The sequence below is a fragment of the Parambassis ranga genome, chromosome 24 (genome assembly GCF_900634625.1).
Source record: "Parambassis ranga chromosome 24, fParRan2.1, whole genome shotgun sequence".
Taxonomy (NCBI): domain Eukaryota; kingdom Metazoa; phylum Chordata; class Actinopteri; family Ambassidae; genus Parambassis; species Parambassis ranga.
Genome location: NC_041043.1, coordinates 15,929,372 through 16,037,639, shown reverse-complemented (window position 1 = coordinate 16,037,639; position 108,268 = coordinate 15,929,372). Strand labels below are relative to the sequence as shown.

Sequence of the window (108,268 nt, the reverse complement as noted above, 5' to 3'; positions counted from 1 at the left end):
TTCAGCTGATCTTGACCCTCGTGTGTCCTCACACACAGGGCTAGCAGTGTGGTGTTTTAAAATGACAATGGAACAACCGTTAGAGAAGACAAGCACAGCAGGTAACGCTGCCACTGACTGTGGCTCTTTAGTAAGGAAAGAATTTTTAAAAAATCAAACACACCAATCCTCTAATCCAGTTTATTTTTCCTCGGCAGAAAATGGAACACGATAAAATTAAAAGGAGAAAATAGGACAGAATTATGTTCTTGCTTTTTTTTTTATACATTTAACTAAATATGCCACTCTATGCTAGGGTGTAAGTAACTCAAACTGATATAAGGTTAAATAATTTTTCTTTAAAAGGTACAGAAACATATTCCACTTTTTCTCATTAGCACTCGAAAAGGAACTTTTTCAAAATATCAAAATAAGAACCAGCCACAACATTTCTTCAAACAAGAAAAAAAAAAAAAAGAAGACTCCCCGCATCCTGCGCCGTGTTCTCGTCGGAGAAGACGGGAGGAGAGGTGAGCCTGAGAGGAAAGGACAGTGTGTGCATGAGGATTAGCATAGTTAAGTTGGTGTGTGAGGGATTTTTAACCCAAATCAACTTTTATAAAGGAACTCTTCTTCACGTTTCTCCAGAGTCTTCATCAAACTGCACTTCTGATGACGTAAAGTACATTTTAATGGAGAATCTGCACCTGTTTCTAAACAACTCACTTAATTTAAATGCCCAAATAAACAAACAAACAAAAAAGAGGAGGAGCGGAAACGTTTTCTAACAAGAAAAAAGTTGATGTTGGCAGAGGAGCCCTGGCTGGAGGAAGGAGGGTGAGACATGTGGAACTGAACAATATGCACAGCACAAAGTCCAAACAGCCAGACTGTGTTGGCTGATTAAGAGTGAGGTTTGGAAATGATGACAAAAAAAAAGGAGGAAAAACCACTCAATTTAAGAATTCTCATTATTTTCTGCAGCCAAAACCGGCCGAGACACCGGAGAGAGTTTCAATCTGTGATTTGAAAAAAGAAAAACAACCGTACGAGGGTTCCATCATACACCAGTAACAGCCAATCACAGTTAAGTGTCCATTTCCATTGCTTATGGTGTATACCGTCTCCAACATGAACCAGCTTTTGTTTCCTTTCTCAGGCTAAACTGAAGTTGTGTCTCCCTTCAGGTGTTGCATCCTTCAAATGACGGAACATTTTTCCGTTTGTCACGTAGCCTCGCAGCCTCGCCGGCTGCCACTAGAGGGACTACTTCTCTTAAATCTCAAGATTGTGGCACAGTCCGTCCTCAAGGGTTCCAAGGACGCAGCTCCTGACCTGAGACACAACCCAACGCTCACACGTGCTCCGACATCACAGATTTAAACTGAGCTCATCTCTTTTTTAGTGAAAGCAGAAATCAAGAAGAAATTATAATGTTTAAGTGATTAATAGCCCCCAATTAGAAAAAAAAAATCCTACCCACAAAACACAAAGAAAATATAAATTAAAAAACTATTTCAAGGGTAATTTATGTTCTCCGTTTAGCACTCCTGTTTTTCTAAGCTGATACACGTGTTTTGGCTTCATCTGAATACAAAAATTCAGTTGTATTCCCCTTTATGTATCAAGAACAACAGTACCGCTCAGTAAAGTGAAAAAAGGACGGGGGAGGGACAGCAGGAGAAGAGGTTCTGCTACACAGAGGATTCATCCCAGTGTCCATTAGTGTGTTTTTCTTGTTTTAATATTTATATTTTTTGTCAACAGTCTGTGAGCAGAGGCAGGGATTGGCTGTATTGTCCTCCACGACGCCGTGGTTAAGCAGTAAAAACAGAGCTAATCACCATGACGGCCACATGAGGGGGGGGAGAGGGGGCGGGGGGGAAACCATGACAGCATCCTGCCTCACATGAACTCAGACCTGCACAAATACACTGTTTGCTATAACCATGCATGAGCCAGACATGGTTAGTGACGCTGTGCATGGAAGGACAAAAAAACAAAAAAAAAAGAAGAAGAAGAAGAAGAGGAAGGCGGGGTTACAGGTTTGATACTCCAACCCCCTGATGACGACCTGAGGAGTGGCCGTGGGACAGAGCTGGACCCCTCACCCGCGACCGAGTAATGAAAAAAAAAAAAAATGAATGGATCAGTTCAGCTGAACGCTACATCAGTTCCATAACTGTAAAACAGGAGAGTGAGCAAAGAGGAGGGAACCACAGCGGAGCTGATACACGACTGGATCCGTGTCCCTGCGGCATCCTCCCTCTGAAGACGGGGGGTGGGGGTGGTGGTGGTGAGTGACGGGGTGGGGTTAAGGCTGTGTGTGTGAACATGCGATACTGAATGTGGCTCCATGGAGCAGCCGCCCGTCGGCCCCGAGCGGCCGCGTCCAGAGTTCAAACAGACGCAGGAAATCAGGACTTCAACAGGGCGACGTCAAGCTCAGGTCCAGAATCATTGGGTCAGATGCAGAGGATGTTACAACCGTACCCCACCCACCCCCACCCACCCTCCCACCCCCTCCTCCTCTTCTTCCCATCCCTCCCCTCCCATCCCTCCCACCCTCCCATCAATCCCCCCATTTGTCATTCCTCCTAGCTCTCCTTCTTCCTCCTCTTTGTAAGCGCCTCATCTTGAGCTGGATGGCAGGTCACGCTGTGGCCAATCAGGAGCACTCCTCCCCGATGCGTTGGCACGAGCGGCCCACCTTGCGGTCCAGCTTCACCATCTTGAGCACGGCCTCCTCGCGGCCGCGGCCCAGATGGTCGAACAGACAGTCGTGCTGTTCGGGTAGACGGTGCAGCATGCAGAACACATAGCCTGTGAGGCAAACGGAAACAAAAGCGATGAGGGAGGAAGTGACCCCGATAAACAGCTTCCACTGATTCCAAACCTCACCGAGGTGCTGATACTGACCACAGCGACAGGAGCCCAGTTCCTGCTGCACCAGCTCTAGTTTGGTTTGGCAGCGATAGCAGCGCCGGCGGTTCTTCTGCTTGGGTGTCCCGCGGGCCTCCTCGCTGCTCCCCTCCTTCTCCTCTTGTGTCCGTGGTCGTTTCTCTGGTGTCGCCTCGCTCTCTGAGCCCGAGGCTGGGAACAAACAACGTGCAGGGTTAAGAGTTATCGCTCCAAACTGGGGCAGGTCACGCAGAGCTACTGGCAGGGGGAAGAAGAGGAAGAGGGCCGGCTGTACCTGATTCTCGGGGACGTTTTGTGGGTGTGCAGAGTGTGCCTTGAGCTGTTTCTGTGGACGACACGCCTGCAGATGGAAAAGGAGAGGACAGGTGAGACACGGGGAGAAATGACCCGCTTCATCCTGGACAAATCTACAGTGAAACTGCACGATGCGATCCAAGTCCTGACCTCTGTGTTACACCTGTTACTGATCCAATTCTTGTAGCTTTGCTGTGATTAAATCCTGCACAGTCTGTTCACTATAAAGATATCACAAAATGCTTTCTGTGAAGAACAGAATTCCCTGGCATGAGTTGCTAAAAGTTTCAGGGTCTCATATCTCAGCTGTGCTGTGTTATCTCTGTACTCCCAGTGGACACAAAGACACAAAGAACAGACCGGCCGTCAATGCTGTGATGAATACTTCTCTGTACTGACCTCCCCGCTTGTTTTTTTTTTTTTTTCTTACCTTCCCCCCGGCTGGAAAATGTGGACGAGGGCTCTTCGGTCGACGGCTGCTCCGAGCTAGAGGGTGGCGACAACGATAGGGATTGGCTACTGCTACTGCTCGTCTCACTACTGAAAACAGGCGATTGGCTACTCCCAGTGCTTTGGATGGGCTTGGAGGTGCAGTCCTCCACTGGCTGCTTCTTCTGGATGTCTGTGGTCAAGGACAGTCAGTCAGTCAGTCAGTGACGGAGCAGAGAGGAATGTTTAAATAGGACGGGGGAACGGATACAAAAGGAAGAGACGGCACAGAAACAAAGTCAAAACACTCAGATCTCATAACACACCTGTTTGTGGTGTGTAGTGCAGAAATACGGCTGCACGCCCCGAAACTGCCTGACGCCTATCTGCAACAGGTTTTATGTAACAAGAGTGTTTTTTTAGGCAGGCATTCAAATGTTGTACACAATATTCCTGCTCCCTGTGGATGTGTATTTTTAAATTGTTTTTCATCTGCAGGACGGGATCCATTACCTAAAACACTTGAAAGCCTGAAGAGGTCTCTCACATGTCATCATGTTTGGGTATCCTGGTTTTTAACGTCTGTGGTAATTATAACTGTGTACAGAGTCTCCTAATATCATTTTATCTCTTTAGAGTCAAAATAACAAAACTTTTACTGATGAGTCACCGACATCTTTTCTTGTTGTTGCACTTCATAAACCTCTATGGCCCCGTTCACACTGGAGAAAGTCATTCCAGCTAGAGCAGGATTGAGCCCAGACAGCCTTTAAGCTGGATGCGTTCAGACCTATTTTCAAATCTGGCTAGCACACAGTTGTGTCCGCACTCAATCCGGCTTCATCCAGCGTGTTTGCTGTTCTCCAAACCACTAGGTGGCGCCTCATAATATGGCTAATAATGTGGCTAGCCGGATTCGCTAGATCCACCTCTCGAGTCGGCTTGAAATCAAACTGGATTCAGCCGGATTGGAGGTGTTCACACTCGGAAAAAAAACACATCTGGATTGATCTGGATGCGGCCAAATCCTGCTTAAGCCACATTTTTTTCCCCAGTGTGAACGGGGCCTAATTAGTGTTAGCTGACAGCTAGCTGCTTTTTACACTTGGTAAATCATACCCCGTTCACACTGGGGAAAAAAATGTGGCTTAAGCAGGATTCGGCCGCATCCAGATCGATCCAGATGTGTTTTTTTCCGAGTGTGAACACCTCGAATCCGGCTGTATCCAGTTTGATTTCAATCCGGCTAGATCCACCCTCGAGAGGTGGATCTAGCCGGATTGGCTCAAATGTGGCTCAGGTGTGAACGCAAATGTGGCGAGCGAATCCGGCTAGCGACATGCTACTTCCGGTTCACGGGGCGCGACACGGGACAAAAAACCGCATGACGCATGTGCACAAGCGGTCCTCCAGCGGCATGAACGGACTCTGTATATTACGAGGCGCCACCTAGTGGTTTGGAGGACAGCAAACACGCTGGATGAAGCCGGATTGAGTGCGGACACGAGTGTGTGCTAGCCAGATTTGAAAATAGGTCTGAACGCATCCAGCTTAAAGGCTGTCTGGGCTCAATCCTGCTCTAGCTGGAATGACTTTCTCCAGTGTGAACGGGGCCTCAGTCAGGTCAATCAAGTCAGCATCATGCAATAAGAAACACTATGAATATTACTTGAACATGTTTTCAGGCAAACAAATGTCACAGGTGCTACCAACAGTTAAAAGTACAGGAGCTCTACATGATATAGACGTTTAAAGCTGCACGTCAGCCAACTCCTCTGAGTTTTTGTCAGGTGACCGCTGGTCACAGTCAATAAGGGCTTCCTAGTAGATCTGTAGAATGTTTTCTCTTTTACAGAATCTTATTATCTTAAATAAATCATTACAGTGTTGGGCTCTGATTTGGTTTGTGTGTCATGATGTTTGGACCTTAATAACAATACAGCTTCTGGCTTTGAGGAACGTGTAATTTGGGGGTGTGGGTCCAAAAACTAAATAAAAGAATGGTATTTTTTTTATCACTCAATACACAAATATTATCACTGACATTTCACTGGGTTCTGCACCCAAAAGTCAAATATTCTCTAAACTGCATCCCCACCTGACGCCAAGTTAACTCTGAAGCCTGAGCTGCACCTCAGACGCCTCTCTCTATATATACAATGATAATCTCAGACATTATAGAACCACGAGGATACATCTCCCTCTCCCATGATGGGGGGAGGGGGGTGAGGGAGGTCAGCCTAGATTTGAGTTTCTCCTCCACATGTGGGCTAACCCACTTCTGCTCAGCCTCCATACTCGTGTGGATTGAGTCTATTCTGAGCACCGCTGCTGTCTGTGATGCTAAACTCAAAGCCAGGCCCTTAGGTCCTCTCTGTCTGCCATGCTCCGCTGGTTGCCATGGCCACCGACAGAGCTGTAGCACACCCTCAGCCCACCAACTTGGACCAGTCTGGAGGGGCATCATTGGGAAAACTTTATGCAGGCTGTGACATTTTCAAACTTTATCTGGGCATTTTTTTTTATGTGGTGCACAGGCGAGGATTACTCAGCTGTCCTGAAACCACAGCTGCCCCTCCACAAAAGCATCACTTTAACCCTTTACCTCCTAATGCTTTACTTGATCTTTTCCTAGAACAACTTCTTAGCGTTATTAGCATTCCTCACTGAGATCTGCTGGCATACCTAGCCCCAAGCTGCTGCTAACGGGGTCTTGAACTGAACCCTCCGGCTCCCAGGAAGTGACTTAACAAGACAAAGAACTGCTCCACCTATTCATATAGAAACGATAAGCATCTACAGGTAACCCTCAAAAGACACCGATGGACACGCGGGACCTGAATGCATCCTTGCATGCACACATAAGGGGATTTGAACCTCTGTAGGAAAAGCAGTTAACGCTGTTGTCAGGCAGTAATTGTACACTGGAGGACCAGGAGGCACAAACCTGCAAAAATATCTATTCCAGTCAGAGTGACACCACCTGAGATGACGTAACGCCAATCTGACTTCATCAAAAACATGTTACAATTACCCTCCGAGGCAAAGAAACACAACGTGGTGACCTTCTTTTGTATCTTATGCTGTGAGATGATACGTCATGTAAGAGATACGGTGAACCAGGGAAAAAGTAACTTACCAGCAAAACATTTGGAGCACAGGTTCATAGTTTTACTGGAGCTGCAAAACAAGAGAGAGTAAATTATTTATTGTGTTACCGAGGCATCTTTTGTTGTGTAGACACTTTTGTATTTTGTAAAAACAAACATTATCTGTTAGCAGGTTTGATGATGACAATAAACATCATGACCGTAAATTGTGGCCGGGCTCAAACATGAGACCGTTCATTTGTTTAACAGTGTTCACTTTTAAATTTTTGGGTTCAGATGTTTGTTATAAAAGTCCAGTATTCATTAAGCCTTGTTAACATGCGGTAGTGTACTTTAAAACATCTTATTCTGAAACCTAGCCTGTACTACACAAAGAATCAGTCTGATCTCTGTGGATTCAAGTCACACAGAATAAACTACCTACAATAACCATACAACCAATCAGAAAAACAAAGCATGTATTTCACATTTTGTTTCCCTTTTTCCACTGGCAACCTCCTCGCTACACATTAAGGAAGCATGGGTTAAAGAAATGGGAACTGATATTCCAGATGACTTGTGGACAACTGGACTGAATCGAATCAAAGCATGCTCCGTGAATGCTAGACTCCAACTCATCCAGTTTAAAGTTATTCATCACCTGCATTATTCAAAGACCAAACTTAACAAGATCTTTCCTTCCATTTCTCCTACGTGTGATAGATGTAAATCGGATGAGGGTACTTTAACTCACTTATTTTTGACCTGCACTAAGCTTGATACATTTTGGACTGATATTTTTAATTTGTATAGTACTATTTATAATAGAAAGTTGACCCCCGACGGCCTATTGGTGATATTAGGATGCTCCAGTGAGTCATTATCTCTTCCCCCCCACTCTGCAGTATGCACTAATGTTTGGATTGGTTATTGCTAAACGAATTATACTAAGGGAATGGAAATCTGCCTCTTCACCTTGTTCTAAGAAATGGCTGAATGAACTGGTTTCCTGTTTGTACCTCGAAGAAGTGCGTTACAAACTTTCTGATGCTTACTCCAAATATCATGCCATTTGGGGTCCCTTTATGGATCACATCAACAAAGGAGAAAGACATTCTCTACAGACAACTTAAACAGACTGGAGCACCGGGCCTGGCATGCATCCATATTGCTTCTGCTCCTCTATAGTGGCTTAAACTTTGGGACTTGCTTTTAATTTATACCCTTTTTTTTGCACACTTAATTTATATGCACAGACATGTTGAATTTGATTTGGTTTTTTTGTGATGGCAGTACTGTTGCTGTGTTTTTGTTTTTTTTTCTTTTCTTATTGTATCTTATTTTAGGTGTCTTACTATTGTTGTCTATAAAAAAGAAAACTTTGCATAAATAAAATGTTTAAAAAAAAAAAGAAAAACAAAGCATGTGATGATGTCAGCAGAGCGACAACAAGACTAGTACAGCAAAAGACATTCAAAATGGTGAATGACTTGGAATAAAAACGTGAAAATCCAAGGTGTTACTAGCAATTTAACAAAGATTTAACAAGTCAAGTCATCACATACATCCAGCCCTGTTTTAGATAAACAGTTACGATTGGTGCGACGGGGTTCGTACTGAGCGGAACAGGCTGTGAAGAGGTGGGATTCCAAACCCCAGAGAACGGGTATGACTGGCCAGGCTGGGAACAAAGACAACAAGCCAAAGACATCAGCCTCAGCAGGTGAACGTCAAATTCATGTTTTACAGCACGAAACAAAAACAACTGCAGCTGCTTAACGTGCGAACAGTTGTCGGCCCTCCTCTCTAACAAACATTAGTTGGATCTTCCCCATTTTTAAAATCACCCAAATGACTGTTTTGTCACATCCTGAGCATCAAAAATAAATCGGAATAAATCCTAATCTCTCCCAGGGTTAACTCTCTGGAATCCACTTTTTGTTCCTCACTCTGGCAGTAAAACTCCAGGAGAAGCAGATGTCTGCAGTAAAGGTAAATTACTTTACTGCTATTGATGAATTGTCCGTCAATCGACTCATTGAAGTGCAGAATTCTGTTCGTTTCCGGCAGTCAGAAGCTTTATGATTATGTCAGTTACAGCAGGTTCAGGTAGTCTGCTGATGATCATTTGTTCTGTAAATCTACTTTTTTATCTGAAACTGCCAAAACACGCAGACTGAGGCTGACATCAATAATCTAAATATGCTATAGAGGATCGAGTGTCACACACTGTCATTCACAGTATTCATAAAAACCCTCCTACAACCAGATTAACACACTAACACTTGCTCTGACCTTCACTCACAGTAAAATGGAGTCTGATCTCCACTGTGTAAATCTCCTACAGGTGTGTCTTTCCCCCGCCTTCTGGAGGCCTCTAACGTCCACAGCACCACAATATGTCAGCCATTTCTGACAGCTGTGAGTCCTCTCCTCAATGGTGCACGAGCTGGAACGTCATGGGGTATTCCCATCATTGTTCCTGCAGGAGCTATGTGACTAATGCAGCAGGACGAACCTGCACAGACTGCTTTTACCTTCAGCAAGGAGCCGACTGTTTGTCACCCAATACAGTAAATCACCGTGTGTGTGTGTGTCTGAGGTCACAAAACATTCAAACAAACTCCACCCACGACATTTCTAATCAACATCTCATGCTTACAGTTACACTAAACACCAGATTAATTGCATTAATTTATCCAAATATGGACAAAAATGCTCTTCTTGGAGTAACTATGAGAAAACAAAAATGTCTAATCTACAACAAGCAGGCGACAAATCAACCAGGTGACACTCGATCAGCTGGGAAATCTTGATTATGTCTGAAAATATCTGGTTAAAGTGCTTAAACAACAAGGCCGTTTGACCCTCGTTTGACCTCAGGCATCGGTTCATGTCAATTTCAAAGTTCTCCTCTTACTTTGAAATTGAATTCGCTCCTATTTTATTTTATTTTTTAAGAAATGCCTACAAGCTGGTGGTGAACCTTACACCACCAGCTTTAAGCTTCGTCTAGATAAGATGGAACACTTGAGGCAGTGACACCAATAATCAGAAATAAATTGCAATTTTCAGTGTATTTTAAAAGAGCATTAATCAAGTATGCATTTCTGTCCTATGACCTCCATACATATTCACCTCTGGTCTATATGGGACCCTTTAATCATGCGAATCCGCTCATCAGTGCAACCGTTATTAAAAGAGGAGGAACTGATCACAGCTTTTTAAGCACTTCTTTATTTACATTTTTTAGTGCTTGTAAATCCCGATGACAACTCCAACATTACAAGTTTAATTTTTTTTAAATTGTGCTTTAATTTCAATGTAACTATGAGAACATATTGTTGGTAGACAACAGCCGATAACTCTGCCACCCATGTTAACAACACTAAACCCAAACACATCTGAGTTTCAGTAGCATGCGTGGGACAGGACACAGCACAGCAGCCCCAGGTGTTATTCTGAGCGGGGCCATAAAACACACACCGACACACACCGACACACACACACCACGCTGCCATTTGTGTCACCTGGCACTGACAGGTGGGTGAGTGGCTACCACAAAATGAAGGCATCTGAGAGGGCCTGTGGGGGTGCTAATCAAATGACAAGTCATATGACAGTGTTCTGTATTGATAACACCTCTAAAGACCAGTGGTGGGTGGGGGTTATCTTCCTGGTTCCACTACACCTTAAAAGCATCGATTAGTTTTTTTTTGTCCTGCTCTGTAATCTTATCACACTGTGTGTTGGTGTGACTGACATGTCTGTATCAGGAGACACCATCAGTCACGTTCGAGTGTCTCTGTTGGACAGATTAAAGGTTCCATGCAGTCGTGGTTGTAACACGGGAGCCATCAGTGAATCACATCCGGTATGCAACACACACACACACATCCACCACTTTGACAAGACCGGAAAAAAAAAGGAGAATTCAAAAATAAAACGATATCAGTCCGAACCGGGCCTATGGTCTCGGCTCTGTTCGGGGATTTTAACCGAAGGAGCGTGTGTGAAGCGTTAAATTCAAATTTTATTTCGAGAGGGTTTTTGGCGAAAAACAGGGGCAGCTTTAAAGGGAACCTGCTGGCAATAAATCATGTTCTATCTCGGGTACGTCATCTCCTGGGTTCACAAAATGCCCTAAAACACGATGTAGCACGGTTAAAAATAAGAACCGGGCCTTTAAACGGGCCGTAGAACTTCCAAAAAAACAGCAGCAATCAAGCTAGTTTTAAGCTAGCAGGTTTATTTATTAGCTAACTTCCCAACCCCCCACCCTCGGCCTGCACAACAGAACAACAACAATGGGTTTGGACTAGTTGAACCCGTTCAGCATATTTTATATCTTTTGACTTTTACCACGGCGGCTTTAATATACTTTTAGTTCGTGGTTTTTGAAAAACACTTACCCCCAAAACCCACAGGGACACCGGGGAGGTAGACTCGGAGGTTTGCTTCGTTCACTGGTGTCTCCCATGACTTCCAACACACACACACACACACACACAAAAACGCGAGCCTGAGGATGAGTCCGGGGCCTGGTCCTTCACTGAGGAGGGGAAAAAACGGTCCAACAGCCCGGTTCGACCAACCGATACACGTCCACTTTGTCCTAAAGTCCACAAGTGCAGGCGAACTCGGTCCGTTTCGCCCACAAAAAAGCTTCTGTTCGGCCGAACAACGGCTCAGTTTGAACTGGGAGAACCGAACGGCTCTCACAGCGATCAGCTGGACGTTCGGACGCTCCGACCGAGCAACGGAACGAAGGGGGGTGTCCCGGTGTTTCACTCGACACGGAAACAGCTAAAAAAGCCCAGCAGCTGTCCTCAGACGCGGATTAAACACAACCGAGGCGGCGTTAAATACGTGGGAGGGGGAGAGGACAGAAACTTAAACAGCCAGAGACAGGCCTCCCCCTGCTGACACTTCGGGACCACCCCTATCCACAACACGTCGATGGGCCGGAGCACGCTGGGCCGGAAACGCGTCCATCAAACCTAGAAATGTCAATATTGCCTCAACGAAATGAAGGGAAACGGTACCAGAACCCCGCAGAACCCCGCAGAACCACACGAACACACACTTTGAAGTGATTTATTTATTTTACAGCGAGTAAATGTAAAGGTTCTGTTCGCTGTGATCCGTTTACCTGATGACACTGAGACTTAACTCTAAGGTTTCTTTCTTTCTTTTTTTTTTAATTAAATCTAATAGATCTGATCTATTGTATTTCAAAAGTTTAAATTAAATAAATATAAATAAATAAATATATATATATAATAATCGAGCCAGAGAGAGTTAACAGAAAGGCTGCTGAATAAAACAGCGTATCATCAGCATACATTGACCCATTTAAGCCATTCAACTATCAAAAATGTTCATCTCACAGAGGACACCCTGGGTCAACTTCAAGTTTTTTTTTTCAAAAAAAATTTATAATTTTTCAAATATTAAGCAATTTCGATGTCATTTTTAACATGGGAGTCTATGAGAGAGCCCCTCAACGAGGGTCATCTGCCACATGTATCTCCTCCTCCTACAAATTTCAAGCTACAGACTCCATTTAAGTCTTAAAACGCTCATCAGATGCTGCTCTATCAAACTTGTGTTCAGAATTTTCTAATTCCGAATCGTTTCCGCACACCAGGCTCTCAAAGTTGGAGTGGTTTTTGAGGTCTCCTCAAATTTTCCTCAGTAATATGCCCTTTGCCCTTTTCTAGTTTGTTTTGTAAATCTATTTTTTTAATCTGAACCTGCCACACCATGCAGACTGAGGCTGACATCAATAATCTAAATATGCTATAGAGGATCGAGTGTCACACACTGTCAATCGTGGTGTTCACAGTATTCATAAAAAGCCTCCTACAACCAGATTAACATACTAACACTTCCTCTGACCTTCACTCATAGTAAAACCACTGCTCAGTTATTGAGCCATGGCAGAAAGGCTGCTGAATAAAGCAGCACGACAAACTGAGATGTAGAAAATATCATTATTAATATATAAAATATAAAGTAAACCTGCTGAGTTGATGTATTTATCTGCCTGCTTTGAACCCTGGCTTCACTGTAATCCCTTTTACCTGATTACTGTAGACTGAGAACCAAACAGTCTGTTTCTTATCTATTACTTTAAAAAACAAAAAAACAGGGAGCTAACATTAGCCTCAGATTATTTAAGTAAATGATCCACCTGTTACCCTCTGTGTGTTATCGTAGGTAGTGTGGTGTTTCTGTGTTGTCTGCTTCAACAGAAAATGGCACAAAATAACAGCAGAATGGATAAAAGCTAACCCCAAAAACAATAAACCCAAAGACCCTGAAGCAGACACAAAATAAGGACGTGCCATCGCTGCCATCAAGGCATAAGGAGAGGTTGTAGCAGCAGCAGAAACAAACTAAGGACAGTGGTCAGAAAGATGCTAAAACGCTCAGCAACACATTATAACAGTAAAATGTTGATTAAACACACATTTATTAAGAAATATGTGACATGTACGCAATGCTTAAAATAGTTTTTTTTTTTATCCCAGGATGTCACAATGAGTTTTTATCTGGGGGGAAAATAGATTTGCACTTACTCAAATACAATGATACAGCCTGTTATCTGTGATTATATTAGAGGTTCATCTACAAAGGTGCACAGATGGTGTGTTGGGAGTGAGCACCTTGCAGAACGTCCACTCTGTGGTGGATGCAGGACAGCGGTCAAAGCACCAAAAAACACAAGACAGGAATGCTTTTCAGTTTCAAAATCAAACATGTTTTAAAAGTTCCATGATGACATCAACGCCTCCAGTGGGGCGGCATAGCTAAGAGCGCCCAGAGTACGATGAACGACGCACGTCGACTGATCAATCACCACAGTTTGTTCCATCACAGAAGCTTAAAAACAGGAGGATGGACGTCACAACATGTATTGCTCGTATCAAAAACCTCCACTGTGCTCAACACCCCCCCCCCCCTCCTTCACCAAAACAAACAATGTCAGTTGTTTTTAATAATCACATTTTACAGGCAATGTTTTAACAAGAGGCAGTGAAATGCAATAATACGTCAATGGTCAAACGTAATATATTAAGTAAATCTATGCATATACATAAAGTTAGGTGGGGTAGGAGGAGTGTTTTCCACAACCTGAACAAAGCCCCTCTGTTCTTCGTGGAACTGTTAAGGAAGACTTCATCCAACTGCAGGGTAATAAAAAGAAAGCTTATAGAAACATCAGTGTGTCATTCAGGGTCGTTAGCTATTTCAGGTTATGTAACATCGAACAATAAAAAAAAAAAGACAAAAGTGCAACATCAGGACAAAAACAGGAACCACAGCACTGACAGCTTAACTTAAAAACAAACCACGAAAGAGAGTTTAAATTAACACAAACGGCAAGATACCGAGTCCAGCGCCGCAGCACTGGACTTCACACAAAGAGCCACGAGAGCCCAGCTGCAACCTTTTATTCTGAAAGTGCCAATGGTAGCTGCTCACATTTTTACACTTTGTATCCCAGCAGCCCAAGTGCATATATATATAGTACGTACATAATTTTGGTCCGAGCCTCTCAGCCCCAGGTTTCAATATGCTAATTGATTTTTTTTCCCGCCCCCTGGTGGTTTGTGCTAAACTATTCAAGTGCTTAAAATTAAGACACTCATAAATTATTATTTTTTAAATGAGGTATGAATTTGAACTATCAAAAAGTCACACCATGCGTTGGTTTTGGTTTCAGGTGTGAAAAGCCACTGAATGCTGCTCAGCTGTTACTTCATATCCAAATGCATAATAATTGGATTATGTGCTAATTTGCACACAAATGCCCCAGAATGCTGCAGCAGCTCCACAGCTTTGGCAAACGTTTGAAGGATTTACTACCAAAATACGTGACTGCTACTCTGTTAGCTTGATGGTAAGAAAAGTGAGTAGAGTCCTTTTTTTTTTAAGACAGTTTCTTAAAAAAATAGCTTCATATGGACAAAATCCTTTTTGAATTATTACTAATGCACAAAATTCAAACATCAATCGCCCGCCCTGGTCTTACTGCTCTTTGGCGATACAGTACGACCATACTTCAGGCGTGCGCCCCGTCTTTGGAGATTCAACCTTTTTACGATTCTGAAAAGATAAAAATCGAATCTTAGTGGCTAAAAAGTACCTTCATAAAAACGTGACACCCGGCGGATGTATTAGCTAAATTTTCAGTTTCACAACTGGGAAGACTGGAGCCCTAAATGCGGCTGCTACACATACACCAGTCTCTAATGTTGCACTTATGACAGAAGGACCGTGGATTGTGACAATGAGACGATCGCCTTAGCAGCGTTTCAGCAGTGCAGTCTGGATGATGAAGGCTGTGCAAAATGGCATTCTGAGGTTTTCCTCTTAATAGTGTGACTGCGAGGAAGATGAGGAGGAGGAGGAGGGCTGGGTGGGCAGCAGGCTGTGTGTGCGTGATGGTCGTTGAGGTCGTGGCTGCTGGGAGGCAGCGCCAGAGTCAGACGAATCCAGACCAGGGCTGCCTTCACTGACCTCCGTGTCCAGCTGTGCCGGACACTCGAAGTGAACGCAGTGAAACACCTGCAGAAAAAATGACACACACGGATAACGCACAACGTGGACCACACCTGGACCTCGACATTTTAAAACGCATGAATCATGAATTTAATGGTCTAAACTCCAGCCACAACTGTGCTGTTTCCATAAAGACAGGACTTCAACGGTCCTGCTTGGGATTCCGAGGGTTAAGTGCTTGTCTCTGAGCAGCCTACAGCATAAAAAATAAAAAAGGAGACAGTAAACAGTGGTCTCACCTCATTAGCAGTGTTGTGAGTCCCAACTATACGGATGAAGGAAGCAGCCTGCCTTTCAAACTTCAATGTCTGCCATGAGCTGTAACAGAGGACAGTGGAAAAAAAACATTCAAATATGACACATTCTAATTACGTCTGTTTTCCTAACAGGGCTCTGATTAGAGTACAGTGGCTTCAAATGCAAAGGAAAAGGGTTTTGACACAAAGCCTGGAATCTTCTGTTTGTTCAGGCCGAATATTTAGGCCCCGTTCACACTGGAGAAAGTCATTCCAGCTAGAGTAGGATTGAGCACAGACAGCCTTTAAGCTGGATGCGTTCAGACCTATTTTCAAATATGGCTAGCACACACTTGTGTCCGCACTCAATCCGGCTTCATCCAGCATGTTTGCGGTCCTCCAAACCACTAGGTGGCGCCTCGTAATATACAGTGTCCGTTCACGCCGCGGTAGGACCGCGTGTGCGCATGCGTCATGCTGGTTTTTTGTCCCGTGTCGCGACCCGTAAACCGGAAGTAGCATGTCGCTAGCCGGATTCGCTCGCCACATTTGCCACATTTGTGCCAATCCAGCTTGAAATCAAACTGGATACAGCCGGATTCGAGGTGTTCACACAGAAAAAAACACATCTGGATTGATCTGGATGCGGCCGAAGCCTGCTTAAGCCACATTTTTTCCCCAGTGTGAACGGGGTAAAAGTCTATAAGACCAACATCTCTTTAAACAGACATCTGCCAAAAATGAATCTTTGGTCAACAGCAGCTGGGCCGTCTCAAGATCCTTTTAAAGCCGTGTCATCCAGGAACTCATTTTCAGTGTTTCCTTAGAGAGAAAGCAGTGAGGGAGACAGGATATAGAAAAGTGGTGGTGTACAGTTCCTACTGCCTTTAATAACTCACAGTGTACCCAGTGAAACTGCTTCCGCTTTATAGTATGGAAGGAACTGAAATACATGAAGGCAGCAAGGGAGAAGAGGAAGTAACCCACCGACATGCCACCCTGGTGCGGTCCACCACCTTCATCCACTGCTGCTGATTAGTGGAGACTTCAACGTAGTAACTGTAGGAGCGCTCGTCACAGTCCCACAGCAGCAGCCTGAACACACACACACACACACGACAACAATGAGTCTTCAAGCAACGATTCAAGCATTTTTTTCCCTGAACCATCCTACCGTAAGGATCCGATGGAGTAGGGCTGAGCTAGCTGAATGACGATGGCCCCGGAGCCCAGCTGGTGGCAGGTGTACCCGGAGTCCCAGTCGTAGTTGCGGGTGTCACCGTTGAGGAGGGCGTTTCTGCTACGGCTCACGCCCTCGATGACGCTGGCGCAGGCGGAAATAGTCGCCACATTCTCACCGGGAACTGCAAACAGGAAGGAAAGGGTGTTACGATTAAGAAACCTTTATTAGTCCCACAATGGGGAAATTGCATAAAACAGATGCAACAGATGCAACAGACTTCAGAACACAACACGCTCCAGAAAACCACACACGTTCGTTTCAGCCAACATACCCACAAGTCCGTTTTCCAAGGTGAACAGGCGGTTTGTGAACATGCACTCAAATGCCACGAGGTGGAAGACCTTGTTGACGGTGTTGTGTGTTCCCACGATCCGAACATACCTGACACACACACAGAGGAAAATAACATGATAACATCATACAAAGATGTCAGTGTGTGCATTTCTTCCTCAAGGGGGAACGTGGCTTTATTTAAGTTTACCTGCAAACTCGTGGTGGGAAGTACAGATTCTGCCATGAGCGGCAGAGGTACTTAGAGTGGTCCACAACCCGCACCCAGTCCAGCTCATCCATGGACACCTCGATGTAGTAGGAGTAGGATCTGAAATATTTAAAGATAATATTTACTACAGTTCACTACAAGCTGGTTGATTGTCAGGCAGGACGAAGGCCGTCTTACCGGCTGTCTCTGTCCCACAGCAGCAGCCGGATGTGGTTGATGATAGACGGCTGGCCCAGTTTGACCTGGATCCCGGCCCGGCCGTCCTCCTCAATCGGATGTCTGGAGAAGCCGTGGTCCAGGTCATAGTTCTGGGTGTCTCCGTCTAGCAGCGCTGACTTCAGCTCTCCTTTCACCACCTGTGCTCCATATTTCATGGTGGCGATGTTCTCCTCCGGGACTAAACGCCGTCAGATAGGGAGAGATTATTACATGAAGAAAATAAAATGTCCAAATATGTGAGACAAAGGGGACTAACTGAGCATTCCGCGGTAGTTGAGGTCCATATTCCGGCTCTCAGAGCGGGTCTTAATAGCATCCAGCAGGTCATCTGGGCTCACGAGACCGGACGGTCGCACCACATTCAGCATCTCGGTCAGAGTCATGAGCGGCAGCCGCACAGCCATCATCACTTCCTGGGTGTCAGCGCTGTCCTCGTGCTGACGACACCAGCGGCACAGGGCCTGGAAGATCTCCTTTTCACTGGCAGCAAACGAATCCCGCGTGACCACGGTGAGCAGAGCCGTCTGCAAACACAACACCTTCAAATTCATGCCACTAAAACATTTCACATGTAGTTCCAGCTGCCTCCTGAGTTTTATTAATCTTTGAGCCATTACTACAACCTTCTGTTGTCCTCCACTAAACTAAGCTCAACATGTATGAGATGGTTGGAGCAGCATCGCATACCTGCCACTAGAGGTCACTGTTTCACACATTATGCCTTACAGAGTATGGGGCAGTAAATGCTGTACTAATGCAATAACAAACACGCTGCTCCTACACATTTCCATCATCCTGCCCCCACTCACCTTTGAGAGTGTGAGGAAACCGTCCGAGCTCAGCACTTCAGGTGCATGTCTGTCCATGTAGCCACAGCAGGCTGCACTGAGCGTGCTCAGAGAGTACAGGCTGGCCACATCGAAAACCAGGCACACGTTGTTGGTATGGAGGATGGTGCGGAGGAACTCAGAGGTGGAGTCCTCCAGAGGCTGGAGGCCATAGCGGTGAGCCAGACCCAGGAAGTCCAGCAGCACCTCCTCCCGGGCTGAACTGAGGCTGGCACGACCCGTGTACAGGTAGTTTAGCAGCATGGAAAAGGCCTCAGCGCGCGTCTCCTCCAGACGCACCTCCGCCTGCGGTTGGGACTCTTTCATCCCACCGTACAGCAGCGCCCTGAAGGACACACAGCAGGTTTTCTGCCTTTAGTCTCACATCGTACTGAAATACTTTCCTAACAACTGTGATGGATTAAACACTGTAAATCCCACAAATATAAAGAAAAATTTAGTGACGTAGTTTTTTTGTGTAAGAATTCTATTTAAGATCCCCAGAGGCGGCAGTGACAGTCAGACGTTTGTGAGCGCACCTAAAGCACTTTGATGTTTAAGCGACCTCTGGATGAATCCACAGTGTTACGGCTGCACTCTCAAATCCTGTGGTGAATTATTCCTGTTACACATCCAGACTGAGGGTGCACTGGTCGACATGTCTGTATGTGATTTCATTCCTTTTATGTGTGTTTTTATACGTTTACTTATTTATGTCCTGTCCTGTGTGGGTATGGACACGAGTGTCAAATAAAATCATTCAATCAATGACATGTCACTGTGGGCAAAAGCATTAAGGAAATTAGGGAGCTCACAGAATCACTAAAGTGGGCCATCTACAGGGGTTTCAGCTCAAATCTAAAAGTTATTCCATTTGCTGTCACATGAAAAAGAAAAAAATAACATCCAAAGAGCTCATTATGGACTCTGGACAACACCAGGGGCTCTGGTGACTAACAACAGGGGAGGGGAGGTGTAGAGGGTGTCCAGCTCTAAGTTCTGGGGCATCATGTCTAACACCACAGACCCAACCTTCTAAACTAAGAAACAGCTTCTATCCCAGAGCTATCACTCAACTGCCCCATCCCCACAGTCGATACAGCACTCTTAAATTGTACTAATGTGTAATAACTTAAACCATCCTAATCTGTTTAATCTATTTTATGGCATCACACAAATGATATGTTATTATACATTTTACTGCGCGCCATGAATGCCTGTGTATAAATATGAATGGTGTACAATGAGAGATATGAAATGCTGATGTATGTGACACAGGCACACAAAAACGAAACTGTAAACAAAGTGTGTCAACCACAGAGTAATAAAAAGAAGACGTCACAGTCAAAATCTACAACACATAAGCTTGAATCTCCTCTAGGTATTATGACTGAGAATCTTCATCAACAGCTTGAGCTGTAAGTCTGGTGTATGTGATTTGTGTGAATGTGTTTACATTAAATACAGAGTCAGGGGGGCGTTGGTGCTCTAGTCTTAATATTTTTTGGTTATAGTTCAGTGTTTGTAATGAGAATAATGACCTGAAATAGTGGCACCGAGCAGCCAGGATGACCCGGTGCGCCGGGAAGCGCTTCCCCTCCACGATGAAGGTGACGTCGCTGTATTCCTCACCGAGCACCAGAGAGCCCAGCTGCTCGGACAGCAGGTGGATGTGGTCGATCTCCGACACGGACGCCAGTGGACGCAGGGGGTGACTGTTACTCATGGTTGACAGCTGCCAGAGTCACACCTGGTAGAAGTAAACACGTTAAAGTGAAAGTAAACCAAACACCGGCGGAAATAAAGCAGAAGGGTTAGCTCTCACCACGACGGAAGGTTAAGCTAATGCTAAACGCTAAGTACTACTGCACCGGAACCAATCTACTCGATTGCTATTAAACGTCATAATAATAATTATTATAAATGTGCACTTTAACAATGAGAACTGACATTACACGACGGTAAAAAAAATAAGCTAGCTCAGCTGTCTAGCTTCCAGCCCGCTGATCTCGGGACATTTGACACCTGAGCAAACGTTAGCTAAAAGCTAATTAGCGTGTCTTTTCTGTGTTCTCTTCGGATTTAAAAACTTACCAAGCAGCAACCATTCACACCGTATTTCGATGAAGATGAATCCTATGACGCGGCTGTGTCTATTTCTCCGGTATGAAGAGAAGTTCAGCGCCGGATTCACAATCCTTCCAACATCGCACCGATCAGCGGAAACTGCTTCTGGGTCAAGGGACAGGCACTTCCGGTTCTTTCGGCAGACTTTCACAGTAAAAGCATGGAGGAAGTGACGTCATGTTGTATATCTGAGCTGAGCTGTTATATTTCAGAATCAGAATCAGAATCGTGTTTATTGCCATGTAAGTGAAGGGGGTTCACATTACTAGGAATTTGCCTTAGTGATTGGTGCATACAAAGAACATATAATAATTAACATGAAATAAGATAAAACTAAGATAAAATTAAGTAAATAAACTAAAGTAAGGCTAAATTGACATGACATAACAGACATACAATGAACAGAACACAAAATGAATGGCGGATGAAATGGTAAACATAGACCCTTATATGAACAAATGGAACAGTGTAATGATGTAATAATGTAACAGGTACCACATGGGTCGGTGAGGTGGTACTAGTGTGCAAGTAGTGCAAGATGGAGTAAACAGTGCAAATAGTCATCATTGTGCAGTGACTATACTAAAGTGAGCTTGTGAAGTGACAGTGCAGAGCAGTGCATTAATTACAGTTCAACAGTCCAACAGCAGAGGGGAAGAAGCGGTTCTTGTGGCGTGAGGTTCTGGTCTGAATGGACCGTAACCTCCTGCCTGAGGGGAGTGGCTCAAAGAGTCCGTGTCCAGGGTGAGAAGGGTCGGCTGTGATCCGACCTGCACGCCTCAGAGTCCTGGAGACGTACAGGTCTTGGATAGATGGCAGGCTGCAGCCGATCACCTTCTCAGCAGAGCGCACAACACGCTGCAGTCTGTGCTTGTCCCTGGCAGTGGCCCCAGCGTACCACACTGTGATGGAGGAGGTGAGGATGGACTCAATGATGGCCGTGTAGAACTGAACCATCATCCTGGCTGGCACCTTGAGTTTCCTCAGCTGCCTCAGGAAGTACATCCTCTGCTGGGCCTTTTTGATGAGGGAGCTGATGGTGAGCTCCCACTTGAGGTCCTGGGTGATGGTGGTACCCAGGAAGCGGAAAGAGTCCACTGTGGAGATGGGGGTGTCTGTCAGGGTGAGGGGGGGTGATGGAGCTGGCACTTTCCGAAAGTCTACTGTCATCTCCACTGTCTTCTGAGCATTCAGCTCCAGGTTGTTGTCAGCACACCAGGACACCAGACGGTCCACCTCCATCCTGTAGGCAGACTCATCCCTGTCTGAGATGAGTCCAATGAGGGTGGTGTCGTCAGCAAACTTAATCAGCTTGACAGACTGGTGGCTGGAGGTGCAGCAGGTGGTGTACAGGGAGAAGAGCAGAGGGGAAAGTACACAGCCTTGGGGGGTACCGGTGCTGATGGTCCTTGTGTCCGAGACATTCGTCCCCAGCCTCACATGCTGTCTCCTGTCTGTCAGGAAGTCAGTGATCCACCGGCAGATGGAGTCTGGAACATGCAGCAGGGACAGCTTGTCTTGGAGGAGAGCTGGGTGGATTGTGTTGAAAGCAGAGCTGAAGTCCACAAACAGGATCCTAGCATAGGTTCCCGGGGAGTCCAGATGCTGCAGGATGTAGTGAAGGGCCAAGTTGACAGCATCGTCCACAGATCTGTTAGCTCTGTAGGCGAACTGCAGGGGGTCCAGGAGGGGGGGCTGTGATGGTCTTGACGTGGGACAGTACCAGGCGTTTGAGACCCAGAGAACAGACTCAATAATTAACAGAATGTTTGTTAAACACATCTTAATGTTTAATTCAGTTCTGCACAAGTAGCATATTTAACAAAACATCACATACAATCAAACAGGCCTATGATGACATCATGAATATATTATATAGCAATATATTAACAGTGTGAGATGAAACCATGGATACATATGAATTTAACCACCTCTCTGCTTCTTCTTTCATGTTGACACGTTCAGCTCATTTCAGTGGCTTTCATCTACTTTTAATAAGTAACTTCCTCTTAATTTTTTTTCGCACCTTCTCGCTGTCTGTATGCCGTTGCAAAAATGCAATTTCCCCATTGTGGGACTAATAAAGGTTTCTTAATCTTAATCTTAATCTTTCAAGTTGCATTTACTGTCATTTACATGCAGCCTTTGCTCTTGAATACTATATATGTATATATATGTTCTATACCTACAGAAGAAAATGGGAGGATTCTATACAGACATACAGATGTGAAAACATACAGCTTATAACCTTAGCAGCATTTACACAAAGCAAAATGTGTCGAGCTGTAAACATCGTTCATTTATGAAAACCACAAAGGAGAATGTTGAGTTATTACTTCTCCCTTTCACACGCTGTCTTACAACATGTTGCAGCCATTCTGCAGGAGGCGCCACATTGATCACGCGGGTCTGTTACTTGAGGGTAGAATAGACCGGATCAGAGGGATCAGTGGAGGCAGCTCTCACCGTGGTGTATGTCACCGCATCACCGTCACCTGTACTCCGATCCTGTGAGCAAACAGCTGAGTTTAGATGTTTTTTTATGCACACGCTGATGTGCGGCAGTGGCCTCCACGCAGACAGCTTACCCTGGGTTCACTGCTGGTGTTTTTGGTGTAGCTGACGGAGGCGTAAGCAACTTCAGCATCAACCTGCACACAGTGAAGAGCATACATGCTGAGCAGCAGTTTGAATGTGTGCTGTAATCTGCCTTCATACTTCTGGTTTCACACCACTTCCTCTTTCATCCTCATTCTCACTCCCACAAGTGTGTCCCCATCCGGGTTTATGACATTGGGTGTGAGCCCAAACCGGATCTGGGTGAGTTTCTGCTGCAGCCTTTCTCACTTAATGAATGTACCAGATGTCTGTAACATAATATTCTTGTAGCTAAAGTGTCAGATAACACCACACAATGAAAACTCAAAGTCAACTCACAGTGTTGTTTTCTTCTGTTTGATTCTCTGAAGACACACAAAAAACCCAAAGTTAAAGAAATGTCAGGAATCATTTATTAGAGTCTGACCTCTCAGTCTCTCACCTTCTGTCTTCTTTGATCTGACTTTCACTCCAATGATCAGAAGAGCCACAAAAACCACGACAGCACCGATGAGGAACACCCACCAGTAATCTGCAGAGCAAATAACATCAATAAAGCCCAGAGAGTGATTCAGAAGTTACATACTGATGTTGTGTTTTTCACCGTTTAACAGTGCATATTGGCTTCCTGGAGACAGTGTAACATCTGTGCTTTTGTTGTTTTCGCTGGTTTGTGTTGATGTGTGTGTGGTTGTTGATGTCGTTGATGGTTTGTCCACACCTCAACGAAAAAGGAAGCGAACAATTTGTTAAGAAAATGATTTAACTTGAAACAGAACCAGATCGAAATTCGGTCTCACCTGGTTGTCTCTTACATGATGTCAGAGGTTTGGAGCTGCACAGCAGCACGTTGTTGTTGTTGTTGTCTGTAACTTTACATGTAAATGATTCATCCTTCCTATCACTGTCAAAGGATACAGAGCTTTGGCAGGTAGACGGACTTATCTTTGTGTTTCTGGTACTCTGTATCAGCCACTCCACTGTGTGTCTACAGTCTCCAAATGTAAGCACAGAGCAGGTTAAAGTCACCTTATCAGTGTGAGTCCGTTCAGTTACTGATGAAGATGGAGACAAAGAGAGAGAAAGACAAAAAGAGAATTAGAAATAATGACTGTAACATGACTATAAAACATTCTGAGCTGAAAACATGATGATATAAATACTCACTGTCAATCACAGACAGATGAACTACATGGTCTGAACCTTGTTGTCGTCCTGATGTGAACTGTCTGCAGGTGTACAGACCAGCATCCTCATCTGTGACCCGCTCTATAAGCAGAGAACAGTCTGCTGTCAGACTCAGTCTGTCTGATTTGGGCGATTCACAAATCTTTCCAAGAGTAACCAGCTCCTCTGTTTCACTCCGTTTTCGTGTACTGTAGAGCCAGGTGGTGCTGCCACAGCTGGGTTGAGGTTTGATCACATTCTCACAGGGCAAAGTGACGTCATCTCCAACTCTGACAGTGAAGTAGGATGAAGTCCGACTGCTCACTGCTGCTGAGAACATAACAACAACATTATCATTAATGTCACAGTGAGGATGAGTCAATGTGACGAAGCAGCATCACAGAGAGCAGCTGTGTTCTTACCTGCAAACTGAAGCAACAGAATCCAAAACACACACATTTGAATGTGTCCAGACTGAACCATCACTGCTCTGTCTCTGTCTCCTCTGTGTGTGTCTGAACCTGACTCTTAAAATATAAACGTTTCTGCTTCCTGTTCACACTCTGTCACTTCCTCATTATGACTTTCAGCACGTCGTCTTCTCTTTCATGTCAGTTTTTTCTAATGTGATCAGATTGTCTCGAAGGTCGACTCTCACATTTCTGAATTCATGTTAAAGATGTTTATGACCCGAGTTTACGTCAAAGAAAAAAGGTCGACCGCACAGAGAGTTTATGAGGCGGAAACATGCGTTAAAGTGTGAGAAGGTTGATCAAAAAGAATAAAACAGTCAGAACCATAAAGTGTGTTTAAAGATGTGTTAATGCATTTATCACAGCATACAGACAGAAACACACACAGCCAGCAACAACAGCACTGAAACCAGGAGCTGCGCTCACACAAGTGCAGGGAGACGGTGTAACAGTGCCCCCATCAGGACAGTCTGAGCAAATACTGAAAAGCTCAGATACACACAGCAGATTACATGAAGCTGGACTGTTTCACAATAATACAACAAAAAAAAGAAATAAAATGATATTCTGAAAAAAAGAACAGAAATAATCAGAAGTGTAAAGATGAAACACATGAAACACAATTGACCTTGTGTTTCATCTCCATTTTCTCTCTCTGTCCTCACTTCCTGTCCCTCCTCTGACCTCTGTGAAAATCTAAATAATCCCAAAAACACCCTAAAACAGCTTTAAACAAGTAAACAGAGACATAAACGATAACATTCCTCCTCCTGCTTCACAAAGCTCTTTAACTAACCTCTGCCGCCCCCTCTGGATAAAAGCTGTCATTACAACAACACAAAATAAAAGGTGATGTCACGTCATGAGCTGCAGCTGAAGGCTGTTCCATACTCCACGACGCAGCGCACGTCACACTAGGGTGACAACGCAGTTGTGTTGTAAATTGTGAGCACAGTCGTGGTTACCTGGCCTAACAAGCTGATAATGTTCAGGGAAGAGGGCGCACAGCTGACAATAGATAGAAGATCAGTGCAGCTGACTGTAGCAGACCTCTGGTCTGTGTTTAACTCTGTGAACGTGTGGATGACTGTCTGCGATAATACATCCCGTCTCCCGGTGTTTAATGTGCGCGAGCCGCTGTAACACCGTGATCAATACTGGGATTAGTTTTTATCGCCACCTTGTGGACAGACGCTCTCCTCTGTGCGCCGTGTTTCTCCTTCCAGGAGCTGTTTGCCAGCTGCTCATCTAAACTGTCCATCGTAGTTGTACTTCCTCCTTCTGTCTGTGTGTTCTGCACCTGAAGCTCTTGCGCTTCTCCACATTCATCACGCCCACAATAAATTCCGACCAATCACAGCACGGTTGCTGCACAGCCTTGAAAGACAAAGTTCGGCCCGGACCCTGTGCACAAGAGTGCGGAACAGCGGGCGGTCAGAGACAAAAAGTGACGTCATTTTGTGGGCGTAACGTCTGCACGGGGGAAAAAGTTCTTTGTCTCACGGAGTATGGATCCAGCTTGACTGTGATGTGTGTGTCCAGGCCCGATCTAATCTGGAGATTTAGGAGGATTCCCGATGGGCCGGCTCACACCAGTCTGAAGTTTGGGACGACAGATGGGATAAATAATCATTTTGACGCTGATCTGTCACTTGGTGCATTCATTCTGCATTAATCTGACAGCACAGGAAGGGCCAGACTGAAGAAAAGAGAGGCGCTGGAGGACGATGCCGACATGTTTTTCAGAGGACAGACTCCAGCTGCTGCAGGCTATCGTGCAACGTTTGCAATGTCAACTTAGCAAAATGTATTTTGTAGAGCCCAGTATCCAGGTTCAAGCTGAAAGTAATGAACAGAATTTACATCTTCTCTTTTCTAATTCCTCCTCCGTGGAAGAAGCGGGCCGGTTCAGGCTGAAACAGAGGCCCAGTCCGACCCTGTGTGTGTCTCACATGTTTGCTTTGTTGATGGTAGCATAGAGGTCTCTGTGTTCAGCAGAAGAAACCTTCACAGTGCTGTAGGTCACTGCAGCATCTTCATCATCTTCATCATCACTTTTTTCACCCCGGACCTGGAAATGAACATATGAGACATCGAAGCTACATGTTCTTCTTTCTTTCTTTCTCACCTGAGCTTCTCTGCTGCTGCTCTTGGTGAAGCTGATGGAGGCGTAGCAAACTCCACCTTCAGGATCCGCCTACAATGCAACATGTTGAAAATGATAACAGTAAGTGCAGAATAAAAACACACTCTGACAGAAAGAAACAACAAACTGAGCTTCAGGTAGCAGCATCATGACTGCATGCTGGATGAACGTCTGCTGCGTTAAAAACTCACCGTGTTTCCATTCGTCTGCACTTTGTCTCCTGCAAAATGAAAACTTCAGCGTTAAGAGTAAAACGGTTTAAACTTCTTCGTGTGAACTCTCTGACCTTCTGCTCTCTTCCATCTGATGGCTGCAGCAGTGATTAGCACGAGCACTGCTAAACCTCCACCCACAAGGATCCACCACCACCACCGTCCTGCAGGAGACATTCAAACATTTAAAGTGTTTCAGGTTCAGGTTCAGATCAGGGCTTGGGTTAGAAAAGACACATTTGACGAGGTAAATTGTCTCATCTGTCGGCCATTTTGAGGTTTACATTGTAACATGCACTACATATGTTTGACCACCGGGGGGCAGCAGACTCTACTATTACTCAAAATGTCTTTATTCCACATGAAGATGAAGGGATTGTAGACGTCATGTTCTCACCTGTGTTATCGCTGCCAGGATGCTTCCTGAAGCTGACCTCCTTCACTGCTGTCCCCTTCGTCACTCTGCACTTCAGTGTCTCGCTGGTCTTCGTGTTCACAGAGTGAGAGGTTGCAAAGGTCACACTGGCTGAGCAGTCAGACTCTGACGTCTTCAGGTCTTTATGATCTGGATCAATGTCTTCGCCCTGATAGAGCCACTTCACCGTGTGCCTGCACTCCACATACCTCTTCACAGAGCAGTTTACAGTCACCTGCTGCTGGTCCCTCTGTTCAGTCACTGAGACAAAGTCACCTCATTATCTGAAGGACTGGTGTAAAGTTTCAGCATGTTGTGTTTACACTTTATGATGGAAATACTCACCAACAGCAAGAGCCAGAAAAACAGCACTGCTGTCTGATCCATTGACCTGTCTGCAGGTGTAACGACCGACGTCCTGCTCTGTGACCTGCTGTATAACCAGAGAGCAGTCCGCTCCCACGCTCAGTCTGCCTGCTTTACTTTGGGCGTCTTCATGAATCCTCCTGTTTTCAGACAGCGTCACTTCCGTTGCGTTTCTATGAGCCGTGAACGTCCAGGTGATTCTGTCACAGCTGCTTTTATTTTGACAGGGCAGAGTGACGTCCTCTCCACCTGTGAGGAGGAAGGACTTCTTGGATGCTGCTGCAGAAAAGAAGAGACTGGTCAGAAAATGATTCCAGGACTCATCGGGAAACAGAGCGGCGGCCCCTGAACACGACACAGAACATCATCACATGACATTTATTTACATGAGCTTATCCTTCATTCTGTGTGTGTGTGGTCTGTCTGACTGTTGAAGTGGGGACCTGTTGAGCGGTCCTCACTACCTTCCTTCATGTTATGGTTAGGCAGTCAGTTATCAGGGTTAAGTAAGGAATGCACAGTTGTGTAGTTGTGTGTGTGTGTTTGATTCTTTGTATGTGTGTGTGCATACGTGTGTGTGCAGTATGCGATTTATTATACACACACATATGTAGGAAACGTGCAGAGTTTATTTGTGAAGGCTTCAACTTCCTCACACACACACAGCCTCACACACACACGACCGACTCATGAGCGCCCTCTAGGTGAACTGCAGCCAGACAGCAGCAATACACACTGTTATACAAGGATCCACCACCACCATCCTGCAGGAGACATTCAAACATTTAAAGTGTTTCAGGTTCAGGTTCAGATCAGGGCTTGGGTTAGAACAGACACATTTGACGAGGTAAATTGTCTCATCTGTCGGCCATTTTGAGGTTTACATTGTAACATGCACTACATATGTTTGACCACCGGGGGCAGCAGACTCTACTATTACTCAAAATGTCTTTATTCCACATGAAGATGAAGGGATTGTAGACATCATGTTCTCACCTGTGTTATCTCTGCCAGGATGCTTCCTGAGGCTGACCTCCTTCACTGCTGTCCCCTTCGTGTTCACAGAGCAGTTTACAGTCACCTGCTGCTGGTCCCTCTGTTCAGCCACTGATGAAAACATCCAGACAAAGTCACCTGTGTGTGTGTGGTCTGTCTGACTGTTAAAGTGGGGACCTGTTGAGCGGTCCTCACTACCTTCCTTCATGTTAAGGTTAGGCAGTCAGTTATCAGGGTTAAGTAAGGAATACAAGGTTGTGTAGTTGTGTGTATGTGTGTGATTGTTTCTTTGTAATTGTGTGTGCATACGTGTGTGCACGTGTTTGTGTGTGCAGTATGCTATTATACACACACATAGGAAACATACAGAGTTTATTTGTGAAGGTTTCAACTTCCTCAACTTGTGTGTGGGTGTGTGTGAATGTGTGAATGCATGTGTCTGTGTGTGTGTGTGTGTGAGGCTGTGTGTTAGGTAGTTGGCTATAACTATACACACACGTGTTTTTTCCATTTCCTACATATGTATGTACACACAAATGCAAACGCACACACATACACAGCCTCTCTCTCACACACACACACACACACACACACATACACAGACACACGCATTCACACAATCAGTTGAAGCCACACACACACGTCTGTATCTACATACAGACGTGTGTGTGTGTGTGTGGAACTAACAGCTCCGTCCTCCGTCTTCTTTCTGCTTTCTCCTCAGTTAAATGTAACTTACAGTCAGTCAATGATTGATGATCAATAATCGATCATTGTCATCCGAACATAAATGTGCTCTGACCTGTGAGATGAAGCATCAGCATCACAGACAAAAACACTTGACTCCTCCTGAACTCGTCCATCGTGCCTCTCCGTCTCCCTCTTTGTGTTTCACACCCTCGACAGAACTTCTTGCAGAGATCAGCGTTGACTTCCTGTGATCAGTGTGATGTCACTTCCTCATGACGACTCTCTTTAGTTCAAGTGGAGCTGTAAACGCTTTGACTCACTTCCTGATGAACAACATGAATCTGATATGAGACAGAGGTCAAAGGTCACAGCAGACACACAAAGATCACTTCAGTATTTACAACATGAGTTCAGACATGAAAACCGTCAGCGAGCGTCCTACGCTCCCATGATGCATCTGTGACAGTGACGTGTTTGATGTCTAAAAAAAACTAATGTGTGAAGACTGAGGCTGTGAGGTCATTTGTCCCGGAGAACTACAGAGGAAGTGGTTTATAATGTTAATTATTGATCATAGATCTTTAAAAACAGGTAGGTCCTCTGTGTTTTCAGTCACTGTGGACCTTCTTTAAGACTTTTAACCCTCATGAAGAAGTCGTTTATACTCCCACATCGACCTCTCTGAGGAACGTCAGTCTGGTTTAGATCCTCATGTGGAGCACAAGCTGTCCTCCTCAGGGTAACACACCTTCTTTCATGGTCAGACAGAGGAGAGAGCTTTATTTTCATTATTTCAGATCTTACAGAGGATCAATACATTTTAATTGATCACATAGACCCCGCTCAGACTCTGAATCACACACCTTCTAGAGCTGATATTGGGCTGTGGTGTACCACAGGGTTCGGTCTGAGGCCCCTTCGTATTCTCTGTTTGTGTTTGGTCACATCATCCGAACACACTGCATGACTTCATTCATCAGTTCAAGCGTTTCTATACATGCAATAATCAATAATAGATACATGTGTTAAGGTTTAAAGGGGCAAAAAGACGTTAAAGGACCCAAATACAGATGAAGAAAAATCGAGCTTTAATAAACATGAAAATCCTAAAAGGAGAAAACTAACAAACGTACAAACTGAGGAAAGAAAAGTAAAGTGCAACAGTCCATAAAGACAGAACGCAGGGACACGTCTGGACCAAAGACAGGACAACAGGCTGAGGACCACAGGGAAGGACCCCAGACCATCTGACCCAGACCAGGACGAAGCACAAGACTGAAGAGTAAACACAAGCGTTGACCTCCATCAGTTCTGCATGCAGCGAGCAGCTTGTAATAAAACACTGAGGGCCCGGCAGGGACCGGAGGACTGAATAAGGACGGGGGCGGGGCCATCAGAAGGAGGGACCACAGGTCAGGTGGGCGTGGCTGGTCGGATATGAAGGGTCCAAAGGACTCATGCATATGTACGGTAGGACATGTTGATCAGCGGAGGGGTCAGAGAGCATCCTCTTCATCACTACACACCTGTGATAAAACGACACAGTCACTTCCTGTTTAATCTGAACACAAACTCTGGATTTAAATCCAAACTCACCTTGTTTTCATCCGTCTCAGATTTCCTCACTGAGAAGACAGAAGAGCAGAATCTTCACCTTCCACACTCATCATCATCATCATCATCATCATCATCATCATCATCCAGCCAAAGTCTCATTTATGTGTGCGTCACCTCACCTTTAGCTCGAGTCCAGATGTTGACGACCACGACAGCTGAGATGAGAGCAGCTACACCCACAGACCCCACCATCAGCCTCCACCAGCCTGGCAGAGAAGAAGAACATGTTATCACACAGGACCGACTCATGAGCGCCCTCTAGGTGAACTGCAGCCAGACAGCAGCAATACACACTGATGATAAACACCAACAATGTTACACAAAAAGCAAGCCGATTACAACACAGAGAGAAAGAAGACACAACAAAAGAGGAAATAACACAACCCCACAGCCAACCACTGTGAGGCTGTTCTAACACTTTGTCTATTTCCGCCTTCATAGGTTTTTGTGCCTTCAGTACAAAACATGCACAACTATTCTAAAAACAAACAAACAAACAAACAAACACATGGAAGATTGTCGTCGTTACAGTGTGATTGTGTTGAGGGGTCGCTGGTTGCAGTCTTGTTGAAGTTTTCATCCATTTGTTTGTTGTTTTTAGTCATTTGTGTTGATGGAGTTGTAGCCAATGTTGTTGTTGTTTTTGTGTCCACACCTGAACAAGAGAACAACAAAATGAGCCTCTAAGAGAAAAAATGTAAAATCTTTATTTAAAAACATCAAACAAACAGAACCAGATCGAAATGATTTTAAAGGTTTGATTCTCACTTGGTTGTCTCTCACATGGTGTCTGAGGTTCTGAGCTGCACAGCAGCACGTTGTTGTTGTTGTCTGTAACTTCACATGTAATGGATTCATCCTTCCTATCACTGTCAATGGATACAGAGCTTCGGCAGTTAGACTGACTTATCTTTATGTTTCTGGTACTCTTTATCAGCCACTCCACTGTGTGTCTACAGTCTCCAAATGTAAGCACAGAGCAGTTTAAAGTCACCTTATCAGTGTCAGTCTGTTCAGTTACTGATGAAGATGGAGACAAAGGGAGAGAAAGACAAAGAGAATTAGAAATAATGACTGTAACATGACTATAAAACATTCTGAGCTGAAAACATGATGATATAAATACTCACTGTCAATCACAGACAGATGAACTGCATGGTCTGAACCTTGTTGTCCTGATCTGAACTGTCTGCAGGTGTACAGACCAGCATCCTGCTCTGTGACCCGCTCTATACGCAGAGAACAGTCTGCTGTCAGACTCAGTCTGTCTGATTTGGACGATTCACAAATCTTTCCAAGATTAACCAGCTCCACTGTTTCACTCTGTTTTGGTGTACTGTAGAGCCAGTTGTTGCTGCCACAGTTGGGTTCATGTTTGATCACATTTTCACAGGGCAAAGTGACGTCATCTCCAACTCTGACAGTGAAGTAGGATGAAGTCCGACTGCTCACTGCTGCTGAGAACATAACAACAACATTATCATTAATGTCACAGTGAGGATGAGTCAATGTGACGAAGCAGCATCAGTGAGAGCAGCTGTGTTCTTACCTGCAAACTGAGGCAGCAGAATCCAAAACACACACATTTGAATGTGTCCAGACTGAACCATCACTGCTCTGTCTCTGTCTCCTCTGTGTGTGTCTGAACTTGACTCTTAAAATATAAACGTTTCTGCTTCCTGTTCACACTCTGTCACTTCCTCATTATGACTTTCAGCACGTCGTCTTCTCTTTCATGTCAGTTTTTTCTAATGTGATCAGATTGTCTCGAAGGTCGACTCTCACATTTCTGAATTAATGTTAAAGATGTTTATGACCCGAGTTTACGTCAAAGAAAAAAGGTCGACCGCACAGAGAGTTTATGAGGCGGAAACATGCGTTAAAGTGTGAGAAGGTTGATCAAAAAGAATAAAACAGTCAGAACCATGAAGTGTGTTTAAAGATGTGTTAATGTATTTAACACAGCATACAGACAGAAACACACACAGCCAGCAACAACAGCACTGAAACCAGGAGCTGCGCTCACACAAGTGCAGGGAGACGGTGTAACAGTGCCCCCATCAGGACAGTGTGAGCAAATACTGAAAAGCTCAGATACACACAGCAGATTACATGAAGCTGGACTGTTTCACAATAATACAACAACAAAAAAAATAAAAATGATATTCTGAAAAAAAGAACAGAAATAATCAGAAGTGTAAAGATGAAACACATGAAACACAATTGACCTTGTGTTTCATCTCCATTTTCTCTCTCTGTCCTCACTTCCTGTCCCTCCTCTGACCTCTGTGAAAATCTAAATAATCCCAAAAACACCCTAAAACAGCTTTAAACAAGTAAACAGAGACATAAACGATAACATTCCTCCTCCTGCTTCACAAAGCTCTTTAACTAACCTCTGCCGCCCCCTCTGGACAAAAGCTGTCATTACAACAACACAAAATAAAAGGTGACGTCACGTCATGAGCTGCAGCTGACTGTGATGTGTGTGTCCAGGCCCGATCTAATCTGGAGATTTAGGAGGATTCGTGATGTGTCGGCTCACACCAGTCTGAAGTTTGGCAACTTAGCAAAATGTATTTTGTAGAGCCCAGTATCCAGGTTCAAGCTGAAAGTAACAAACAGAATTTACATCTTCTCTTTTCTAATTCCTCCTCCGTGGAAGAAGCGGGCCGGTTCAGGCTGAAACAGAGGCCCAGTCCGGCCCTGTGTGTGTCTCACATGTTTGCTTTGTTGATGGTAGCATAGAGGTCTCTGTGTTCAGCAGAAGAAACCTTCACAGTGCTGTAGGTCACTGCAGCATCTTCATCATCTTCATCATCACTTTTTTCACCCCGGACCTGGAAATGAACATATGAGACATCGAAGCTACATGTTCTTCTTTCTTTCTTTCTCACCTGAGCTTCTCTGCTGCTGCTCTTGGTGAAGCTGATGGAGGCGTAGCAAACTCCACCTTCAGGATCCGCCTACAATGCAACATGTTGACAATGATAACAGGAAGTGCAGAATAAAAACACACTCTGACAGAAAGAAACAACAAACTGAGCTTCAGGTAGCAGCATCATGACTGCATGCTGGATGAACGTCTGCTGCGTTAAAAACTCACCGTGTTTCCATTCGTCTGCACTTTGTCTCCTGCAAAATGAAAACTTCACAGTTAAGAGTAAAACGGTTTAAACTTCTTCGTGTGAACTCTCTGACCTTCAGCTCTCTTCCATCTGATGGCTGCAGCAGTGATTAGCACAAGCACTGCTAAACCTCCACCCACAAGGATCCACCACCACCACCGTCCTGCAGGAGACATTCAAACATTCAAAGTGTTTCAGGTTCAGGTTCAGATCAGGGCTTGGGTTAGAAAAGACACATTTGACGAGGTAAATTGTCTCATCTGTCGGCCATTTTGAGGTTTACATTGTAACATGCACTACATATGTTTGACCACCGGGTGGCAGCAGATTCTACTCTTACTCAAAATGTCTTTATTCCACATGAAGATGAAGGGATTGTAGACGTCATGTTCTCACCTGTGTTATCGCTGCCAGGATGCTTCCTGAAGCTGACCTCCTTCACTGCTGTCCCCTTCGTCACTCTGCACTTCAGTGTCTCGCTGGTCTTCGTGTTCACAGAGTGAGAGGTTGCAAAGGTCACACTGGCTGAGCAGTCAGACTCTGACGTCTTCAGGTCTTTATGATCTGGATCAATGTCTTTGCCCTGATAGAACCACTTCACCGTGTGCCTGCACTCCACGTACCTCTTCACAGAGCAGTTTACAGTCACCTGCTGCTGGTCCCTCTGTTCAGTCACTGAGACAAAGTCACCTCATTATCTGAAGGATTGGTGTAAAGATTCAGCATGTTGTGTTTACACTTTATGATGGAAATACTCACCAACAGCAAGAGCCAGAAAAAGAGCACTGCTGTTTGATCCATTGACCTGTCTGCAGGTGTAACGACCGACGTCCTGCTCTGTGACCTGCTGTATAACCAGAGAGCAGTCCGCTCCCACGCTCAGTCTGCCTGCTTTACTTTGGGCGTCTTCATGAATCCTCCTGTTTTCAGACAGCGTCACTTCCGTTGCGTTTCTACGAGCCGTGAACGTCCAGGTGATTCTGTCACAGCTGCTTTTATTTTGACAGGGCAGAGTGACGTCCTCTCCACCTGTGAGGAGGAAGGACTTCTTGGATGCTGCTGCAGAAAAGAAGAGACTGGTCAGAAAATGATTCCAGGACTCATCGGGAAACAGAGCGGCGGCCCCTGAACACGACACAGAACATCATCACATGACATTTATTTACATGAGCTTATCCTTCATTCTGTGTGTGTGTGGTCTGTCTGACTGTTGAAGTGGGGACCTGTTGAGCGGTCCTCACTACCTTCCTTCATGTTATGGTTAGGCAGTCAGTTATCAGGGTTAAGTAAGGAATACACAGTTGTGTAGTTGTGTGTGTGTGTTTGATTCTTTGTATGTGTGTGTGCATACGTGTGTGTGCAGTATGCGATTTATTATACACACACATATGTAGGAAACGTGCAGAGTTTATTTGTGAAGGCTTCAACTTCCTCACACACACACAGCCTCACACACACACGACCGACTCATGAGCGCCCTCTAGGTGAACTGCAGCCAGACAGCAGCAATACACACTGTTATACAAGGATCCACCACCACCATCCTGCAGGAGACATTCAAACATTTAAAGTGTTTCAGGTTCAGGTTCAGATCAGGGCTTGGGTTAGAACAGACACATTTGACGAGGTAAATTGTCTCATCTGTCGGCCATTTTGAGGTTTACATTGTAACATGCACTACATATGTTTGACCACCGGGGGCAGCAGACTCTACTATTACTCAAAATGTCTTTATTCCACATGAAGATGAAGGGATTGTAGACGTCATGTTCTCACCTGTGTTATCTCTGCCAGGATGCTTCCTGAGGCTGACCTCCTTCACTGCTGTCCCCTTCGTGTTCACAGAGCAGTTTACAGTCACCTGCTGCTGGTCCCTCTGTTCAGCCACTGATGAAAACATCCAGACAAAGTCACCTGTGTGTGTGTGGTCTGTCTGACTGTTAAAGTGGGGACCTGTTGAGCGGTCCTCACTACCTTCCTTCATGTTAAGGTTAGGCAGTCAGTTATCAGGGTTAAGTAAGGAATACAAGGTTGTGTAGTTGTGTGTGTGTGATTGTTTCTTTGTAATTGTGTGTGTGCATACGTGTGTGCACGTGTTTGTGTGTGCAGTATGCTATTATACACACACATAGGAAACATACAGAGTTTATTTGTGAAGGTTTCAACTTCCTCAACTTGTGTGTGGGTGTGTGTGAATGTGTGAATGCATGTGTCTGTGTGTGTGTGTGTGTGAGGCTGTGTGTGTGTGTGAGGCTGTGTTAGGTAGTTGGCTATAACTATACACACACGTGTTTTTTCCATTTCCTACATATGTATGTACACACAAATGCAAACGCACACACATACACAGCCTCTCTCTCACACACACACACACACACACACACATGCATTCACACAATCAGTTGAAGCCACACACACACGTCTGTATCTACATACAGACGTGTGTGTGTGTGTGTGTGTGTGTGTGGAACTAACAGCTCCGTCCTCCGTCTTCTTTCTGCTTTCTCCTCAGTTAAATGTAACTTACAGTCAGTCAATGATTGATGATCAATAATCGATCATTGTCATCCGAACATAAATGTGCTCTGACCTGTGAGATGAAGCATCAGCATCACAGACAAAAACACTTGACTCCTCCTGAACTCGTCCATCGTGCCTCTCCGTCTCCCTCTTTGTGTTTCACACCTTCGACAGAACTTCTTGCAGAGATCAGCGTCGACTTCCTGTGATCAGTGTGATGTCACTTCCTCATGACGACTCTCTTTAGTTCAAGCGGAGCCGTAAACGCTTTGACTCACTTCCTGATGAACAACATGAATCTGATATGAGACAGAGGTCAAAGGTCACAGCAGACACAAAGATCACTTCAGTATTTACAACACGAGTTCAGACAAAAAAAAACCATCAGTGAGCGTCCCACGCTCCCATGATGCATCTGTGACAGTGACGTGTTTGATGTCTAAAAAAAACCAATGTGTGAAGACTGAGGCTGTGAGGTCATTTGTTCCTGAGCACTACAGAGGAAGTGGTTTATAATGTTAATTATTGATCATAGATCTTTAAAAACAGGTAGGTCCTCTGTGTTTTCAGTCACTGTGGACCTTCTTTAAGACTTTTCACGCTCATGAAGAAGTCGTTTTTACTCCCACATCGACCTCTCTGAGGAACGTCAGTCTGGTTTAGATCCTCATGTGGCGCACAAGCTGTCCTCCTCAGGGAAACACACCTTCTTTCATGGTCAGACAGAGGAGAGAGCTTTATTTTTATTATTTCAGATCTTACAGAGGATCAATACATTTTAATTGATCACATAGACCCCGCTCAGACTCTGAATCACACACCTTCTAGAGCTGATATTGGGCTTTGGTTTACCACAGGGTTCGGTCTGAGGCCCCTTCGTATTCTCTGTTTGTGTTTGGTCACATCATCCAAACACACTGCATGACTTCATTCATCAGTTCAAGCATTTCTATACATGCAATAATCAATAATAGATACACGTGTTAAGGTTTAAAGGGGCAAAAAGACGTTAAAGGACCCAAATACAGATGAAGAAAAATCGAGCTTTAATAAACATGAAAATCCTAAAAGGAGAAAACTAACAAACGTACAAACTGAGGAAAGAAAAGCAAAGTGCAACAGTCCATAAAGACAGAACGCAGGGACACGTCTGGACCAAAGACAGGACAACAGGCTGAGGACCACAGGGAAGGACCCCAGACCATCTGACCCAGACCAGGACGAAGCACAAGACTGAAGAGTAAACACAAGCGTTGACCTCCATCAGTTCTGCATGCAGCGAGCAGCTTGTAATAAAACACTGAGGGCCCGGCAGGGACCGGAGGACTGAATAAGGACGGGGGCGGGGCCATCAGAAGGAGGGACCACAGGTCAGGTGGGCGTGGCTGGTCGGATATGAAGGGTCCAAAGGACTCATGCATATGTACAGTAGGACATGTTGATCAGCGGAGGGGTCAGAGAGCATCCTCTTCATCACTACACACCTGTGATAAAACGACACAGTCACTTCCTGTTTAATCTGAACACAAACTCTGGATTTAAATCCAAACTCACCTTGTTTTCATCCGTCTCAGATTTCCTCACTGAGAAGACAGAAGAGCAGAATCTTCACCTTCCACACTCATCATCATCATCATCATCATCATCATCATCATCATCATCCAGCCAAAGTCTCATTTATGTGTGCGTCACCTCACCTTTAGCTCGAGTCCAGATGTTGACGACCACGACAGCTGAGATGAGAGCAGCTACACCCACAGACCCCACCATCAGCCTCCACCAGCCTGGCAGAGAAGAGGAACATGTTATTACAACAGGACCGACTCATGAGCGCCCTCTAGGTGAACTGCAGCCAGACAGCAGCAATACACACTGATGATAAACACCAACAATGTTACACAAAAAGCAAGCCGATTACAACACAGAGAGAAAGAAGACACAACAAAAGAGGAAATAACACAACCCCACAGCCAACCACTGTGAGGCTGTTCTAACACTTTGTCTATTTCCGCCTTCATAGGTTTTTTGTGCCTTCAGTACAAAACATGCACAACTATTCTGAAACAAACAAACAAACAAACAAACATATGGAAGATTGTCGTCATTACAGTGTGATTGTGTTGAGGGGTCGCTGGTTGCAGTCTTGTTGAAGTTTTCGTCCATTTGTTTGTTGTTTTTAGTCATTTGTGTTGATGGAGTTGTAGCCAATGTTGTTGTTGTTTTGTCCACACCTGAACAAGAGAACAACAAAATGAGCCTCTAAGAGAAAAAATGTAAAATCTTTATTTAAAAACATCAAACAAACAGAACCAGATCGAAATGATTTTAAAGGTTTGTCTCTCACATGGTGTCTGAGGTTCTGAGCTGCACAGCAGCACGCTGTTGTTGTTGTTGTCTGTAACTTTACATGTAAATGATTCATCCTTCCTATCACTGTCAATGGATACAGAGCTTCGGCAGTTAGACTGACTTATCTTTATGTTTCTGGTACTCTTTATCAGCCACTCCACTGTGTGTCTACAGCCTTCATATGTAAGCACAGAGCAGGTTAAAGTCACCTTATCAGTGTCAGTCTGTTTAGTTACTGATGAAGATGGAGACAAAGGGAGAGAAAGACAAAAAGAGAATTAGAAATAATGACTGTAACATGACTATAAAACATTCTGAGCTGAAAACATGATGATATAAATACTCACTGTGAATCACAGACAGATAAGCTGCATGGTCTGAACCTTGTTGTCGTCCTGATATGAACTGTCTGCAGGTGTACAGACCAGCATCCTCATCTGTGACCTGCTCTATAAGCAGAGAACAGTCTGCTGTCAGACTCAGTCTGTCTGATTTGGACGATTCACAAATCTTTCCAAGATTAACCAGCTCCTCTGTTTCACTCTGTTTTGGTGTACTGTAGAGCCAGTTGTTGCTGCCACAGTTGGGTTTGATCACATTCTCACAGGGCAAAGTGACGTCATCTCCAACTCTGACAGTGAAGTAGGATGAAGTCTGACTGCTCACTGCTGCTGAGAACATAACAACAACATTATCATTAATGTCACAGTGAGGATGAGTCAATGTGACGAAGCAGCATCAGTGAGAGCAGCTGTGTTCTTACCTGCAAACTGAAGCAGCAGAATCCAAAACACACACATTTGAATGTGTCCAGACTGAACCATCACTGCTCTGTCTCTGTCTCCTCTGCGTGTGTCTGAACCTGACTCTTAAAATATAAACGTTTCTGCTTCCTGTTCACACTCTGTCACTTCCTCATTATGACTTTCAGCACGTCGTCTTCTCTTTCATGTCAGTTATTATTTTTCTAATGTGATCAGATTGTCTCGAAGGTCGACTCTCACATTTCTGAATTCATGTTAAAGATGTTTATGACCCGAGTTTACGTCAAAGAAAAAAGGTCGACCGCACAGAGAGTTTATGAGGCGGAAACATGCGTTAAAGTGTGAGAAGGTTGATCAAAAAGAATAAAACCAGAACCATAAAGTGTGTTTAAAGATGTGTTAATGCATTTAACACAGCATACAGACAGAAACACACACAGCCAGCAACAACAGCACTGAAACCAGGAGCTGCGCTCACACAAGTGCAGGGAGACGGTGTAACAGCGCCCCCATCAGGACAGTCTGAGCAAATACAGAAAAGCTCAGATACACACAGCAGATTACATGAAGCTGGACTGTTTCACAATAATACAACAAAAAAAAGAAATAAAAATGATTGAAAAAAGAACAGAAATAATCAGAAGTGTAAAGATGAAACACATGAAACACAATTGACCTTGTGTTTCATCTCCATTTTCTCTCTCTGTCCTCACTTCCTGTCCCTCCTCTGACCTCTGTGAAAATCTAAATAATCCCCAAAACACCCTAAAACAGCTTTAAACAAGTAAACAGAGACATAAACGATAACATTCCTCCTCCTGCTTCACAAAGCTCTTTAACTAACCTCTGCCGCCCCCTCTGGATAAAAGCTGTCATTACAACAACACAAAATAAAAGGTGATGTCACGTCATGAGTTGTAGCTGACTGTGATGTGTGTGTCCAGGCCCGATCTAATCTGGAGATTTAGGAGGATTCGCGATGTGTCGGCTCACACCAGTCTGAAGTTTGGCAACTTAGCAAAATGTATTTTGTAGAGCCCAATATCCAGGTTCAAGCTGAAAGTAATGAACAGAATTTACATCTTCTCTTTTCTAATTCCTCCTCCGTGGAAGAAGCGGGTCAGTTCAGGCTGAAACAGAGGCCCAGTCCGGCCCTGTGTGTGTCTCACATGTTTGCTTTGTTGATGGTAGCATAGAGGTCTCTGTGTTCAGCAGAAGAAACCTTCACAGTGCTGTAGGTGACTGCAGCATCTTCATCATCTTCATCATCACTTTTTTCACCCCGGACCTGGAAATGAACATATGAGACATCGAAGCTACATGTTCTTCTTTCTTTCGTTCTTTCTCACCTGAGCTTCTCTGCTGCTGGTCTTGGTGAAGCTGATGGAGGCGTAGCAAACTCCACCTTCAGGATCCGCCTACAATGCATCATGTTGATAATGATAACAGGAAGTGCAGAATAAAAACACACTCTGACAGAAAGAAACAACAAACTGAGCTTCAGGTAGCAGCATCATGACTGCATGCTGGATGAACGTCTGCTGCGTTAAAAACTCACCGTGTTTCCATTCGTCTGCACTTTGTCTCCTGAAAAATAAAAACTTCACAGTTAAGAGTAAAACGGTTTAAACTTCTTCGTGTGAACTCTCTGACCTTCAGCTCTCTTCCATCTGATGGCTGCAGCAGTGATTAGCACAAGCACTGCTAAACCTCCACCCACAAGGATCCACCACCACCACCGTCCTGCAGGAGACATTCAAACATTCAAAGTGTTTCAGGTTCAGGTTCAGATCAGGGCTTGGGTTAGAACAGACACATTTGACGAGGTAAATTGTCTCATCTGTCGGCCATTTTGAGGTTTACATTGTAACATGCACTACATATGTTTGACCACCGGGTGGCAGCAGATTCTACTATTACTCAAAATGTCTTTATTCCACATGAAGATGAAGGGATTGTAGACGTCATGTTCTCACCTGTGTTATCTCTGCCAGGACGCTTCCTGAAGCTGACCTCCTTCACTGCTGTCCCCTTCGTCACTCTGCACTTCAGTGTCTCGCTGGTCTTCGTGTTCACAGAGTGAGAGGTTGCAAAGGTCACACTGGCTGAGCAGTCAGACTCTGACGTCTTCAGGTCTTTATGATCTGGATCAATGTCTTCGCCCTGATAGAACCACTTCACCGTGTGCCTGCACTCCACGTACCTCTTCACAGAGCAGTTTACAGTCACCTGCTGCTGGTCCCTCTGTTCAGTCACTGAGACAAAGTCACCTCATTATCTGAAGGATTGGTGTAAAGTGTCAGCATGTTGTGTTTAAACTTTATGATGGAAATACTCACCAACAGCAAGAGACAGAAAAACAGCACTGCTGTCTGATCCATTGACCTGTCTGCAGGTGTAACGACCGACGTCCTGCTCTGTGACCTGCTGTATAACCAGAGAGCAGTCCGCTCCCACGCTCAGTCTGCCTGCTTTACTTTGGGCGTCTTCATGAATCCTCCTGTTTTCAGACAGCGTCACTTCCGTTGCGTTTCTACGAGCCGTGAACGTCCAGGTGATTCTGTCACAGCTGCTTTTGTTTTGACAGGGCAGAGTGACGTCCTCTCCACCTGTGAGGAGGAAGGACTTCTTGGATGCTGCTGCAGAAAAGAAGAGACTGGTCAGAAAATGATTCCAGGACTCATCAGGAAACAGAGCGGCGGCCCCTGAACACGACACAGAACATCATCACATGACATTTATTTACATGAGCTTATCCTTCATTCTGTGTGTGTGTGGTCTGTCTGACTGTTGAAGTGGGGACCTGTTGAGCGGTCCTCACTACCTTCCTTCATGTTATGGTTAGGCAGTCAGTTATCAGGGTTAAGTAAGGAATACACAGTTGTGTAGTTGTGTGTGTGTGTTTGATTCTTTGTATGTGTGTGTGCATACGTGTGTGTGCAGTATGCGATTTATTATACACACACATATGTAGGAAACGTGCAGAGTTTATTTGTGAAGGCTTCAACTTCCTCACACACACACAGCCTCACACACACACGACCGACTCATGAGCGCCCTCTAGGTGAACTGCAGCCAGACAGCAGCAATACACACTGTTATACAAGGATCCACCACCACCATCCTGCAGGAGACATTCAAACATTTAAAGTGTTTCAGGTTCAGGTTCAGATCAGGGCTTGGGTTAGAACAGACACATTTGACGAGGTAAATTGTCTCATCTGTCGGCCATTTTGAGGTTTACATTGTAACATGCACTACATATGTTTGACCACCGGGGGCAGCAGACTCTACTATTACTCAAAATGTCTTTATTCCACATGAAGATGAAGGGATTGTAGACATCATGTTCTCACCTGTGTTATCTCTGCCAGGATGCTTCCTGAGGCTGACCTCCTTCACTGCTGTCCCCTTCGTGTTCACAGAGCAGTTTACAGTCACCTGCTGCTGGTCCCTCTGTTCAGCCACTGATGAAAACATCCAGACAAAGTCACCTGTGTGTGTGTGGTCTGTCTGACTGTTAAAGTGGGGACCTGTTGAGCGGTCCTCACTACCTTCCTTCATGTTAAGGTTAGGCAGTCAGTTATCAGGGTTAAGTAAGGAATACAAGGTTGTGTAGTTGTGTGTGTGTGATTGTTTCTTTGTAATTGTGTGTGCACGTGTTTGTGTGTGCAGTATGCTATTATACACACACATAGGAAACATACAGAGTTTATTTGTGAAGGTTTCAACTTCCTCAACTTGTGTGTGGGTGTGTGTGAATGTGTGAATGCATGTGTCTGTGTGTGTGTGTGTGTGTGAGGCTGTGTGTTAGGTAGTTGGCTATAACTATACACACACGTGTTTTTTCCATTTCCTACATATGTATGTACACACAAATGCAAACGCACACACATACACAGCCTCTCTCTCACACACACACACACACACACACATACACAGACACATGCATTCACACAATCAGTTGAAGCCACACACACACGTCTGTATCTACATACAGACATGTGTGTGTGTGTGTGGAACTAACAGCTCCGTCCTCCGTCTTCTTTCTGCTTTCTCCTCAGTTAAATGTAACTTACAGTCAGTCAATGATTGATGATCAATAATCGATCATTGTCATCCGAACATAAATGTGCTCTGACCTGTGAGATGAAGCATCAGCATCACAGACAAAAACACTTGACTCCTCCTGAACTCGTCCATCGTGCCTCTCCGTCTCCCTCTTTGTGTTTCACACCTTCGACAGAACTTCTTGCAGAGATCAGCGTCGACTTCCTGTGATCAGTGTGATGTCACTTCCTCATGACGACTCTCTTTAGTTCAAGCGGAGCCGTAAACGCTTTGACTCACTTCCTGATGAACAACATGAATCTGATATTAGACAGAGGTCAAAGGTCACAGCAGACACACAAAGATCACTTCAGTATTTACAACACGAGTTCAGACATGAAAACCATCAGCGAGCGTCCCACGCTCCCATGATGCATCTGTGACAGTGACGTGTTTGATGTCTAAAAAAAACTAATGTGTGAAGACTGAGGCTGTGAGGTCATTTGTTCCTGAGAACTACAGAGGAAGTGGTTTATAATGTGAATTATTGATCATAGATCTTTAAAAACAGGTAGGTCCTCTGTGTTTTCAGTCACTGTGGACCTTCTTTAAGACTTTTCACCCTCATGAAGAAGTCGTTTTTACTCCCACATCGACCTCTCTGAGGAACGTCAGTCTGGTTTAGATCCTCATGTGGCGCACAAGCTGTCCTCCTCAGGGTAACACACACCTTCTTTCATGGTCAGACAGAGGAGAGAGCTTTATTTTCATTATTTGAGATCTTACAGAGGATCAATACATTTTAATTGATCACATAGACCCCGCTCAGACTCTGAATCACACCTTCTAGAGCTGATATTGGGCTTTGGTTTACCACAGGGTTCGGTCTGAGGCCCCTTCGTATTCTCTGTTTGTGTTTGGTCACATCATCCGAACACACTGCATGACTTCATTCATCAGTTCAAGCGTTTCTATACATGCAATAATCAATAATAGATACACGTGTTAAGGTTTAAAGGGGCAAAAAGATGTTAAAGGACCCAAATACAGATGAAGAAAAATCGAGCTTTAATAAACATGAAAATCCTTAAAGGAGAAAACTAACAAACGTACAAACTGAGGAAAGAAAAGCAAAGTGCAACAGTCCATAAAGACAGAATGCAGGGACACGTCTGGGGGGGGTTCGTCCATCACTCAGGAGGGAAAACACAAGAAAGCCGGACTTTCAAAATGAAACAGGAAGTTAAAGTATGAAAGAGGAAAACTGAAACAAGAACAAACTAAAACCAGGAAAGGACCATCCTCCTTTCAAATCTACTAGAAAGACACAAAAAAGGAGACCAACTAAAGTCCAGACCAGGACGAACAGATGGTAAAAAAATACACCAAATACATTTAGAGTAAACACAAGCGTTGACCTCCATCAGTTCTGCATGCAGCGAGCAGCTTGTAATAAAACACTGAGGGCCCGGCAGGGACCGGAGGACTGAATAAGGACGGGGGCGGGGCCATCAGAAGGAGGGACCACAGGTCAGGTGGGCATGGCTGGTCGGATATGAAGGGTCCAAAGGACTCATGCATATGTACAGTAGGACATGTTGATCAGCGGAGGGGTCAGAGAGCATCCTCTTCATCACTACACACCTGTGATAAAACGACACAGTCACTTCCTGTTTAATCTGAACACAAACTCTGGATTTAAATCCAAACTCACCTTGTTTTCATCCGTCTCAGATTTCCTCACTGAGAAGACAGAAGAGCAGAATCTTCACCTTCCACACTCATCATCATCATCATCATCATCATCATCATCATCATCCAGCCAAAGTCTCATTTATGTGTGCGTCACCTCACCTTTAGCTCGAGTCCAGATGTTGACGACCACGACAGCTGAGATGAGAGCAGCTACACCCACAGACCCCACCATCAGCCTCCACCAGCCTGGCAGAGAAGAACATGTTTTCACACAGGACCGACTCATGAGCGCCCTCTAGGTGAACTGCAGCCAGACAGCAGCAATACACACTGATGATAAACACCAACAATGTTACACAAAAAGCAAGCCGATTGCAACACAGAGAGAAAGAAGACACAACAAAAGAGGAAATAACACAACCCCACAGCCAACCACTGTGAGGCTGTTCTAACACTTTGTCTATTTCCGCCTTCATATGTTTTTGTGCCTTCAGTACAAAACATGCACAACTATTCTGAAACAAACAAAGAAACAAACACATGGAAGATTGTCGTCATTACAGTGTGATTGTGTTGAGGGGTCGCTGGTTGCAGTCTTGTTGAAGTTTTCGTCCATTTGTTTGTTGTTTTTAGTCATTTGTGTTGATGGAGTTGTAGCCAATGTTGTTGATGTTTTTGTTTTGTCCACACCTGAACAAGAGAACAACAAAATGAGCCTCTACGAGAAAAAAATGTAAAATCTTTATTTAAAAACATCAAACAAACAGAACCAGATCGAAATGATTTTAAAGGTTTGATTCTCACTTGGTTGTCTCTCACATGATGTCTGAGGTTCTGAGCTGCACAGCAGCACTTTGTTGTTGTTGTTGTCTGTAACTTCACATGTAAATGATTCATCCTTCCTATCACTGTCAATGGATACAGAGCTTGAGCAGGTAGACTGACTTATCTCTGTGTTTCTGGTACTCTGTATCAGCCACTCCACTGTGTGTCTACAGCCTTCATATGTAAACACAGAGCAGGTTAAAGTCACCTTATCAGTGTGAGTCTGTTCAGTTACTGATGAAGATGGAGACAAAGGGAGAGAAAGACAAAAAGAGAATTAGAAATAATGACTGTAACATGACTATAAAACATTCTGAGCTGAAAACATGATGATATAAATACTCACTGTGAATCACAGACAGATGAACTGCATGGTCTGAACCTTGTTGTCCTGATATGAACTGTCTGCAGCTGTACAGACCAGCATCCTGCTCTGTGACCCGCTCTATAAGCAGAGAACAGTCTGCTGTCAGACTCAGTCTGTCTGATGTGGACGATTCACGAATCTTTCCAAGATTAACCAGCTCCTCTGTTCCACTCTGTTTTCGTGTACTGTAGATCCAGGTGGTGCTGCCACAGCTGGGTTGAGGTTTGATCACATTCTCACAGGGCAAAGTGACGTCATCTCCAACTCTGACAGTGAAGTAGGATGAAGTCTGACTGCTCACTGCTGCTGAGAACATAACAACAACATTATCATTAATGTCACAGTGAGGATGAGTCAATGTGACGAAGCAGCATCAGTGAGAGCAGCTGTGTTCTTACCTGCAAACTGAAGCAGCAGAATCCAAAACACACACATTTGAATGTGTCCAGACTGAACCATCACTGCTCTGTCTCTGTCTCCTCTGTGTGTGTGTCTGAACCTGACTCTTAAAATATAAACGTTTCTGCTTCCTGTTCACACTCTGTCACTTCCTCATTATGACTTTTTTCATCTTAGACGTTTCTTACACACACAAACACAAACATGCACACCAATACCATAGAAAAGAGAACAATAGTTACACAAGTGCATTTGTGTAACAACAGTTAAACAACAAGAAGGATGGAAAGTTTAAATACTTCTACCAAGAGACTGGAATCATATACAAATACAGATACATACATACAACTGCTATGTAAAGTCGGGCATACACTGTGCGTTTTTTGGTCAGATCTTGACACAAATTTGACTCGTACGTTTTTTTTGGGTCGGGCCAAATTTCAGCTTCGTCGTGCGTCTTTAAACGGGCAGTGTACTGGAGGTCACAAGAGGCGATTAACGTTGCTCGAACGGCGATCGGATGATCGGTTGAATTTCTGACATGTTTGATATTTTTGTCGGCCCTCGTGAGAGTATCGTACAGTTTAAGCAGAGATACGGCCCAAAGTTTTTCCCCCACTGCGCATGCGTTTGCCGAACACGCTCAACGTCACTATGCCTACACAAAATTGTTTCAGATGATAACAAACATGGCGGCGCCCACACGGCATTGGACAGAATTGATGTAGGCTATATTTGATGAGCTGAGGCAGCAACATGCAGCACAGATTGTGACTGACTTAGACTTTTCCTTTGAAACAGCAACAGCTCCAGGTTAGACAGGGTTAATTTCCGGTTCAATGTGATCACCTGAGCACCTGAATTCGTGTGTAGTGTGAGCAGTGACGTCGCAGCAGACCATTGCACCGCACAGTGTGAGCACATACATCGTGAGCTTTGACTTGACATCGCATGCGTTTTATTCGTACTGTGTGAGTTGGTATTAAACACAGACTTCCCCAAAATCGCACAGTGTGTTGGAGGCTTTAGACTGTGAGGAACGGAGATCTAGGCGCAGGTGAGGTTACAGTCTTAAATAGAAAAAAGGGCAACAACAAACAACCACAAGGGCGAAGAAGGCAAAGTGTCAGATAATGGAAAGAACTGGTGCTGGAACATGGAAGGAGAGGTGCTCAGGAACCACCGGAGGAGGGAGAGAATCATGAGCTCCTTCCTGATCCTGTCCATCCTTATCACTCCTAAAGAGAACCTCATCATCTTCACCGCTGCCTCTCGTCTTCTCCTCACTGCTACAGCTACAGTTATTCCCACAGACTTCACTAAGCCAGAGCAGCTCAGCCCAGCTCATGGCCGCACATCTCGCATCAACTCGGTTCTAGTTTCCAGGTCGTCACTGGTGGAGTAGTGGACCAACACATGTTTCTGATACCCAGTACAACTGCTACACAACTGTCCCCAGTGACCCAGTACAAATATGTGAATTCTGATGACAGTAGATGACGTCTACTTTCACAAGCTGCACTGCTGTGCAGCCACAGGTTATTGATTATTACCATAAACTGTATATAAGTATAGATGATCAGTGATGTCACCCGTAGGCGCCAGTTTTGAGTCTCTCTTGGAGGCTTTAGCAGTTCACCTAAAGTCCTACCACAGGCAAAGAGGTGGAAGAGATGGAAGTAGAAGCTTTAAAGTGTTTCTATGGTTACACATCATTTATATACTTAACATGAAAACATTATAAAAACATCTATCAAGCAGAGCCCAAACCTTCTTTGTACCAGGTTGTAAACTTTTATTTCTGTGGTGAAGTTGGACATTTTAACGTCCGTGGGCACAGAGGCAGCCCCTACAGGCCACAGGCTGAACTGCAGTTTTTAACCACTTCCACATGGCTTCATGTCTCAGACCCAGAGGTGACGATGTGGGTTTTACTTCTTCAGCTTCACGGCCCTGGAGCAAAACGAGTGTTACAGAGATAAAAGCTGAAGCTTGCATGTCATCACTGTCAAAACGTGACATTAAATGTTGGTCATCAGTCATCAGTGTGTTGTGGTGACGGTGGCGTAGAGGTCGCTGAGTTCAGTGGAGGCTCCTGCAGACACGTTCACCGTGCTGTATGTCACTCGGTCTTTACCCCGAACCTGGAAATTAATAGACAAATTAAATGACTAAGAGTAGACCTAATATAACTGTTTGTTGACATCAGTATAACTGAGCTTACCTGAGCACTACTGCCACTGTGCCTGATGGAGGCGTAGTAAACATCATCATCAGGATCAGCCTACAGGGGAAGACGGCATTAAACCAAAAAAATCCAGAATTATCAATAACTATTCTCTGCAGGTCTAAACACTCACCGTGCTTCCATCCTTCTGTGTTTTATCCTCTGAAAGAAGAGACAGACCACGGGAATGTAAATACAGATTCTGACAAGCGTCCAGAAATCCTGTGACCTCTCTCACCTTTGGTTCGCCTCCACCTGACGGCTGCAGCAGCTGTTATTACAAGCAGTGCTAACGCTACAACCACAGCAATGAACCACCACCTCCATCCTGCTGTGAAAGGGTTAACTCCATGTTCAGATTCTGAGATTAAAGTCAGAACAGGACAGAAAACACAACAGAGATCAGAGTGTCTGTTGGATCAGTTCCATTCCTGAATTCATTATTAGTTTCTTGTAGAATCAACCAGCAGAATTACGACATTGTTTACTTTTTTTCCGAATTTTAAGGTCAAAGGAAAAATAATCCAACCTTTTTTTTTGCTAAATGTATCCAGAATAGTGACCTTTTCACACTGATTTCTTCTTCTTAAGCAAACATTCTTTGGGGTTCTGTTTGGAAAGAACAGCTACCTAAGAATTGTACAACACTCATGTTTATGTACTTTTCACCTCTGAAACCCAGATTGGGTCAGATTAAAGGTTAAAGAACCAAAACACAAAAGCAACTCTGACTTTTGTGCTGAAGAAGGTTCTCATTTTCACAACAGGGTTTAATTCTCAGAAAACATCGTAGAGAAAATCACGTCATCACTTGAACAAACTTCAGCAAGAAGCTAATAAAACAATCATCATCTGATAAAATCCTCACCGTCCCCCACAGACAGTTTAACCATGAAGTCCTTATCGACTGGTTGTCCTGATCGGCTGAACTGTCTGCACAGGTAAAGTCCATCATCCTCAGCTGAGGTCTCCCTGATGACCAGAGAACATTCTGTTGTCATGTTCAGTCTGCCGGCTCTGTGTTTCTCTGTGTCTCTGTGTATTTTCCCACATTCAAACAGAGGCACCATCACTCGGCTTTCTGGACCAATGAAGAGCCAGGTGACACAGTCGCAGTCAATCGAAGCATGTTTTATATTTCCACAGTGCAGAGTGGCGTCGTCTCCCACAGTCACACGTTTTAAGTCCGACACTGCAAATAAAATAAAAACATCTTTAAATGAATGTGCTGTTAATAATATATTATGTCATTTACACATGATAACATGTTCTTACCTGTGAGCTGAAGCGTCAGCGTCACCAATAAAAGCACTTGAACCCATCTGAAGTCAGCCATGCTGCTTCTCTGCCGCTCTCCAAGTGTCGACAGAGTCTGAACCCGTTGCAGCATCAAAGTCACTTCCTCGCAGAAAGCTGTTAGTTAAGATCAATTACTGAGGAAATGTATTTTTAGAATGGTGCTGATGAAGTGTGGCAGGTGAAAGGTCAAAGTCCCACCCACCACGGACGCTTCTTTTTCTGCATTTAATTTAATTTAACAGATCCTTATTTCTGATCACTTCTATAAGGAAGGAGTTAGATTAAATTAAATTAAAAATAAATTGTTTGGAAATATGTTTGATGTCTTTGTATACTTGCTGCTGTGGAAAGTCTTATAATGCAAAGGCTCACATTATAGATAATAACACACATGAGTTTTTATTGCTCCATGTCACATGGATCCAATATTATCGACACATATAATTATGTGCTGTTAAAAATTAAAAACGTAATTATCAAACACTTGTTGACACCTGTCTGTGATCAGCAGCAGGTCTATTTATACTCAGTGTGACACCATGATGTGTTTGATACCATGACGATAAGAGCACAGTCAGCATGTTTCCACCGACTCAGAGACTCTAAGCAACTGATCTGAAAGAGAGATTACATTAAAAAGAGACTCTTTAGCACATGTTAAACTGAAGAAAATGCAAGTTTTATTTTAACTATAAACAGCAAGATATTATTAGTTCATTCAAAATAAAACCTAACAGTGCATTAAAATAACACAGAACTAATACTAACCCAGCTAATAATCATTACATTAATACAAATACAGTTTGAATGAGGGCCTACACAGAACAAACATTAAGCTACAGATAATAAATAATTTTTTTGTGTCTCACATTCAGACCCGTGGGGAGGCGTCAAACGTCAGACAGGCTGCGGTGGCGGGGCCTTCACGCCACAGAGCAGCCGCTGCTGTCCAGGCAACGAATGAGGAAACTGAACACATACAAGATGAGATGTTTTTAGAAGGTGTCAATATAATACGAACTTTAACCTCTATTCACTGAACACCTGAGGTCCATCCCAGCCAGCTCCAATGTTCAAGTCTAATCCAGCTAATGACGCCTAAAGGCCTATATGAAGGAAACTAGCTAACAACATTTAGCAGGCAGCAGGCAGCTGGAGCCCGGTCTTTGTAAGTCTGAAAATATTCCAGAATATCAGAGGCTGATTCTTCAGGTACTCTACTGTGTGATAGTGGAGTACAGGTTGTTGGGATCAGCAGCGGCTCCAGCTGAGGAAGAGGAGGAAGCGTTCACTGTGCTGTACGTCACTTCCTCAACATCAACCGGGACCTGAGAAACACAGAAGAAAAAACATGCAAGACTGAACCAGGCAGCAGACTCCAGAGCTGAGACACCACAGTCCAGAGTCAGTCCGCATGGACCTCCATCATAAAGTGTGCAACTTAAAGAGCAGAAGAAAACATTACACAGACGAGTACATTTATATTTAAAGCCACAGTGACACTTTGAATGTGAGAATTAAACAACCTTGTTAACAGTGACACCTGTGGCCATTGAGAAAACTGCAGCCAGCATCCTGGATCTTGTACACACTCACACTCTACATGCTCCACACAAAAAACACAGAATTGACATTTTTTGCCGATTTATTAAAAAAAGAAAAACTGAAATATGGTTCAGAGCCTTTGCTGTGACACTTATATATTACACTCAGGGGCTGTCCATTTCTTCTGATCATCCTTCAGATGGATCTACACCTGTGTTTGATACTGATACTGATGTTTGATACTGATTGGACTTGGTTAGGAAAGCCACACACCTGTCTATATAAGACCTAACAGCTCACAGTGCATGTTAGAGACAATGAGGATCATGAGGTCAAAGGAACTGCCTGAAGAGCTCAGAGACAGAATTGTGGCACAGATCTGGCCAAGGTTACCACAAAAGTTCTGCTGCACTGAAGGTTCCTAAGAGCACAGTGGCCTGCATAATCCTTAAATGAAATATGTTTGGGACGACCAGAACCCTTCGTAGAGCTGTCAGCTGAGCTATCGAGGAAGAAGAACCCAACGATCACTGTGGCCGAGGTTAGAGATGCAGTCTGGAGATGTGAGAAAGTTGTGGAAAGTCAACCATCTCTGCAGCCCTCCACCAGTCGGGCCCGACTGAAGCCTCTTCTCAATGCCAGACACATGAAAGCCTCCATGAAAGACTCAAAGATGGTGAGAAACAAGATTCTCTGGTCTGATGAGACCAAGCTCGAACTTTTTGGCCTTAATGTATGTGGTATGTGTGGAAAAAACCAGGCAGTGCTCCTCACCTGTCCAATACAGTCCCAACAGTGAAGCATGGTGGTGGCAGCATCATGCTGTGGGGGTGTTTTCAGCTGCACGGACAGGACGACTGGTTGCAATTTAGGGAAAGATGAATGCGGCCAAGTACAGGGATATGCTGGACGAAAACGTTCTCCAGAGTGCTCAGGACCTCGGACTGGGCCGAAGGTTTACTTTCCAACAAGACGACGACCCTAAGCACACAGGCTTCACAACAACTCTGTGACTGTTCTCGAATGGCCCAGCCAGAGCCCTGACTTAAACCCAAGAGACCTAAACATGGCTGTCCACCGTTTACCATCCAACCTGACAGAACTGGAGAGAATCTGCAAGGAGGAACGGCAGAGGCTCCGCAAATCCAGGTGTGGAAAACTTGTTGCATCTTTCCCTAAAAGACTCCTGGCTGTATTAGATCAGAAAGCTGCTTCTACTAAACACTGAGCAATGGCTCTGAATACTTAGGCCCATGTGATGTTTCAGTTTTTTTCTTTTTTAATAAATCTGCAAAAATGTCAACAGTTCTGTGTTTTTCTGTCAATGTGGGGTGCTGTGTGTACATTAAAGAGGAAAAAATGAACGTAAATGATTTTAGCAAATGGCTGCACTATAACAAAGAGTGAAAAATGTAAGGGGGTCTGAATACTTCTGTACCCACTGTACATGACGTTCTGTCTGTGAGATTTTTCTGTGGTTCTCCTTTAAAACTGACTCATAGTAAAGTGTTTTTGTTCACGTCAGCAGTCTGAGGCCTTACCCGGGCTTTTTGGTTGGTCTTCCTGGTGTGGCTGATGGAGGCGTAGGACACACCCTCTTCAGGATCCGCCTACAAAGTGAAGATGACATTAAAGACGCTGCAGTGGACTCAACGCTCTGACTTCATCAGCTTCTACTGTTTATTCTGTTATGTGGATTTTTAGGTTCTGTCCTGCGATAAACTCTAAAATATGTCCTTTCTACAGTTTTATGAGGACACAAACATTTTTATTGTGTCTCTTTAAGAAGGTTAGTAAGAAGTGTCAGCAGTTCTGTTCCTCATTCTTCATTTGCATCTTCTAACTTCCCTTTTTTAACGTTGTACATTCTCACAGTCTTTAGTGCGTCTCGGTTCGAGGTCAAAAACAAGCAGCTGAGTTTGTGATCTCACCGACATGGGACTGCTTTCTGGAGCAGACGGAGTCATCGTGGTGTTTAAGCTCAGTCCCTGGAGAGAAGCAGCAAACAGGAGACATATTTCAGACATTTCTGGATAAAAACAGGATTAATTAACACCTGAGTTATTATTTATGTCTGCACTCACTGGGGTTTCGTCCGTCTGTCGTTTGTTTGCTGAAAAGACAGAACAGTCGACATTAACATCGTCTGTGAAGGTCTGGATTAAACCACGTTTATCTGTGAGCGCCCTCACCTTTCTTCCATCTGAACACCACCACAACAATTATCAGGACCGTTACTAAACCCACAACTGCAACTATGATCGGCCACAACGTGACTGAAAAGAGAAAAGAAACATTTTCATTGCAGCTTTTTTTCTCCTTTTCATTCATTAAAACACTTTTGATTACTTAACTACAACACACAACAGACAAACAGCAGAAACGTTAGGACACTCACCTGATCCTTTGTTTTCAGTGGTCGGTGGATGTTCAGTTGGTTTTTTCCCACCTTTAGAGAACGTTTCATGTTTAGTTTATTCTGGTATATATATCAAAGGACATTTTGTGTTTCTCATTTCTCTTGAGCAGATCATCATAATTTCATCTGTTTTCTCACCTGAGGTTTGATGGTTGAAGTCAAACTGCTGCACTTTTCCAGTTTCATCAGTAACTTCACACTTCAAAAAGTTTTGTGACTTGTAAACATAGTTAGTCTGACCCAGAAACCTCACAGTGCTGGAACACTCAGAATTTGTAATTGATATGTCTGATTGAAGTCCATCCAGGTCTGTACCATTAAACAGCCACCTCATTGTGTAAATGCAGCGATCATATGGAACCACAGAGCAGATTAAATCCACCTGATCAGTGTTCTTACTTTCAGTCACTGTGAAGATGGAGATAATGTGAGAGAAAAACACAAATTAGACAAAATCACTTCATCACTGTGATCAATAATTATTGTTGTTAGAACAGGACGGTTATGATGTAAATACTCACTGATAACAACAGACAGATCAACATGAGACTGATGAACCCGAGTGTGTGGTTGTTCTTCTTTCTTGTACTGTTGACAGACATAACGACCAACATCCTCCTCTCTGACCTCCTTTATGATCAGAGAACAGTTCTCTGTAACACTCAGTCTGTCTTTGTTTGGGATGTCTTCATTGATCTGTCCCAGTCTGATCACTTCTGTGGCTTCATGGACTCTTGGACGACTGTAGATCCAGGTAGTACCATCACAGTTATTCTGGTCATTGATGACTTCCTCACAGCTCAGAGTGACGTCCTCTCCACCCCTCTTTAAAACAGACGTTCGACCTGCAGTTACTGAAGAGAAGAGAAACATGACAAATGACTGAGGACCAGTTTGGACCCAACAGGTCCAAATCATGATGGTATTTCTGTAACATGTGTCCTTACCTGTAAAGTGAAGCACCAGGAGGAGACATGAAGACATCTGAATCCACCTGAAGTCCAACATTCTGCTTCTCCGTCTCTCTGTGGACTGTCAGAGTCTCTGAGCTGCTGCTGCTTAAAGACTCACTGAACTTCCTGTCAGAGTGATGTCACTTCCTCATTCTAATTACTGAATAAAGTACATATGTTTTCATGTCTCTGAAGTCATTTAAAGAATCTAAACGGTAAAATATAAATGATATTATGTTTGACACCCTGAAAAGAAGAAGGCTGCAAACGTGTGAAGACTGTTTACTAAGATAAAGACATGAGCCGTATCAGCCTTCTGAGGGCGGCTGCTGCTTCCTCTTTGTAGCTCTGAAGAAATCTTTCCATTAAACCTGAAGAGGAAGTGTTTTGGTGAGAATGTGGGTACCACAGCAGCAGAGCTCTGAGCCCTGAAACAGTCAGTCTGTGGTGTACTGTGCCTTTAACATGCATTGCGTCAATCACAGCCACATCATGGACGACACCGTGTCTCTAAGTTGTTTAGAGACACTCCCACAGCACTCTGATGCTGACCGCCTGTTTATTTATATACAGTATATGACAAACGTGAGTACATCCCTCACATTTCAACCACCATTTGGACAATAAAGTCTCCATGTTGAGCTATTTTCAGTGGAGAGTAAATCTATACTGCTGTGCAATCTGTGCTCTAAGTTATAGGTTTCATTTCTACAGTACTGTCCTTTGAGAAGATATAGTAAAATGGTTGTGAAATGTGAGGGCTGTGAGATTCTGTATTTGCACTTATTACACAGCAGATCTGTTCACGTCCACTTCAAAGAATCAGTTTGTTAAAACAGAGTAGGAACTTTCTCCAGAAGGGGGCACTGTTGTTACTGCTGACCAGCTCTGAGACTCCGAGGCTATGCTGCCATAATTACACATGCTTGTGTTTACCGACTCAAACGTCATTAAATCAGCGCAGAAGCAGACTGGATCCACTGCTCCACCAGTGAAGAAACTAGAAACTGGCTCTGAGCGGACGTAAACAGACCAGTTTATTGTCCATGTAGCAGACACTGGAGAGCAGATCAGAGTTTTGCTTTGTTAGCCTTGTACAGCACCTAATACTAATAATACATCAAACTTATAAAACGCTTTTTAGGACACTCAAAGACGCTTTACAAACAGGGCAGTAGAAACGCACAGGGACAAACAAACATCAACAGCTGGAGTGAGAGTAATTTTAGGGGAAATTCAGTTTGAACAGGTGGGTCACTTCAAGCAGTGACTTGAAGGAGGACAGGGAGTCTGAGTTCCTGATGTTTTGTGGGAGAGAGTTCCAGAGGGTTGGGGTGGCTGCAGAAAAGGCTTGATCGAGTCTGGAAGCTATGAAGGCATGGATGAGTATTTGGGCTGTGGAGTGAGTGAGGGGTGGAGATGGGCAATGTCACAGAGGGGGAAGAATGATGTCCTGGTGATGTTACTGTGTGGGATTTGAAGGAGAGGGAGAAATCGAAGATGATGCCGAGGTTACGGACTGTAGTGGAGGAGGTGACTGTGTGGCCCTCGATGAGGAGGGAGATGTTCTGGGCAGAGGATAGGAGGGATTCAGGACCAGTGATTATGAGTTCTGTTTCATTGCTGTTCAGCTTTAGAAAGTTAGTGTCCATCCGGTGTTTTATGTCAGCCGGGCAGTTTGTGATGGTGGAGAGAATGACTGGGGTGATGCATAAGGTGGAGGTGTACAGTTGTGTGTCATCAGTGTAACAGTGAAAGTGAAGTCCATGTTGGCGAATGTGTCCGAGGGAAAGCATGTTTGAGGCTTCCTGCCTCTGATTGTGGCCATCTTTGGCTGACCTCTTGTGGCCACAAAGGTGCACTACAAGGCTCATTTAGAACAGACACCAAAGGTCATAATACAAGGAACCTGAAGATGTGGGCCTATACGTGAGATCTTGATATGTTAGTTTTACTTGTTTTTAACACCACATTAAGTCGGGAGTGGATTCATATGAATAATTTATGATTCTATAGTTACATTGCAGGTTCAATATAGTATAAATAAAGCTCTCAGAGCCACTTTAAATGGCTTTAAATGACCTCTATTCACTGAACACCTGAGGTCCATCCCAGCCAGCTCCAATGTACAAGTCTAATCCAGCTAATGACGCCTAAAGGCCTATATGACGCAAACTAGCTAACAACATTTAGCAGGCAGCAGGCAGCTGGACCCCAGTCTTTGTAAGTCTGAAAATATTCCACTGACGTTGCTGGTACCAATCAGGCTGATTCCTGAAGTACTCTACTTTTGATAGTGGAGTACAGGTTGTAGGGATCAGCAGAGGCTCCAGCTGAGGAAGAGGAGGGAGCGTTCACAGTGCTGTACGTCACTTCCTCAACATCAACCGGGACCTGAGAAACACAGAAGAAAACATGCAAGACTGAACCAGGCAGCAGACTCCAGAGCTGAGAATCTGCAGTTCCTTCCATGGCCTCTAGGGGCTGGCTCCAAAGAGGAGTCGATCCTCAGATGTTAAAATGTTTGTTTCAACAGAAATAAGCTTGTTACAAAAACTACTTTAAACATGTGAAAATATTAGAGCGTAACCCTTGTTAACAGTGACACCTGTGGCCATTGAGTGAACTGCAGTCTGCTTCCTGGACCTTGTATCTGCTCACACTCCATATGTGTTGCATGTGCATCATTTGTCAGCTAGAGGCCACTCTGTTGGACATAAGTTTTGTGTATCATGTTAGCTAACGAGCTGTGACATAGCTAAACGGCATGAATCACCTGGTGATCACTTTAGCATTTAAACCATTTTGGTAAACAGAAAGCTAGCTAACAGAGTGCAACAGGGTATGATGCATAGACTGTATATAAATATGGAGAATGTGACAGCTCCCCAAAAATGAAGCCATCATGCCTGGACCTCCCCCCGCCTCTAATAAGCCCCGCCTCCTCCATGTTAGTGGAGCAGACAGACCCAGCTGCATTTAGTTATTGTCAGCTAATAATGGAGGAAGTAACGATGCAGTCAGAAGCCCACGGAGCTGCCAAGCTATGAGAGAAGTTGAGGGAGGGGTGTTATGTTTGGGTGGAACAGCGATAATGTGGCTTCAACTCGGAACCTTGGCTGCACAGAGGAAGTGGTAACATGCAAACACACGTCCGGGTTTTAGGACTGAGTTCAGTAGCTCTCCATTTACTGCTTGGATGAATTGGATGGATCCAACTCAAGGCTGTATTTTGACACATTATGTGGCTAACAAGCTAACGCTAGCTACATGTCACATAAACATCAGCAGCAGTCAGAGGTCTTACCCGGGCTTTTTGGTTGGTCTTCCTGGTGTGGCTGATGGAGGCGTAGGACACACCCTCATCAGGATCCGCCTACAAAGTGAAGACGACATTAAAGATGCCTCAGTGGCTTCACCGGTCTGTCTTCATCACATTCTGTTTACATGTCATATCTACTGTTTTATGAGGACAGCAGCAGTTGTACATTCTCACAGTCTTTAGTGCGTCTCACGTTCGAGGTCAAAAACAAGCAGCAGAGTTTGTGATCTCACCGACATGGGACTGCTTTCTGGAGCAGACGGAGTCATCGTGGTGTTTAAGCTCAGTCCCTGGAGAGAAGCAGCAAACAGGAGACACATTTCAGACATTTCTGGATAAAAACTGAGGATTAATCAACACCTGAGTTATTATTTATGTCTGCACTCACTGGGGTTTCGTCCGTCTGTCGTTTGTTTCCTGAAAAGACAGAACAGTCGACGTTAACATCGTCTGTGAAGGTCTGGATTAAAAACAGATGTTAATCTGTGAGCGCCCTCACCTTTCTTCCATCTGAACACCACCACAACAATTATCAGGACCGACACTAAACCCACAACTGCGACTATGATCGGCCACAACGTGACTGAAAAGAGAAAAGAAACATTTTCATTGTGTAACTTTTCCATATTTGTCAGGAATGAGGCTGAGAGGACTCGGGTGCAGGCAGAGGGTTCAGCAAAAGGTGAGGTTTATTATCCATTAAACAAAAACCAGGGAAGCACAGGACTAAAGTACAAAGGTAACAAGACACAGGTGCAACACATTTGGGCGGGGCAAACAATCAAAAATGGCAGGAAGTAAAACACATGGACAAACCATTGAAAGTAAAAACTATAGACAGAGCTTCCGTGATGACAACCGTTTGTTTCTGAAGAGCCGTTTTGAGGCTCGGTGAGATGCTTCGGGACGCTCTGACCGCCGCCATGTTGGCAGCGTCACGTCCGCAAAAAACTCCAACGGTTGGACAGAGGGGGGGAGAACGAGGGGAGTTTAGGGGGGCGGGCGATCGAGGAAGCAGGAAACTTGCGCTGTGATACGTCAACCTTCTGTCACTCAGCCATTTTAACATGGGAGTCTATGGGAAATGACTTGCGTCTCGAGCCAGCCCCCAGTGGTTACATTGTGAACGACAAGTTTCGACACTTCATGGGTTTCAAGTTTGAGGTGTTTGTCTCCGCTTGGGACGAACACAGGGGAGACAAGACTTTCAAAGTAAAACAGGAAACAGGACAAAACCGAAGGAAACATAAGACACACAGCCAGAAACAAGACAAGGGAACCACCAACAAGCCCAGAGGCTCAAAGAAATCCCAAAAAACAGAACAAGGAATTAAATGACAAACATGAACAAGAAATAAATAAGCAACCAAAATACAGAATCACAAAAATATTTGCTTTTGATTCATTTGTTAAGTTGAAATAATAAACCAAATATTTATATAACTAAAACATACAGCAGACATACAGCAGAAAGCTAAGGACACTCTCACCTGTTGAATCTTTGTCACGTTTGTCCTCTGGTCCTTTGTTTTCAGTGGTTGGTGGAGGTTCAGTTGGTTTTGTGCCACCTGTAGAGAACATTTCATGTTTGTTCTAGTATATATCAAAGAACACTATGTGTTTTACATTTGTGCAATCTTGCAAATATAACTGAACATAAATTTCACCGAACTAGTGAATGTAAGAAGAGACTCAGAAAGTTGTCTCCACCTTTGTGATGTTGGGAGGGTCGTCCTGATTTTTTCTTTTTTTGAGTTGGTGGAGGTTCAGTTGGTTTTGTGCCACCTGTAGAGAACGTTTCATGTTTAGTTTATTCTGGTATATATCAAAGAACATTTTGTGTTTCTCATTTCTCTTGAGCAGATCATCATAATTTCATCTGTTTTCTCACCTGAGGTTTGATGGTTGAAGTCAAACTGCTGCACTTTTCTAGTTTCATCCTCAGTAACTTCACACTTCAAAAAGTTACGGCGTTGTGAATCGTAAACAAAGTTAATCTGCTCCAGAAACTTCACAGTGCTGGAACACTCAGACTTTGATGTGAATATGCCTGATTGAAGTCCATTCAGGTCTTCACCATTAAACAGCCACCTCACTGTGTGACTGCAGCGATCATATGGAACCACAGAACAGAATAAATCCACCTGATCAGTGTTCTTACTTTCAGTCACTGTGAAGATGGAGATAATGTGAGAGAAAAACACAAATTAGACAAAATCACTTCATCACTGTGATCAATAATTATTGTTGTTAGAACAGGACGGTTATGATGTAAATACTCACTGATAACAACAGACAGATCAACATGAGACACATGAACCCGAGTGTGTTCTTTTTTCTTGTATTGTAGACAGACATAACGACCAACATCCTCCTCTCTGACCTCCTTTATGATCAGAGAACAGTTCTCTGTAACACTCAGTCTGTCTTTGTTTGAGATGTCTTCATTGATCTGTCCCAGTCTGATCAGTCCTGTGGTTTCATGGACTCTTGGATGACCGTAGTTCCAGTTAGTACCATCACAGTTATTCTGGTCATTGATAACTTTCTCACAGCTCAGAGTGACGTCCTCTCCACCCCTCTTTAAAACAGACGTTTGACCTGCAGTTACTGAAGAGAAGAGAAACATGACAAATGACTGAGGACCAGTTTGGACCCAACAGATCCAAATAATGATGGTATTTCTGTAACATGTGTCCTTACCTGTAAAGTGAAGCACCAGGAGGAGACATGAAGACATCTGAATCCACCTGAAGTCCAACATTCTGCTTCTCCGTCTCTCTGTGGACTGTCAGAGTCTCTGAGCTGCTGCTGCTTAAAGACTCACTGAACTTCCTGTCATCAGAGTGATGTCACTTCCTCACTGTGTCTTCGACTGTTTTTGTTCTTCTTTTCTCTTCAAACATTGGCTTTAATAAAGTGCACATGATGTTTTCATGTCTCTGAAGTCATTTAAAGAATCTAAACAGTGAAATATAAATGATATTAAGAATAAACAGACACACATTGTGTCCACTCCCACAGTGTGTTTATAACAACGATGTGTTTGACACCCTGAAGAGAAGAAGAGGAAGACGGAAGGCTGCAAATGTGTGAAGACTGTTTACTAAGATAAATACATGCAGGCGTCTTTTATTCTAGACAACGAAGAGTTAAGATCATCACAGAGAGGAAGTTGTCTCTTCAAGGTTTTACTGTAACAGCTGAGGAAAGAAAACAGACGAGGTGTCTGTGTGTTCTGAGAGCTGCTGGTTAGTGAGTGCAACACGTGTCTCACTAATACTAAAGGGGAAGTGTGTCTGTGAGAATGTGGGTACGACACATGCTGCACCCTCCAGGGTGGAGGCATGAGGCCCATGAAGGTGTTAAAATGTGCAGTTCACCCTGCAGCCTCTAGGGGCTGGCTGCAAAACTTAGTCTATCCACACAGACTGCCATGAAAACATGCCCAACTTCCAACCTTAAAGATGATCTGTGTGTTCATTAGTCCTTCATTAAAATCTGAGGTTAAAGACATTTAAGTGCTCAGTGTGAACAGAGCTGTTGAGCCCAGCAGAGGGAAGCTTTAGGACCTAAGCTGAGAAAACAGGAAGTCATGGTAAGAGAGAGGCTGAAGAACAAAATAAAAACAGCAGCTGAATTATTGACCTGATGTATTTATTGGTTCTGCAGGAGAATTCCACCTTAAAAACACACCATCAGCCTGAATATGAACACATTATGTATGCAGATTACATCAGCAGCAGCAAACAGCAGACTGTCACAGATTATATTCAAACACATTTTATAAATCCAACAAAATGAGACTCAGACACACAACTTCACAAAGAATCAAAATAACTCGATAGAACAACAGAGCTGAAAACACTGAAGAGGAGGAAACTAAACAGGAAGTACAATGTGACACAGCAGGAAGAACCCTTTCAAAATAAAACATCATCAGTGGAGTCAAACAGAAGACTCTGTGATGTTTTCATAGTCCACTGCACCTTCATCTTCATCACTGTACACCTGTGAAAACACACACTTTAAATGTTCTCAGAGCAGATTGAAGGGATTCAAACCAACAACCTCCAACCAGAAAAGACCCAGAAGAGCTTCACACATTGAGATCACAGTAGATAATAAAGAACACACACAGATTTGCTCTGTGAAGAGCTTCATGTGTAAATACTTGATACTCACTCTGCCTTCATCCTTCTGCCTTTGAGTCCCTAAAACAATAAGAGCAGAGAGTCAGTTTCACTTTGTTATGATGTGACTGTTCAGTGAGTCGTTCAATCACCTTTAGCTCTGGTCCACAGACAGACTGTCACAGCAGTTATGATGAGTGCTGCTAAACCCACAGAGACAATAATGGACCTCAGCAAACCTGCAAACACAAAACAAACATTCAAACCTCTTTTCTGTCTTCTATTATTTCACAGAATCACATATAAAAAATACATTTTGAACTCATCGGTTCATATTGGTTACTATGGAGACAGACACATGAAGCCTGGCCTTCAGTACGTCTCCATGTTCACACACGGGGGTCATGATGTCATGTTCTGTGTTTTTCTAAAAATGACCACATGAATCCAGACTTTGTCTCAGCATGAAGTAAACGGACAGTTATTGATCCACTGTTGTCATGGAAACGTATAAAAACTTCAACATCCATCAGAGACATGTGGCATTAATGTCAGGGACATGACAGAATCTCAGTGTGAACCCGTACTTACTCTGGTCTGGTCCTTTGGTTTCAGTGGTTGGTGGATGTTCAGTTGTTTCTGTTTGTGAGTCACCTGAAAAAATACACAAATACTAATTAATGAAAATTAAAACAACAAAAGAATTCAACAATGAATCAAATTAATTTCAGTTGTTTTCTCACCTGAGGTTTGATGGTTGAAGTCAAACTGCTGCACTTTTCCAGTTTCATCAGTAACTTCACACTTCAAAAGGTTTTGTGAATCGTAAACAAAGTTAATCTGATCCAGAACCTTCACAGTGCTGGAACACTCAGACTTTGATGTGAATATGCCTGATTGAAGCCCATCCAGGTCTTCACCATTAAACAGCCACCTCACTGTGTGTCTGCAGCGATCATATGGAACCACAGAGCAGATTAAATCCACCTGATCAGTGTTGTTACTTTCAGTCACTGTGAAGATGGAGATAATGTGAGAGAAAAACACAAATTAGACAAAATCACTTCATCACTGTGATCAATAATTATTGTTGTTAGAACAGGACAGTTGTGATGTAAATACTCACTGAAAACAACAGACAGATCAACACGAGACACATGAACCTGAGTGTGTGGTTGTTCTTCTTTCTTGTACTGTTGACAGACATAACGACCAACATCCTCCTCTCTGACCTCCTTTATGATCAGAGAACAGTTCTCTGTAACACTCAGTCTGTCTTTGTTTGGGATGTTTTCATTGATCTGTCCCAGTCTGATCAGTTCTGTGGCTGAATCATTGATTCTTGGACGACTGTGGACCCAGGTAGTACCATCACAGTTATTCTGGTCATCGATGACTTTCTCACAGCTCAGAGTGACGTCCTCTCCACCCCTCTTTAAAACAGACATTTGACCTGCAGTTACTGAAGAGAAGAGAAACATGACAAATGACTGAGGACCAGTTTGGACCCAACAGATCCAAATCATGATGGTATTTCTGTAACATGTGTCCTTACCTGTAAAGTGAAGCACCAGGAGGAGACATGAAGACATCTGAATCCACCTGAAGTCCAACATTCTGCTTCTCCGTCTCTCTGTGGACTGTCAGAGTCTCTGAGCTGCTGCTGCTTAAAGACTCACTGAACTTCCTGTCAGAGTGATGTCACTTCCTCATTCTAATTACTTAATGAAGTACATTTGTTTCCATGTCTCTGAAGTCATTTAAAGAATCTAAACGGTAAAATATAAATGATAGTGTTTGACACCCTGAAAAGAAGAAGGCTGCAAACGTGTGAAGACTGTTTACTAAGATAAAGACATGAGCCGTATCAGCCTTGTGAGGGCGGCTGCTGCTTCCTCTTTGTAGCTCTGAAGAAATCTTTCCATTAAACCTGAAGAGGAAGTGTTTTGGTGAGAATGTGGGTACCACAGCAGCAGAGCTCTGAGTCCTGAAACAGTCAGTCTGTGGTGTACTGTGTCTTTAACATGCATTGTGTCAATCGCAGCTACGTCATGGACGACACCGTGTCTCTAAGTTGTCGAGTGACACTCCCACAGCACTCTGATGCTGACCGCCTGTTTATTTATATACAGTATATGACAAACGTGAGTACCTTCCTTACATTTCAGCCACCATTTAGACAATAAAGGCTCCATGTTGAGCTATTTTCAGTGCAGAGTAAATCTATACTGCTGTAGTCAAAGTCAGCTTTATTGTCAACTCTGCTATATGTGCTGAACATACAGAGAATCGAAATTGCGTTACTCTTCACTCCGCAACATATAACATGTAACTAAAAACTAAAGATAAATATAAAGTGTAAAAAAATGTACCTACAATGAGGCACACACAAAATACAAGCCACATAATGAAGGCACAATGCAGTAAGAGTGCAAAAGATGTATAGTGCAAGTCAGTGCAGTTGGCATAATATAAACAGGAATGGTTTAACTTATAACAGCTTATTGAGACTGGTATGAGAGTGCAAAAGATGCAATGGTGCAAGACAGTGCAGTTGGCATAATGTAAACAGTCCAGGAATAGTTTAAGTTATAGCAGCTTATATGAGACTGGTGTGACATGACTAAGGTGCAAGAGAATGCACAGGGTAAAGTGGCTGGTACAAAGAGTTCCTATCTTGGGTGGTGGTAGGGGTGGGGGGGTGATGGTAGGGGTAGGGGGTGGGGTGGGGTGGGGGGTGGTGTCAGGGAAGGGGGAGAAAGTGGGGCGCAGCAGGGAGAGAGTTCAGCTTCCTGACAGCCTGGTGGATGAAGCTGTCCCTCAGTCTGCTGGTCCTGGCCCGGAGGCTGCGCAGTCTCTTTCCTGATGGCAGCAGACTGAAGAAGCGGTGTGAAGGGTGGGTGGGGTCTCCTGTGATGCGGAGGGCCTTTCGGGTGAGACGGCTGTCGTAGAGGTCTTGGAGGGAGGGGAGAGGGACGCCGATGATCCTCTCAGCTGCTCTCACTATGCGATGAAGCGTCTTCCTGCAGGTGGCGGTGCAGGCTCCGTACCACACAGTGATGCAGCTGGACAGGATGCTCTCAACAGCCCCTCTGTAGAAGGTGCACAGGATGGAGGGAGGGGCTCTGGCTCTTTTAAGCTTGCGGAGGAAGTAGAGGCGCTGCTGTGCCTTCTTGGTCAGGGATGCAGTGTTGTTAGTCCAGGAGAGGTCCTCAGTGATGTGCACACCCAGGAACTTGGTGCTGCTCACCTGCTCCACAGCAGCACCGTCGATGGTCAGAGGGGTGTGCTGACTCTGTGCTCTCCTGTAGTCCACAACCATCTCCTTTGTCTTCTCCACATTCAGGGAGAGGTTGTGGTCTCTGCACCACTCGGCCAGAAGGTGCACCTCATTCCTGTAGTGTGTTTCATCTCCACCGGAGATGAGACCCACCACAGTTGTGTCGTCCGCAAACTTCACAAAGATGTTGGTGTTGTGTGTTGGCGTGCAGTCATGGGTCAGCAGAGTGAAGAGGAGGGGGCTCAGCACACATCCTTGGGGAGCCCCGGTGTTCATTGTGATGGTGCTGGATGTGTTTCTGCCGACCCGCACTGTCTGAGGTCTCCTGGTGAGGAAGTCCAGCAGCCAGTTGCACAGCAAGGAGTTCAGCCCCAGCTGGTCCAGTTTGTTGATGAGCTGCTGTGGGATGATGGTGTTGAATGCTGAGCTGAAGTCTATGAACAGCATTCGAACGTATGAGTCTTTATTTTCCAGGTGGGTGAGAGCTGTGTGGAGTGCTGTGGAAACAGCATCACTGGTTGACCGGTTGGGCCGATATGCAAACTGGAAGGGGTCCAGAGAGGGGGGGAGGGCCGTCTTGATGTGTTTCATGACTAACCGTTCAAAGCACTTCATGATGATGGGTGTGAGTGCTACTGGACGGTAGTCATTGAAGCAGGCGGGGGTGGACTTCTTCGGCACAGGGATGATCGTGGTGGCTTTGAAGCAGGTGGGGACAACAGCCTGGCTCAGTGAGATGTTGAAGATGTCTGTAAACACCTCAGCGAGCTCCTCAGCACAGTCTCTGAGCACACGGCCAGGTATGTTGTCAGGACCGGGAGCTTTGCGTGCATTGATCTGGCTGAGAGATGTCTTCACGCTGGCTCGGGACAGGGAAAATACCTGGTCAGTGGGAGAGGATGTGATCTTTTGTGCAGGAGTGCTGTTGAGTGCTTCAAAGCGTCCGAAGAAGTCATTCAGCTGGTTCAGCAGAGAGCTGTTGCTGTCACAGGTCTGTGGTGGGGGCTTGTAGTCTGTGATGGTCTGTATCCCCCGCCACAGGCTCCGGGTGTCCCTGCTGTCGCTGAAGTGGTGGGCAACCCTCCTGGAGTACTGTCTCTTCGCCTTCCTGATGCCACGGGACAGGTCGGCTCTGGCTAACTTTAGGCTGATGATGATGATGATGATGAAGATGGAGATAATGTGAGATAATGTGACCTTCCTGGACCTTGTATCTGCTCACACTCCATATGTGTTGCATGTGTATCATTTGTCAGCTAGAGGCCACTCTGTTGGACATAAGTTTTGTGTATCATGTTATCTGATGAGCTATGACGTAGCTAAACGGCATGAATCTCCTGGCAAACACACGTCCCGGTTTTAGGACTGAGTTCAGTAGCTCTCCATTTACTGCTTGGATGAATTTGATGGATCCAACTCAAGGCTGCGTTTTGACACATTATGTGGCTAACAAGCTAACGCTAGCTACGTGTCACATAAACATCAGCAGCAGTCAGAGGTCTTACCCGGGCTTTTTGGTTGGTCTTCCTGGTGTGGCTGATGGAGGCGTAGGACACACCCTCATCAGGATCCGCCTACAAAGTGAAGACGACATTAAAGATGCCTCAGTGGCTTCACCGCTCTGTCTTCATCACATTCTGTTTACGTGTCATATCTACTGTTTTATGAGGACAGCAGCAGTTGTACATTCTCACAGTCTTTAGTGCGTCTCACGTTCGAGATCAAAAACAAGCAGCAGAGTTTGTGATCTCACCGACATGGGACTGCTTTCTGGAGCAGACGGAGTCATCGTGGTGTTTAAGCTCAGTCCCTGGAGAGAAGCAGCAAACAGGAGACACATTTCAGACATTTCTGGATAAAAACTGAGGATTAATTAACACCTGAGTTATTATTTATGTCTGCACTCACTGGGGTTTCGTCCGTCTGTTGTTTGTTTCCTGAAAACCAGAACAGTCGACGTTAACATCGTCTGTGAAGGTCTGGATTAAAAACTGATGTTTATCTGTGAGCGCCCTCACCTTTCTTCCATCTGAACACCACCACAACAATTATCAGGACCGTTACTAAACCCACAACTGCGACTATGATCGGCCACAACGTGACTGAAAAGAGAAAAGAAACATTTTCATTGTGTAACTTTTCCATATTTGTCAGGAATGAGGCTGAGAGGACTCGGGTGCAGGCAGAGGGTTCAGCAAAAGGTGAGGTTTATTATCCATTAAACAAAAACCAGGGAAGCACAGGACTAAAGTACAAAGGTAACAAGACACAGATGCAACACATTTGGGTGGGGCAAACAATCAAAAAAGGCGGGAAGTAAAACACATGGACAAACCATTGAAAGTAAAAACTATGGAGAGAGCTTCCGTGATGACAACCGTTTGTTTCTGAAGAGCCGTTTTGAGGCTCGGTGAGAGGCGTCGGGACGCTCTAACCGCCGCCATGTTGGCAGCGTCACGTCCGCAAAAAACTCCACCAGTTGGACAAAGGGGGGGAGCACGAGGGGAGTTTAGGGGGGCAGGCGATCAAGGAAGCAAGACACTTGCGCTGTGTTACGTCAACCTTCTGTCACTCAGCCATTTTAACATGGGAGTCTATGGGAAATGACTCGCGTCTCGAGCCAGCCCCCAGTGGTTACATTGTGAACGACAAGTTTCGACACTTCATGGGTTTCAAGTTTGAGGTGTTTGTCTCCGCTTGGGACGAACACAGGGGAGACAAGACTTTCAAAGTAAAACAGGAAACAAGACAAAACCGAAGGAAACATAAGACACACAGCCAGAAACAGGACAAGGGAACCACCAACAAGCCCAGAGGCTCAAAGAAATCCCAAAAAAACAGAACAAGGAATTAAATGACAAACATGAACAAGAAATAAATAAGCAACCAAAATACAGAATCATAACAATATTTGCTTTTGATTCATTTGTTAAGTTGAAATAATAAACCAAATATTTATATAACTAAAACATACAACAGACATACAGCAGAAAGCTAAGGACACTCACCTGTTGAATCTTTGTCACGTTTGTCCTCTGATCCTTTGTTTTCAGTGGTCGTTGGTGGAGGTTCAGTTGGTTTTGTGCCACCTGTAGAGAACGTTTCATGTTTAGTTTATTCTGGTATATATATCAAAGAACATTTTGTGTTTCTCATTTCTCTTGAGCAGATCATCATAACTTCATCTGTTTTCTCACCTGAGGTTTGACGGTTGAAGTCAAACTGCTGCACTTTTCCAGTCTTATCAGTAACACTTAAAAAGGTTTTGTAAGCTGTAAACAAACTTAGTCAGCTCCACAAAAGTCAGAGTGCTGGAACACTCAGAATTTGATGTGAATATGTCTGGTTGTCCATCCAGTTCTTCACCATTAAGCAGCCACCTCACTGTGTGACTGCAGCGATCATATGGAACCACAGAGCAGAATAAATACACCTGATCAGTGTTCTTACTTTCAGTCACTGTGAAGATGGAGATAATGTGAGAGAAAAACACAAATTAGACAAAATCACTTCATCACTGTGATCAATAATTATTGTTGTTAGATCAGGATGGTTATGATGTAAATACTCACTGATAACAACAGACAGGTAAACATAAGAGTAATGAACCCTAGTGGGTGGTTGTTCTTTTGTCTTGTACTGTAGACAGACATAACGACCAGCATCCTCCTCTCTGACCTCCTTAATGATCAGAGAACAGTTCTCTGTAACACTCAGTCTGTCTTTGTTTGGGATGTTTTCATTGATCTGTCCCAGTCTGATCAGTCCTGTGGTGTGAAGGACTCTCCAAGGACTGTAGCTCCAGTCAGTACCATCACAGTTATTCTGGTCATCGATGACTTTCTCACAGCTCAGAGTGACGTCCTCTCCACCCCTCTTTAAAACAGACGTTTGACCTGCAGTTACTGAAGAGAAGAGAAACATGACAAATGACTGAGGACCAGTTTGGACCCAACAGATCCAAATAATGATGGTATTTCTGTAACATGTCTCCTTACCTGTAAAGTGAAGCACCAGGAGGAGACATGAAGACATCTGAATCCACCTGAAGTCCAACATTCTGCTTCTCCGTCTCTCTGTGGACTGTCAGAGTCTCTGAGCTGCTGCTGCTTAAAGACTCACTGAACTTCCTGTCATCAGAGTGATGTCACTTCCTCATTGTGACTTCGACTGTTTTTGTTCTTCTTTTCTCTTCAAACATTGACTTTAATAAAGTGCACATGATGTTTTCATGTCTCTGAAGTCATTTAAAGAATCTAAACAGTGAAATATAAACGATATTAAGAATAAACAGACACACATTGTGTCCACTCCCACAGTGTGTTTATAACAACGATGTGTTTGACACCCTGAAGAGAAGAAGAGGAAGATGGAAGGCTGCAAATGTGTGAAGACTGTTTACTAAGATAAATACATGCAGGCGTCTTTTATTCTAGACAACGAAGAGTTAAAATTATGACAGGAAGTTGTCTCTTCGAGGTTTTACTGTAACAGCTGAGGAAAGAAAACAGACGAGGTGTCTGTGTGTTCTGAGGGCTGCTGGTTAGTGAGTGCAACACATGTGTCTCACTAATACTAAAGGGGAAGTGTGTCTGTGAGAATGTGGGTACGACATATGCTGCACCCTCCAGGGTGGAGGCATGAGGCCCATGAAGGTGTTAAAATGTGCAGTTCACTCTGCAGGCTCTAGGGGCTGGCTGCAAAACTTAGTCAATCCACACAGACTGCCATGAAAACATGCCCAACTTCCAACCTTAAAGATGATCTGTGTGTTCATTAGTCCTTCATTAATATCTGAGGTTAAAGACATTTAAGTGCTCAGTGTGAACAGAGCTGTTGAGCCCAGCAGAGGGAAGCTTTAGGACCTAAGCTGAGAAAACAGGAAGTCATGGTAAGAGAGAGGCTGAAGAACGAAATAAAATCAGCAGCTGAATTATTGACCTGATGTATTTATTGGTTCTGCAGGAGAATTCCACCTTAAAAACACACCATCAGCCTGAATATGAACACATTATGTATGCAGATTACATCAGCAGCAGCAAACAGCAGACTGTCACAGATTATATTACATATAATCACCAGGTCGTGACACTGTGATTCTTAGACCCCATTCTCACTGTGGATATCAATCCGGCTAGAGCGGGATTCGGGCCGTATCTGGATATATCTGGATCGTTTTTTTCTGAGTCTGAACACTTCGAGTCCCAATATATCCGCATAGATTTCAATCAACCTCTCGGAGGTGGATCTAGCCAGATGGCTCAAATGTGGATCAGGTCTGAATGCAAATGCAGCTAGGGAATCTGTCTTGCGATGTCATACTTCCGGTTCACAAGGACATTGTCCGGGTCGCGTACAAAAGCTGATGTAAACAACTGTCGATCTACTACAGCTTTGCCCCGAGTTTATTTTCCACAGGGCTACAAAGGAATAAACCACTTTTTGAACTGAAAAAACTGAATTACAATGTTTAAAACTTCCTCACAGGTTTCATACATCAGACCCAAAGACTGCTGCCTGTGTTGTAGCCACACTCCCACCCACACATCTGTCATGTCATTAGAACTGCAATGACGGACCCTGTCAGACCACAAAGACCTCTCCTCTGTCTTTTTTTCCTGATGCTACAGTAAAACCGGCAAAGGTCAAATTTATGTGTGGGAGGAGTTTAAGGCATCATTAAGTAAAACTAAATGAAGACACATGTATGTTTATCTTAGTAGAACCGTTTGGAGTCGGCTGCTGTGGTACCCACATTCTCACCAAAACACTTCCTCTTCAGGTTTAATGGAAAGATGACTTCAGAGCTACAAAGAGGAAGCAGCAGCCGCCATCAGAAGGCTCCAATCTACGCCATCCTCCCTGGTGCCGCCTGAGGGTGTGCTCCCGATGACGTCATCACTTCAGGCGCCGTCCAAGGGCGGGCCCCAGAAGACGTCGCTCCTCCCGTCTCAGCCAGAGGGCGGGCCCCAGACGATGCTGCTTCTCCCATCTCGGCCAGAGGGCGGGCTCCAGACATCGCCACCTGCCCCAGAGCTGGGGGAGCATCCAGCCTTGACCCTGGAGGGTCCTCAGCTCTGGGTCCTCGGCCTGACCCAGAAGGACCCTCAGTCCCAGCGACTGGTCCAGTCACTGGGGAACCCCCAACTCTGGCTTCCAATGCTGATTCTGAGGGGTCCACAGCCTTTGGCTCCTGTCCGGACCCTGGAGGGTCCTCTTCCTCGTCTTTGGTTCTGGTTTCCTGTCCGGACCCTGGAGGGTCCCCTGCCTCGTCTTCCGTTCTGGTTCCCTGTCCGGACCCTGGAGAGTCCTCTGCCTCGTCTTCGGTTCTGGTTACCTTTCCAGGCCCTGGAGGGTCTGCTGCCTCGTCTTCGGTTCTGGTTTCCTGTCCGGACCCTGGAGGGTCCGCTGCCTCGTCTTCGTTTCTGATTTCCTGTCCAGACCCTGGAGGGTCCCCTGCATCGTCTTCGGTTCTGGCTTCCTGTCCGGACCCTGGAGGGTCCCCTGCCTCGTCTTCGGCTCTGGCTTCCTGTCCGGACCCTGGTGGGTCCTCTGCCTCGTCTTCGGCTCTGGTGTTCTGCCCGGACCCTGGTGGGGCCTCAGCCTCGTCCTCGCTGGTGTTCTGCTCGGACCCCGGAGGGTCCGCAGCCTCGTCCTTGCTGGTGTTCTGCCCAGACCCCGGGGGGGTCCTCAGTCATGTCCACGCTGTGCTTCCGCCCGAACCCCGGGGGGTCCTCAGCCATGTCCACGCTGTGCTTCTGCCAGCACCCTCCATTTCTGACTCTGCCCCTCAAGCACCCCAGACTCTTGTTTCACTGGGCCTCTGTCTCTGTTTCCCCTGTTGGCCCATGGCCTGGGCCTTCATGAACTCTGGGACCTTGAGTTTTTTTGTTTTGTTTCTGAGACTTTGAACTATGGCTCTATGTCTTTTTGTTTGAACCCTTGTTTTGTGTTTTAGGAATGTCTGGGAGCCGTTCCTTGAAGGGGGGGGGGGGGGGGGGGGGTTCTGTCACGACCTGGTGTTTCTGTTCTGGTTCTGGTTCCTTGTTTTGGGTTTTCTGTTTATTCTGTGTAATGTTGGTTAGGTTGTTGTTCTGTCCCCTGGGTTTCTGTTTTTGTGATGTTGTCTTGTGCTTCCTGTTTTATTTTGATAGCCTTGTCCTCCTTGTGCATTGTCTTGTGTTTTACTTCCTGTGTTTTCCCTCCTTGTGTGATCACCTGCCCTGCCCTAATGTGTGCCACCTTTGCCTCGTTGCCTTCCCCGGTCCCTTTGTAAATAGTCTATGTCTTCCCCTCTGTCATTGCTAGTTCGTCTCATCTAGTGTAGGGTTTGTTTCTTGTCCATGCCATGCTATGCCTTGTTCCTCGCCTACCATGCCATGTACTTCTGCCTGACCCCGGGGTGCTCCAGATAGTAGCCTTGTTCATGCCATGTTTTTTGTTCCTGCCTTTTTACACCATGTGCCCGTTTGCCTTGATCTAGTTTTGACTCGCAAAGAGTGATTTTTATTTAGTTATTTTGTACTATTCTATTTGACCACGCTGAGTGAGATTTTTGGTTTTTGTATTGTTTTCCAGACTGAGGGTCCTTCTGGGTCAGGCCGAGGACCCAGAGCTGAGGACCCTCCAGGGTCAAGGCTGGATGCTCCCCCAGCATCCAGACAGGTGGCCCAGTTAGTTAAACTAACCTGGGGCGGTTAGCAGTTAGCTTCTTTAGCTTCTTCATGTCTCGCTTTTATTCAACTTTGAACAAGGGGGCAGGATACCGCCAAAAGCTCTGTTATCGTTTTTCTTCTTCCCGCCACAGAACAAACCCGTACGGCAAGTCGGAGCGGACGCTGTACCTCTAAATACCAAACAGAATTTTTTTTTTTTTTTTTTTTAGATTTAGACTTTATTAGACTTTATTAATCCCAGAGGGGGATTCTTTACGGCTGCTGCCAAGCAGTGTCAAGCAATGACTAGCAAGGCGCGCCACAGGCTAGGGTGAAGTGTCTTGCCCAAGAACACACAACAGTGACTAGGGAGGAGTTGGGATCAAACCACCAACCTTCCGGTTACTGGACAACCCTGCTATACCACTGCGCCACTGCTGTCCCCAAAGAATATTTGTCTTTGCAACAAAATGATCAGAAAAACAGCAGACTGAGTATATAAGAAAACATTCTGTAAATGAAACAACGTGACATTTAAAGACGATTTCTACCTGAGTCAAATATCAATAACTGGATACACAGAATGTAAATAAAAAAGAACAAACAGCGAAACAAGACGGAAGACAGGAAGTAAACAACGTGAGGCAAACCTTTCAAAATAAAAGACGAAGAGATGAGCTGATATTGATCATCAGCATCAGTGGAGTCAAACAGAAGAGTCTGATGACTTCATAGTTATTTGTTTGTGTGCCAGTAATAATAAACATCAGAAGCACAGAGTTTGTACATAAAACACACACACACACACACACACACAGTTTTCTGTTTTGTTCTTTTAACATATTGAGTTTGACCACCATCTGCTGGTCAGTCTGTGTATAAAATATTCATCCTATGGAGTGTAAAAATAAATAAAATAAACAATATTAAACAGCAGCTGAATTATTGACATGATGTATTTATTGGTTTTACAGGAGAATTCCACCTTAAAAACACACCATCAGCCTGAATATGAACACATTATGTATGCAGATTACATCAGCAGCAGCAAACAGCAGACTGTCACAGATTATATTCAAACACATTTTATAAATCCAACAAAATGAGACTCAGACACACAACTTCACAAAGAATCAAAATAACTCGATAGAACAACAGAGCTGAAAACACTGAAGAGGAGGAAACTAAACAGGAAGTACAATGTGACACAGCAGGAAGAACCCTTTCAAAATAAAACATCATCAGTGGAGTCAAACAGAAGACTCTGTGATGTTTTCATAGTCCACTGCACCTTCATCTTCATCACTGTACACCTGTGAAAACACACACTTTAAATGTTCTCAGAGCAGATTGAAGGGATTCAAACCAACAACCTCCAACCAGAAAAGACCCAGAAGAGCTTCACACATTGAAATCACAGTAGATCACAGATTTGCTCTGTGAAGAGCTTCATGTGTAAATACTTGATACTCACTCTGCCTTCATCCTTCTGCCTTTGAGTCCCTAAAACAATAAGAGCAGAGAGTCAGTTTCACTTTGTTATGATGTGACTGTTCAGTGAGTCGTTCAATCACCTTTAGCTCTGGTCCATAGACAGACTGTCACAGCAGTTATGATGAGTGCTGCTAAACCCACAGAGACAATAATGGACCTCAGCAAACCTGCAAACACAAAACAAACATTCAAACCTCTTTTCTGTCTTCTATTATTTCACAGAATCACATATAAAAAATACATTTTGAACTCATCGGTTCATATTGGTTACTATGGAGACAGACACATGAAGCCTGGCCTTCAGTACGTCTCCATGTTCACACACGGGGGTCATGATGTCATGTTCTGTGTTTTTCTAAAAATGACCACATGAATCCAGACTTTGTCTCAGCATGAAGTAAACGGACAGTTATTGATCCACTGTTGTCATGGAAACGTATAAAAACTTCAACATCCATCAGAGACATGTGGCATTAATGTCAGGGACATGACAGAATCTCAGTGTGAACCCGTACTTACTCTGGTCTGATCCTTTGGTTTCAGTGGTTGGTGGAGGTTCAGTTGGTTTTGTGCCACCAACAACAACAGTTGAAATAATAAACCAAATATTTATAACTAAAACATACAACAGACATACAGCAGAAAGCTATGGACACTCTCACCTGTTGAATCTTTGTCATGTTTGTCCTCTAATCCTTTGGTTTCAGTGGTTGGTGGAGGTTCAGTTGTTGCGGTTTGTGAGTCACTTTAAAAAAAATACACAAATACTAATGTTTTGCTGTAAATTAATGAAACTTTTGCCTCTTTTAAATGAGAAACAACAAAAGAATTCAACAATGAATCAAATTAATTTCATCTGTTTTCTCACCTGAGGTTTGATGGTTGAAGACAAACTGCTGCACTTTTCCAGTTTCATCATCAGTAACTTCACATTTCAAAAGGTTACGGCGTTGTGAATCGTAAACAAAGTTAATCTGCTCCAGAAAAGTCAGAGTGCTGGAACACTCAGACTTTGTTATTAATATGTCTGGTTGAAGTCCATCCAGTTCTTCACCATTAAACAGCCACCTCACTGTGTGTCTGCAGCGATCATATGGAACCACAGAGCAGAATAAATACACCTGATCAGTGTTGTTACTTTCAGTCACTGTGAAGATGGAGATAATGTGAAAGAAAAACACAAATTAGACAAAATCACTTCATCACTGTGATCAATAATTATTGTTGTTAGAACAGGACAGTTATGATGTAAATACTCACTGATAACAACAGACAGATCAACATGAGAACGATGAACCCGAGTGTGTGGTTGTTCTTTTTTCTTGTACTGTTGACAGACATATTGACCAGCATCCTCCTCTCTGACCTCCTTTATGATCATAGAACAGTTCTCTGTAACACTCAGTCTGTCTTTGTTTGAGATGCCTTCATTGATCTGTCCCAGTCTGATCAGTTCTGTGGCTTCATAGACTCTCAAAGGACTGTAGACCCAGGTAGTACCATCACAGTTATTCTGGTCATTGATGACTTTCTCACAGCTCAGAGTGACGTCCTCTCCACCCCTCTTTAAAACAGACGTTCGACCTGCAGTTACTGAAGAGAAGAGAAACATGACAAATGACTGAGGACCAGTTTGGACCCAACAGATCCAAATAATGATGGTATTTCTGTAACATGTGTCCTTACCTGTAAAGTGAAGCACCAGGAGGAGACATGAAGACATCTGAATCCACCTGAAGTCCAACATTCTGCTTCTCCGTCTCTCTGTGGACTGTCAGAGTCTCTGAGCTGCTGCTGCTTGAACACAACGTCACCTTGATGTGATGACTTCCTGACTTTCGAAAGACATGTGGAAAATATTTCACAACCCCGCCTGCAGTGTTGAACAAGTGCTGGTGAATGTGATGTTTCTTAAGAACTAAAAAGGAAGTGACAGACACACAAACACCAGTAAAAATAGGCTTCCATGAAGTTATGTTTTATTTTTGGAATTTACAGCTAAACATACACTACAGAGACAAAAGTACGTGGGCAGCCACCGTACCTCTGGGTTCTGTCCAGTCCGGTCAGGACAGACAGGTCGGTTCTGTGAGGAGCAGTTCAAAGGTAACATCTACATCCTCCCATCATCTGCTTTAATCAGACAGCTACCTTTAATGCAAGAGTCACATTAGCGAGCTAGCATAGCTAGCAGGAAGTCCGAGTAATTCAGGTAATCTATCAGGATGCTGAAAAAACACTAATAAACACTTGTATGGAATCACTGCACACTAAACTCAATGATTAAATGACATAAAGGGCATTAAAACTGTACAGTGTGTTTAAAAATAACATCAACTCACCAAAGACACCCAGTGTAGTTATGGTGAAGCAGCAAAGAAAAAGGTAGCTAACAACAATTAGCTACCTGCTAACCGCCGCTAGTTAGTTAAACTAACCTGAGGCGGTTAGCAGTTAGCTTCTTTAGCTTCTTCATGTCACGCTTGTATTCAGCTTTGAACAAGGGGGCAGGATACCGCCAAAAGCTCTGTTATCGTTTTTTCTTCTTCCCGCCAAAGCACAAACCCGGAAGCTGAGAACAAACCCGTACGGCAACTCGGAGCGGACACTTTACCTCTAAATACAAGACAGAACAATTGTGTCTGCAACAAAATGATCAGAAAAACAGCAGACTGAGTAAATAAGAAAACATTCTGTAAATGAAACAACGTGACATTAAAAGACGATTTCTACCTGAGTCAAATATCAATAACTGGATACACAGAATGTAAATAAAAAAGGAACAAGCAGCGAAACAAGACGGAAGACAGGAAGTAAACAACGTGAGGCAAACCTTTCAAAATAAAAGACGAAGAGATGAGCTGATATTGATCATCAGCATCAGTGGAGTCAAACAGAAGAGTCTGATGACTTCATAGTTATTTGTTTGTGTGACAGTAATAATAAACATCAGAAGCACAGAGTTTGTACATAAAACACACACACACACACACACACACACAGTTTTCTGTTTTGTTCTTTCAACATATTGAGTTTGACCACCATCTGCTGGTCAATCTGTGTATAAAATATTCATCCTATGGAATGTAAAAATAAATAAAATAAACAATATTAAACAGCAGCTGAATTATTGACATGATGTATTTATTGGTTCTGCAGGAGAATTCCACCTTAAAAACACACCATCAGCCTGAATATGAACACATTATGTATGCAGATTACATCAGCAGCAGCAAACAGCAGACTGTCACAGATTATATAAAAACAAATTTTATAAATCCAACAAAATGAGAATCAGACACACAACTTCACAAAGAATCAAAATAACTCGATAGAACAACAGAGCTGAAAACACTGAAGAGGAGGAAACTAAACAGGAAGTCCAATGTGACACAGCAGGAAGAACCCTTTCAAAATAAAACATCATCAGTGGAGTCAAACAGAAGACTCTGTGATGTTTTCATTGTTCACTGCACCTTCATCTTCATCACTGTACACCTGTGAAAACACACACTTTAAATGTTCTCAGAGCAGATTGAAGGGATTCAAACCAACAACCTCCAACCAGAAAAGACCCAGAAGAGCTTCACACATTGAAATCACAGTAGATAATAAAGAACACACACAGATTTGCTCTGTGAAGAGCTTCATGTGTAAATACTTGATACTCACTCTGCCTTCATCCTTCTGCCTTTGAGTCCCTAAAACAATAAGAGCAGAGAGTCAGTTTCACTTTGTTATGATGTGACTGTTCAGTGAGTCGTTCAATCACCTTTAGCTCTGGTCCACAGACAGACTGTCACAGCAGTTATGATGAGTGCTGCTAAACCCACAGAGACAATAATGGACCTCAGCAAACCTGCAAACACAAAACAAACATTCAAACCTCTTTTCTGTCTTCTATTATTTCACAGAATCACATATAAAAAATACATTTTGAACTCATCGGTTCATATTGGTTACTATGGAGACAGACACATGAAGCCTGGCCTTCAGTACGTCTCCATGTTCACACACGGGGGTCATGATGTCATGTTCTGTGTTTTTCTAGAAATGACCACATGAATCCAGACTTTGTCTCAGCATGAAGTAAACGGACAGTTATTGATCCACTGTTGTCATGGAAACATATAAAAAGTACAACATCCATCAGAGACATGTGGCATTAATGTCAGGGACATGACAGAATCTCAGTGTGAACCCGTACTTACTCTGGTCTGGTCCTTTGGTTTCAGTGGTTGGTGGAGGTTCAGTTGTTGCTGTTTGTGAGTCACCTGAAAAAAATACACAAATACTAATTAATGAAAATTAAAACAACAAAAGAATTCAACAATGAATCAAATTAATTTCAACTGTTTTCTCACCTGAGGTTTGATGGTTGAAGTCAAACTGCTGCACTTTTCCAGTTTTATAATCAGTAACTTCACATTTCAAAAGGTTTTGTGACTTGTAAACAAAGTTAATCTGATCCAGAAACTTCACAGTGCTGGAACACTCAGACTCTGTTATCAATATGTCTGATTGAAGTCCATCCAGGTCTTTACCATTAAGCAGCCACCTCACTGTGTGACTGCAGCGATCATATGGAACCACAGAGCAGATTAAATCCACCTCATCATTGTACTTACTTTCAGTCACTGTGAAGATGGAGATAATGTGAGAGAAAAATGCAAATTAGACAAAATCACTTCATCACTGTGATCAATAATTATTGTTGTTAGAACAGGACAGTTATGATGTAAATACTCACTGATAACAACAGACAGATCAACATGAGACACATGAACCAGAGTGTGTGGTTGTTTTTCTGTCTTGTACTGTTGACAGACATAACGACCAGCATCCTCCTCTCTGACCTCCTTTATGATCAGAGAACAGTTCTCTGTAACACTCAGTCTGTCTTTGTTTGAGATGTTTTCATTGATCTGTCCCAGTCTGATCACTTCTGTGGCTTCATGGACTCTTGGACGACTGTAGACCCAGGTAGTACCATCACAGTTATTCTGGTCATCGATGACTTTCTCACAGCTCAGAGTGACGTCCTCTCCACCCCTCTTTAAAACAGACGTTTGACCTGCAGTTACTGACGAGAAGAGAAACATGACAAATGACTGAGGACCAGTTTGGACCCAACAGATCCAAATAATGATGGTATTTCTGTAACATGTCTCCTTACCTGTAAAGTGAAGCACCAGGAGGAGACATGAAGACATCTGAATCCACCTGAAGTCCAACATTCTGCTTCTCCGTCTCTCTGTGGACTGTCAGAGTCTCTGAGCTGCTGCTGCTTAAAGACTCACTGAACTTCCTGTCAGAGTGATGTCACTTCCTCACTGTGACTTCGACTGTTTTTGTTTGTTCGTCTTTTCTCTTCAAACATTGGCTTTAATAAAGTGCACATGATGTTTTCATGTCTCTGAAGTCATTTAACGAATCTAAACAGTGAAATATAAATGATATTAAGAATAAACAGACACACATTGTGTCCACTCCCACAGTGTGTTTATAACAATGACGTGTTTGACACCCTGAAGAGAAGAAGAGGAAGATGGAAGGCTGCAAACGTGTGAAGACTGTTTACTAAGATAAATACATGAGCCGTATCAGCCTTCTGAGGGCGGCTGCTGCTTCCTCTTTGTAGCTCTAAAGTCATCTTTCCATTAAACCTGAAGAGGAAGTGTTTTGGTGAGAATGTGGGTACCACAGCAGCCGACCCCAAACGGTTCTACTAACCTGTTCTCAGCTACCAGAGCGCCGCCGCTCAGTTTAAGATGTGCTCTACTCACACTTTTATATTTGTTTTTTCCAGAAACTAGAATGAATTATCTTTCAAAAGATGTCTCTCACAGGCAGATTGGCCTTACGGTTCTCCTGTTATAAGTTTTTTCTTTTGGGTATGCAAATTAGGCGAGGATAGCAAAAAATAGGTAGATGAGAAGGGGCTAAGATAAACATACATGTGTCATTTAGTTTTACTTAATGATGCCTTAAACTCCTCCCACACATGAATTTGACCTTTGCCGGTTTTACTGTAGCATCAGGAAAAAAAGACAGAGGAGAGGTCCTTGTGGTTTGACAGGGGGCGGTTTGTCATTGCAGTTCTAATGACATGACAGATGTGTGGGTGGGAGTGTGGGTACAACACAGGCAGCAGTCTTTGGGTCTGATGTATGAAACCTGTGAGGAAGTTTTAAACATTGTAATTCACCCTGCAGCCTCTTGGGGTCTCTGCAAGAGTGACTCAATAAACACAGACCAGAGCTGATTTAAGATGTCGTCTGCAGTTGTCATGTAGCAGCTCTGTTCACATCCTCTTTAAAGCAGCAGTTTGTCAACATCATGTAGGAACTTTATCCACAAGGGGGCACTGTTGTGTGTGGTAAATTACTGCATTTGATGCTGTGTTAAGCAAAGGCCACAAGATATTTGTGCTCTCTAATGTCTGCTCCCTGGACAATAAACATGACGACATCTGACTGGGTGTGGTGGGAGTTCAGAGGCCAGCTCACCCGTTCACACTGGAGACAGTCCAGCTAGAGTGGGATTGAATCCAGATAGCCTTTAAGCTGGATGCATTTAGACCTATTTTCAAATCTGGCTATCACACACACGAGTGTCCGTGCTCAATCCGGTTTAATCCGGTTTGTTGTCCTCCAAACCACTAGGTGGCACCTCGTAATATACAGAGTCCGTTCAGGCTGCGGTAGGACTGTGTGCGCTCATGCTTCATCATTTTTTTTTTGTCCCATGTTGCTAGTTCTTGGGGTTTTTTTCGGTTCAAAAAGCGGTTTATTCCTTTGTAGCCCTGTGGAAAATAAACTCGGGGCAAAGCTGTAGTAGATCGACGGTTGTTTAAATACAGCTTTTGTACGCGACCAGGACACTGTCCCTGTGAACACGAAGTACGACATCGCTAGACAGATTCGCTAGACCTGGGCCACATCTGAGCCAATCTGGCTAGATCCACCTCCAAGAGGTGGATTGAAATCTATCCGGATATATTGGGACTCGCAGTGTTCAGACTCAGAAAAAAACTATCCAGATATATCCAGATACGGCCTGAATCCTGCTCTAGCCGGATTGATTTCCACAGTGTGAATGGGGTCCAAGACTCACAGTAGTTGTTGCTTTGTTTACATCAACTCGGTGCTAGTTTCTTGTTCCTTCTCCTCACTGGTGAAGCACACTTAATATATATTGTGATCCTTACTCTGCTTCTACACTGATTTAAGAGCCTCTGCATCAGTAAACACTAATATGTGTAATTATGATGATAATGTAGCTCATTGATATAGAGTTATTTCACAGTGAAACAGCGCCCTCTTCTGGAGGACGTTACTGCACATTATTTACTAAAAATAAAACTAAAGAAATCCTTTTTTTAAATTCCCATGTTTGTCTTGTGTGTCAGTGTGTCATTGAAATAAACACAACCTGTCATGTTTGGTTATGAATATATATTAATGCAGCACAGCATGCTGACTCAGAACACTTCACCAGACTTAAAAAGAAATCAAGACAGCTACGTTTAATGCAAGAGTCACATTAGCGAGCTAGCACAGCTAGCAGGAAGTCCGAGTAATTCAGGTAATCTATCAGGATGCTGAAAAAACACTAATAAACACTAGTATGGAATCACTGCACACTAAACTCAATGATTAAATGACATAAAGGGCATTAAAACTGTACAGTGTGTTTAAAAATAACATCAACTCACCAAAGACATCCAGTGTAGTTATGGTGAAGCAGCAAAGAAGAAGGTAGCTAACAACAATTAGCTAACTGCTAACCACCGCTAGTTAGTTAAACTAACCTGAGGTGGTTAGCAGTTAGCTTCTTTAGCTTCTTCATGTCGCGCTTGTATTCAGCTTTGAACAAGGGGGCAGGATACCGCCAAAAGCTCTGTTATCGTTTTTTCTTCTTCCCGCCAAAGCACAAACCCGGAAGCTGAGAACAAACCCGTACGGCAACTCGGAGCGGACACTTTACCTCTAAATACAAAACAGAACAATTGTCTTTGCTACAAAATGATCGGAAATTACTCCGATTTTAAAGTCATTGCACTGGCTCCCGATTCCTTTTCGCATTGATTTTCAAATTCTTTTATTTGTTTTTAAATCCCTTCATGGTCTCGCCCCTCAGTACATGTCAGACATGCTCCAGCCCCACTGCCCTGCTCGCTCTCTAAGGTCAGCTGACCAGTCTCTCCTGGTCGTCCCAAAAACACAGAGAAAACGCAGGGGGAACCGTTCCTTCTCTGTCGCAGGTTCGAAACTGTGGAACAAACTGCCTTTGCACCTCAGACAGATTGATTCTTTTATGGTTTTTAAGTCATCACTTAAAACATATCTTTTTACTCTGGCTTTTAACTCTGTTTGAGTTGTTGACTTTTACTTGTTTTATTGTTCTTACCCCTGACTGGTGCTTTTATTGTATGGTTGTATATTCCTATGTTTTATCAAACTTATATTTATTTTATTTCATTTTATTCTATTTTATTAGTCAATTATTCTATGCTTGGTAGGCTGTGTACAGCACTTTGACTGACCCTGTTGTCTTTTAAAAGGTGCTCTATAAATAAAGATGGATTGGATTGGATTGGAGAAAAACAGCAGACTGAGTAAATAAGAAAACATTCTGTAAATGAAACAACGTGACATTTAAAGACGATTTCTACCTGAGTCAAATATCAATAACTGGATACACAGAATGTAAATAAAAAAGAACAAACAGCGAAACAAGACGGAATACAGGAAGTAAACAATGTGAGGCAAATCTTTCAAAATAAAAGACTTAGAGATGAGCTGATATTGATCATCAGCATCAGTGGAGTCAAACAGAAGAGTCTGATGACTTCATAGTTATTTGTTTGTGTGACAGTAATAATAAACATCAGAAGCACAGAGTTTGTACATAAAACACACACACACACAGTTTTCTGTTTTGTTCTTTCAACATATTGAGTTTGACCACCATCTGCTGGTCAGTCTGTGTATAAAATATTCATCCCATGGAATGTAAAAATGAATCAAATAAACAATATTAATTTGAATTAATTGAATTATTGAGCTGATGTATTTATTGGTTCTGCAGGAGAATTCCACCTTAAAAACACACCATCAGCCTGAATATGAACACATTATGTATGCAGATTACATCAGCAGCAGCAAACAGCAGACTGTCACAGATTATATTCAAACACATTTTATAAATCCAACAAAATGAGACTCAGACACACAACTTCACAAAGAATCACAATAACTCGATAGAACAACAGAGCTGAAAACACTGAAGAGGAGGAAACTAAACAGGAAGTACAATGTGGCACAGCAGGAAGAACCCTTTCAAAATAAAACATCATCAGTGGAGTCAAACAGAAGACTCTGTGATGTTTTCATAGTCCACTGCACCTTCATCTTCATCACTGTACACCTGTGAAAACACACACTTTAAATGTTCTCAGAGCAGATTGAAGGGATTCAAACCAACAACTTCCAACCAGAAAAGACCCAGAAGAGCTTCACACATTGAGATCACAGTAGATAATAAAGAACACACACAGATTTGCTCTGTGAAGAGCTTCATGTGTAAATACTTGATACTCACTCTGCCTTCATCCTTCTGCCTTTGAGTCCCTAAAACAATAAGAGCAGAGAGTCAGTTTCACTTTGTTATGATGTGACTGTTCAGTGAGTCGTTCAATCACCTTTAGCTCTGGTCCACAGACAGACTGTCACAGCAGTTATGATGAGTGCTGCTAAACCCACAGAGACAATAATGGACTTCAGCAAACCTGCAAACCCAAAACAAACATTCAAACCTCTTTTCTGTCTTCTATTATTTCACAGAATCACATATAAAAAATACATTTTGAACTCATCGGTTCATATTGGTTACTATGGAGACAGACGCATGAAGCCTGGCCTTCAGTACGTCTCCATGTTCACACACGGGGGTCATGATGTCATGTTCTGTGTTTTTCTAGAAATGACCACATGAATCCAGACTTTGTCTCAGCATGAAGTAAACGGACAGTTATTGATCCACTGTTGTCAAGTACAACATCCATCAGAGACATATGGCATTAATGTCAGGGACATGACAGAATCTCAGTGTGAACCCGTACTTACTCTGGTCTGGTCCTTTGTTTTCAGTGGTTGGTGGATGTTCAGTTGTTGCTGTTTGTGAGTCACCTGAAAAAAATACACAAATACTAATTAATCAAAATTAAAACAACAAAAGAATTCGACAATGAATCAAATTAATTTCAACTGTTTTCTCACCTGAGGTTTGATGGTTGAAGTCAAACTGCTGCACTTTTCCAGTTTTATAATCAGTAACTTCACACTTCAAAAGGTTTTGTGACTTGTAAACAAAGTTAATCTGATCCAGAAACTTCAGAATGTTGGAGCACTCAGACTCTGTTATCAATATGTCTGATTGAAGTCCATCCAGGTCTTCACCATTAAACAGCCACCTCACTGTGTGACTGCAGAGATTATATGAAACCACAGAGCAGATTAAATACACCTGATCAGGGTTGTTACTTTCAGTCACTGTGAAGATGGAGATAACGTGAGAGAAAAACACAAATTAGACCAAATCACTTCATCACGGTGATCAATAATTATTGTTGTTAGAACAGGGCGGTTATGATGTAAATACTCACTGATAACAACAGACAGATCAACCTGAGACACATGAACCCGAGTGTATGGTTGTTCTTCTTTCTTGTACTGTTGACAGACATATTGACCAGCATCCTCCTCTCTGACCTTCTTTATGATCAGAGAACAGTTCTCTGTAACACTCAGTCTGTCTTTGTTTGGGATGTCTTCATTGATCTGTCCCAGTCTGATCAGTTCTGTGGCTTGACCGACTCTCAAAGGACTGTAGACCCAGGTAGTACCATCACAGTTATTCTGGTCATCGATGACTTTCTCACAGCTCAGAGTGACGTCCTCTCCACCCCTCTTTAAAACAGACGTTTGACCTGCAGTTACTGAAGAGAAACATGACAAATGACTGAGGACCAGTTTGGACCCAACAGATCCAAATAATGATGGTATTTCTGTAACATGTCTCCTTACCTGTAAAGTGAAGCACCAGGAGGAGACATGAAGACATCTGAATCCACCTGAAGTCCAACATTCTGCTTCTCCGTCTCTCTGTGGACTGTCAGAGTCTCTGAGCTGCTGCTGTTTGAACACAACGTCACCTTGATGTGATGACTTCCTGACTTTCGAAAGACATGTGGAAAATATTTCACAACCTCGCCTCCAGTGTTGAACAAGTGCTGGTGAATGTGATGTTTCTTAAGAACTAAAAAGGAAGTGACAGACACACAAACACCAGTAAAAATAGGCTTCCATGAAGTTATGTTTTATTTTTGGAATTTACAGCTAAACATACACTACAGAGACAAAAGTACGTGGGCAGCCTCCGTACCTCTGGGTCCTGTCCAGTCCGGTCAGAACAGACAGGTCGGTTCTGTGAGGAGCAGTTCAAAGGTAACATCTACATCCTCCCATCATCTGCTTTAATCAGACAGCTACCTTTAATGCAAGAGTCACATTAGCGAGCTAGCACAGCTAGCAGGAAGTCCGTGTAATTCAGGTAATCTATCAGGATGCTGAAAAAACACTACTAAACACTTGTATGGAATCACTGCACACTAAACTCAATGATTAAATGACATAAAGGGCATTAAAACTGTACAGTGTGTTTAAAAATAACATCAACTCACCAAAGACATCCAGTGTAGTTATGGTGAAGCTGCAAAGAAAAAGGTAGCTAACAACAATTAGCTACCTGCTAACCGCTGCTAGTTAGTTAAACTAACCCGAGGTGGTTAGCAGTTAGCTTCTATAGCTTCTTCATGTCGCGCTTGTATTCAGCTTTGAACAAGGGGGCAGGATACCGCCAAAAGCTCTGTTATTGTTTTTTCTTCTTCCCGCCAAAGCACAAACCCGGAAGCTGAGAACAAACCTGTACGGCAACTCTGAGCGGACACTTTACCTCTAAATACCAAACAGAATATTTGTCTTTGCTACAAAATGATCAGAAAAACAGCAGACTGAGTAAATAAGAAAACATTCTGTAAATGAAACAACGTGACATTTAAAGACGATTTCTACCTGCGTCAAATATCAATAACTGGATACACAGAATGTAAATAAAAAAGAACAAGCAGCGAAACAAGACGGAAGACAGGAAGTAAACAACGTGAGGCAAACCTTTCAAAATAAAAGACGAAGAGATGAGCTGATATTGATCATCAGCATCAGTGGAGTCAACCAGAAGAGTCTGATGACTTCATAGTTATTTGTTTGTGTGACAGTAATAATAAACATCAGAAGCACAGAGTTTGTACATAAAACACACACACACACACACACACACACACACACACACACACACACACACAGTTTTCTGTTTTGTTCTTTCAACATATTGAGTTTGACCACCATCTGCTGGTCAATCTGTGTATAAAATATTCACCTTATGGAATGTAAAAATAAATCAAATAAACAATATTAAACAGCAGCTGAATTATTGACCTGATGTATTTATTGGTTCTGCAGGAGAATTCCACCTTAAAAACACACCATCAGCCTGAATATGAACACATTATGTATGCAGATTACATCAGCAGCAGCAAACAGCAGACTGTCACAGATTATATTCAAACACATTTTATAAATCCAACAAAATGAGACTCAGACACACAACTTCACAAAGAATCAAAATAACTCGATAGAACAACAGAGCTGAAAACACTGAAGAGGAGGAAACTAAACAGGAAGTACAATGTGACACAGCAGGAAGAACCCTTTCAAAATAAAACATCATCAGTGGAGTCAAACAGAAGACTCTGTGATGTTTTCATAGTTCACTGCACCTTCATCTTCATCACTGTACACCTGTGAAAACACACACTTTAAATGTTCTCAGAGCAGATTGAAGGGATTCAAACCAACAACCTTCAACCAGAAAAGACCCAGAAGAGCTTCACACATTGAAATCACAGTAGATAATAAAGAACACACACAGATTTGCTCTGTGAAGAGCTTCATGTGTAAATACTTGATACTCACTCTGCCTTCATCCTTCTGCCTTTGAGTCCCTAAAACAATAAGAGCAGAGAGTCAGTTTCACTTTGTTATGATGTGACTGTTCAGTGAGTCGTTCAATCACCTTTAGCTCTGGTCCACAGACAGACTGTCACAGCAGTTATGATGAGTGCTGCTAAACCCACAGAGACAATAATGGACCTCAGCAAACCTGCAAACACAAAACAAACATTCAAACCTCTTTTCTGTCTTCTATTATTTCACAGAATCACATGTAAAAAATACATTTTGAACTCATCGGTTCATATTGGTTACTATGGAGACAGACACATGAAGCCTGGCCTTCAGTACGTCTCCATGTTCACACACGGGGGTCACGATGTCATGTTCTGTGTTTTTCTAGAAATGACCACATGAATCCAGACTCTGTCTCAGCATGAAGTAAACGGACAGTTATTGATCCACTGTTGTCATGGAAACATATAAAAAGTACAACATCCATCAGAGACATGTGGCATTAATGTCAGGGACATGACAGAATCTCAGTGTGAACCCGTACTTACTCTGGTCTGGTCCTTTGGTTTCAGTGGTTGGTGGAGGTTCAGTTGCTGCTGTTTGTGAGTCACCTGAAAAAAATACACAAATACTAATTAATGAAAATTAAAACAACAAAAGAATTCAACAATGAATCAAATTAATTTCATCTGTTTTCTCACCTGAGGTTTGATGGTTGAAGTCAAACTGCTGCACTTTTCTAGTTTCATAATCAGTAACTTCACACTTCAAAAGGTTTTGTGAATTGTAAACAAAGTTAGTCTGATCCAGAAAAGTCAGAGTGCTGGAACACTCAGACTTTGTTATCGATATGTCTGATTGAAGTCCATCCAGGTCTTCACCATTAAGCAGCCACCTCACTGTGTGACTGCAGCGATCATATGGAACCACAGAGCAGAATAAATCCACCTGATCAGTGTTCTTACTTTCAGTCACTGTGAAGATGGAGATAATGTGAGAGAAAAACACAAATTAGACAAAATCACTTCATCACTGTGATCAATAATTATTGTTGTTAGATCAGGATGGTTATGATGTAAATACTCACTGATAACAACAGACAGGTAAACATAAGAGTAATGAACCCTAGTGGGTGGTTGTTCTTTTGTCTTGTACTGTTGACAGACATATTGACCAGCATCCTCCTCTCTGACCTCCTTTATGATCAGAGAACAGTTCTCTGTAACACTCAGTCTGTCTTTGTTTGGGATGTCTTCATTGATCTGTCCCAGTCTGATCAGTCCTGTGGTGTGAAGGACTCTCCAAGGACTGTAGCTCCAGGTAGTACCATCACAGTTATTCTGGTCATCGATGACTTTCTCACAGCTCAGAGTGACGTCCTCTCCACCCCTCTTGAAAATCGACGTTCGACCTGCAGTTACTGAAGAGAAGAGAAACATGACAAATGACTGAGGACCAGTTTGGACCCAACAGATCCAAATAATGATGGTATTTCTGTAACATGTCTCCTTACCTGTAAAGTGAAGCACCAGGAGGAGACATGAAGACATCTGAATCCACCTGAAGTCCAACATTCTGCTTCTCCGTCTCTCTGTGGACTGTCAGAGTCTCTGAGGTGCTGCTGCTTAAAGACTCACTGAACTTCCTGTCAGAGTGATGTCACTTCCTCATTCTAATTACTTAATAAAGTACATATGTTTTCATGTCTCTGAAGTCATTTAAAGAATCTAAATGGTAAAATATAAATGATATTACGTTTGACACCCTGAAAAGAAGGCTGCAAACGTGTGAAGACTGTTTACTAAGATAAAGACATGAGCCGTATCAGCCTTCTGAGGGCGGCTGCTGCTTCCTCTTTGTAGCTCTGAAGAAATCTTTCCATTAAACCTGAAGAGGAAGTGTTTTGGGGAGAATGTGGGTACCACAGCAGCAGAGCTCTTAGCCCTGTAGCAGTCAGTCTGTGGTGTACTGTGTCTTTAAAATGCAAATCGCAGCCACGTCATGGACGACACCGTGTCTCTAAGTTGTCGAGCGACACTCCCACAGCACTCTGATGCTGACCGCCTGTTTATTTATATACAGTATATGACAAATGTGAGTACATCCCTCATATTTCAGCCACCATTTAGACAATAAAGGCTCCATGTTGAGCTATTTTCCGTGGAGAGTAAATCTATACTGCTGTACAATCTGTGCTCTAAGTTATAGGTTTCATTTCTACAGTACTGTCCTTTGACAAGATATAGTAAAATGGTTGTGAAATGTGAGGGCTGTTAGATTCCATATTTGCACTTATTACACAGCAGATGTGTTCACGTCCACTTCAAAGAATCAGTTTGTTAAAACAGAGTAGGAACTTTCTCCAGAAGGGGGCACTGTTGTTACTGCTGACCAGCTCTGAGACTCCGAGGCTATGCTGCCATAATTACACATGCTTGTGTTTACCGACTCAAACGTCATTAAATCAGCGCAGAAGCAGACTGGATCCACTGCACCACCAGTGAAGAAACTAGAAACTGGCTCTGAGCAGACGTAAACAGACCAGTTTATTGTCCATGTAGCAGACACTGGAGAGCAGATCAGAGTTTTGCTTTGTTAGCCTTGTACAGCACCTAATACTAATAATACATCAAACTTATAAAACGCTTTTTAGGACACTCAAAGATGCTTTACAAACAGGGCAGTAGAAACGCACAGGGACAAACAAACATCAACAGCTGGAGTGGGAGTAATTAGGGGAAATTCAGTTTGAACAGGTGGGTCACTTCAAGCAGTGACTTGAAGGAGGATAGGGAGTCTGAGTTCCTGATGTTTTGTGGGAGAGAGTTCCAGAGGGTTTAGGCAGCAGCAGAAAAGGCTTGGTCACCCAAGGTGCGGTGCTTAGTTCTGATGGGGGAAAGAAGGTTGGAGTCAGCGGAGCGAAGGTGATGGGGAGGGGAATGGCGGTGGAAAAGGTCAGTATACTGGGGGGGGGGGGGGTAGTGGGGGGTGAGTATTTAAGCTGTGGAGTGAGTGAGGGGTGGAGATGGGCAATGTCACAGAGGGGGAAGAATGATGTCCTGGTGATGTTACTGTGTGGGATTTGAAGGAGAGGGAGGAATTGAAGATCGAAGAAATGATGCCGAGGTTACGGACTGTAGTGGAGGAGGAGACTGTGTGGCCCTCGATGAGGAGGGAGATGTTCTGGGCAGAGGATAGGAGGGATTCAGGACCAGTGATTATGAGTTCTGTTTTATTGCTGTTCAGCTTTAGAAAGTTAGTCTCCATCCAGTGTTTTATGTCAGCCGGGCAGTTTGTGATGGTGGAGAGAATGACCGGGGTGATGGATAAGGTGGAGGTGTACAGTTGTGTGTCATCAGCATAACAGTGAAAGTGAAGTCCATGTTGGCGAATGTGTCCGAGGGAAAGCATGTTTGAGGCTTCCTGACTCTGATTGTGGCCATCTTTGGCTGACCTCTTGTGGCCACAAAGGTGCACTACAAGGCTCATTTAGAACAGACACCAAAGGTCATAATACGGGGAACCTGAAGATGTGGGCCTATTCGTGAGATCTTGATATGTTAGTTTTACTTATTTTTGGCACCACATTAAGTCGGGAGTGGATTCATATGAATAATTTATGATTCTATATTTACATTGCAGGTTCAATATAGTATAAATAAAACTTCCTCAGTGCCACTTTAAATGGCTTTAAATGACCTCTATTCACTGAACACCTGAGGTCCATCCCAGCCAGCTCCAATGTACAAGTCTAATCCAGCAAATGATGCCAAAGGCCTATATGAAGCAAACTAGCTAACAACATTTAGCAGGCAGCAGGCAGCTGGACCCCGGTCTTTGTAAGTCTGAAAATATTCCACTGACTTTGCTGGTACCAAACAGGCTGATTCCTGAAGTACACTACTTTGTGATAGTGGAGTACAGGTTGTAGGGATCAGCAGAGGCTCCAGCTGAGGAAGAGGAGGGAGCGTTCACAGTGCTGTACGTCACTTCCTCAACATCAACCGGGACCTGAGAAACACAGAAGAAAAAACATGCAAGACTGAACCAGGCAGCAGACTCCAGAGCTGAGAATCTGCAGTTTCTCCCATGGCCTCTAGGGGCTGGCTCCAAAGAGGAGTCGATCCTCAGATGTTAAAATGTTTGTTTCGACAGAAATAAGCTTGTTACAAAAACTGCTTTAAACATGTGAAAATATTAGAGCGTAACCCTTGTTAACAGTGACACCTGTGGCCATTGAGTGAACTGCAGTGAAATTCATTTTGAACAGGTGGGTCACTTCAAGCAGTGACTTGAAGGAGGATAGGGAGTCTGAGTTCCTGATGTTTTGTGGGAGAGAGTTCCAGAGGGTTTAGGCAGCAGCAGAAAAGGCTTGGTCACCCAAGGTGCGGTGCTTAGTTCTGATGGGGGAAAGAAGGTTGGAGTCAGCGGAGCGAAGGTGATGGGGAGGGGAATGGCGGTGGAAAAGGTCAGTATAATGGGGGGGGGGGTAGTGGGGGGTGAGTATTTAAGCTGTGGAGTGAGTGAGGGGTGGAGATGGGCAATGTCACAGAGGGGGAAGAATGATGTCCTGGTGATGTTACTGTGTGGGATTTGAAGGAGAGGGAGGAATTGAAGATCGAAGAAATGATGCCGAGGTTACGGACTGTAGTGGAGGAGGAGACTGTGTGGCCCTCGATGAGGAGGGAGATGTTCTGGGCAGAGGATAGGAGGGATTCAGGACCAGTGATTATGAGTTCTGTTTTATTGCTGTTCAGCTTTAGAAAGTTAGTCTCCATCCAGTGTTTTATGTCAGCCGGGCAGTTTGTGATGGTGGAGAGAATGACTGGGGTGATGCATAAGGTGGAGGTGTACAGTTGTGTGTCATCAGCATAACAGTGAAAGTGAAGTCCATGTTGGCGAATGTGTCTGAGGGAAAGCATGTTTGAGGCTTCCTGACTCTGATTGTGGCCATCTTTGGCTGACCTCTTGTGGCCACAAAGGTCCAAAGAGGAGTCGATCCTCAGATGTTAAAATGTTTGTTTCGACAGAAATAAGCTTGTTACAAAAACTGCTTTAAACATGTGAAAATATTAGAGCGTAACCCTTGTTAACAGTGACACCTGTGGCCATTGAGTGAACTGCAGTCTGCTTCCTGGACCTTGTATCTGCTCACACTCCATATGTGTTGCATGTGTATCATTTGTCAGCTAGAGGCCACTCTGTTGGACATAAGTTTTGTGTATCATGTTAGCTGATGAGCTATGACGTAGCTAAACGGCATGAATCTCCTGGTGATCACTTTAGGATTTAAACCATTTTTATAAACAGAAAGCTAGCTAACAGAGTGCAACAGGGTATGATGCATAGACGGTATATAAAGATGGAGGACGTGACAGCTCCCCAAAAATGAAGCCATCATGCCTGGACCTCCCCCCGCCTCTAATAAGCCCCGCCTCCTCCATGTTAGTGGAGCAGACAGACCCAGCTGCATTTAGTTATTGTCTGCTAAAAATGGAGGAAGTAACGATGCGGTCAGAAGCCCACGGAGCTGCCAAGCTATGAGAGAAGTTGAGGGAGGGGTGTTATGTTTGGGTGGAACAGCGATAATGTGGCTTCAACTCGGAACCTTGGCTGCACAGAGGAAGTGGTAACATGCAAACACATATCCCGGTTTTAGGACTGAGTTCAGTAGCTCTCCATTTACTGCTTGGATGAATTTGATGGATCCAACTCAAGGCTGCGTTTTGACACATTATGTGGCTAACAAGCTAACGCTAGCTACGTGTCACATAAACATCAGCAGCAGTCAGAGGTCTTACCCAGGCTTTTTGGTTGGTCTTCCTGGTGTGGCTGATGGCGTAGGACACACCCTCATCAGGATCCGCCTACAAAGTGAAGACGACATTAAAGATGCCTCAGTGGCTTCACCGCTCTGTCTTCATCACATTCTGTTTACGTGTCATATCTACTGTTTTATGAGGACAGCAGCAGTTGTACATTCTCACAGTCTTTAGTGCGTCTCACGTTCGAGATTAAAAACAAGCAGCAGAGTTTGTGATCTCACCGACATGGGACTGCTTTCTGGAGCAGACGGAGTCATCGTGGTGTTTAAGCTCAGTCCCTGGAGAGAAGCAGCAAACAGGAGACTTATTTCAGACATTTCTGGATAAAAACTGAGGATTAATTAACACCTGAGTTATTATTTATGTCTGCACTCACTGGGGTTTCGTCCGTCTGTCGTTTGTTTCCTGAAAACCAGAACAGTCGACGTTAACATCGTCTGTGAAGGTCTGGATTAAAAACAGATGTTTATCTGTGAGCGCCCTCACCTTTCTTCCATCTGAACACCACCACAACAATTATCAGGACCGTTACTAAACCCACAACTGCGACTATGATCGGCCACAACGTGACTGAAAAGAGAAAAGAAACATTTTCATTGTGTAACTTTTCCATATTTGTCAGGAATGAGGCTGAGAGGACTCGGGTGCAGGCAGAGGGTTCAGCAAAAGGTGAGGTTTATTATCCATTAAACAAAAACCAGGGAAGCACAGGACTAAAGTACAAAGGTAACAAGACACAGGTGCAACACATTTGGGCGGGGCAAACAATCAAAAAAGGCGGGAAGTAAAACACATGGACAAACCATTGAAAGTAAAAACTATGGACAGAGCTTCCGTGATGACAACCGTTTGTTTCTGAAGAGCCGTTTTGAGGCTCGGTGAGAGGCTTCGGGACGCTCTAACCGCCGCCATGTTGGCAGCGTCACGTCCGTGAAAAACTCCAACAGTTGGACAAAGGGGGGGAGCACGAGGGGAGTTTAGGGGGGCAGGCGATCGAGGAAGCAGGAAACTTGCGCTGTGTTACGTCAACCGTCTGTCACTCAGCCATTTTAACATGGGAGTCTATGGGAAATGACTCGCGTCTCGAGCCAGCCCCCAGTGGTTACATTGTGAACGACAAGTTTCGACACTTCATGGGTTTCAAGTTTGAGGTGTTTGTCTCCGCTTGGGACGAACACAGGGGAGACAAGACTTTCAAAGTAAAACAGGAAACAAGACAAAACCGAAGGAAACATAAGACACACAGCCAGAAACAAGACAAGGGAACCACCAACAAGCCCAGAGGCTCAAAGAAATCCCAAAAAAACAGAACAAGGAATTAAATGACAAACATGAACAAGAAATAAATAAGCAACCAAAATACAGAATCATAACAATATTTGCTTTTGATTCATTTGTTAAGTTGAAATAATAAACCAAATATTTATATAACTAAAACATACAACAGACATACAGCAGAAAGCTAAGGACACTCACCTGTTGAATCTTTGTCACGTTTGTCCTCTGATCCTTTGTTTTCAGTGGTCGTTGGTGGATGTTCAGTTGGTTTTTTCCCACCTGTAGAGAACGTTTCATGTTTAGTTTATTCTGGTATATATCAAAGAACATTTTGTGTTTCTCATTTCTCTTGAGCAGATCATCATAACTTCAGCTGTTTTCTCACCTGAGGTTTGACGGTTGAAGTCAAACTGCTGCACTTTTCCAGTCTCATCAGTAACTTTACACTTAAAAAGGTTTTGTAAGCTGTAAACAAACTTAGTCAGCTCCACAAAAGTCAGAGTGCTGGAACACTCAGAATTTGATGTGAATATGTCTGGTTGTCCATCCAGTTCTTCACCATTAAACAGCCACCTCACTGTGTGTCTGCAGCGATCATATGGAACCACAGAGCAGATTAAATACACCTGATCAGTGTTGTTACTTTCAGTCACTGTGAAGATGGAGATAATGTGAGAGAAAAACACAAATTAGACAAAATCACTTCATCACTGTGATCAATAATTATTGTTGTTAGAACAGGACAGTTATGATGTAAATACTCACTGATAACAACAGACAGCTCAACCTGAGACTGATGATCCAGAGTGGGTGGTTGTTCTTCTTTCTTGTACTGTAGACAGACATAACGACCAACATCCTCCTGTCTGACCTCCTTTATGATCAGAGAACAGTTCTCTGTAACACTCAGTCTGTCTTTGTTTGAGATGCCTTCATTGATCTGTCCCAGTCTGATCAGTTCTGTGGCTTCAGTGACTCTTGGAAGACTGTAGACCCAGGTAGTACCATCACAGTTATTCTGGTCATTGATGACTTTCTCACAGCTCAGAGTGACGTCCTCTCCACCCCTCTTTAAAACAGACGTTTGACCTGCAGTTACTGAAGAGAAGAGAAACATGACAAATGACTGAGGACCAGTTTGGACCCAACAGATCCAAATAATGATGGTATTTCTGTAACATGTGTCCTTACCTGTAAAGTGAAGCACCAGGAGGAGACATGAAGACATCTGAATCCACCTGAAGTCCAACATTCTGCTTCTCCGTCTCTCTGTGGACTGTCAGAGTCTCTGAGCTGCTGCTGCTTAAAGACTCACTGAACTTCCTGTCATCAGAGTGATGTCACTTCCTCACTGTGACTTTGACTGTTTCTGTTCTTCTTTTCTCTTCAAACATTGACTTTAATAAAGTGCACATGATGTTTTCATGTCTCTGAAGTCATTTAAAGAATCTAAACAGTGAAATATAAACGATATTAAGAATAAACAGACACACATTGTGTCCACTCCCACAGTGTGTTTATAACAACGATGTGTTTGACACCCTGAAGAGAAGAAGAGGAAGACGGAAGGCTGCAAATGTGTGAAGACTGTTTACTAAGATAAATACATGCAGGCGCATTTTATTCTAGACAACGAAGAGTTAAAATTATGACAGGAAGTTGTCTCTTCGAGGTTTTACTGTAACAGCTGAGGAAAGAAAACAGACGAGGTGTCTGTGTGTTCTGAGGGCTGCTGGTTAGTGAGTGCAACACATGTGTCTCACTAATACTAAAGGGGAAGTGTGTCTGTGAGAATGTGGGTACGACACATGCTGCACCCTCCAGGGTGGAGGCATGAGGCCCATGAAGGTGTTAAAATGTGCAGTTCACTCTGCAGCCTCTAGGGGCTGGCTGCAAAAGTTAGTCAATCCACACAGACTGCCATGAAAACATGCCCAACTTCCAACCTTAAAGATGATCTGTGTGTTCATTAGTCCTTCATTAATATCTGAGGTTAAAGACATTTAAGTGCTCAGTGTGAACAGAGCTGTTGAGCCCAGCAGAGGGAAGCTTTAGGACCTAAGCTGAGAAAACAGGAAGTCATGGTAAGAGAGAGGCTGAAGAACAAAATAAAAACAGCAGCTGAATTATTGACCTGATGTATTTATTGGTCCTGCAGGAGAATTCCACCTTAAAAACACACCATCAGCCTGAATATGAACACATTATGTATGCAGATTACATCAGCAGCAGCAAACAGCAGACTGTCACAGATTATATTCCCCCAACCAGCCCACGACTCATCTCGGGGTTTTCTGGAACCGACTGCATCGGCTCATGCTCCAACTCCAGCCAATGTTCCTGAAACCTACCAGTTGCCAACAAAGACGACGTTGTCCACCTTGGAGCTACCAGGAGGCAGGCTCCAATCTACGCCATCCTCCCCGGTCCCGCCCGAGGGCAGGCTCCCGATGACGTCATCACTTCAGGCGCCGTCCGAGGGCGGGCTCCAGATGTCGTCATCACTTCAGGCGCCTGGTGTTCTGCCCAGACTCTTGTTTCACTGGGCCTCTGTCACTGTTTCCCCTGTTGGCCCATGGCCTGGGCCTTCATGAACTCTGGGACCTTGAGTTTTTTTGTTTTGCTTCTGAGACTTTGAACTATGGCTCTATGTCTTTTTGTTTGAACCCTTGTTTTGTGTTTTAGGAATGTCTGGGAGCCGTCCATTGAAGGGGGGGGGGTTCTGTCACGACCTGGTGTTTCTGTTCTGGTTTTGTTTCCTTGTTTTGGGTTTTCTGTTTATTCTGTGTCCTGTTATCTTTGTTAGGTTGTTGTTCTGTCCCCTGGGTTTCTGTTTTTGTGATGTTGTCTTGTGCTTCCTGTTTTATTTTGATAGCCTTATCCTCCTTGTGCATTGTCTTGTGTTTTACTTCCTGTGTTTTCCCTCCTTGTGTGATCACCTGCCCTGCCTTAATGTGTGCCACCTTTGCCTCGTTGCCTTCCCCGGTCCCTTTGTGTATAGTCTGTGTCTTCCCCTCTGTCATTGCTAGTTCGTCTCATCTAGTGTTGGGTTTGTTTCTTGTCCATGCCATGCTATGCCTTGTTCCTCGCCTACCATGCCATGTACTTCTGCCTGACCCCGGGGTGCTCCAGATAGTAGCCTTGTTCATGCCATGTTTTTTGTTCCTGCCTTTTTACGCCATGTGCCCGTTTGCCTTAATCTAGTTTTGCCTCGCAAAGAGTGATTTTTATTTTAGGTTTCTATTTGACCACGCTGAGTGAGATTTTTGGTTTTTGTATTGTTTTGCCCTCCTGGCTTTGAATAAAGGAGCTTTTGTTAACCTTAACCACTCCATGCCTCTGCATTTGTGTCCTCCTCCTGACGAACCCTGACACACAGTAGTTGTTGCTTTGTTTACATCAACTCAGTGCTAGTTTCTTGTTCCTTCTCCTCACTGGTGAAGCACACTTAATATATATTGTGATCCTTACTCTGCTTCTACACTGATTTAAGAGCCTCTGCATCAGTAAACACTAATATGTGTAATTATGATTATGTAGCTCATTGATATAGAGTGATTTCACAGTGAAACAGCGCCCTCTTCTGGAGGAAGTTACTGCACATTATTTACAAACTGCTTTTAAGAAAACACAAAGACTTCTGTCTTCTTTCCAACTGTTAAAATAAAACTATCAACAGTCAAACTCATGTGTGTGAAGAGTTTCAATCTTCATTATCTAAAGTGTAAAAAGACACACGGTATGTTTATCTTAGTCGACAGTCTTCACATGTTTGCAGCCTTAGGTCTTGTTCTTCATCTTTTCAGGGTGACGGTTACAAAATAAATGTAGATTAAATGCAGCACAGTACAAAACTGACTTGTTATTTAGGGCTTTGCCTAAGCAGACACACAGCAGGAAGAAACTTTAGATGACCTGATGCTGATCATCAGTGTGGTCACACAGCAGTCTCTGATGATGACTGATACTACACTGCACCTTCATCTTCACCCCGTCTTCATCCTTCTGAGTGCTGCTAAACCCGCAGAGACAATAACAGACCTCAGCCACCCTGAAAACAGAAGGAAAACATTTGGTCTCAGAGGTAGAAGTACTGTAACTGATCCACTATTGTTACTCTATACTTTGTTTTTGTGTCACTAGAAATAAAACTAAAGAAATCCTTTATTTAAATTCCCATGTTTGTCTTGTGTGTCAGTGCGTCATTGAAATAAACACAACCTGTCATGTTTGGTTATGAATATATATTAATGCAGCACAGCATGCTGACTCAGAACACTTCACCAGACTTAAAAAAAAATCAACATGCTGTTAGTTAAGCTGGACTGTTTAATCAGACAGCTACGTTTAATGCAAGAGTCATGTTAGCGAGCTAGCACAGCTAGCAGGAAGTCTGTGTAATTCAGGTAATCTATCAGGATGCTGAAAAAACACTAATAAACACTTGTATGGAATCACTGCACACTAAACTCAATGATTAAATGACATAAAGGGCATTAAAACTGTACAGTGTGTTTAAAAATAACATCAACTCACCAAAGACATCCAGTGTAGTTATAGTGAAGCAGCAAAGAAAAAGGTAGCTAACAACAATTAGCTACCTGCTAACCGCCGCTAGTTAGTTAAACTAACCTGAGGTGGTTAGCAGTTAGCTTCTTTAGCTTCTTCATGTCGCGCTTGTATTCAGCTTTGAACAAGGGGGCAGGATACCGCCAAAAGCTCTGTTATCGTTTTTGTTCTTCCCGCCAAAGCACAAACCCGGAAGCTGAGAACAAACCCGTACGGCAACTCGGAGCGGACACTTTACCTCTAAATACAAAACAGAACAATTGTGTCTGCAACAAAATGATCAGAAAAACAGCAGACTGAGTATATAAGAAAACATTCTGTAAATGAAACAACGTGACATTTAAAGACGATTTCTACCTGAGTCAAATATCAATAACTGGATACACAGAATGTAAATAAAAAAGAACAAGCAGCGAAACAAGACGGAATACAGGAAGTAAACAACGTGAGGCAAACCTTTCAAAATAAAAGACGAAGAGATGAGCTGATATTGATCATCAGCATCAGTGGAGTCAAACAGAAGAGTCTGATGACTTCATAGTTATTTGTTTGTGTGACAGTAATAATAAACATCAGAAGCACAGAGTTTGTACATAAAACACACACACACACACACACACACACACAGTTTTCTGTTTTGTTCTTTCAACATATTGAGTTTGACCACCATCTGCTGGTCAATCTGTGTATAAAATATTCATCCTATGGAATGTAAAAATAAATAAAATAAACAATATTAAACAGCAGCTGAATTATTGACATGATGTATTTATTGGTTCTGCAGGAGAATTCCACCTTAAAAACACACCATCAGCCTGAATATGAACACATGATGTATGCAGATTACATCAGCAGCAGCAAACAGCAGACTGTCACAGATTATATTCAAACACATTTTATAAATCCAACAAAATGAGACTCAGACACACAACTTCACAAAGAATCACAATAACTCGATAGAACAACAGAGCTGAAAACACTGAAGAGGAGGAAACTAAACAGGAAGTACAATGTGACACAGCAGGAAGAACCCTTTCAAAATAAAACATCATCAGTGGAGTCAAACAGAAGACTCTGTGATGTTTTCATAGTTCACTGCACCTTCATCTTCATCACTGTACACCTGTGAAAACACACACTTTAAATGTTCTTAGAGCAGATTGAAGGGATTCAAACCAACAACCTCCAACCAGAAAAGACCCAGAAGAGCTTCACACATTGAAATCACAGTAGATAATAAAAAAACACACAGATTTGCTCTGTGAAGAGCTTCATGTGTAAATACTTGATACTCACTCTGCCTTCATCCTTCTGCCTTTGAGTCCCTAAAACAATAAGAGCAGAGAGTCAGTTTCACTTTGTTATGATGTGACTGTTCAGTGAGTCGTTCAATCACCTTTAGCTCTGGTCCACAGACAGACTGTCACAGCAGTTATGATGAGTGCTGCTAAACCCACAGAGACAATAATGGACCTCAGCAAACCTGCAAACACAAAACAAACATTCAAACCTCTTTTCTGTCTTCTATTATTTCACAGAATCACATGTAAAAAATACATTTTGAACTCATCGGTTCATATTGGTTACTATGGAGACAGACGCATGAAGCCTGGCCTTCAGTACGTCTCCATGTTCACACACGGGGGTCATGATGTCATGTTCTGTGTTTTTCTAGAAATGACCACATGAATCCAGACTTTGTCTCAGCATGAAGTAAACGGACAGTTATTGATCCACTGTTGTCATGGAAACATATAAAAAGTACAACATCCATCAGAGACATGTGGCATTAATGTCAGGGACATGACAGAATCTCAGTGTGAACCCGTACTTAGTCTGGTCTGGTCCTTTGGTTTCAGTGGTTGGTGGAGGTTCAGTTGGGTTTGTGCCACCAACAACAACGGTTGAAATAATAAACCAAATATTTATATAACTAAAACATACAACAGACATAAAGCAGAAAGCTATGGACACTCTCACCTGTTGAATCTTTGTCACGTTTGTCCTCTGATCCTTTGTTTTCAGTGGTTGGTGGAGGTTCAGTTGTTGCGGTTTGTGAGTCACCTTAAAAAAAATACACAAATACTAATGTTTTGCTGTAAATTAATGAAACTTTTGCCTCTTTTAAATGAGAAACAACAAAAGAATTCAACAATGAATCAAATTCATTTCATCTGTTTTCTCACCTGAGGTTTGATGGTTGAAGTCAAACTGCTGCACTTTTCTAGTTTTATAATCAGTAACTTCACACTTCAAAAGGTTTTGTGAATCGTAAACAAAGTTAATCTGCTCCAGAAACTTCACAGTGCTGGAACACTCAGACTTTGTTATCAATATGTCTGGTTGTCCATCCAGGTCTTTACCATTAAACAGCCACCTCACTGTGTGATTGCAGCGATTATATGGAACCACAGAGCAGATTAAATCCACCTGATCAGTGTTCTTACATTCAGTCACTGTGAACATGGAGATAATGTGAGAGAAAAACACAAATTAGACAAAATCACTTCATCACTGTGATCAATAATTATTGTTGTTAGAACAGGACAGTTATGATGTAAATACTCACTGATAACAACAGACAGATCAACATGAGACACATGAACCCGAGTGTGTGGTTGTTTTTCTGTCTTGTACTGTAGACAGACATACTGACCAACATCCTCCTCTCTGACCTCCTTTATGATCAGAGAACAGTTCTCTGTAACACTCAGTCTGTCTTTGTTTGAGATGTCTTCATTGATCTGTCCCAGTCTGATCAGTTCTGTGGTTTGAAGGACTCTCAAAGGACTGTAGATCCAGGTAGTACCATCACAGTTATTCTGGTCATTGATGACTTTCTCACAGCTCAGAGTGACGTCCTCTCCACCCCTCTTTAAAACAGACGTTCGACCTGCAGTTACTGAAGAGAAGAGAAACATGACAAATGACTGAGGACCAGTTTGGACCCAACAGATCCAAATAATGATGGTATTTCTGTAACATGTCTCCTTACCTGTAAAGTGAAGCACCAGGAGGAGACATGAAGACATCTGAATCCACCTGAAGTCCAACATTCTGCTTCTCCGTCTCTCTGTGGACTGTCAGAGTCTCTGAGCTGCTGCTGCTTAAAGACTCACTGAACTTCCTGTCAGAGTGATGTCACTTCCTCATTCTAATTACTTACTGCAGTAATCAAACCTCTGCTCAAAAAATCAAATCTGGATGCTTCAGCAATAAATAACTACAGGCCAATATCTAACCTTCATTTTCTGGGAAATGTCATTGAAAAGGCTGTTTTTCAACAAATTCATGCATTTTTGGTGCAAAACAATCTTTTTATGAATTTCAGTCTGGATTTGGAGCACACCACAGCACTGAGACTGCACTTATTAAGGTCTTAAATGACATACATCAGAATAATGATGCATCCAAAGTCTCTGTCTTAGTGCTGCTGGACCTTAGTGCTGCATTCGATACAGTTGATCACAACATACTGCTCGACAGGCTGGAGCAGTGGGTGGGATTTACTGGCACTGTGTTAAACTGGTTCAAATCTTACTTACATGATAGGGACTACTTTGTGTCAATTGGCCACTTCTGTTCAACATCTACATGCTGCCCCTAGCTCAGATCATAGAACAGCACAACATCTCCTACCACACCTATGCAGACGACACACAGCTTTATATATCAGTGTCATCACATGACTACAGTCCCTTACACTCACTAAGTAAGTGTACTCAACAAATCAATGAGTGGATGAGCCAGAACTTTCTCCAGCTCAATGCTGACAAAACAGAGATGATCGTTTTTGGCCCCAAAAATGAAAGAGCTAAGATCAGTGCTTACCTTGACTCCATGTCACTGAAGGTCACAAACCAAGCCAGAAATCTCGGTGTAATACTCGACTCGAATCAAGGGCTTTCTGTCCAAACAAGACACAGAAAAACTTATTCATGCATTTATTTTCAGTAGGCTGGATTATTGTAACGGCGTCCTCACAGGTCTTAGCAAAAAATCAGTCAGGCAGCTGCAGCTGGTCCAAAATGCTGCTGTTAGAGTTCTGAGTAACACCAGGAAAATGGACCACTTCACACCGGTCCTCAAATCCCTGCACTGGCTTCCTGTGAGTCAAAGGATACATTTCGAAACTTTACTCCTGGTCTACAAAGCACTGAATGGTCTTGGACCAAAATACATCCTGGACTTATTGGTTCCCTATGAAGCATCCAGACGCCTGAGATCATCAGGGACAGGCCTACTGTGTGGACCCAGGGTCAGAACCAAACAGAGTGAGGCAGGATTCAGTTATTCTGCCCCTCACCTGTGGAACAGCCTTCCTGAACACCTGAGGTCTGCTCAGACAGTCACTTCATTTAAGTCAGGCCTGAAAACGCATTTGTTTACTGCAGCGTTCTCCTAATTACTTGCCTGCACTCTTCTCATTTAATCATCCTGATTTTATTTGATGTTTTTTATGATTTTATTATTTTTACGATTTTAATTTCCTTCTTAATTTAATGTTTTACAATGTTTTTATTCTGTGATTTCATCTTATGTAAAGCACTCTGAATTGCCTTGTGTATGAATGGTGCTATATAAATAAAGCTTGCCTTGCCTTGCCTTAATGAAGTACATTTGTTTTCATGTCTCTGAAGTCATTTAAAGAATCTAAACAGCAAAATATAAATGATATTATGTTTGACACCCTGAAAAGAAGAAGGCTGCAAACGTGTGAAGATAAAGATCAAAGATAAATACATGAGCCGTATCAGCCTTGTGAGGGCGGCTGCTGCTTCCTCTTTGTAGCTCTGAAGAAATCTTTCCATCAAACCTGAAGAGGAAGTGTTTTGGTGAATATGTGGGTACCACAGCAGCAGAGCTCTGAGCCCTGTATCAGTCAGTCTGTGGTTTGCATTGCGTCAAGTGCAGCCACGTCATGGACGACACCGTGTCTCTAAGTTGTTTAGAGACACTCCCACAGCACTCTGATGCTGACCACCTGTTTATTTATATACAGTATATGACAAATGTGAGTACATCCCTCATATTTCAGCCATTTAGACAATAAAGGCTCCATGTTGAGCTATTTTCAGTGGAGAGTAAATCTATACTGCTGTACAATCTGTGCTCTAAGTTATAGGTTTCATTTCTACAGTACTGTCCTTTGACAAGATATAGTAAAATGGTTGTGAAATGTGAGGGCTGTGAGATTCCATATTTGCACTTATTACACAGCAGATCTGTTCACGTCCACTTCAAAGAATCAGTTTGTAAAAACAGAGTAGGAACTTTCTCCCAAAGGGGGCACTGTTGTTACTGCTAACCAGCTCTGAGACACCAAGGCTATGCTGCCATAATTACACGTGCTTGTGTTTACCGACCCAAACGTCATTAAATCAGCGCAGAAGCAGACTGGATCCACTGCTCCACCAGTGAAGAAACTAGAAACTGGCTCTGAGCAGACGTAAACAGACCAGTTTATTGTCCATGTAGCTGTTGTGGAAACTTTTCTGCTCTGGTGAAAAATGAAATAGAGACGTCTGCCGGCCGACAAGGATTTATTCTTTGCAAAGAAGGTCAATCAAAAACACTCTAGCGGTCAGAATGAATGAAAGACCCCCAACATGAAGAACATGGCACAGTTATACCTGCAGCAGCCTCCCCCTCCTAATCAAGTCACACCCTCTTCTAGCTGGTCACAGACCCACTGTTTCCTGGTTATACTTTGAAGTTTTAAGTTGGCTTCCTGGAGTGTGAGATGTTAATTCACATCTTAATGATATTTTCCTGGAGTCCCGTAGGTCACAGAGCCATTTGTCTTCTGATTGCACCTTGAGGCTGACCTCCTGGAGTGTGGGATACAGCTGAGGGATTTGGATACAGTATCTCCTCCTGGAGTCTGATGTGTATTGGAAGGGCCTAGCCATCAACATGGAATGGCAAAAGGCAGGGGAAGTGTCACATTGGTGAGAAACAAGAGGTGGGGTGCTGCAGGGAAGTGAGCTCAAAGATTAAGGGAGGCTGTGCTATACAGGGACAGGCACAGATGTTTCAGGGAATTAACAACAAGGATTAAAGATTAAAGTAACAACAAATATTTAGGATAGACTGCATATAGAGAGATCAAAATTTCCATCACAGTAGCAGACACTGGAGAGCAGATCAGAGTTTTGCTTTGTTAGCCTTGTACAGCACCTAATACTAAAAATACATCAAACTTATAAAACGCTTTTTAGGACACTCAAAGATGCTTTACAAACAGGGCAGTAGAAACGCACAGGGACAAACAAACATCAACAGCTGGAGTGGGAGTAATTAGGGGAAATTCAGTTTGAACAGGTGGGTCACTTCAAGCAGTGACTTGAAGGAGGATAGGGAGTCTGAGTTCCTGATGTTTTGTGGGAGAGAGTTCCAGAGGGTTGGGGCGACTGCAGAAAAGGCTTGGTCACCCAAGGTGCGATGCTTAGTTCTGATGGGGGAAAGAAGGTTGGAGTCAGCGGAGCGAAGGTGACAGGGAGGGGAATGGCGGTGGAGAAGGTCAGCAAGATGGGGGGGGGTCAAGGTTATTCAGGGACTTTTGGTAGGTCAGGGAGCAGTTTGAAGTGAAACCGGTGTTGAACTAGCAACCCGCAGAGTTTTTTGAGGACATGGGTTCTGTGGTCTCTGGAGCAGGTGTGGGTGAGATGACGAGCAGCTGAATTTTGGATATATATTGTAGTTTTTGTAGGTCAGTGGAAGGAAGTCTACAGAGAATGCTGTTGCAGTAGTCGAGTCTGGAAGCTATGAAGGCATGGATGAGTATTTGGGCTGTGGAGTGAGGGAGGGTTGGAGATGGGCAATGTCACAGAGGTGGAAGAACGATGTCCTGGTGATGTTACTGTGTGGGATTTGAAGGAGAGGGAGGAATTGAAGATGATGCCGAGGTTACGGACTGTAGTGGTAGCCGGGCAGTTTGTGATGGTGGAGAGAATGACTGGGGAGATGGATTTGGTGGAGATGTACAGTTGTGTGTCGTCAGCGTAACAGTGAAAGTGAAGTCCATGTTGGCGAATGTGTCCAAAGGAAAGCATGTTTGAGGCTTCCTGACTCTGATTGTGACCATCTTTGGCTGACCTCTTGTGGCCACAAAGGTGCACTACAAGGCTCATTTTGAACAGACACCAAAGGTGAAAGGTCAAAGGTCATAATACGACGAACCTGAAGATGTAGACCTATATTGACCACATTAAAGGTAGGGTAGGAGATTTTGAAAACTCAGTGAGAGTCAGCCAGATTTTGAAAGTACACACACCCCTTTCTCTCAAGCTCACCCCGAAGTCTGTGACTTCGGCCATCATGCACGTACCTCTCTGATGCGCACAGAGCAGGAAGAGAGTGACAACCAGCCAACTATATGCGCAGGGGCGCCTCGCAGGATTGGCTGATCTTTTTAGCATTTTATAGCTTCCACAGATGATTCATATTCTTCGTTTTAAAGCGAAACTGCCGAACTAATCGGTTGCTATCGGATTGTAAAGAGAAGTTACACTAATTTAACTAAAAGTGCATCAGAATGAAATCTCCTACCCGACCTTTAATATCTGAGGTTAAAGACATTTAAGTGCTGAGTGTGAACAGAGCTGTTGAGCCCAGCAGAGGGAAGCTTTAGGACCTAAGCTGAGAAAACACCCCTTATGATGAAAAGAAGAACAAGGACCGTGACGTCGCCCGGTATGGCGCAGCCGGGGCCCCACCCTGGAGCCAGGCCCGGGGTTGGGGCTCGAATGCGAGCGCCTGGTGGCCGGGCTCAGCCCGAAGGAGCGACGTGGGGCAGACCTCCCATGGGCCCACCACCGGTGGGAGGAAATGTAAGGGGCTGGTGCGGAGAGGATTGGGTGGCAGTCGAAGGCGGGGGCCTCGGCGACCTGACCACAGGACACAGAAACTGGCTCTGGGGACATGGAATGTCACCTCGCTGGGGGGGAAGGAGTCTGAGCTTGTG

The 108,268-nt window shown here is 43.7% G+C and overlaps 17 protein-coding genes and 2 long non-coding RNA genes across 27 annotated transcripts; all 19 read right to left on the bottom strand.

The window, feature by feature from the left end:
- Nucleotides 1-2,562: 2,562 nt before the first annotated feature.
- zfand3 (zinc finger, AN1-type domain 3) lies at nucleotides 2,563-11,649 on the bottom strand. Of its 2 annotated transcripts, none has more exons than XM_028397872.1 (6): nucleotides 11,126-11,649; nucleotides 6,764-6,804; nucleotides 3,626-3,817; nucleotides 3,176-3,241; nucleotides 2,881-3,072; nucleotides 2,563-2,802 (listed from the first exon to the last, which is right to left on the bottom strand). In XM_028397872.1, the coding sequence occupies exons 1-6, from the start codon at nucleotides 11,191-11,193 to the stop codon at nucleotides 2,648-2,650; spliced, it is 714 nt and encodes a 237-aa protein (XP_028253673.1). In that variant the 5' UTR covers nucleotides 11,194-11,649; the 3' UTR covers nucleotides 2,563-2,647. The 2 variants fall into 2 exon arrangements, with proteins under 2 accessions (XP_028253673.1, XP_028253674.1); XM_028397873.1 differs by having other exon boundaries at nucleotides 2,899-3,072; nucleotides 11,126-11,646.
- Nucleotides 11,650-13,172: 1,523 nt separating this feature from the next.
- On the bottom strand, nucleotides 13,173-20,546 carry btbd9 (BTB (POZ) domain containing 9). Its single transcript, XM_028398007.1, has 11 exons — nucleotides 20,406-20,546; nucleotides 19,853-20,061; nucleotides 18,294-18,657; nucleotides 17,741-18,008; nucleotides 17,443-17,662; nucleotides 17,245-17,364; nucleotides 17,035-17,144; nucleotides 16,695-16,884; nucleotides 16,508-16,615; nucleotides 15,524-15,602; nucleotides 13,173-15,290 (listed from the first exon to the last, which is right to left on the bottom strand). Exons 2-11 carry the CDS (start codon nucleotides 20,035-20,037, stop codon nucleotides 15,096-15,098), a joined length of 1,839 nt encoding a protein of 612 aa, XP_028253808.1. The 5' UTR covers nucleotides 20,038-20,061; nucleotides 20,406-20,546; the 3' UTR covers nucleotides 13,173-15,095.
- Nucleotides 20,547-22,242: 1,696 nt separating this feature from the next.
- Nucleotides 22,243-24,713, bottom strand: LOC114428935 (uncharacterized). The gene is made up of 8 exons (XM_028397746.1): nucleotides 24,626-24,713; nucleotides 24,204-24,533; nucleotides 23,837-24,091; nucleotides 23,641-23,757; nucleotides 23,479-23,568; nucleotides 23,376-23,401; nucleotides 23,027-23,089; nucleotides 22,243-22,946 (listed from the first exon to the last, which is right to left on the bottom strand). The coding sequence occupies exons 1-8, from the start codon at nucleotides 24,684-24,686 to the stop codon at nucleotides 22,851-22,853; spliced, it is 1,038 nt and encodes a 345-aa protein (XP_028253547.1). The 5' UTR covers nucleotides 24,687-24,713; the 3' UTR covers nucleotides 22,243-22,850.
- Nucleotides 24,714-26,141: 1,428 nt separating this feature from the next.
- On the bottom strand, nucleotides 26,142-29,732 carry LOC114428934 (uncharacterized). Its single transcript, XM_028397745.1, has 8 exons — nucleotides 29,614-29,732; nucleotides 28,812-28,922; nucleotides 27,795-28,094; nucleotides 27,432-27,710; nucleotides 27,109-27,198; nucleotides 27,014-27,042; nucleotides 26,805-26,873; nucleotides 26,142-26,747 (listed from the first exon to the last, which is right to left on the bottom strand). The coding sequence occupies exons 1-8, from the start codon at nucleotides 29,672-29,674 to the stop codon at nucleotides 26,625-26,627; spliced, it is 1,062 nt and encodes a 353-aa protein (XP_028253546.1). The 5' UTR covers nucleotides 29,675-29,732; the 3' UTR covers nucleotides 26,142-26,624.
- A 954-nt stretch (nucleotides 29,733-30,686) lies between these two features.
- On the bottom strand, nucleotides 30,687-32,760 carry LOC114428936 (uncharacterized). The gene is made up of 7 exons (XM_028397747.1): nucleotides 32,668-32,760; nucleotides 32,249-32,575; nucleotides 31,887-32,138; nucleotides 31,648-31,773; nucleotides 31,238-31,324; nucleotides 31,098-31,126; nucleotides 30,687-31,027 (listed from the first exon to the last, which is right to left on the bottom strand). The coding sequence occupies exons 1-7, from the start codon at nucleotides 32,726-32,728 to the stop codon at nucleotides 30,998-31,000; spliced, it is 912 nt and encodes a 303-aa protein (XP_028253548.1). The 5' UTR covers nucleotides 32,729-32,760; the 3' UTR covers nucleotides 30,687-30,997.
- A 953-nt stretch (nucleotides 32,761-33,713) lies between these two features.
- Nucleotides 33,714-37,089, bottom strand: LOC114428933 (uncharacterized). Of its 4 annotated transcripts, XM_028397742.1 has the most exons (8): nucleotides 36,837-37,089; nucleotides 36,023-36,133; nucleotides 35,006-35,305; nucleotides 34,643-34,921; nucleotides 34,320-34,409; nucleotides 34,225-34,253; nucleotides 34,016-34,084; nucleotides 33,714-33,958 (listed from the first exon to the last, which is right to left on the bottom strand). In XM_028397742.1, exons 1-8 carry the CDS (start codon nucleotides 36,895-36,897, stop codon nucleotides 33,836-33,838), a joined length of 1,062 nt encoding a protein of 353 aa, XP_028253543.1. In that variant the 5' UTR covers nucleotides 36,898-37,089; the 3' UTR covers nucleotides 33,714-33,835. The 4 variants fall into 4 exon arrangements, with proteins under 4 accessions (XP_028253543.1, XP_028253541.1, XP_028253542.1 ...); XM_028397740.1 differs by having other exon boundaries at nucleotides 33,714-34,084; XM_028397741.1 differs by having other exon boundaries at nucleotides 33,714-34,084; nucleotides 35,006-35,302.
- A 678-nt stretch (nucleotides 37,090-37,767) lies between these two features.
- Nucleotides 37,768-39,966, bottom strand: LOC114428937 (uncharacterized). The gene is made up of 7 exons (XM_028397748.1): nucleotides 39,879-39,966; nucleotides 39,463-39,786; nucleotides 39,111-39,350; nucleotides 38,875-38,997; nucleotides 38,464-38,550; nucleotides 38,321-38,349; nucleotides 37,768-38,250 (listed from the first exon to the last, which is right to left on the bottom strand). Exons 1-7 carry the CDS (start codon nucleotides 39,937-39,939, stop codon nucleotides 38,221-38,223), a joined length of 894 nt encoding a protein of 297 aa, XP_028253549.1. The 5' UTR covers nucleotides 39,940-39,966; the 3' UTR covers nucleotides 37,768-38,220.
- A 639-nt stretch (nucleotides 39,967-40,605) lies between these two features.
- On the bottom strand, nucleotides 40,606-44,151 carry LOC114428793 (uncharacterized). 3 transcript variants are annotated; one of them, XM_028397497.1, is made up of 8 exons: nucleotides 44,022-44,151; nucleotides 43,236-43,346; nucleotides 42,219-42,518; nucleotides 41,856-42,134; nucleotides 41,533-41,622; nucleotides 41,438-41,466; nucleotides 41,229-41,297; nucleotides 40,606-41,167 (listed from the first exon to the last, which is right to left on the bottom strand). In XM_028397497.1, exons 1-8 carry the CDS (start codon nucleotides 44,080-44,082, stop codon nucleotides 41,045-41,047), a joined length of 1,062 nt encoding a protein of 353 aa, XP_028253298.1. In that variant the 5' UTR covers nucleotides 44,083-44,151; the 3' UTR covers nucleotides 40,606-41,044. The 3 variants fall into 3 exon arrangements, with proteins under 3 accessions (XP_028253298.1, XP_028253299.1, XP_028253300.1); XM_028397498.1 differs by having other exon boundaries at nucleotides 42,219-42,515; XM_028397499.1 differs by lacking the exon at nucleotides 43,236-43,346.
- A 908-nt stretch (nucleotides 44,152-45,059) lies between these two features.
- On the bottom strand, nucleotides 45,060-47,297 carry LOC114428750 (uncharacterized). Of its 2 annotated transcripts, none has more exons than XM_028397423.1 (7): nucleotides 47,215-47,297; nucleotides 46,796-47,122; nucleotides 46,429-46,683; nucleotides 46,186-46,314; nucleotides 45,784-45,870; nucleotides 45,644-45,672; nucleotides 45,060-45,573 (listed from the first exon to the last, which is right to left on the bottom strand). In XM_028397423.1, exons 1-7 carry the CDS (start codon nucleotides 47,273-47,275, stop codon nucleotides 45,544-45,546), a joined length of 918 nt encoding a protein of 305 aa, XP_028253224.1. In that variant the 5' UTR covers nucleotides 47,276-47,297; the 3' UTR covers nucleotides 45,060-45,543. The 2 variants fall into 2 exon arrangements, with proteins under 2 accessions (XP_028253224.1, XP_028253225.1); XM_028397424.1 differs by having other exon boundaries at nucleotides 46,796-47,119.
- A 1,730-nt stretch (nucleotides 47,298-49,027) lies between these two features.
- Nucleotides 49,028-51,346, bottom strand: LOC114428946 (uncharacterized). Its single transcript, XM_028397759.1, has 6 exons — nucleotides 50,718-51,346; nucleotides 50,311-50,634; nucleotides 49,681-49,803; nucleotides 49,576-49,604; nucleotides 49,440-49,499; nucleotides 49,028-49,359 (listed from the first exon to the last, which is right to left on the bottom strand). The coding sequence occupies exons 1-6, from the start codon at nucleotides 50,830-50,832 to the stop codon at nucleotides 49,258-49,260; spliced, it is 753 nt and encodes a 250-aa protein (XP_028253560.1). The 5' UTR covers nucleotides 50,833-51,346; the 3' UTR covers nucleotides 49,028-49,257.
- Nucleotides 51,347-51,514: 168 nt separating this feature from the next.
- On the bottom strand, nucleotides 51,515-55,776 carry LOC114428585 (uncharacterized). The gene is made up of 9 exons (XM_028397140.1): nucleotides 55,653-55,776; nucleotides 55,227-55,559; nucleotides 54,844-55,113; nucleotides 54,685-54,735; nucleotides 54,479-54,562; nucleotides 54,371-54,399; nucleotides 54,218-54,274; nucleotides 53,828-53,896; nucleotides 51,515-52,069 (listed from the first exon to the last, which is right to left on the bottom strand). Exons 1-9 carry the CDS (start codon nucleotides 55,711-55,713, stop codon nucleotides 51,959-51,961), a joined length of 1,065 nt encoding a protein of 354 aa, XP_028252941.1. The 5' UTR covers nucleotides 55,714-55,776; the 3' UTR covers nucleotides 51,515-51,958.
- Nucleotides 55,777-57,920: 2,144 nt separating this feature from the next.
- LOC114429117 (uncharacterized) lies at nucleotides 57,921-64,873 on the bottom strand. Its single transcript, XM_028397963.1, has 10 exons — nucleotides 64,669-64,873; nucleotides 64,240-64,575; nucleotides 63,857-64,126; nucleotides 60,691-60,765; nucleotides 60,471-60,548; nucleotides 59,480-59,563; nucleotides 59,369-59,397; nucleotides 59,214-59,270; nucleotides 58,966-59,034; nucleotides 57,921-58,052 (listed from the first exon to the last, which is right to left on the bottom strand). Exons 1-10 carry the CDS (start codon nucleotides 64,727-64,729, stop codon nucleotides 57,921-57,923), a joined length of 1,191 nt encoding a protein of 396 aa, XP_028253764.1. The 5' UTR covers nucleotides 64,730-64,873.
- An 11,693-nt stretch (nucleotides 64,874-76,566) lies between these two features.
- Nucleotides 76,567-77,995, bottom strand: LOC114428587 (uncharacterized). Its single transcript, XR_003669595.1, has 5 exons — nucleotides 77,885-77,995; nucleotides 77,587-77,693; nucleotides 77,229-77,460; nucleotides 76,803-77,135; nucleotides 76,567-76,689 (listed from the first exon to the last, which is right to left on the bottom strand). It is a non-coding gene; the product is annotated as an uncharacterized LOC114428587 (long non-coding RNA).
- Nucleotides 77,996-79,019: 1,024 nt separating this feature from the next.
- LOC114429115 (uncharacterized) lies at nucleotides 79,020-80,849 on the bottom strand. The gene is made up of 6 exons (XM_028397962.1): nucleotides 80,719-80,849; nucleotides 80,293-80,625; nucleotides 79,907-80,179; nucleotides 79,754-79,816; nucleotides 79,315-79,401; nucleotides 79,020-79,243 (listed from the first exon to the last, which is right to left on the bottom strand). Exons 1-6 carry the CDS (start codon nucleotides 80,777-80,779, stop codon nucleotides 79,068-79,070), a joined length of 993 nt encoding a protein of 330 aa, XP_028253763.1. The 5' UTR covers nucleotides 80,780-80,849; the 3' UTR covers nucleotides 79,020-79,067.
- A 4,014-nt stretch (nucleotides 80,850-84,863) lies between these two features.
- Nucleotides 84,864-87,423, bottom strand: LOC114428586 (uncharacterized). 2 transcript variants are annotated; one of them, XM_028397141.1, is made up of 9 exons: nucleotides 87,289-87,423; nucleotides 86,991-87,097; nucleotides 86,633-86,864; nucleotides 86,212-86,544; nucleotides 85,826-86,098; nucleotides 85,673-85,735; nucleotides 85,249-85,335; nucleotides 85,149-85,177; nucleotides 84,864-84,974 (listed from the first exon to the last, which is right to left on the bottom strand). In XM_028397141.1, exons 3-9 carry the CDS (start codon nucleotides 86,691-86,693, stop codon nucleotides 84,912-84,914), a joined length of 909 nt encoding a protein of 302 aa, XP_028252942.1. In that variant the 5' UTR covers nucleotides 86,694-86,864; nucleotides 86,991-87,097; nucleotides 87,289-87,423; the 3' UTR covers nucleotides 84,864-84,911. The 2 variants fall into 2 exon arrangements, with proteins under 2 accessions (XP_028252942.1, XP_028252943.1); XM_028397142.1 differs by having other exon boundaries at nucleotides 86,991-87,076; nucleotides 87,289-87,415.
- A 1,069-nt stretch (nucleotides 87,424-88,492) lies between these two features.
- Nucleotides 88,493-90,375, bottom strand: LOC114429114 (uncharacterized). The gene is made up of 6 exons (XM_028397961.1): nucleotides 90,144-90,375; nucleotides 89,718-90,050; nucleotides 89,332-89,604; nucleotides 89,179-89,241; nucleotides 88,740-88,826; nucleotides 88,493-88,668 (listed from the first exon to the last, which is right to left on the bottom strand). Exons 1-6 carry the CDS (start codon nucleotides 90,202-90,204, stop codon nucleotides 88,493-88,495), a joined length of 993 nt encoding a protein of 330 aa, XP_028253762.1. The 5' UTR covers nucleotides 90,205-90,375.
- Nucleotides 90,376-90,542: 167 nt separating this feature from the next.
- Nucleotides 90,543-97,048, bottom strand: LOC114428583 (uncharacterized). Its single transcript, XM_028397139.1, has 9 exons — nucleotides 96,925-97,048; nucleotides 96,499-96,831; nucleotides 96,119-96,385; nucleotides 95,932-96,012; nucleotides 94,942-95,025; nucleotides 94,832-94,860; nucleotides 94,677-94,733; nucleotides 94,432-94,497; nucleotides 90,543-92,641 (listed from the first exon to the last, which is right to left on the bottom strand). Exons 1-9 carry the CDS (start codon nucleotides 96,983-96,985, stop codon nucleotides 92,531-92,533), a joined length of 1,089 nt encoding a protein of 362 aa, XP_028252940.1. The 5' UTR covers nucleotides 96,986-97,048; the 3' UTR covers nucleotides 90,543-92,530.
- Nucleotides 97,049-101,290: 4,242 nt separating this feature from the next.
- On the bottom strand, nucleotides 101,291-101,836 carry LOC114428588 (uncharacterized). The gene is made up of 3 exons (XR_003669596.1): nucleotides 101,699-101,836; nucleotides 101,599-101,627; nucleotides 101,291-101,425 (listed from the first exon to the last, which is right to left on the bottom strand). It is a non-coding gene; the product is annotated as an uncharacterized LOC114428588 (long non-coding RNA).
- Nucleotides 101,837-102,227: 391 nt separating this feature from the next.
- Nucleotides 102,228-103,421, bottom strand: LOC114429112 (uncharacterized). The gene is made up of 5 exons (XM_028397960.1): nucleotides 103,298-103,421; nucleotides 102,872-103,204; nucleotides 102,489-102,758; nucleotides 102,283-102,366; nucleotides 102,228-102,235 (listed from the first exon to the last, which is right to left on the bottom strand). The coding sequence occupies exons 1-5, from the start codon at nucleotides 103,356-103,358 to the stop codon at nucleotides 102,228-102,230; spliced, it is 756 nt and encodes a 251-aa protein (XP_028253761.1). The 5' UTR covers nucleotides 103,359-103,421.
- Between the last annotated feature and the right edge of the window lie 4,847 nt (nucleotides 103,422-108,268).

Excerpts from the sequence above, each read along its gene's own strand:
- zfand3 (XM_028397872.1), bottom strand. The coding sequence starts at position 11,193 with ATGGGAGACACCAGTGAACGAAGCAAACCTCCGAGTCTACCTCCCCGG. Across the intron at positions 6,805-11,125 it reads TGTCCCTGTGGGTTTTGGGG|CTCCAGTAAAACTATGAACC; the intron begins GTAAGTGTTTTT and ends CTTGTTTTGCAG. Across the intron at positions 3,242-3,625 it reads ATTTTCCAGCCGGGGGGAAG|GCGTGTCGTCCACAGAAACA; the intron begins GTAAGAAAAAAA and ends TTCCATCTGCAG.
- btbd9 (XM_028398007.1), bottom strand. The coding sequence starts at position 20,037 with ATGAGTAACAGTCACCCCCTGCGTCCACTGGCGTCCGTGTCGGAGATC. Across the intron at positions 16,885-17,034 it reads CTTGGAAAACGGACTTGTGG|TTCCCGGTGAGAATGTGGCG; the intron begins GTATGTTGGCTG and ends TCCTGTTTGCAG. Across the intron at positions 15,603-16,507 it reads CGCACCAGGGTGGCATGTCG|CTCATGGCAGACATTGAAGT; the intron begins GTGGGTTACTTC and ends CCTCTGTTACAG.
- LOC114428935 (XM_028397746.1), bottom strand. The coding sequence starts at position 24,686 with ATGGTTCAGTCTGGACACATTCAAATGTGTGTGTTTTGGATTCTGTTG. Across the intron at positions 23,402-23,478 it reads CAGATCAAAGAAGACAGAAG|AGAATCAAACAGAAGAAAAC; the intron begins GTGAGAGACTGA and ends GTGTGTCTTCAG. Across the intron at positions 23,090-23,375 it reads AAACAGAAGAAAACAACACT|GTTGATGCTGAAGTTGCTTA; the intron begins GTGAGTTGACTT and ends CACTGTGTGCAG.
- LOC114428934 (XM_028397745.1), bottom strand. The coding sequence starts at position 29,674 with ATGGACGAGTTCAGGAGGAGTCAAGTGTTTTTGTCTGTGATGCTGATG. Across the intron at positions 28,923-29,613 it reads GCTGATGCTTCATCTCACAG|TGGCTGAACAGAGGGACCAG; the intron begins GTCAGAGCACAT and ends TGTTTTCATCAG. Across the intron at positions 26,874-27,013 it reads TGCAGACGAATGGAAACACG|GCGGATCCTGAAGGTGGAGT; the intron begins GTGAGTTTTTAA and ends GTTGCATTGTAG.
- LOC114428936 (XM_028397747.1), bottom strand. The coding sequence starts at position 32,728 with ATGGTTCAGTCTGGACACATTCAAATGTGTGTGTTTTGGATTCTGCTG. Across the intron at positions 31,127-31,237 it reads CATCTGGACTCGAGCTAAAG|TGAGGAAATCTGAGACGGAT; the intron begins GTGAGGTGACGC and ends CTGTCTTCTCAG. Across the intron at positions 31,028-31,097 it reads CTGAGACGGATGAAAACAAG|GTGTGTAGTGATGAAGAGGA; the intron begins GTGAGTTTGGAT and ends GTTTTATCACAG.
- LOC114428933 (XM_028397740.1), bottom strand. The coding sequence starts at position 36,897 with ATGGACGAGTTCAGGAGGAGTCAAGTGTTTTTGTCTGTGATGCTGATG. Across the intron at positions 36,134-36,836 it reads GCTGATGCTTCATCTCACAG|TGGCTGAACAGAGGGACCAG; the intron begins GTCAGAGCACAT and ends TGTTTTCATCAG. Across the intron at positions 34,254-34,319 it reads CAGATGGAAGAGAGCTGAAG|GAGACAAAGTGCAGACGAAT; the intron begins GTCAGAGAGTTC and ends TTCATTTTGCAG.
- LOC114428937 (XM_028397748.1), bottom strand. The coding sequence starts at position 39,939 with ATGGTTCAGTCTGGACACATTCAAATGTGTGTGTTTTGGATTCTGCTG. Across the intron at positions 39,787-39,878 it reads TCTGCTGCTTCAGTTTGCAG|CAGCAGTGAGCAGTCAGACT; the intron begins GTAAGAACACAG and ends TTATGTTCTCAG. Across the intron at positions 38,350-38,463 it reads CATCTGGACTCGAGCTAAAG|TGAGGAAATCTGAGACGGAT; the intron begins GTGAGGTGACGC and ends CTGTCTTCTCAG.
- LOC114428793 (XM_028397497.1), bottom strand. The coding sequence starts at position 44,082 with ATGGACGAGTTCAGGAGGAGTCAAGTGTTTTTGTCTGTGATGCTGATG. Across the intron at positions 41,467-41,532 it reads CAGATGGAAGAGAGCTGAAG|GAGACAAAGTGCAGACGAAT; the intron begins GTCAGAGAGTTC and ends TTTATTTTTCAG. Across the intron at positions 41,168-41,228 it reads CCAGCAGCAGAGAAGCTCAG|GTCCGGGGTGAAAAAAGTGA; the intron begins GTGAGAAAGAAC and ends GTTCATTTCCAG.
- LOC114428750 (XM_028397423.1), bottom strand. The coding sequence starts at position 47,275 with ATGGTTCAGTCTGGACACATTCAAATGTGTGTGTTTTGGATTCTGCTG. Across the intron at positions 46,315-46,428 it reads ATCATGTGAGAGACAACCAA|GTGTGGACAAAACAAAAACA; the intron begins GTGAGAATCAAA and ends TCTCTTGTTCAG. Across the intron at positions 45,871-46,185 it reads CCCCTCAACACAATCACACT|GCTGGTGGAGGCTGATGGTG; the intron begins GTAATGACGACA and ends CTTCTCTGCCAG.
- LOC114428946 (XM_028397759.1), bottom strand. The coding sequence starts at position 50,832 with ATGCTGCAACGGGTTCAGACTCTGTCGACACTTGGAGAGCGGCAGAGA. Across the intron at positions 49,500-49,575 it reads CACAGAAGGATGGAAGCACG|GCTGATCCTGATGATGATGT; the intron begins GTGAGTGTTTAG and ends CTTCCCCTGTAG. Across the intron at positions 49,360-49,439 it reads ACAGTGGCAGTAGTGCTCAG|GTTCGGGGTAAAGACCGAGT; the intron begins GTAAGCTCAGTT and ends ATTAATTTCCAG.
- LOC114428585 (XM_028397140.1), bottom strand. The coding sequence starts at position 55,713 with ATGTTGGACTTCAGGTGGATTCAGATGTCTTCATGTCTCCTCCTGGTG. Across the intron at positions 55,560-55,652 it reads CCTGGTGCTTCACTTTACAG|TAACTGCAGGTCGAACGTCT; the intron begins GTAAGGACACAT and ends TCTTCTCTTCAG. Across the intron at positions 54,563-54,684 it reads CACTGAAAACAAAGGATCAG|TCACGTTGTGGCCGATCATA; the intron begins GTGAGTGTCCTA and ends TTCTCTTTTCAG.
- LOC114429117 (XM_028397963.1), bottom strand. The coding sequence starts at position 64,729 with ATGTTGGACTTCAGGTGGATTCAGATGTCTTCATGTCTCCTCCTGGTG. Across the intron at positions 60,766-63,856 it reads CTTCAACCATCAAACCTCAG|GTGGCACAAAACCAACTGAA; the intron begins GTGAGAAAACAA and ends CGTTCTCTACAG. Across the intron at positions 59,035-59,213 it reads CAGAAAGCAGTCCCATGTCG|GCGGATCCTGATGAGGGTGT; the intron begins GTGAGATCACAA and ends TTCACTTTGTAG.
- LOC114429115 (XM_028397962.1), bottom strand. The coding sequence starts at position 80,779 with ATGTTGGACTTCAGGTGGATTCAGATGTCTTCATGTCTCCTCCTGGTG. Across the intron at positions 80,626-80,718 it reads CCTGGTGCTTCACTTTACAG|TAACTGCAGGTCAAACGTCT; the intron begins GTAAGGAGACAT and ends TCTTCTCGTCAG. Across the intron at positions 79,244-79,314 it reads TCTGTGGACCAGAGCTAAAG|GGACTCAAAGGCAGAAGGAT; the intron begins GTGATTGAACGA and ends TTATTGTTTTAG.
- LOC114428586 (XM_028397141.1), bottom strand. The coding sequence starts at position 86,693 with ATGTTGGACTTCAGGTGGATTCAGATGTCTTCATGTCTCCTCCTGGTG. Across the intron at positions 85,736-85,825 it reads CTTCAACCATCAAACCTCAG|GTGACTCACAAACAGCAACA; the intron begins GTGAGAAAACAG and ends TATTTTTTTCAG. Across the intron at positions 85,336-85,672 it reads AAACAAAGGACCAGACCAGA|GTTTGCTGAAGTCCATTATT; the intron begins GTAAGTACGGGT and ends TTGGGTTTGCAG.
- LOC114429114 (XM_028397961.1), bottom strand. The coding sequence starts at position 90,204 with ATGTTGGACTTCAGGTGGATTCAGATGTCTTCATGTCTCCTCCTGGTG. Across the intron at positions 89,242-89,331 it reads CTTCAACCATCAAACCTCAG|GTGACTCACAAACAGCAGCA; the intron begins GTGAGAAAACAG and ends TATTTTTTTCAG. Across the intron at positions 88,827-89,178 it reads AACCAAAGGACCAGACCAGA|GTTTGCTGAGGTCCATTATT; the intron begins GTAAGTACGGGT and ends TTGTGTTTGCAG.
- LOC114428583 (XM_028397139.1), bottom strand. The coding sequence starts at position 96,985 with ATGTTGGACTTCAGGTGGATTCAGATGTCTTCATGTCTCCTCCTGGTG. Across the intron at positions 94,734-94,831 it reads GACAGACGGACGAAACCCCA|GGACTGAGCTTAAACACCAC; the intron begins GTGAGTGCAGAC and ends GCTTCTCTCCAG. Across the intron at positions 92,642-94,431 it reads AGACCAACCAAAAAGCCTGG|GTCCCGGTTGATGTTGAGGA; the intron begins GTAAGACCTCTG and ends TGTGTTTCTCAG.
- LOC114429112 (XM_028397960.1), bottom strand. The coding sequence starts at position 103,358 with ATGTTGGACTTCAGGTGGATTCAGATGTCTTCATGTCTCCTCCTGGTG. Across the intron at positions 103,205-103,297 it reads CCTGGTGCTTCACTTTACAG|TAACTGCAGGTCGAACGTCT; the intron begins GTAAGGAGACAT and ends TCTTCTCTTCAG. Across the intron at positions 102,759-102,871 it reads TGATCTGTCTGTTGTTATCA|TGACTGAATGTAAGAACACT; the intron begins GTGAGTATTTAC and ends CCATGTTCACAG.